The following is a 144,179-nucleotide window of genomic DNA, read 5'->3' as shown; positions in this document are numbered from 1 at the left end:
AAACAGAACAAAAACAAATATCATTATTTTTCTTTTTTTTCTTATTCTTTATTTCTTTCTCACAACTACCAATAGATACTTAAGAATTAAGAATGACAATAAAAATGGATGATACATAAGCATACAAAAAAAAAATATATAGAGTAAATTAAGTATTTTGATCTGCTTAACACACGTTATTGAGATTTTAAGGAGGACTGACCGCATAAGCAGATCAATATACATTTTCTATCAAATTTGTGCTTAAAAGTTCAAAAGTTATAAAAATATAAATATTCCTTATTTTTAAAAATAAAGACTTATAGAATTTATTATTTCTACGAGATTAAGTAAATGAAAACAACGTTATTAAAATCATACATCTTAATATTTCATTTAAATATTTTATTATTACGGTTTTTTTATAATTATATTAATATCATATATTTATATATACAAATGAATATATAATATTGATATGTATCACTTTAACTAACAATAATTAGAATTTCTTTTATTACATATTTCTTAAAACCTATTATTTATTTCATTATAAGAAAGCTTATAAATATTTATTAATTTTAGAGACAAGAAATAATTGATTATCATATTGATTAATTTAAATATTAATTTAAGACCTATTACTAATAGTCTTTAAAATAGTCACTATTATAAGTAAAAAATTATAAAAATTTAGATACTAATTCTTTTGATACTCAAAACCTTGATAATTAGTTATTAATTATAATTTTTTATTCATAATAGATATTATTGCAGAGACAAGTTATTTATAATTTATAAATTATTATTTATATTAGTTTATATGTTGACCAATTATTTTTTATTTCTAAAATTGATTGCTATTTAATATTTTTTTTGTAGTTTTTTACAAACACCAAAATTATTTTTATAGATATTTAGATAACTAATTTATTAATAATAATAAACAATCTCTTGAAGGTTTTCATATAAGGTTGTTCATATATATGCATATTGTACAATTTTATATCTATTTTCATTTTTTAAGAAATTAAGCTATTAATTTTAATGAACAAAAATATTTAAATAATAATAAAACTTTTACAACTACAGGCCTCATGTTGGGCTATATAAAGGTAACTTAAAACCCTAAAAGCTCACGCCTCATTCCCTCGCTTCCCTCGCTTCTCTCTCTTTCCTTTTTCACTCTCATATTTTGGTTGGAAGCCTAAAAACCGAAAGCTCCTATGTAAGACGGTAAGTTCTCATAAAATCTTTTTATTATTTTTTTAAGATAATTAAAAAATAATGTTAAATTTATATGAAACCTTAATTTATATTAATATATTATGTCATAGTATGGTATTGGTATCCGTTTGAAAAACATGAATCTAATTTTTTTTAAGCATTATGTTTATTTTTAACAATTTCTTTCAACATATATAATATTAAGAAATCACTTCATTTATTCATCTCACAAAAGAAATTTAGAACTTAAAATTTTTTAGATATTATGTTAGTTTATGCAATGAGCTGTGGCAGAAAGATCTTATTCACAAATTATATTTTCTATCATTTAATCTTCTGTGATTTTGATATCAGGTAAGAAGAGATCCAACAAATGCATGCATCAAAAATCAATGGCGGCGGCTAATCAAATAAACAATTTTATCTTTCACAGCAAAAACATTACAGGTTAGCATATAAAAACTACATTTCTCCTCAGATCTACCTGTTTTTAGAACATGCAATACTGTGCACAGTCACATAAATAATATATTAAATTAAATTAAATATATTTTTTATCTTTTAGATATAGATTTGATTTTTTTAATTTTAGATTGATTTAATCTTTCATATTTAAAACAGTATAAATTTAATTTTTTAATCAAATTTTATTAATTTTATTTGAGATTTCAAATTTATCAATTAACATTAAAAAATGTTAATCAGTATAAATAACTGAAATGTTATTATAAAATTAATTAAATAAAATTGAAAAAATAATTAATACTCATTATATAGTATTTAGTTATCAATATATTCTATTAGTATTAATTAAATAATATAGTACAATATTACGGACAAATTTTATTTTTTATTCAGTATGTGTGTTGATAAATTTGATATGAAAAAGATAACTACTGTGAAATAAACTTGAGCAGATATACTTTCAATCATATCAATGATTTTAATTTAAAGAAATTTTGAGTAAATATTTTTGACACTTTTGTAATCATAACATAAAGTTTTGACATTTTTGAGAATATTTTTTATTTTTACTGTTAGCAGATAACTTATAATAATATCTTAGTTTTAAATAATTTGAATTTCATAGAATATTGATTTTTGTTGTTGTGCTTTCTAATCCAAAGTCAGCTATTGTTATATGATGAATTACATATCTTATTTAATAAAAATAATTAAATAATAAAAATAATTAAATAATATTTGGCTATATAAACTTAACCTAAGAAGTTGAAACCTGATATCCTCAGCGCTCATTTTTTTTCCGTCTCTTTTTCATTCTTTTGCAGGAAGCTCCTTTCTCAGCCGGTAAGTTGTCTATATTTTCATATTTTATGTCAAATTATTAAGTAAAATATATAAATAATTATATTTCAAATTTTTCTTTAATCTTATCAGTATTTTTTTTTCTTTCTAAACAACTAACAGTTTTTTTATTTCTTTCCACATAATTAAAATGAAATTATGTTAAATTTATAAACTTGAAACCTTAATTTATATTAATAAAATATTTCATTATTTTGAAATTCTCTTTAAACTCTATGATATTTATTTACAAATCATATTTATTTACTGTTATCCCATCCTTTAAAACCATGTTATTTTGCAGACATATAATGAATGAAACATCATTGTGGAGGAAGGAGAGGAAGAAAACAAGAGGTAGTATTACCATTTTGTTTATCAAAATTATTTTTTAACATATCTTGGAATTCAATATTTTGAACTGAATAAATTGTTCTGTGTAATTAGTATATTAAATTGCATGGATTATTTGATTGATTTGACACTGTACTTTATTTTCATTTTTCCTTGTTATTCAAATCTATTAACTATGGTCACATATGCATTGGTTGTTGAGATTTCATAGCTATTTTAATTTATTTAATAGTTTTTTTTATATTAATGTATGTGGTGGAAATATTTTGACTTACTGTCACATGTATTGATTAGATTTTATTATTAATCAAATTTAGGATTGATAATTAATTGAATCTAAATATGTATCTAATTGATTGTCTTTTTTAGTATTTGACATTCTACTGTGAAGGGATGAAAATCAATTATAACTAATATAAAAGTTAAAGTTTCATCCTTTCATAATATATCTTATAAAACTATGAGTACGCCTCATTAGTCACATGTTTTACATAATTCAATTTTAATATATCTGATTAATATATGAAATTTTATAAATTAAAATATTTCAACAATGAATGAAATATCAACAAAAATTATTAAAATGATAAAGATGAATATCAATCTTCACTATTGCATATAAAAAAATGTAAATTATATTTAAAATTAAAGAATTATACTGCTTATCAAGTGAATATTCGATCTTTCACAGTAAAGACAATACATAATGTAGAAAAATTCACCATATTAGCATCCAAGTTTAGTGCAACACAATAATCTAAGTAAGAATATATATATATATATATATATATATATATATATATATATATATATATATATATATATATATATATATATATATAAACATTGCTTTTGTAAGAAATATTAAACAAATGTCATTAGACAAAATATCACTTAAAAAGAGATAAGTGTATTTGTCATAGTAATATTAATAAATTATTCAAAGAATTCAAACTTAACAGTTATAAAATAAACATTTCATTATCTCTTGCAGTGTCTTGGATCCTAATATAATAAGGTAATGAGATTTTGTATAATATGTAATGTCTTTGCTGTGAAAGATCAAATGTTTATTTCATTAGCAGCATAATATCATATAAGAAAATTCCATATGTATTTGATGTATATCAAATTTGACATTATTTTATTTATTCATATGAAAAAAGAAAGTAAAATAGCTAATTTCATATACTTATAAACAGTGCATGTTATTGTGCAAATAGATAAGAAGAGATGCAATATTATGGAGGAGATAGCAACTTAGTTGCATTATCATCATATTATTCACCAAAGTTATTTTTTAATATTGCTTAGTATATATGAGAAACTGACTTGTTTAATATTGTGAATTGATGTGTAGTTAGTAGATTAAGTTACATTTAAGTGTTAATTAATCTGACCATGTAACTTGTTCTTATTTTATGTTTTGTTGTTCTTGCAACCTATTCTTTATAGCTACTTGCATTAATGAAATTTGATAATCATTTTAATCAATTTAATACTTTTTTATATTAATATTATGGATTTTACTAGATATATTATTATTCATAGTTACATGTATTATTACATATATTAGTCCTTATTAATTGAATTTATTCAATAATTAATTGGATCCATTTACCTGACTAATGAATTGTATTTGTAATTTTGAAAATCTATTATTACTAATGTAATGCTTAAAAGTTCATCATTTTATAGTATATTTTACAAAATTAGAAGCAAAACCCATTAGTCAGATTTTTGGATTCAAATTATTGTAAAAAACATAACATAGTAGATGAATAAACATAATAGAAGTAGGCATGAATAGAATATGTTTCAAGAATAACAAAACTTGAAATAATGATATATTACACTCTCAAATGGATTAATGTATGAATGTCCTTTAATGAACTAATATCACAATGCAATTAACAAGGTGAGTTAGAATGTAAATTCTGACAGCAATTTTATGGAATTAACATGATCTGAAATTTGATGCAACATGGTGGCTTCAGCTTCCACAATTATGTCGTTTAGATGTTCGTTCAAAGAACTTACAATGTATTTATATGTATCTAACAATTTCAATGTATTCGGTTGTTATTTGTTTGCAACATGACGTGTAATAGTTTATATTTGATTAAATTATTAATAACAATATTATAGATGTGATTTATTATTTGTTTGCAACGTTTTATGTTTTATTCACAAAAGCATCCATGCATTGCTATCTCATCAGACACTGTCTTCTGGAAATAATTAAAAAATATTGTCCTTTTTCTATAATGAATTATAGTGAGTGAATACAAATGGCAGTCATGCAATGTTCAGATTCAAATTCATTGTGATTTTTAAACTGTTACCTGACGACCTTTGGGTGGTATTGATAGAACCTGCATTAAATGTAGTTTGGTTGTCCGTGTGACTCACTTTCAGGTTTTGCATTTTGAATTTTGGATGGAGTGCAATAAAGAAGAGGCCGTAAGGGCCAAGAAAATTGCTGAAAAGAGAATGCAAAACAAAGATTTCAACGCTTAAGGCTCAGCAGCTATATCCTGATTTATAGAATATTAATCAAATGTTTATTGTCTATGATGTGCATTGCTGCGTTTATCAGAAATTCTTTGGCAATGAGATGGACTGCTATAAAATTCTTCAAATTGAGCTGACGGCTGATTGGGATTCTTCCTACAGAACAGAAACTCATGACAGAATTCCAATGCCAAGTGATTTATTGGAAACGAAAAAAAAAAACATAATGAAAAGTTTGTTTAATCTAATTCCCTTCCTTCTGAATAAACTAGTTCTTTCTTTGTTAGCTTTTTATTTTCAGACAATTTCTCAGATTTCTGAATAAACTTGGTTGAGCCAGCTATCTTAAACTTGTAATAGCACAATTTACCTAATTCAGCATCTCAATGGTACATTAATGTGTTCATGTTGTTAGCCTTTGGTGAGGAAAGTAAATGCATGTTTGAATACGATAAGAGAGATTATGGGTCAATTTTAAATGCAAGATGGTTGAATCTTAGAATATGCAATTTGTCTTTTATGCATAAAACCTTAGATGTTTCCAAAGCTTGATGCTGATCTATTCAACGTTATACCAATCAAACTCACAAATATTTCATTTTCACGTGTGCATTCACAAAGCATGCATTTAGTAACTTTTACGAGTCAAAGAAAGTGAATGTTTACTTTGATCAAAATCTCATTTTACTATGATCTATTTAACTAAGTATAAACCGAATTATAGAAGAGATTAGTGGAAAACATATTTTCCTTCACCTCATACTATTCTACATATTTTCAAAAAGAAAAACAATTAAGGAACCGTTCAAGTCAAAGAAACCAGTGATTTAAGTATAATATATACATTTGTCGTATTAATATTATTACGATTAATAATATTATTTGTTATATATATATATATATATTCCCAAGAAACATTATTAATTAATTCTATTATTTTCTTAGCTATATATTTCTGTTATTGTTAAAAATTTATAAGTAATTCGTAATACAAAACAACTTTACACCTTATTTACAATAACATTATACACTTCTTTTTAAGATGAATACATGATAAACTATTATTTTTAATCTACTATCCTCAACGTTGATAAACCAATACAAATTATATTAAGATTAAAAATAAATTTTATTTAACGCCACATCCAGCATAACAGGTTCATAGGCTAAAATCCTCTTTTAGGATTTACTGGATGGTTATCAAACCTTAGTCTATTGGGTTTGATACAATATATGAAGGCATAGCCCGTATTTTCTTCGATAAAATTCTCCTACTGAATTATCTAAGGGCTTATTTTCTACTGTAATTTTTTTTTCTACAAATAATCTGATTCAGAAGTATCTTGTAATACTACTTTTTCTATCAGAAAAAAAGTTCCCTTTATCTCGGTTTGCTTATTCCAGCTCCCAGTGCCATGAAATCTCTCCACCTAAAAGAAAGTTACACCATATATATTATTACAACTTACATGCTAACAGTAAAAAAAAAATATCTTTGAAAAATGTCAAAATTTTATGATATTATTACAAAAGTGTCAAAAATATATACTCAAATTTTCTTTAAATTTAAATCATATAAGATATGATTAAAAGAATATATGCTCAAGTTTCCCTTTATCTAAAAATATATTTAACTTAATTTAATATATTATTTATGTGACTGTCCACAATGTTGCATGCAGTAGATCTGAAAGAACAATATAGTTTTTATATACTAACCTGATCATTATGTAATGTTTTTGCTGTGAAAGATAAAATCTTTATTTGATTAGCAGTCGCCATTGATTTTGATGCATGCATTTGTTGGATCTCTTCTTACCTGATAGCAAAATCACAGAAGATTAAATTTGTGAATAAGATTTTTCTGCCATCAGTATAAACTAACATAATGTCTAAAAAATGTTTAAGTTCTAAATTTCTGAGATAGATAGACTATTTTACTTTCATTTCTGAGATGAATAAATGAAGTGATTTGTTAATGTAGTTAGATATATATGTCAAAAGAAATGGTTAAAAATAAACATAATGCTTATTATTAAATGAATTGTTGTGGTCTCTCTAGATGATGTGAAGTCTGCATAAAATATAATAAACAATAGAGCTGATGGTGGTTGGAGAGAGTAATTGAAATCAAGTGATAGAAAAGCTACAAAGAAAATGGTAACTTATTTCAATTTTGACAATGTTTTATGTAGGGTTTCCATGTTTGGTGGGGAAGATATCTAAATCTTCATCTAACTCATCAAGAATATAATTTGGCTTCTTTATACTAGATCTTTCACCCAGCCGATCAGCAAAACTATATACATTATGCTATGATAGAATTTTCTCATAAGCAAGCAGAAACAACACCAGAAAACTTTTTGTATCAACCAACAAAAACTTACAAATAGTATATCAAAAACTGTTAAACTTCTTCTACATTTATCATCAATCAAGGAAATAAATTGAAAATTTTAGGGAAGAAGCAACTTACAGTATGAGTTGAATTTAATTATTCCTTTACAAAATTAAAAAACCTTTTCAATGACGTACATATATACTATAAACAATTATAACATTTACATCTATATATAATAAACTCATTTGTACAAATATATATTATCTATCAGATAAAAAATATCATATAAGAATAGCTGACTTTGGAAGAGAAAGCACAACAACAAGAAATAATATTACATGAAATTCAAATTATTTAAAGCTAAAATATTATTACAAGTTATCTGCTAATAATAAAAATAATAAAAATAATAAAAAACATATCTCAAAAATGTCAAAATTTTATGATATGATTACAAAATTGTCAAAAATATATACTCAAAATTTCTTTGAATTTAAATCATATAAGATAGGATTAAAAGTATATCTGTTCAAGTTGCCCCTTTACCTATTAGGTATCACAATATTGATCTTTTTCATATCAATTTCTCATTACACATGCAGAATAAAATTTGTTTGTACTATTTAATTATTACTAATAGAATTTATTGATAATTAAATTTAATATAATAAGTTTATTTTTTAGTTATTTTTATAATAACATTTGAGTTATTTATAATATTTAACTTTTTTCATCGATTTACTTGTTAAATGCATTTGAAACCTCAAATAAAATTAATAAAATTTGAATAAAAGAATTAAATTTTAAAGACAAGAGATTATATTAATCTAAAATTAAAAAATAATTTTATTTATATAATTAAAAGATTAAAAATATATTTAAATTAAACTTAATACATTACTATGTTGCAAGTTTTAAAACAGGTAGATCAGAAGAGAATGTAGTTTTTATATGCTAACCCCATGATTATGTAATGTTTTTGCTGTGAAAGATAAAATCAGCCCCCGTTGATTTTTGATGCATGCATTTGTTGGATCTCTTCTTACCTGATAGCAAAATCACAGAAGATTAAACAATAGAAAATATAATTTGTGAATAAGATTGTATAAACTAACATAATGTCTAAAAAATTTGAAGTTCTAAATTCTGAGATAGATAGACTATTTTACTTTCTTTTGTGAGATGAATAAATGAAGTGATTTGTTAATGTAATTAGATATATATATGTTAAAAGAAATGGTTAAAAACATAATGCTTATTACTTCAGAATGAAAAAGAAAAAAGAAAATCTTATACAAGAACACAAACTATATGTAAAAATTTATTCAGAATATACAAGAACACTCAAAAAATAAGTATGTATTTTATGAAAACTTACAGTCTACAGAGGAGTTTTCAGCTTTTGGGCTTCCAATTCCAAAATATGAAAATGAAGACATAATAAAGGGAAGGAGACCCGGCGTGAGACTTTAAGGTTTTAGGTTACCTTTATATAGCCGAACATGAGGCCCACTATCTCCTCAATTATGTCTGTAGTTCTAAAAGTTTTATCATTATTTAATTATTATTATTTTGGTTAAATAAAAGCAATTATTTAATTTCTGTAAACATGAAAATAGATATAAAATCATAATCTTGTAGAATATACATCATAATATATGAACAACTTATAAAATTAGTATAAATTAAATTTTATTCAATAAGAAAATGATTAATTTAGTCAAATAAATGTTTCATACTAAATTGAATATTCATTAATAAAATAAGATATATATAATCATAAAAAAAATATAATCAGCTTAATTAAAATAATATGATATAATAAATAATTTGTCTCTCCTTGAATTTCTTAAAGAAATTCTTATGGTGATGTTTCTTTAATGTATATATTGATGTAGAAGTCTAGATGTTGGAGGTTATTTTGCGGTTTAATAATCATTCAAATTTAGGTAAGTAGAATGGAATACATGTTGACACTAATACAAAAACGAGTTTTGACCTTAGTTATTTTCGACCTTTGACATTGGAGTAACAAAAAACGTCAAATTACCTTGAGCAAAATTGATGTTCATTGACAATGGACAGAGAGCAAAATTCACTTTTGGCGAGGAAGAAAAGAGAATTTGTCATTAAAAGAACTTGTCCTGTGCCATAAAACAATCGATCAAATGAAAGAAAATCATATCCAAAAAATCCAATTAACATATACATTCGTGTTAAAGGAAGAAGAAATTACCTATGGTAGTCATCGAAGTTGTCATCTAAGTATGTTCGAAAGCTTCAATAATCACGCAAAAATAGTAATCTAAACTGTGTTTATGCACGAAAATAATCGATCAAATGAAAGAATTTCATACTCAAATCCTTCAATGAACGAACATGTGTTAAATGAAGCATAAATTACATGTGGTTATAGCCAAAGTTGTCCCCAAACTTTGTTTGAAAGCATCAATGAGGTTGTAGAAACAATAGCTAAAATGTGTCCATGTAAGAAAATAATTGGTCAAATGAAAAAAAAGTTATATCTAAAACATCCAATGATTAAACTTTTGTGTTAAAAGAAGTTGAAATTATATTTTGGGTAGCTGAAGTTGTCAACTGTGTTCGAAAATCTATGATAATGAGTGCATAGAAATAGTAAGCCAAATGCACATACTTACACAAATCTTTTAAGTTATATAACACTATTAGACATTAGACACATTGTCTGACCGAAATCATATATCATTATACGTTGGACGCCCTAACTAGGTAACGTCTAATGGATCCCGAATGCATTTTTATACTCAATATGATACGAAGATGTCAATCCATTGACCAATTTATCAAATAAAAAAGTATCTAGACAGCAAAATGTGTTTATAGATTTCTTTCTTAATTTTGTTAGGATGTTTTAATATTTTGTTCACAAGTTACAATTCTACATTATTACTAACTTCTCTTAAATTTAAAAAAAAAAACTTAACATCAAATGACTTCTTAGGAAAAAAAATATCATTAATAGTGATAAAGGATTTTTTATTGTAAAAGACATACTTTTATTATTTAGTATTTTTAGTTTGGATTATATTAAATATAACAGCTTTATTTAATAAAATTGAAAAAAAATCAGTAATTAAAATAATAATAAATCCTTAAAAAATAATTATCGATTTGATTTTTAATTGTTTTTAGATTCAAATATTTCATATTCTCTTTTTTAATTGTCTTTAAAGCTAGCTTTACTTAGTAATTATACTCGTCTCCCTCAATTTATATATCTTATTAATATATAACTTAGTATGAAACATTTATAATATTTGACTAATTGATAATTTTTTCATTAAATAAAATTTTATTTCATTTATACCAATTTTACCAAGTTGTTCATATATTATGATGCATATTCTACAATATTATCATTTTATGTCTATTTTAATGTTTTAAGAAATTAAATTATTGGTTTTATTTAATAAAAGTAATTAAATAATGATAGAATTTTTACAACCACACATATAATTGAATAGACACCACACGAATAATTAAATAGTAGACAGTGGGCCTCTTATTCCTCTATATAAACTCCACCTAAAACCCTAAAATTCACACACGACTCTCACAGTTTTCTCTCATCTTTCCTTTCTTTCTCGCCGCTTCCTTTTCATCTTTTTCTTTTTTTCATATCCTTTCTTTTTTTTCTTCCTTTCTTTTACTTTCTACTTATCCATATTCTTGTTTCTGCTTTCTGATAAGTTTTCATAGAGTAGATCTTCATATTTTTAAATTTATAAATACATGAAACCTTAATTTATATTAATATATTATGTTTGAAAAACATGCTTTAAACTGTTAAGATCTGGTTTATGTATTTCTATATTTTGAATATATTTTTACATATACAATTTTGTTCTTTTTCATTCAGTGGTAAGCATTATGTTTATTTTTAACAATTTCTTTCAATATATATATTTAGTTACATTAACAAATCACTTCATTTATTCATTTCTTTCATACAAGAAAGTAAAATAGTCTATCTATCTCAGAAATTTAATGCTTAAATTTTTTTAGACATTATGTTAGTTTCTACAACCACGAACTGTGGCAGAAATCCTCATTCACAGATTATATTTCTTATTATTGGATCTTCTAAACAATGTGATTTTGCAAGGGATAAAGAAATCCAACAAATGCATACAAGTATATTATTTACAAATCATATTTATTTACTCTCATTAAGTTATAAATATCATTTTGAAACTCAATTTAAATTATATAATATTTATTTACAAGTCATATTTATTTACTGTTATCTCATCCTTTAAACCATGCTATTTTGCAGCAAGATAATGGATGGAACACCATTGTGAGGAAAGGAAATGGTTATATCAGGTATTATCAGCATTTTTTTTATCAAAATTATTTTTTTACATTTTCACTTGTTATTCAAATATATTAACTATGTTTACATTGTTGAGATTTGTGTTATTTTAATTTATTTAATAGTTTTTTTTATATTAATGTATTTGGTGAAATATTTTGATTTATTATCACATGTATTGATTAGATTTTATTATTAATCAAATTTAAGGATTAATAATTAATGAAATCAAAATATGTAACTAATGGATTGTCTTTGTAGTATTTGAAATCCTATTGTGAAAGGATGAAAATCTATTATAACTAATATAAAAGTTAAAGTTTCATCATTTCATAATATATTTTATAAACTATGAGTACAAGCCATTAGTCACATGTTTAATATAATTAAATTTTAATATATGTGATTAATATATGATATTTTATAAATTAAAATATTTCAACCGATACCATAAATTAATGAAATATCAAGAAAAAGTATTAAGATAATTAAGAACATTATCAATCTTCACTGTTATATATAAAAATTTATATTATATCTAAAATCAAAGAATTATGCTGCTAATCAAGTGAATATTCGATCTTTCACATTAAAGACAATACATAATGTAGAAAAACTCATCATGTTAGCATCCAAGTTTAATGCAACACATCTAAGTAAGAAAATATATAAAAGCGTTAAGCAAGAAATATTAAACAATGTCATTAAACATTATCTGTTGCAGTGACTTGGATGCTAATATAATAAGGTAGTGAGATTTTGTATAATATGTAATGTCTTTGCTGTGAAAGATCAAATGTATATTTTATTAGCAGCATAATATCATATAAGAATATTCCAAATTTATTTTATGTATATCAAATTTGGCATTATCTTATTTATTCATAAAAGAGCTAATTTCATGTACTTATAAATAGTTATTGTGCAAATAGATAAGAAGAGATGCAATATTGTGGAGGAGATAGCAACTTAGTTGCATTTTCATCATATGATTCACCAAAGTTATTTTTTAACAGTGCTTAGTATATATGAGAAACTCACTTTGTTTAATATTGTGAATTGATTAAGTTTTTCTGTGTAGTTAGTACATTAAGTTCCATGAATGTGTTAAATAATTTGAGAGTGTAATTTGTTGTTATTTTATGTTTTGTTGTTCTTGCAACCTATTCTTTACAGCTACTTGTATTAATGAAATTTGATAATTATTTTAATCAATTTAATACTTTTTTATATTAATACTATGGATTTTGTTAGATATATTAATTGGATCCATTTACCTTACTAATGAATAGAATAGGTTTCCAGAATAACAAAACTTGAAATAATGATACATTACACTCTCAAATGGATTAATGAATGAATGTCCTTTAATGCACTAATATTAGAATGCAATTAACAAGGTGAGTTAGAATGTAAATTATTACAGCAATTTGATTGAAAGATGATCTAAGAGCACACTCTCCTTCAAGATTGGATCTGAAATCTGATGCGACATGCTGGCTTCAGCTTCCTCAATTATGTCGTTTAGATGTTCATTCAAAGAACTCAATGGCTGCAATGTAATGTATTTATATGTATTCGGTTGTTATTTGTTAGTAACATGACGTGTAATAGTTTATATTTGATTAAATTATTAATAACAATATTATAGATGTGATTTATTATTTGTTTGCAACGTTTTATGTTTTATTGACAAAAGCATCCATGCATTGCTATCTCATCAGACACTGTCTTCTGGAAATAATTAAAAAATATTGTCCTTTTCTATAATGAATTATAGTCAGGGAATACAAATGGCAGCCATGCAATGTTGAGATTCAAATTCATTAATGTGCGTTACAGCCTTTTAACGTTTTATACATAAAAGCCAAAGTGTAAATAACTTTAATTATCTTAAAATCTATACCACTGCTGTTTCTTCGCTTATTGCAATTATTTCTCTGTGGTTTTCAAAAGTGTTCTGTGGTTATAAATACATCCAACATTCACCTAACACAATCAAAACACTTAGAATTTTCATCCTTATTCATATTTTTTCTTTCAACAGATAAACATTTGGTTGAAGTTCAATCCCTGAGGTTTGCTCTTTCATCTTACACGAGTGAATTTATTTCTGATGCCTTTAGTTTATGCTTCTTTTGCTTTTGTGAAAGTTTCTTCCTTTCATTTTCAAAAATACTTGTTGGGATTCCCTTCCCTACATGGATACATTTTCATATATCAGATTAAACTTCAATTATTCAACTTACAAAATCTGTTATCAACTTGATTTGTGTTACCGTTATCCAGTCAGAATGAATGACTTCAACATTTCTTACTGTGATTGGTTATGCAAAAAAAATACGAAGCTCATGTGCAGTCTGAATATAGAGTGTGAATTTCATGTGTTTTTTTCTTTATTTTCTGTTGTATTTTTTGTTCAGTTTCAAGATATGTTTATCGTGTTCCTAAGTTAATAATATTAATAATTTGTTGCTTATTGTGATAGAATTAAACATACACAATTTTCATTATGATTAATATCTGGATGTAAAATTGATAACTTGCACAGAGAGATGTTATTCAGAAATAATATTTCCTATATTTGTGATTTTACAGACAGGTAAGAAAAAATCCAAGAAATGGATGCAAGTATGTTATCTCGATGCATCAAAATCAAGAGATGAAGCTGCTAATCAAATCAACTATCTGATCTTTCACAGTAAAGACATTACAAATGGCAGCCATGCAATGCTTAGATTCAAATTCATTACTGTGCATTACAACCTTCTGAGATGCCACTTTATTTATTTGTTCTCATTTTTCATTAAAAACTTGTTTTTACATTTTAACTGGTTTAATGCTATTAATTAGGTAGAGAAAGGATATTGAGAAATTATATTTTCTCTTATTCCATCTTGTAAACCATTCCAACAAATGCATGTAAGTATATGTTATCTCAATGTATCAAAAATCAAGAAATGTTGCTGCTAATCTAATAAAAGATTTCATCTTTCACAGCAAAATCATTACAGTATAATCAGGTTAGCATCTCAAAAATACTTGAACATATAAATGCTGCTCAGATCTATCTGTTTTACTTATTATATTAGCTAAAAGAAATTGGAAAAAAAGGTTTTGTGTTTCTTAATGATATTTACTTACCCGTAAATACTAATAAGAATAACTAAATAATATTGTAGAATATTACAGACAATTTTTGTTCTCGCATGTGTGTTGAGAAATTTGATATTAAAAAAATAGTATTGAGATACCTAAACTGTTTTATAATGTTTTAAAAGGAAAATATAATGTAAAGTCGAAAGGAATATTTGTTTTACTAAAACTAGATATGTTTTTCTTATGGTCGTCGATAATTATCGAAGAACAAATCCTAAATCGAAGAAAAAAGTTGACAGTAATTACCACAAAAATCTGTCGGTAATTATTGAAGAAAAAAGTCATCTGTAAGTCCGTCGGTAAATATCTCGATCTGGTTCATCTTCTTTCTCTTTCTCCTTCTTCTATTTTCTTAGATTTTATTTTTTTTTATCAAACTTTCTTCATTTCTAAAACCAAAACAACAATCCAATTCATTCCAAAATCAAAATCAAAAAAACTAAACTTAGGTTGTCCAATTGTTTTAAAAATTCTAAAATTGAAAAAAATCCTCAACTAGTTTTTAAGATAGCTGGCTCTACTAAGTTTCTTGAGAAAGTAGAGAAATTTTCTGAAAATAAAAAGCCAATAAGTAAAACACTGGTCAAACTTTCGGTCAAGTTTGTTTTTCCTTTCCAATAATGCGTCCTGTCTTGTAATCCTATATCTACCTCAGATGCTTGCATTAAAGTGTTACCTCGTTAAATGGAAACCAATGCATGTCTTTCATCTGACACTGTATGAAGAATGCAAAGATGCTGCTGCTTTAATATTTTTGCTGTTTCCATACATGTGTTCTGCCATTGTGCAGAAGATAAGAAGAGCATCATCTTAAAAAAAAAAGCTACACAGTTATTTCCATGCACGGCTGAGTATTTGAATTGCCATTTTTGTGTAAAATGATAAAACTTTTTACCTTTGCCATATTCTAATATCAAATGGTTGATTTGATTAACAGTGTCAAAACCAATGCTTTATAATAAGAATAACTAATAACTTTTTATAGAGAAAACCAACTTAATACAATGGTAATGTGTTAGGGTATTCTTTGTAAACAAAATTTCAAATCTGACCTGGTGAGACAAGATTATTATTTTTATTATTTTTATCCATTGTATCTTTTTTATCTTTACTTAATGCATGCAAAAATGTTAATTGGGAATCATGAACAGCATTATCGGTGGAATCCTTATACTGTTTTGCAGAAGTCTTGTGTTCTACTTAGTTCACCATCTCAATACTACATTAATGTGTTAATGTTAATGTTAATCTATTTAACATTATAAACCACTTGTATGTTGAAATGAAGCTTTGATGAGAAAAGTAAATGATAATGAATATATTAAACCATTTCATAATAATTAATTAATAATATATATAATCAAATTAAGTTCTTTTATTACCCATGCTTTTAAATGATAATGAATATATTATAGTAAAAATAGAGTATGAAAAGAAATATCATTAACATGATAAAAAAATATATCTTGAGATTAAAAGCCATAAAATCGGAATACATTTAACATGATTTAGTTAAATTTGCATGTACTCTCAAATAATATCATTTGTTCTCTTCAAACATATTAAAATGAAACAAAAACATAAGAAAAATTTAGTAAAAAATTACATAAAAGTAATAGACACTCGAACAATTAAAAAAGAGCAGCTTGAACATGTTTTCTGAAAAGAAAATTAATCAGTATTAGTATAAGAAACAAAGATAAATATAGATAATCACAACAATGAACAATCTATTACACACATGATCTCTCGATGATGTATTTACATATTCTTTAACTTTTTGTATAACTCTTCGAGAGTACTGCATTACAGAAAACATCATTAAAAAAATGTAACCTCAAACTAATAAAATCTTTTTCAACATCATCCATTACCCACAGTTATAAGGTATCACACTACTCATCTTTCACATCAAAATTTTCAACACATGCAAGATCAAAATTTTCAACACATACAGTACTTTTTACATACTAACCTCGTGACAGTGTAATGTTTTTGCTGTGAAAGATGACATCGTTCATTTGATTAGCATCAGCATCCCTCGATTTTTTGTGCATTGAGATAACATACTTGTATACATTTCCCAGATCTCTTCTTTTCTAATTAATAAAAAAAGACATGATTTAAAAGATGGAATAATAGAAAATATTATCTATGAATAAGATATCTCTGACACATTTTTAAAAACATGGTAAGAAAATCATGGCAAACTGGTGTTCAGAAAGAAAAAAACTAGAGCTTTCTGTATCACTTAGCAATCCTACTAAACTTGTCATGAGTTCTACCATTTTGTCAAACATTATAAGTTATCTGACTCTTCATATTATCAGTTGGCATTTCATAGTTACATAATATTTTCTCATATCAAAGTAAAAGTAAAACTTAAATAAGATTAGAATTGTGAACCCAAAAAGAAAAAGAATCATCTTACAGTGTTACTTCTTTCAATTTTGAAGTATTTTCTGTAGGGTTCCCATGTTTGCTGTGATGATATCTAAATCTTCTTCTAACTCATCAAGAATATAAGTTGGCTTCTTTGTACTCGATCTTTCACGAAGCCGATCAGCAAAACTATTCACATTCTGTACGATAGAAATTTCTCATAAGCAAGCCATTCACATTATGTTATGATAGAAAAGCAGAAACAACACCAGAAAACTTTTTGTATCAATCAAGGAAATAAATTGAAATTTTAGGGAAGAAGCAACTTACATTATCAATTGAATCACTTTTCTTTTTTTGGTCTCCCTGGTTTCCTAGGGAGAATAACTGAATCGTTAGAATCATCAATAATATTTGTTCGCTTCCTTTGACGGGAGCTTCTAGGAAGTCCTTCATTTTCTGCTTAAAAAATGTAGAATTTATGCTTAATAAAGAGAGAACGTCAGAATAATTAATAAAATATTTAAAACAACTTGCTATCGAAACAAAAATACATTTAATACATCTATCATACCATAACCTATGACTTTTTAAATAAGCTATAATCAATTTTGTAGTAGTGTATTGATAATAAAAAAGAACATTTTATTAATGTTATACATTACTAATCCTCCCATTCCCCTGTAGCAAATAAAAGCATATTCTAAGCGACAATAAAATTCAGTAGCATTTTTTATACATATATATACATGGCATGTGAGTTCGAAAGTAATTTTTTCAAATCTGCAGTAAATTTTTTTATTAACATTGAAATTTTAAAAATTAAAAATATAATACATTTATCAGATGAATGTGAGCTTTTATTATAGTTAAAGCTAAAATTATGTAACTTAATAGCATATCAACTTAAATTTTAATAATAAATTTCTATTTATTCTATTACATTGATTCCTTGTTAGCTAAGGATTATTACTTCCAATTTGAAGTAATATAAAACAACATTCATTGTTCTCATTACTTAATATTAACTTTTTTGTATTAAATTATTAGGTAATAATTTAATTATTTAATTATTCCTTTACAAAATTAAAAAACCTTTTCAATGACGTACATATATACTATAAACAATTATAACATTTACATCTATATATAATAAACTCATTTGTACAAAAATATATTATCTATCTGATAAAAAAATATCATATAAGAATAACTGACTTTGGATGAGAAATAATATTACATGAAATTCAAATTATTTAAAGTTAAAATATTAGTTATCTGCTAATAATAAAAATAAAAAAAATATCTCAAAAATGTCAAAATTTTATGATATGATTACAAAATTGTCAAAAATATATACTCAAAATTTCTTTAAATTTAATTCATATAAGATATTATTTATAATGTTTAACTTTTCCATGTTAGCTGTTAAATATATTTGAAACCTCGAATAAATTTAATAAAATTTGGTTAAAAAAATTAAATTTTAAAAATGAGAAACTAAATTAATCTAAAATTTAAAAAAGAAAATCAAATATATAATTAAGAGATAAAAAATATATTTAACTTAATTTAATAAGTTATTGCAAAGTTTTAAAACATGTAGATCTGAAGAGGAATGTAGTTTTGATATACTAACTTGATGATTATGTAATGTTTTTGCTGTGAAAGATAAAATCTTTATTTGATCAGCAGCCGCCATTGATGCATGCATTTGCTGGATCTCTTCTTACCTGATAATAAAATCACAGAATATTTTTGTTAATGTAATTAGATGCATATGTTAAAAGAAATGGTTAAAAATAAACATAATTAAACTTACTGTGAGAGAAGAGCTTCTGCATTTAGACTTCCAACCAAACCAAAATATGAAAGACAAAAGGAAGCGGCGTAAGCGAAGAAGAGGAATGAGGCGTGAAACTTAGGGTTTTAGGTTAGCTTTATAGCCGAGGCCCACTATCTCTTCACTCTGTTTGTAGTTCTAAAAATTTTAAATAAAATTTTACTCAATAAGAAAATAATTTTAGTGTTTGTAAAAAAATACCAAAAGTATTTAAATATTAGTTTATAAATTATAAATAATTTGTTTATATAATAGCCTTTATAATAAATAAAAAATTATAATTAATAACTAATTATATTCTATCACAACATTAATTATCAAGGTTTTGAGTACAAAAGAATTAGTATCTAAATTTTTCATTAATTGTAATTTTTTATTTATAATAGTGACTATTTTAAAGACTATTAATTAATAGTTTATAAATTAATATTTAAATTAATCAATTATTTTTTGTCTATAAAATTAATAACTTTTTAAAAGTTTTTTATAATGAAATAAGTATTTAGTTTTAAAAAATATGTAATAAAATAAATTCTAATTATTGTTACTTAAAGTCATAAATATCAATATTATATATTTATTTGTACTAAGGCTAAATATGTAGTATTTAATAATAATTTAGACAAAATATATTAATGAATAAATGTATGGCTTCTACAATAAAATTTTTTGTCTAACATCCCAAAATATAATATAAAACTATATAATACTTATCACAATTTTTAATAATAACAAGATTAGTCCACATAGGAACTATAAAATTCTAATAGTCATCCAAAATAATCATGAAGTAATTTTATATACACATTAACTAATCAAAACTATATACAAGGTAACTAACTAATGCTACTAAACATTAGCAGTTCCCCCATTTAGTGCCTACTCCAGAGAAACCTCATCACTCTCTACTCATATCCACCGAATTATCATAGCAAAGAAAGGAAGTAAAAATACATACAAACACAATCACAAGAAAAATGGTAAGTTAGATATTGAAACAATTCATATAATACACCAACATATTCATACATCAAGCATCATACATACTTAAACCATCACATAATACAATAGATACTTCTACATCATCCTCAAAGTTAAAGCATAACTCAAAGTTATCAGAAAACAAAAAAAGAAATAATCAAAATAGGTTCTAGACTAGTAGCTCAATGCACAGGCTCGCTATGCGAAGATGAAAACAATGGGTTCTATTCGCTCAGCCACTACACTCGCTCAGCTACAAATATTTTGCTCGCTCAACTAAAATACATTGATTAAATACAATAAATCAAATAAATACATACAAACAGTTGACACTAGACTCAATTATCCAAATATAAACATTGATGTGAAATCTCAGGAACCTTTCACTTGTGGTGGTCTCTACTGCTTTAGAGAATCATTGCCATACACAAGATTAGTCCATTATTATCTTTAATCAAGGTAAAATCCCCTATATTAGAACATTCTGCATTTCTCACAATGCAAAATAGACTTTCAACGTCTATCGTTCAACATTTTTAATATTAAGAAAACATTTTTTAGATTAAAGTGTTTTGCGTTTGCTATTTTATAAAACATTTACTTGTAATTACTATGTTTTAGAATAACACAAATAATTATAATTTTTTCCAACTATGGTGGATTTTATGATATTTGTATATGTAAGCTAACCTAATTGGTTAAAAGTTTTAGCATTTCCTTTCTTCTTCACTCTTTCACTCTTATTTGTTGGACTATAAAACTAAATATTTTTTTTAGTAAGTGATTTTGTTCACACTCTACTCATACACAAATTTTTGAGATATATAACTAAGTACAAAAACAATTTTCAAATTAACATAGATTTTAAAATGTCTTGCATTTATTGTAATATCCTATTTTAATAGTATAAAACTACTAAAATATTAAGTTACATATATGATAATAGAACCACTTAGATGAAAACAAACCTACAAGAAGACAATAAATCTACATTTGTAAACCTATTTAACGACTCATCTATTTCGCTCTCACCTCTCGTTGGAACAACCGAAAATACTGTCTGTCTAAGCTCACACCGTTAAGGTGATCATCACAAAAGAGAAACCAATACATAGATAGACAAGAAGAAAAGCAAGGGTAAGCTAGATATAAGACAAGTCATATAACATTTATAACATAGCATACATGAATCATATATATAACATACATCAACCTAAACATCTTAACATGCAAGGACCTAGACTGTCTATCCGAATATTATATGGAATGTCGAGTTGCAAAGGTTCCTGCACTAGTGTGGTGGAAGAGTTGGACTACCTCAAGCTACCACACTAGGTTAGTCCTTAAAATGCCCTTTTGCCAAATGGAGAAAGACCCCTCAAGCTCAGACCTCCTACTATTCTCACGATATGACTCATCACTCTCTACTTGAGCGTGGATGATCATTAGAATGTCAAGATAAACCCTAGCTTAACTCCGATCATTCATACTAACAACACTTGAAACCACCAACAAGAAGTTTCTCATTGGAACTTATTTTCACAATTTTCAAACAGTTGATATCACTTCACATTCACATAGTATACCAATATCTTGGAACTCATTTTCACAACTTTGAAACCATTTAACCACATGTTCCAAACCATACCAAACATTCCATAATATATACCAAACACACCTTAAATTATCAATGTAACTATCCTTCATAAAACAAAATAAGAGAGAAATACAAAACTCATCATCATCATATATCATACATAATCTTGTTTCCATTTCATATTATAAAACAATTCATACTTCACAATAAGCATTATAAGCCAATCATTCAAATAATCACATACATTGAACATACCTGAAGAAGTATACAAAAACTTAGTTGAAATTCTGGTATTTTCCCTCAGTCACCAGGTCTGCTCGCTCAACTAAAAGTGCCTGCCAACCCACTCGCTCAATCAGCATGACTCTATCTGCAAATATAGAATCAATGAGTTTTGCTCACGCAGTGACTACACTCGCTCAACTATAAGTGTTCTACTCGCTTAGTGGATACACTCGCTCAACGAGACTACATAATTCTACAACACCAAAATTGCAGAATTTGCACCCTTCAACCACCCATGACCTATCCTATGCATATTTCCCAACTTCTAATACTCCTAGATTATATTCTAAACTAAAATGGACTTAACCAAAAGTATATAAACCAACCTAAACTCATTTTAAATTGTTCTACCACAAGATTCCAATCCAAAAATCACAAAAACCTCACTTTAGATACTAAACTTGAATTCCACAAGCTCTAGCTCATATTTGAGCAACTTAGGTGTATGAACAAGTCACAAAAGACTCAAAGACAGACCCCAACTACTTCAAATTGCCTCAAAACATTGACATAAAAATTTCACTACTCAAAACCCTCAATTTACGACTAAAAACCATCCAAAAACATCACCAATTGTATATTATACATTTCTAAACCATTTTTTCTACTAAATCACAACACAATTAAGTTTCAATTCATTATACCATAGAGACTAAAACATTAGTTTTTTTCACTTAGACCAGTTTGCCTAAAATTCACTTATTATAACCTTCAATTTTAGACCAGAATGACCTACAACCCAAACTAACCTTTCCTTCTCACTAATTCCAATTCAATTAACATAACTAACTTCAGAAACACAAAATTCAACACATCCGAACAGATTCATCACATTCTAAAACATTCATCATCGCATCAAGCATCAATTAACTATTTTAAAGCATTCAAATCTCAATTCATACAAAGGTAGATAAAATTTTATTTTTAACCAATTCAACACAACCTAATTAAAATCATGAATTAAAATAACATCAAGAAAGGTCACTAGCTTCCCTTACCCTAAAAAGAACTTTTACAGCTCTAAGAACTCCCAACCATATTTTTCACCAAAAAAAACTCTAGAAAAGCCTACATCTCACCGATCAGTGATCGAAATCAACACTTAGAATCTCAAATGGACCAAAAAGCAAGAAATAAGCACTTTTGATACATGCAAAAACATATTTCTCTACATGATCATAGATAAAAATAAAAGAAAAAATGGTAAAGACTTACTTGCTCTAAACATAGAACTGATCGGATAGAAGTAGAGATTACTCAGCTGTGATCTCAAAGAAACTTCCTGATGGTCAAACAAATGATCGAGGAGTAAAATTTTTTAGAGAGAAAGAAGATAAAACTAAGAAGAATAGTTTTAGAAAGATAGTTTGTGTTTTAATTAAAGAGACAAGTTTAGAAAATTCTATTTATATTAGTAAATTATTTTAATTTTAAAATACTCGATCTCGTTATTTTAAAATATCAATCAACTCTAATATTCTATTTTTTAGTTCTTACATTTACTATTTTATAAAAAATTTACTTGAATTTATTATTTTTGTTCGAATAACATATATAATGATAAAATTTTAAAAACTCTTAAAATTTTCATCGTTATTCATATTTTCTCTCAAGAAAACATATTTTGTTGAAGTTCAATGCCGCTCTTCCATCTTAGATGTGTAAATTTATTTCTGATGCCTTTTTATTTTATGTTTCTCTAGCTTTTGTGAAGGTTTCTTCCTTTCATTTTCAAAATCTCTTGTTGGGATTCCCTTCCCTACATTGATACATTTCTATATATATCAGATTACACTTCAATATTCGACTTACAAACTAAATCATATCCATATAAGATTACACTACTAAAGCTGTTTAAATTACAGTGAGTTTGATTGGACAGATTCATTGTCATTTTATCAATAAATGTTAAATTGATGGTTAGATTCAACCGCCCAAGCAAATATGACACTTTTTTAAGGTGTGCAGAACTGATACATGCAGACACAAGAAAATGTTATTACACTGTTAGGACAAAAACTGATTCATGGTGTTTGGATACAAATGGCAGCCATGCAGTCTTCACATTCAAATTCACTTATGAGATACAACAGCTGTAAATAACTTAAATTTAAAGCAAATTATATTAAAATCTATACCATTGTTATATCTTTGTTCACATTTTTCATTAAAATCTCATTTCTTTGTTCTTATTACTCCTAAGGCAGACGTTGGAATAAAACATTTATGAATCCTTTTACAGTGATAGTGACAGCAATTTGATTGAAAGATGATCTAAGAGCACACTCTCCTTCAAGATTGGATCTGAAATCTGATGCAACATGGTGGCTTCAGCTTCCACAATTATGTGGTTTAGATGTTCATTCAAAGAACTTACAATGTATTTATATGTATCTAACAATTTCAATGTATTCGGTTGTTATTTGTTTGCAACATGACGTGTAATAGTTTATATTTGATTAATAACAATAGAAATGGCAGGCATGCAATGTTGAGATTCAAATGGATTACTGTGCGTTACAGCCTTTTAACGTTTTATACATAAAAGCCAAAGTGGACACTCTGAGATACAACAGCTGTAAATCACTTTAATTTGAAGGAAATTATCTTAAAATCTATACACTGTTATTTCTTGGTTTAATGTAATTATTTCTCTGTGGTTTTCAAAAGTGTTATGTGGTTACTTGGTGCACTATAAATACATCCAACATTTACCTAACACAATCAAAACTCTTAGAATTTTCATCCTTATTCATATTTTCTTTCAACGGATAAACATTTTGTTGAAGTTCAATCCCAGAGGTTTGCTCTTCGATCTTAGACGAGTGAATTTATTTCTGATGCCTTTAGTTTATGCTTCTTTTGCTTTTGTGAATGTTTCTTTCTTTCATTTTCAAAATCACTTTTTGTTATTCCCTTCCCTACATTGACACATTTTCAAAAACTTCAATCATTCCACTTACAAAATCTGTTATCAACTGCTATATAAATAAAGTAGCTAGATTGATGAATGATTTTGGTGACATCTTTCTCCTTTTTTCTTCCAAAAAAGCTTCCTTTGTTTTTGGGTGCAGACTTCTTTGCATTGTAAGTTGAATCATTTACTTAACGGTCACATCATCAAAGATCAACATATGTCATCCATAGACGATTCATGTGTTTTTTCTTTATTTTCTATTGTATTTTTTTTTCAGTTTCAAGAAATGGATGCATATGTTATCTCAATGCATCATAATCAAGGGATGACGCTGCTAATCAAATCAACCATCTGATCTTTCACCGTAAAGACATTACAAGAAGTTTTATCATTTTACACATTAATGTCAAATCAGATATTACGAAGCTCGTGCATGGAAGTATCTGTAGCACTTGACCTTCTGCATAAAGACATGTATGGCGACGCTAAAAATGTTAAGATAGTGACAGAATTCAGCATCTCAATGCTACATTAATGTATTCATGTTAATATTTGGTGAGGAAAGTAAATGCATGTTTGAATACTTTGTATAGGTAAATTCATTGGATATAACCATATGTGACACAATTCAATGTATTCTGATAAAGAGAGACAATGGCTCAATTTGTCTATAGCTATTAATTTGTCCATTAATACGAGTATTTTGTTATTTGTCATTAACTAAGTTTGTTTTCGGAAAGGTCTTTCATTAAATCTTTCTCATTAACAATTTTAGTTAAATTGAAATTTAATTTTTGTTATTACTTTTATTTCATATATATTTGCTAAAGTTTATGCTTAAAATCAAAAAAATTATAAAAGTTAATTCTTATATATTTTAAGAAATAAAAATTTATAAAATTTATTATTTCTAATAGATTAATTCAATGAAAATAACGTTACATCCTAATATTTTAAATCCTATTGAGAGAAAATTATAAAATAAATATTTTTTTATGCGAGGCAATGACCCAAAAATCAAATATTACATAGAATGATTTAGAAAACTTAACTCGCATGTTTTATGCATTATCATTCTAAATATACTCAGACTTTACGAATTTTAAGTATATCAATTATGATTTTATAATGTTAGTTCATATATTATGTATATTCTACCCTTAGATATGGAAAAAGGGTGACGCTCCATTGCTAGAGCCTGTGATTGAATAACCTTCGTTTATGCATAAATATGAAAGGAAGTGATTAAGTTAGTTCAAATATGAATAAATAATAAGATGCATAGTATTGTTGGAAGAATCAAAATTCATACTGCAAAAATTCTTTCTGCAAAAACTCATCGTATGGAAGCTCTTTCTGCAAAAATTCTAAATTATTTTCTCCACTGACGCAAAATTCAACCGTTGAAAGATAAACTTTTTTTTTTAATTTATTAATGCTCGTGATTTGATCAGAGAATACGAGAGTATGTTTTGTCTTCATATGAGAATTAAGATCATACTTGTAAAATGAGAATGCTAATTATATTATTTATTTAAGAAAAAAAACAATTAAAAAAAACAGATTAAATACAATAAAAAGTAATCATATTTTTTTCAAATCTCCGGTAAATTTTTTTTTGACAAATATATTTAACTTAATTTAATATATTATTTTTGTGACTGTGCACAGTATATCTGAGCAGTATTGTAGTTGTTATATGCTAACCCGTGATACAGTAATGTTTTTGCTGTGAAAGATAAAATCTTTTATTTGATTAGCAGCCGCCATTGATTTTTGATATCTTGTTACCTGATATCAAAATCCCAGAAGATTAAATAATAGGAAATATAATTTGTTAATACAAGTACATAAACTAGATGTAAAAAAATTAAGAATATACAAGAACATAAACTAGGTCATGTTTTTCAAACAGATACCAATAATATGACATAAAATATTAATATAAATTAAGGTTTCATATATATTTAACATTATTTTTAATTATCTTTAAAAAAAATAACAAGATGCGTTTTTAGGTGTAACATTATTTTATTAGAACTTACCATCTGACAGAAAGAGCTTTGGGTGATTAGGCTTCCAACAAAAATATGAGTGAAAAAGGAAAGACAGAGGGAAGCGGAGGGAATGAGGCGTGCGTTTTTAGGGTTTTAGGTTACCTTTATATAGCCGAACATGACGCTTACTATCGGGTTCGATTATGTGTAGTTGTAAAAGTTTTATTATTATTTAATTATGTTTGTTTAATAAAATTAATAACTTAAGTTCTTAAAATAGGAAAATAGATATATGTATGGAAGTATGGTTTAAAAAGTGTTTTCAAGGTGATATTCATGATGATTATTTCAAGTAGAGTAATTTAATTGATGTAAGAACTCATCATTTGGAAGTGATCCTAAACCTTTAATAATCACTCTATCTTAAGTAAGGAAGTAGATTATGTGATGAGTAGTAGAAGATCCTAGTTTATGATCATAAGTCGTTAACAAACTAATCTTATGTGGTATTAGAGAATAAGAGACAACTATTTTACCATTACGAGTATACAATTTATCATAGTTTAACATCAATAAATATATATATATATATATATATATATATATATATATATATATATATATATATATATATATATATATATATATATAATTTGATTTATAGTTATACTAATGGTTTGGATAACTGTCAAGACTCTTTGGTATATATATATTTTTTAATTAACTTTTCTAGTTGATTAAATATGTCATTTAATTTAGATTTGAAGGCTTATAATGACAGTGATTCATGGTGTTTGGATTGAAAGGAGAGGCATGTATATTGTTGAAACTAATACTTAGACGTAAACAATGTGCCATATATATCTCGTCTAATGAAAATAATGGACATATATTGTTAAAAAGAGATAATAAAATATATATGTTATTTAAGTGAAAAAAAAAAGTCTATAAATCCAACACTTTAAAGAAATACTGAAGTGTGACCTTTCTTTTGTCTTTACACGCATATTTTAAATTATTAAATGTAAACAATGAACTCATACAATAATTAATAATTTATTTTAAATAAACTAACATATTGTAGCATACACAAGAAAATGTTATAACCTTAGGGACTGTTAGGACAGAAACTGATTCATGGTGTTTGGATGCAAATGGCAGCCATGCAATTACTGTGCATTACAACTTTCTGAGATACAACAGCTGTAAATAAGTTAAATTTCAAGGAAATTATATTAAAATCTATACCTCTGTTATTTCTTTGTTCTCATTTTCATTATAAACTTGCTTTTTACTTTTTAACCGGTTTAATGCTGTAAATAAGTTATATTCAGAAATTATATTTTCTCTTATTCCATCTTCTAAACCATTCCAAAAATGCATGTAAGTATATATTATCTCAATGTATCAAAAATCAAGAAATGCTAATCTAATAAAAGATTTCATCTTTCACGCAAGATAAAAGTATCAAGTAGAACTTACTCATCTAATACACTTAAGTAAAATATTTATTTTTTCTAAAATTATTTAATAAATTCTTAATTATTTAGAAAGATCTACTGTTATGCCATAATGTGTTCTGCCATTGTACAGAAGATAAGAAGAGCATCACCTTAAAAAAAGAGCTACACAGTTATTTCCATGCACGGCTGAATATCTGAATAAGCACCATGATTTTAAACTGAGCTTCGTGTTTTTTTCATAGCCAATGACAGTTGGTACATCATAGCCATCTTCAATTGTCATGGAACGGTAAGAAATCTTGAACTCATTCATTGTCAATGAATAACAGATTTTTCCACCAAAATATAAAGAAAGGAGACGCTGAAGAGAATGTAAAACTTTTAGCCAATTAGATTAACTGATATACACAAATATCATCATCCACCATAGTTGCAAAAAATTATTATTATTTATTTTATATTAAAAGATAGTAATTGTAAGTAAATGTTTTATAAAATAGTAAATTCAAAACACTTTAAAATATTTGTTATTCTAAAAAATGTTTCTTAATATACTTAAGTATATATATATATATATATATATATATATATATATATATATATATATATATATATCGAAAAATTATGTATGAGAGTGTGAATAAAATTTACTTACTCAAACAAAATATATTCAGTTTTCAGTTTCAATGCCCATTGTATAATAAAAATGATATCAAATAACTATATAAAAAAAAAGTGAAAATATCAACTCTCTTTTATATAGACTTTGTTGTCAGAAAATTCAATGGGCATTCGAATTTCAAAGTCCATTTTCGAAGCCGTCAGATTAGGTTTTATGCACTCCGAATTCCCATATCCACCTAAATGCATTCAACCAGTTAAAAAGAAAAAAACAAACTTTCGATGAATAATATTATTATATTATGTTAAACAATTTTCTATATAAAAAAATATGATTATTGTTTATTTATAATATTCTATTTTAATTTTAAATTATTTGATTGTGTGTTCGTATATTAAAGCATTTTTATTATAATTAAATAAATTATAAATAATTAAAAAAAAGATTATTTTGCATTTTCGGCAGTTTTGACATCTCATTAGTATTTACAGTTTCCCAAACCTATGTAAGTTCGACGTAATTTTTGTAAACCTTTGAAAAACTGTCGATAACAGTTAGCAACATTACTTTTTCAACGGTTTTAATAACTGATGTATCTCTTTTGTGTTTATTCCACTAAATCTTTTCAATTACTTAAATTTTCAATGCAAACAATAAATGATCTGATATATTAATTAATAATTTATTTTTAAACTTTATAATAAGAATAACTAATCGCTTTTTATAGAAAAAACCAATTTAATAGAATGGTAAATAATGTGTTTTGTTACTTAGTTCAGCATCTCAATACTACATTAATGTTTTCATGTTAATCTATTTAATATTATTAATCTATAGGTGAATTTCGTATGCAGCTGACAACACAACATAAAACTGTATATGTCTCCATTTTTGAACGTTGTATACCAATCAAAATCACATATATTACATTTTCATATCAATCCACAATAACTTTTATGAGTCAAAGAAAGTTTTCCTTTTCTTTTTCCAACCATGTATTACTTTTATGAGTCAAAGAAACTTTCATAATAATTAATTAATAATATATATAATCAAATTAAGTTCTTTTATTACCCATATTTTAAATTTCTCTCCCAAGGAAAAAAAAATAGAGTATGAAAAGAAATATCATTAACATGAAACATAATAAAAATATATCTTGAGATTAAAAGCCATAAAATCCTAATACATTATACATATTTAAATGAAACAAAAACATATGAAAAATTTAGTAAAAAAATACATAAAAGTCATAGACACTCGAGCAATTGAAAAGGAGCAGCCTCAACGTGTTTTCTGAAAAGAGAATTAATTAGCATTAACATTAGCATAAGAAACAAAGATAAATGTAGATAATCACAACAATGAACAAACTATTACTCACTTGCTTTCTCCATTATGTATTTACGTATTATCAACCTTTTTACACTCTACAACTCTTCCAGAGTACTGCTTTACAGAAAACATCATAAAAAAAACTTACCATATATAAAAAATAAAAGAAAAAATTGTTCATTTTCTTTAAATTCATGTTATTTACAGTTGTTAAATATTACTAACCTATTGTTAACAGTAAAATAAAAAATGTAACCTCAAACTAATAAAATATTTTTCAACGTTATCCCATTACCCACAGTTATAAGGTATCCCAGTTCTCATCCTTCACATCAAAATTTTCAACACATGCAAGATCAAAATTTTCAACACATAGAGTAGTTTTACATACTAACCTGATGACACTGTAATGTTTTTGCTGTGAAAGATAATGTTCATTTGATTAGCATCAGCGTCCCTTGATTTTTTATGCATTGAGATAACATACTTGTATTTGGATCTTTTCTTTCCTAATTGCATAAAAAAAAGACATGATTTAAAAGATGGAATAATAGAAAATATTATCTGTGAATAAGATATCTCTGACACAGTTATCTTGTTGTATAAAATCTAATAATTTAAGTTTTAAATTTCTCAGATAGTTTCAGTTCAGCTATTTTACATAGAATAAGCATAATCACGAGATCTCAAATTTTAATTGTTAATAATATCAAAGAAAAAGTAAAACTTAAATAACATTAAAATTGTGAACCTAAAAAGAAAAAAAGAATAACCTTACAGTGTGACTTCTTTCAATTTTGACTATGTTTTCTGCAGGGTTCCCATGTTTGCTTGCTGGGGAAGATATCTAAATCTTCATCTACCTCATCAAAGTTACAATGGGATCTTCAACTTTCACATCGATTTTTCACGATGTTTAATTGAACTACTCATTTTCTGCTTAAAAAAAATGTAGAATTTATGCTTAATCAAGAGAGAACGTCAGAATAATAAATAGAATATTTAAAACAACTTGCTATCGAAATAAAAATACATTTAATACATCTTATGAACCATGATTTTTTAAATAAGCTATCTATAATGAATTTTGTAGCAGTGTATTGATAATAAAAAAGAACATTACAATATTTTTTAATGTTATACATTACTAATTCTCCAATTCCCCTATAGCAAATAAAAGCATATTCTAAGCGAGAATAAAATTCATTAGCATTTTTTATACATTTCTACATATTTTTTTCAAATCTGCAGTAAATTTTTTTATTAACATTGAAATTTTAAAAATTACAAATATAATACATTTATCAGATGAATGTGAGCTTTTATTATAGTTAAAGCTAAAATTATGTAACTTAATAGCATATCAACTTAAATTTTAATCATAAATTTCCATTTACTCTATTACATTACTCCTTTGTTAGCTAAGGATTATTACTTTTAATTTGAAGTAATATAAAATAACATTAATTATTCTCATTATTTAATATTAACAATGAGAGTACCTTACTTTATTAAATTATTAGGTAATAATTTATTCCTTTACAAAATTAAAAAACCTTTTCAATGACTACGTATATACTCTAAACAATTATAACATTTACATTTATATATAATAAACTCATTTGTACAAAAATATATTTTCTATCAGATAAAAAATATCATATAAGAATAGCTGACTTTGGATGAGAAATGTTTTAAAACATGTAGATCTGAAGAGGAATGTAGTTTTTATATGCTAACCTGATGATTATGTAATGTTTTTGCTGTGAAAGATAAAATCTTTATTTGATCAGCAGCCGCCATTGATTTTTGATGCATGCCTGGATCTCTTCGTACCTGATAACAAAATCACAGAATATTAAACAATAGAAAATATAATTTGTGAATAAGATTGTATAAACTAAGATAATGTCTAAAAAAATTGAAGTTCTAAATTCTGAGATAGATAGACTATTTTACTTTCTTTTTTACTTTTGTGAGATGAATAAATGTAGTTAGATACATATGTTAAAAGAAATGGTTAAAAATAAACATAATGCTTACTACTAAATGAAAAGAAAAAGAAAATCTTATGCAAGTACATAAACTAGATGTAAAAATATATTCAAAATATAGAAGTACGTAAACTAGATCCATGTTTTTCAAACAGATACCAATATATTAATATAAAACTTACCGATACAACATGAGAGTGAGAAAGGAAAGACATAATGAATTAGATGTAAAACTTACTTGTAAATGAAAAAAAATATATATTATATATATCTTATACAAGTACATAAACTATATGTAAAAATATATTCAGAATATACAAGTACTTTAATAATAAGAACATGCTCATGCTCCTATTTTATGAAAACTTACTGTCTGAGAGATGAGCTTCTGCATTTAGGTTTCCAACCAAAATATGAAAGACAGAAGGAAGCGGCGAGGGAATGAGTCGTGAAACTTTAGGGTTTTTGGTGACCTTTATATAGCCCAACATGAGGCCCGTTGTCTCTTCAATTATGTCTATAGTTCTAAATGTTTTATCATTACTTAATTATTATTATTTTTTGTTAAATAAAATCAATTATTTAATTTCTTAAAACATGAAAATAGATATAAAATCATAATCTTGTAGAATATACATCATAATATATGAACAACCTTATAAAATTAGTATAAATTAAATTTTACTCAATAAGAAAATTATTACTTTAGTCAAATAAATGTTTCATAGAATATTCATTAATAAAATAAGATATATATAATGATAAAAAAAAATATAAGCTTAATTATGATATAATAAATAATTTGTCTCTATCACTTTGTTCACTTGAATGGATTTGGGAAAAAATAATTGAATGAATTTGAGAGGATTTGAAAGTAAATTTTGTTGTAGTTTATTTGAGTGGATTTGGAGATAAGTGAAAATGGATTTGAAAAGTAAATTTATTAAATCCTATACTAATTCTCACAAACTATACTTCCAAATTCACTCTCAGTTACCTCCAAATTTACTCAAATAAACAACAAAAATATTTACCTTCAAATTCTCTCAAATTCATTCAATCACTCTCCCCAAATCCATCCAAGGAACAAAGGGTATAATTCCTAGAATTTCTTAAAAAAATTCTATGGTGACGTGTTTTTTTAGTGTATTAGTGATGTGGAAATCTAAATGTTGGAGGTTACTTTGACATTTAACAATCATTCAAGCTTAGGTAATTAGAATATTATTTACACACCTTATTTATTTACTCTCATTAAGTTACGGATCATTTTGAAACTCACTTTAAATTATATGACATTTATTTATTGTTATCACACGTATTGATTAAATTCTATTATTAATAAAATTTAAGGATTGATAATTAATTGACTCAAAATATGTAACTAATGGATTGTCTATGTATTATTTGAAATCCTATTGTGAAAGGATGAAAATCTATTATAACTAATATAAAAGTTAAAGTTTCATCATTTCATAATATATTTTATAAAACTATGAGTACAAGCCATTAGTCACATGTTTATATAAAATTAAATTTTAATATATCTGATTAATATATGAGATTTTATAAATTAAAATATTTCAACTGATACCATAAATGAATGAAAAATATCAAGAAAAAATATTAAAATGATTAAGAACATTATGTCAATCTTCACTATTGTATATAAGATTTATATTATATTAAAATCAAAGAATTATACTGCTAATCAAGTGAATATTCGGATAATGTAGAAAAGTTCATCATATTAGCATCTAAGTTTAATGCAACGCAATAATCTATGTAAGAAAATATATATAAAAGCATTGCTTTTGTAAGAAATATTAAGCAAATGTCATTAGACAAATATCACTTAAAAAGAGATAAGTGTATTTGTGATTATAATATTAATAAATTATTCAATGAATTAAAACTTTGACACTTGTAAAATAAACACTTCATTATCAGTAACTTGATGCTAATTTAATAAGGTAATGAGATTTTGTATAATATGTAATGTCTTTGCTGTGAAAGTTCAAATGTATATTTCATTAGCAGCATAATATCATATAAGAAAATTATTAAGTTTTTCTGTGTAGTTAGTACATTAAGTTACATGTGTTAATTAATTTGAGAGTGCAATTTGTTCTTATTTTATGTTTTGTTGTTCTCGCAACTTATTCTTTACAGCTACTTGTATTGATGAAATTTGATAATCATTTTAATCAATTTAATATTTTTTTATATTAATATTATAAATTTTCGTAGATATATTATTATTCATAGTTACATGAATTATTAAATATATTGGTTAGAACTCCTTACTAATTGAATTTATTCAATAATTAATTGGATCCATTTACCTGACTAATGAATTGTATTTGTAATTTTGAAAATCCTATATGAAAGGATGAAAATCTATTATTACTAATGTAATGCTAAAGAGTTAATCCTTTTATAGTATATTTTACAAAATTAGAAGCAAAACCCATTAGTCAGATGTTTGGATTCAAATTATTGTAAAGAACATAACATAGTACATGAATAAATATAATAGATGTAGGCATGAATAGAATAGTTTTCAAGAATAACAAAACTTGAAATAATGATACATTACACTCTCAAACTCTCAAATGGATTAATGTATGAATGTCCTTTAATGCACTAATATCACATTGCAATTAACAAGGTGAGTTAGAATGTAAAATATACTATAAAAGGATTATTACATAGAATTTGATTGAAAGATGATCTAAGAGCACACTCTCCTTCAAGATTGGATCTGAAATCTGATGCAACATGGTGGCTTCAGCTTCCACAATTATGTCGTTTAGATGTTCATTCAAAGAACTTACAATGTATTTATATGTATCTAACAATTTCAATGTATACGGTTCTTATTTGTTTGCAAGATGACGTGTAATAGTTTATATTTGATTAAATTAATAATAACAATATTATAGATGTGATTTATTATTTGTTTGCAACGTTTTATGTTTTATTGAGAAAAGCATCCATGCATTGCTATCTCGTCAGACTGTCTTGAGGAAATAATTAAAAAATATTGTCCTTTTCTATAATGAGTTCAGTTTGAGATAATAATGAATTATATAAAAGCCAAAGTGAAATGGCAGGCATGCAATGTTGAGATTTAAATTCACACTGTGCGTTACAGCTTTCTAACGTTTTATACATAAAAGCCAAAGTAGAGACTGAGATACAACAGCTGTAAATAACTTTAATTATCTTAAAATCTATATTTCTTCGCTTATTGCAATTATTTCTCTGTGATTTTCAAAACTTTTCTGTGGTTATAAATACATCCAATATTCACCTAACACAGTCAAAACACTTAGAATTTTCATCCTCATTCATATTTTCTTTTAACAGGTAAACATTTTCAATCCCAGAGGTTTGCTCTTAGTTTATGCTTCTTTCGCTTTTGTGAATGTTTCTTTCTTTCATTTTCACAAACACTTGATGGGATTCCCTTCCCTACATCGATACATTAATTTCTATATATCAGATTACACTTCAATTATTCGACTTACAAAATCTGTTATCAACTTTATTTCTGTTACCCTTATCCAGTCAGAATGAAATACGAAGCTCATGCGCAGTTTGAAATCATCTAGACGATTCTCTGAATATATAGTGATACTGTGAATTTCATGTGTTTTTTCTTTATTTTCTATTGTATTTTTTGTTCAGTTTCAAGATATGTTTATATCGTGTTCCTAAGTTAATAATATTAATATTTTGTTGCTTATCGTGATAGAGTTAAACAAACACAATTTTCATTATGATTAATATCTGGATGTACAATTGATAACGTATTTAAAAACTGTTGCAGAGACATGCTATTCAGAAATAATATTTCCTATAATAAGGTATGTTGTCTCAATGCATCGAAATCAAGGGATGACGCTGCTGATCAAATCAACTAATCTTTCACAGTAAAGACATTACAATATGTCACGCATGAGAGGTAAGAAGTTTTATCGTTTTACACATAAATGACAAATGAAATATTCAGAAGCTCGTGCATGGAAGTAACTGTGTGGCACTGTTTTTTTAGGTGATGCTCCTCTAACCCTTCTGCATAAAGACATAACTCATGCTTGGCGACGGCAAAACGTTAATTGGAATTCTTCATACCGAACAACATCTTCATACTGAGTTAGAAATTCATGACTGGATTCCATTGCCGAGTGATTTATTGGAAACAAAAAATACTTAATAGAAATACACTGTTTTTTTTGTTAGCTTTTTATTTTCAGAAAATTTCTCAGGTTTCTGAATAAACTTCATTGAGGCAGCTATTTGAAACCTGTAATATCACAATTTATCTAATTCAAGCATTAATGTGTTCATGTTAGCCTTTTTAACATTTTAAAGCCCTTGCATCTTGAAATGGAACTTTGGTGAGGAAAGTAAATCAATGTTTGAATACGTTGTTGTATAGGTAAATTCATTGGATATCCATATGCCACACAGTTCAATGTATTCTGATAAGAGAGATTATGGCTCAATTTTAAATGCATTCAACTAAGATGGTTGAATCTGACAATGCAATTTGTCTTTTATTCATAAAACCTTTGATGTTTCCAAAGCTTGATGCTGATCTATTCAACCTTGCATTACTTTTTCCCAGATAATGATTTTCAAAGTGAATGTTTACTCCGATCAAAATCTCATTTTACTATGATCTATTTATCTAAGTAAACCTAATTATAAAAGAGATTATGAAAAACATATTTTCCTTAACCTCGTACTATTCTACATATTTTCAAAAAAAAAAAGCAATTGAGGAACGATTCAAGTAAAAGAAACCAGTGATTTAAGTATAAACATCTGTCGTATTATACTTCTAACCATTTCTTCAAATTTAAATAAGTGTTAAGTGGAGTTCTTACATGGATTTATTAAAAGAAGAATTGGATTAAGTTAACTTTGTCAATTTACCTTTTGTTCTTTCATAATACCTCCGATTTTGTTGAAGCCACCATCTCTTTCGTACTATTACTCTCAATTATCACTAATTGCAGATAATGATATAATATTACTTGAATTAGGGTCAACTCATACACATATATGTTCTCAGCCAATAATATAACTTTTTTATCAACAAAAACAAATATACAAAATAACCAAAAACACACGTGGGAAAACAATGGGACAGGTTGGCCGCATAACCCTCATTATATGAATTTGCTTCAAAATTAACTCAGTTTATTTTCGGAAAAGTCTTCCGTTAATTCTCTCTCATTAACAATTTTAGTTAATTGAAATTTAATTTTCGTTATTACTTTTATTTTATATATATTTGCTATCAAAGTTTGTACTTAAACATTTTTAAGAAAGAGAAATTTATAAAATTTATTATTTCTAATAGATTAATTCAATGGAAATAACGTTACTAAAGCCCTACATCCTATTATTTTACATCCTAAAGTGTTTAAAAGTAATGTTATATTTTGATTCGATCAGAATCTTATATAAACTAAATTTACTTATCTTTTATTTGCAACATGACATCTAATATTTTATATTTGATTAATTTATTAATAACAATATTATAGATATGATTTCAGTTATCCCCTATAACCATAAGTGTAAATTAAAATGTTAAAATAAATATTTCATCTCAAATAATATTAATTAAAGTAGTTAGTAAGAAGACAAAATTCAGCACTGTGTGTATCACGCTTGAAGAATTATGGAAAAACATTAAACTGTTAGTTCATATCAAATGTTTGACGCAAAACAACCTTTGAAGAAATTATTTATAAATTAGAAAATATCACAAAATCTACTTTTAACTTATTCTTTATCCATTTAATTTAGCATTAGCTAAAAATTAAAAAAAAAATCATACCCAGTATATTTTCAATTATTTTTATTTTTTCTTTATTTTCTATTGTATTTTCTGTTCAGTTTCAACATATGTTTATCGTATTCCTAAGTTTTCAACATATGTTTATAGTATTCCTAAGTTAATAATATTAGTAATTTATTGTTTATCGTGATAGAATTAAACAAACACAATTTTCATTATAATTAATATCTGGATGTAAAATTTATCAATCCATTGAAACATACAAATATAAAATGATACATTGAAACATACAAATATAAAATGAGACTAAGCTAGAATAAAATTCAGTAGTCTCTTTAATACATTCATGACGTGTCAAATTACAAAGTAAATGTATTCATCAAAAAAAAAAAAAATATATATATATATATATATATATATATATATATATATATATAAAGGCAAGGAAACTTTAGCTGTATATCCGTTTGTTTGTTCCGGCTCCAAATTTCTTCATCTATTAAAAGAAAGTTAAACCATATATTATTAAGTTTTTTTCTAACAATAAAAGAAAATATCCTGAAAAATGTCAAAATTTTATTTTATGATATAATTAAAAAAGTGTCAAAAATATATACTCAAAATTTCTTTAAATCTAAATCATATAAGATATGATTGAAAGTACATCTGCTCAAGTTGATCTTTACCTGAAGTTTACGAATCACAATATTTATCTATTTCATATCAAATTTCTCAATACACAGTAATAAAATTTGTCTGTACAATATTTAATTATTACTAATAGAGTTTATCGATAATTAAATACTATATAATAAATATTAACTTTTTTAATTATTTTTATAATATTTGAGTTATTTATACTGTTTAATATATATTATTTTAATGTTAATTGATAAATACATTTTAAATTAATAAAATTTGATTAGAAGAATTACATTTTTATGTTTTAAAAATGAGAAACCAAATTAATTTAAAATTTAAAAAGATAATTTTGTATTTAAAATTAAGAAACCAAAAAATATATTTAACTTAATTTAATATATTATTTATGTGACTGTGCACAATGTTTCATAGGTTTTAAGAAAGGTAGATCTGAAAGAGAAATATAAGTTTTATATGCTAACCTGATGATTATGTAATGTTTTTGCTGTGAAAGATAAGATCTTTATTTGATTAGCAGCCGCCATTGATTTTTGATGCATGCATTTGTTGGATCTCTGTTTACCTGATAGCAAAATCACAAAAGATTAAACAATAGAAAAATATAATTTGTGAATAAGATTGTATAAATTTTTAAGTTCTAAATTCTGAGATAAATAGACTATTTTACTTTCTTTTTTTCTCTTGTGAGATGAATAAATGAAGTGATTTATTAATGTAGTTAGATGCATATGTTAAAAGAAATGGTTAAAAATAAATATATGTTTACTACTAAATCAAAAAACAAAAGAAAATCAGTACATAAATAAGATGTAAAAATATATTCAAAATATAGAAGTACATAAACTAGATCGATGTTTTTCAAACAGATACCAATAACATACATATAATATATTAATATAAATTTAATTTATCAAAACTTACCGATACAACAGCAGCGAAGGAAATGGAAAGACAGAAGGAAACGGCGTAAGCGAAGCGGAGGAAATGATGAGGCATGAAACTTTAGGGTTTTACTTTACCTTTATATAGGCGAGACCCACTATCTCTTCACTTCTGTCTGTAATTCTAAAAGTTTTAAATAGAAAATTATTAATTTAGTCAAACAAACTTTTCACTAAATTGAATATTCATTCATAAAATAAGATATATGTAATGATAGAAAAGAAAGTATAATCAGCTTAACTAAAATATATAATATGATAACTTCAAGAGATTATTTATCTTTATTAATAAATTAATTATCTAAATCTCTATGAAAATAATTTTAGTGTTTGTAAAATAATACCAAAACTGTTTAAATAGCAATCAATTTTAGAGATAAAAAATAATTAATCACAATATAAACTAACATAAATATTAATTTATAAATTATAAATAATTTGTAATAGTCTTTATTATAAATAAAAAATTATAATTAATAACTAATTATATCTTATCACAACATTAATTATCAAGCTTTTGACTACAATTAGTATCTAAATTTTTCATTAATTATAATTTTTTATTTATTATAGTGACTATTTTAAAGACTATTAATTAATAGATTATAAATGAATATTTAAATTAATTAATTATTCTTTGTCTATAAAATTAATTACTATTTGAAAGTTTTTTATAATGAAATAAATAATTAGTTTTAAAAAAATATGTAATAAAATAAATTCTAATTATTTTTACTTAAAGTGATAAATATCAATATTATATATTTATATGTACTAAGGATAAATATGTAGTATTTAATAATAATTCAAACAAAAAATATTAATAAATAAATGTATGACTTCTACGATAAAAGTTCTTTGTCTAACATCCCAAAATATAGTATAAAACTATATAATAGTCATGAGTATTTTTAATAAGAACAAGAACAGTCGACAAAGATAGGAACTATGAAGTTGTTACAATCATCCAAAATAATGATAAAGGAATTTTATATACACATTAACTAATCAAAACTATGTACAAGGTAACTAACTAATGCTACTATACATCAGTAGTTCCCCCATCTAGCGTATGCTCCAGGAAACCTCATCACCCTCTGCTTACACCCACTGAATGATCATAACAAAAAAGAAAAAACAAAGATACATACAAATACAATCACAAGAAAAAGGGTAAGCTAGATATTAAAACAATTCATATAATACATCAATATATTCATACATCAAGCATCATACATACCTAAACCATCATATAATACAATAAATACTTCTACATCATTCTCAAAGTTAAAGCATAACTCAAAGTTATTAGACAACAAAGAAAGAAAGAATCAAAATAGGTTCTATACTGGTAGCTCAGTATGCCAAAACGGAAATAATGAGTTATGCTCACTCAGCGACTACACTTGCTCAGCTACAAGTATTTTGCTTGCTCACTAGAATACTTTGATTAAATACAATAAATCAAATAAATACACACAGATAGTTGACACTAGACTCAATTATTCAAATATAAACATTGATGTGAAATCTCGGGGGCCTTACACTTGTGGTAGCCTCTACTTTTTTAGGAATCATTGCCAATTAGTTTTACTCTACCATACAAAAGGTTAGTCTATTATTATCTTTGGTCAAGGTAAAACTCCCTAGACTAATAAGAGAAAAAAATACAAAACTCATCATCATATATCATACATAATCATATACATAATTTTGTTTCCATTGCATATCATAAAACAATTCATACTTCACAATAAGTATTATAACTCAATCATTGAAACAATCACATATATTGAACATACTTGAAGAAGTATAAAAAAACTAAGATTGTTCTAGATTAATTCTAAACTAAAATGGACTTAACCAAAAGTATATAAACCCACCTAAACTCATTTTAAATTATTCTACCACAAGATTCTAATCCAAAAATAACAAAAACTTCACTTCATATACTAAATTTGAATTCCACAAGTTGTAGCTTATATTTGAGTAACGTAGGGGTATGAACAAGTCACAAAAGACTCAAAGACAACCCAACTACTCCAAATTATCTCAAAACATTCACATAAAAAATTCACTATTCAATACCCTCAATTTACACCTAAAAACATCCAAAAACATCACCAATTGTATACTATACATTTCTAAACCATTTTTTCTGCTAAATCACAACACAATTAAGTTTCAATTCATTATACCATAGAGATTAAAACATTATTTTTTCACTTTGACTAGTTTGTCTAAAACTCACTTTATTATAACCTTCAATTTTAGACCAAAATGACCTACAACTAAGACTAACCTTTCCTTCTCACTATTTCCAATTCAATTAACATAACTAACTTCACAAACACAAAATTCAACACATCCGAACACATTCATCATCACACCAAACATCTTTTAACTACTTTAAAGCATTCAAATCTCAGTTCATAGGCTGATAAATTTTTATTTTTAACCAAATTCAACACAATCTAATTAAAATCAAGAATTAAAATAACATAAAAAAAGTCACTAACTTCCCTTACTTTTAGGAAGAACTCTCACGGTTCTAATAACTTCCAACCATTATTTCCACCCAAAGAAACTCTAGAAAGGTAGAAAACCTTAGGTAAAACTTTAATGGAAAGTGACAACTATCTTAAACCACTCTGGCGAAGAAAGTAAATGCAAGTTTGAATACACTGTATCAATAAATTAATTAGATATCCATATAACTCTCATTTCAAAGTATTTGTAATACAAAACAACATTATACCTTATTTATAATAATATTATACAATATTTTTTCTATTTTATTTTGCTGAAGGTGAAGACATTACAGGATAAACTCTTTTTTTTAATCTACTATCCTTAGTGTTGATAAACCCACACAAATTACATTTATTTAATGCCTGCACCAATAGAATAAGGGCCATAAGTTTATTCGAAGATTATCAAATCTTAATCTTTCGGGCCATAGTATAAAGTAAGCTTTTTGAAGTACCAATTGATCCATAGTTTATTATTATCATTTATAAAATACATTTCTAGCCATAATCATAGTTTAATAACATTATTATTTATAGATTACCATTTTTTCAATAATAATAGTCTATTATTATTTATAGGTTCAATATTCTCCCAAAACTGTAGTCTATTTAATAGATTATATTGTCACTTATAGATAATAACCACAATATTATCACTTACTGATTAGTGTTTTCCCAATAACAGTGGGACTACTACTTTTTTGGATTTCTTTTTAATTTATTTTTTTGTTTTAATTTCTCTGTTCTATTTTCATTTATAGACAATGAATAACCATAATATATTATTATATTATACAAAATTATGATTTCATATTTATTTTTATGTTTTGAAAAATTGAATTGCAGATCTCATTTAATAAAGATAATTAAATAATGATAAAAGGTGATCGTATTTGGCTAGATAAACATAACCTAAGATGCTGAAATTGTAAGTTGTCATAGAATACCTTTTCATATTGATAAAAAATTTAAACAATTCTATTTTAATTCTTTTTTTCTCTGTTATCAGTAAATTTTTTTAACAACTAACAGTTTTTATTCCTTTTCACATAGTTAAAAGAATGACGTTAGGTTAAGTTTATAAACACTTTTACATTTGCTGGTAAAAGAATAATTTAACAAACATTGAATAAAACTGTGCTCGAAAATTCACAAGTAGCTTAATATTTATTCTATGAAGGTTTAATTAATTTCATCATACCGCATAATATTTTTAAAGGGAGTTGTAACTCAGTTATTTCAATTTCATAATTTCTTTTCTTTGACTAAAAGTGAAAGAAATTATGAAATTGAAATAAAAAATCAAAACATACATTATCAAAGTAATAAAATAAAAAATAATAAAAAATAAGAATAAGAAAAAGGTATATTATGATATAGAAACCTTATTTCATATTAATATATTATGTCATTAGGTTACCGGTATAATTTTGAAACTCACTTTGAGATTAATTGAATCTAAATATGTAATTAATGGATATTGTCTTTGTAGTATTTGAAATTCTATTGTGAAAGGATGAAAATCTATTATAACTAATATAAAACTTAAAAATTTTATCATTTCATAATATATTCTATAAAGTTTTGAGTACAAAGTCATTAGTCACATGTTTTATGTAATTAAATTTTAATATATCTAGTTAATATATAGGATTTTATAAATAAAAATATTTCAACCGATACCATAAATGAATGAAATATCAAGAAAAATTATTATAATGTTTCAGATGATTATCAATCTTCACTACTGCATATAAAAATTTATATTATATCTAAAATCAAATAATTATACTGTTAATCAAGTGAATATTCGATCCTTTATAATAAAGACAATACATAATATAGAAAAACTCATCATGTTAGCATCCATGTCTAATGCAGCGTAATAATCTAAGTAAGAAAATATATATAAACATTGCTTTTATAATAAATATTAAAGAATTGTCATTATACAAATATCACTTTAAAAAGATAAGTGTATTTGTCATAATAATATTAATAAATTATTCAACCAATTAAAAATTAACAATTATAAAATAAAAAGTTCATTATCTGTTGCAGTAACTTGGATGCTAATTTAATAAGGTAATGAGATTTTGTATAATATGTAATGTTTTTGTAGTAAAAGATCAAATGTACATTTCATTGACGGCATAATATAGATAAAAAAAAAACTTCATATACATGTGATGTATGTCAAATTTGGCATTATCTTATTTATTTATCTGTAAAAAGAAAGTAAAATAGTTCGTTTGAGAGTGCAATTATTACATTAAGTTTTTATGTGTAGGTAATAAGTTATATGCATGTGTTAATTAATTTGAGAGTCTAATTTGTTCTTATTTTATTTTATGTTTTGTTATTCTTGCAATCTATTTTTTACTATTACTTGCATTAATGAGATTTGATAATCAATTTAATACTTTTTTATATTAATATTATGAACTTTGTTAGATATATTATTATTCATATAGTTGCACTTTTTAGAACTCCTTATTAATTGAATTTATTCAATAATTAATTGGATCCATTTACCTAACTAATGAATTGTATTTGTAATTTTGAAAATCGTATATGAAAGGATGAAAATCTATCATTACTAACTTAATGCTTAAAAGTTCATCCTTTCATAGTATATTTTATAAGATTAGAAGCAAAACCCATTAGTCATGATTCAAATTATTGTAAACAACATAACATAATGCATCAATAAACATAATAAATGGAGGCTTGAATAGAATAGGTTTCCATAATAACAAAATAATTTGCTAATATAAATAAATTTTTTTAAAACCGTCTCACTACTTAAAACACAAATCATTTCTCTAAAACTATTCCTCTTAGTTCTCTATCTCTTCATTTTAAGAAATCTCGCTCTTCAGTCATCTATTTGACGATCAGGAAGTTTCTATTTGATCACAACTGAGTGATTCCCATTTCTAACCGATTAGTTATTGGTTTAGAGCAAGTAAGTTTCTATCTCTTTTTCCTTTTTGCTCTCTGTTTATGATTACACTTAGTAACCTCTATGTGTCATTTATACTTTATTCTTGGTTCTTTGTCAATATGTGGTCCCAAGGACTCACTCCGACCACAATTTGGTGATTTGTAGGTGTTTTTAGAATTCCTTCAGTCATAAGCAAAAATTTCAGCATTTATTAGAGTTCAGTAGCTTTGGTGAAAGGTAAAAGAAGTTAATGCTTTATCATAACTAAATTATGATGTATGAATTGCTAATTAATGGTGTGTATAACTAATGTATTTTTTGGTTGTGTTAAAGATGATTGTTATTAAGTATTGAGTGTTTGAAATGATGGAAATTGGTTGAATGATGTAGTGTATCTTACTATTTTCGTTTGGAATTGATTAATTTCATGAATGCTTTTGATGAAATGCTTAATAATATCAATTTGTTTAGGAAGTTGATGAAATGCTTAATAATACTTTTTCTTAAACTTTTGTATTTTTCCCACAACTTTCTGTCTCTCTCTCTCTCTTCATCCTCACCTACGCTCTCCTCTCTCTTTAATTTGAATATCTTGATCAACTTGCAGACGCGCATTGTATTTTTGTTTTCCATTTATCACTGTTTGTTACAAAACCCACCAAAGCCAAAACCTTTAGCTCTCCATCTTTGATTTCATCCATTTTCTTATTCTCTAATGCCCTTTTGATCAATCCGTCATTCCAGGTCTCTCTACAACTTGATTTTAGTTTGTTCACTTCTGGGGTTCTATTATTATTGTATATTTGCTTGGGGGTTGGGTTAAGTTTTTTCTTTTCGGGGTTGTGTTTCTTTTGGGATTTTTGTTTGTGTTGGTTGTAGATCTGTTGTGGGGTTGGTTTGAAATTTTGTGAATTTGTTGGTTGAGGTTAGGGTTTCGATTGTATTAATGGATAAAACAGTTTGCTCTGTTTAAGGTTTGCGTTTGATTTGCTTTTCGGATTGCCGAGGTTGCTACCTTCTGCATGCTCAAGAGAGGGTGTATTGGAATATGTGAAATTGTGAATCTTTCAAAATAAGTGTCTCGGATTTTCTTTTGTTCATGCATGTGTTGTTGTTGGTGTTGGCTTTGCAACTAACCCGTTTTTATTCTTTAGTATGTAAGGTTTGATGTGCGTGTGATGGTTTTCATGGGAAAACACCGGCGACATTGTTGGAAGCTGAGTCTAGTTGTGCGTTACTTTTGGCGAAGTTATTCTAATTTGATTGCTAGTGGTTTGGTTCGGAATTCTGATGATGGTCGAGTACTATTTCATGGCTGCAACATTGCATTTTTTCTTTTTGCTTCTAATGCACTATGTTTCAGAGGAAAACTTTCTTCCTTCTATCAAATGCTGAGTGCCACCGCAAAAAGCTAATAAACTATTTCCTTTTTGGATTTAACTTGGGCTATAAGCTCAAGGCCATCCAAAATGCTTTCTCGGATCAAACACAAGTTACTCATTGGTCGATCATGGGAGAAGTTAGATTCGTTAAATTACCCTCTTAAACTGTAAAATAATGGGGAGCCTGAGGGATGCACACAACTCTTGTCTTAGGCAGTTATCTGCATTTGAGTGAGATCATCAGGCTGCCTAATATATATATGTGTGTGTGTATATGTATATGTGTGTGTGTATGCATAGAGATTATCTATGATTGGATAGAATTTCCAACGTTATCATACCTCAAACATATGATAGAACTATCTTTCATAAGAGGTTGGAATCACTTGGAGGGTAATCATATTTTGGCTAGAATACATACCGTTTGTAGTTTTTATTTTGATTACTGAGTGTTAGGTTATTAGACTGTATATATCACACTTCGATGCCAGGGAGGTAGGCACTTTTTACAGGGTACGCAGGTGTTGTATCTGAGATTGACTTTAAAAGGATGTCTCAATGTGATTTCTTTCATCAATGGACAAGAAGATAGATACAAAATTTGGATTGGTATATTAAATAAAAGATCATCTTAGAAAGCTAATGTTAATGAAGGGGACAATTTTTAATGGGTTATTTGTTTTTTGTCGGTTTATACTTGCCATCTTTTGACTATGAAAGGATGTAAATCTATTATTACTAACTTAATGCTTAAAAGTTCATCCTTTTATAGTATATTTTATAAGATTAGAACCAAAACCCACTGGTCACATGTTTGGAGTCAAATTATTGTAAACAACATAACATAATGCATCAATAAACATAATAGATGTAGGCATGAATAGAATAGGTTTCCATAATAACAAAATAATTCACTAATATAAATAATTTTTTTTCAAACCGTCTCACTACTTAAAACACAAATCATCTCTCTAAATCTATTCATCTTAGTACTCTCTCTCTCTTCATTCTAAGAAATCTCGCTCCTCAGTCATATGTTTGACGATCAGGAAGTTTTTATTTGATCACAGCTGAGCGATCCTCATTTCTAACCGATTAGTTATTGGTTTAGAGCAAGTAAGTTTCTACCTTTTTTTCCTTTTTGTTCTCTGTTTATGATCATGCTTAGGAACTTCTATGTGTCATTTATACTCTATTCTTGGTTCTTTGTCAATCTGTGGTCCTAAAGACTCACTCTGATCACAATTTGGTGATTTATAGGTGTTTTTAGAATTCCTTGAGTCATAAACAAGAGTTTCAACATTTCTTAGAGTTCAGTAACTTCGGTGAAAGGTAAAGGAAGCTAATGTTTTATCATAACTAAACTATGATGTGTGAATTGCTAATTAATGGTGTGTGTATAACTAATGTATTTTTTTGGTTGTGTTAAAGATGATTGTTATTAAGTATTGAGTGTTTGAAATGATGGAAATTGGTTCAATGATGTAGTGTATCTTACTGTTTTCGTTTGGAATTGATTAATTTCATGAATGCTTCTGATGAAATGCTTAATGATATCAATTTGTTTAGGAAGTTGAGAAGAATTTACTTGGAGAATGTTATAAGTCGTTTTTTTATAGGCAAAATGTAGGTTTGATAGGTGAATATTAGAATTACTGGTCTAAGGTGAGAATTGGTGGTTTAGATATGTTATTTTGGTCATTTGAAACTTGTTAGACTTGTAGTTGAGTAAAAATACGATGCTGAGTTGGTAAATCCACAAACAGGTTGTGTTCTAGTTGTTCTTTGGTCAATTTTAGAAGTTGAGTAGTGAACTTTCAAAGTAAGTGAATTGAGGTCAAGAGGAGTGTTTGAGGTTTGTTAGTGGTTGATTTGAGACTTGGTCAGACCTCTGAGTGTCTAAGTTATGGGATAAAAGTGGTAGATTTGAGTTATGGTTTATAGGTTGAAATTTTAATTGGCTTAAGTTAGAATTTCATTACAAAATGAGTTTAGTTTTGGTTTTAGTTGAATTATACATGCTTGGATGGGTCTAATTAGGTTTAGAATATCAAATGGAAGTTGTAGATGTTAGTTGAGCGAGTATAACCATTGAAAAAGTAAAACTATATCTAGTTGAGCGAATATAGTCACTGAGCGAGCAGAACTCTCTGTTTTTGTATTCGTAGAGCGACTCATGGTGATTGAGCGAGTGGACTGGTATGTTACAATGTGGTGGGTAATGCATGTGAACCTCCTTTATCATAAAAAATAAATTTAGATAAAGTTCAAATAAGCAAAATCGACTTTCAACAAATCCGTCTAAAAACTCTCCTTAAGACTTATTTAAATTTGCATAAATGGTTAGAAGCATAAGGACAAAAACAAATTGGATAAGATAAAAAGAAGATAAAAAGACTAGGACCAATATACAATACCAATAATTATTTAAAATGATAATAATAAAAATACTAATAAAAGGTAAAACATTTATCTTTTTAAAATTAGTCAATAAACTTTTAATTATTTAAAAAGTATAATAATAAAAAGACCAACAAAAAACAAAATGTTTATCTTTTCCACAATTATTTAATAACCTTCTAAGTATTTAAAAAGTAGTAGTCTACTTAAAAATCCAGAAAAGTTATTGAATCTATGTTTAAGATAACTGGCTCAATAAAGTTTCTTGAGAAAGAAGAGAAAATTTCTGAAAACAAAAAGACAATAAGTAAAACATTTATCAGAAGGAAGGAGAATTCGACTGGTCAAACTTTCGGTCGAGTTTGTTTTTTTTTCCAATAATGCGTCCTGCCTTGGAATCCTGTATCTACCTCAGATGCTGTTAAATGGAAATCCAATGCATGTCTTTGATATGACAGTATGAGATTTTCTAAGTTTTACCTTATTTACAATAGCAGCATTTATCTGATGCAGTAACCTTGGATGTTATCCTAATAAGCTAATGACATTTTGTATAATATGTTCTCAAAGATCAAATCAACATTTCATTAACAGCATAATCTGATATATCATACTTTCATGTATTTGTTGGATTGAAGTAGCCATAACTGTCATATCTACTAAGTCTTTTTGCAAATTCTTCATCTAATGTTATAAATTATTCACCAAAGTTATTTTCTAACATTGGTTTATATATATATATATATATATATATATATATATATATATATATATATATATATATATATATATATATATATGAGAAACTCAAATTGTTTAATATTATTAATTAATTAAGTTTTTTGTATAGTTACATTGGGTTACATGCAAGCGTTAATTAATCTAAAAGTATAGTTTATTTTTATTTTATGTTTTGTTGTTCTTGCAACCTATTACTTACATTAATGAGATTTGATAATATTTGAATTAATGTAATATTGTTTTCTATTAATATCATGTATTGTAATAATAATGCAATTATTCACTGTAGATGTGCCAAGAGAGCAGAAGACCTAATCTGATGGCCTCCTAAATGCAGATGTTGGAATTCAAAGTGGAAATTGAAAGCAGACTTTGGAACTCAAAATAACAATTGAATTATCATAAATAGAGTAATTATTATTTTTTATTCTTCTTTCAAGTCTCTTTTTTTTTTTAATTTGTTGCATGAGATTTTCGGTTTGCGTGTGATGTCTATTTATCTTTAATGTTCAATACATGTTTATACAAATATTTGTTCTGTTAGGATTTTTAGAATGCGATCAGATTTTAATTTAAATTTTTGTGTAGATATTGTATTATATATGAAAATAGGTTACTGGGAATAATATAACTTTTTGTGTTAGTAGCTTGTTGCTAAGCAAATATAACTAGTAAAGTATAATATTATTTTATATAATAAATTTGTAATTAATGTTTTAATAAGAAGATACTTACTGTAATGTTTGATTGGTGTTACTAAATTTAAAAGATTTATGGAACAAATCATGCCACTTATAAACCCACTTATTATAATCTTTTTTTCAAATCCCAATCATATGCTTCCGTAAAAGACATATTTTCCTTTAGATAACCTAAATAATATTTCAATAATAATAATTTAATGCAACTAACTTTTTAATCAACTATTAGACAAAATAACCTAAGTATTATAATATGAAAATCACAAAGAAGTAACCAAAATTAAATACTGTAGTTTGTCTATTAGTAATAAAAAGTTATGTACAATCCAATATAAATTTGACCCTAATTAACTTTTCAAAAATAATCATTTATTAAAAAATGACTCAAATGTCACGACATCACATTAAATTGTTAGTTCAAATAAAATGTTTGACGCAGAACAACCCTTGAAGAAACTATTTATGAATTAGAAAATAGTATTTGACCATCACGACATCACAAAATCTACTTTTAGCTAAGTCTTTATCTATTTCATTTATCATTAGCTAAAAAAAAACCAGTATATTTTCAATTATTTCTATTTTTCTCAAATATTATTGCATAATTAATATACTTTAATATAAACATTTCAATCATATCTTATGTTAAAAGATATATCAAGTTAATTTTTAATTTCTTTTTATCAGTAAATATTAATAATTAATATTTTATTAGTGAAAGAAATTAAACTTACAACTTCTCTCACACTCCTTTTCAATTCTTTTTATATACATAATTTTAAAATTTATTTATATTCATGAACATAAGTATTATAATATTTAATTCTATATAAGTATTTATACATAATTAATCACACACACCTAAGGATTACTCAAATATTTAATGAAGGAAACAAGTGTGCAAACAAATATACCGTTATAGATATTGATTCATAGATTGAGTTCTTTGAACTTCCTAATTTCTTATTCTCTTTTGATTTCTTAGAAACAGGTTTCCTATGCAAGAATTCAATTTGCTTAATTTGATTGTCTTATTTGCAATTACATGGATGTTGATTTAATCCTTTCATACTATTATCTTTTTTATGCTATATAACCATCTCTTGAGCAAGACGCTCAAATATAGAAATTTATTAAAATGAACAAATTTTCATTACTTTTAAACTTAACCTAAACCAAATTTATTAATGTATCATTTACATTGTACTTTTTCTATAAAAGTAAATTAATGGAGCAGTTATTGTTTTGTAGCAGTCTTGTGTTATTAATGCGTTCATGTTAATCTGTTCCACATTTTAAACAACTTACATGTTAAAATGAAACTTTTCGTGAGTGAAGTAAATGCAAGTTTGAATAGACTTTGTATCAGTAAATTCATTGGATCATGGCACACACTTCAATGTTTTCTGATAAGAGAAACTATAGGTGAATTTTGTATGCATTGAACATATACACACATGCATAGTCGAATCTGACAATTCAATATTTCATTTTCACATGAGCATCCAAGAAACAGAGATTCAGTAACTTTTGAGTCAAAGAAATTTTTCCTTTTCGTTTTCCAACCATGCATTACTTTTTTCTGTCTTACATAATGATGTTTCAAAGCTGATCAATGTTTACTATGATTTTAGTAATGACCTACCAAGAAATAGTAAATTAAAATATTAAGTAAATATTTGATAAAAAATAATATTAATTAAAGTAGTTATACAAAATTGGAATGCAATGTCCCACACACCGGTTTTGAAATAATTAAGAAAAATTGTCTTTTTCTAGTTTCAAAGAATTTTAAACCTACTTTTTCTTCTTCTCGAGGACTGATAATGACAGAAACTGATTCATGGTTTTTGGATACAAATGGCAGACATGCAATGTTCAGATTCAAATTTACCACTGTGTGTTACAGCCTTCTAACGTTTTTTTACATAAAAGTAGACAATGAGATATGTAAATAACTTAAATTTAAAGGAAATATCTTAAAATCTATATTCTGTTATTTTGTTGTTGTCAGTTTTCATTAAAAACTTGCTTTTTTACTTTTTAAATGGTTTAATGCTATTACTTTTGTTGTCAGTTTTTTGCTTACTCTTGTGATGTCTATTTATATTTATATTTTCTTCCTTCACGAAATTTCTTTGATTTCTTCAAGCATATTGTTTCATTGAATTAAATTATATGTAAAAGAAACAGAATTCGTAGTGTATACTATGTCAGATCAAAGAGTCTTTAATCCATGAATTGGCACTTATTAGTTATTGGATTAACGTTTTATTGACAAAGACATGCATTGGTAAAACTTTAATCCAAGCTTCCAAGAGTCTATTATTCTAAACGAGGGAAAATTTGACGAAAAGTGTGTCCAGTGCTAATTTTCTTCCTTCTGATCCATGCTTTAAAATTGTTATTTTTTTTTCTGAATTCTGAACGAATATGGTTGAGCTAGTTATCTTAAACCATTAATATACGAATTTACCTGAGTTGTTTACAGTGAGTAAATTTTCATCTCCTTTAAACTTAACCCAAACCAAAATTATCATTATATTGTTTTTTTTTCTATAAAAGCTAATTAATGCAGCGATTATTGTTTTGTATTATTAATGCGTTGATGTTAATCTGTTTCACATTTTAAACTAGTTGATGTTGAAATGAAACTTTTCTTGTGTTAAGTAAATGCATGTTTGGATTTTTTTTTTTTTACGAGAATAGGCAAATCTGCATTGAAAAAGCTAGATTTTAAAACAATTACGAAATGTTAATATTGTGGAACTTAATTTAGTCTCACATTACTTAATAGTGTGAAATGTTGTTTTCTATTTAGTTATATAAACAACTCTATGTAAAGTTTGAAGTATATATCAAACATAAACATACTTCCTAGTGTAGTCGTGATGTAGACATTTGTACGTTGAACCACATCAGAAAAGATTTATTGTTTTTTTTTGGAATCTCGGTTTGGAGAAGTCGTGGGAGCTTTCTTCAAAATCAAGAATGTTGCATTTAATATGAACGAGAAAACAATAACATATTTGATGCAAGCGTTGTCAAATATGTATGAGAAGCCCTTTACTGCCAATAAAGTGTAGTTGGGGTGCAACTGTTATTGTAGTTAGTAATTTAGCAAGCAACAATAAATTGAAGTTTGATAACACTCGTGATTTGATCTTAAGTGAAGATTTTTGTAGGAGAGTTTAGTGGAATCTTCCAGTTCTAATTCTGGTTCAGCATTGAATATTGAAAATAGAGGAAGAAATGACCAAAAAGGTCATAATCAAGGCCGAGACAGATCAAAGTCTAGCGGAAGACCACAAACAAAGGTACAAAATGATATCACTTGTTGGAATTGTTAAAAAAAAGGTCACTTTACAAATCAATGTTAGGCTTCAAGGAAGAACAACAATAAAAAGAAGCAAGATGATGATCAATTAGCAAATGTAACAACTTATGAAATAGTAGATACATTATTATGTAACTTAGATAGTTCCATTGACTCATGGATTGTGGACTCAGGTCCGTCATTTCCTACCACACCCTCCTTAAAACTATTATCTATGTTTCTAGAAAGTTTGGAAAAGTTTACCTTATAGGTGGAAAATATCTTGATATTGTGGAAAGAGATGATATTAACATTAGAACCTTTAACGGAAGTATGTGGACTTTGAATAATGTTAGACATAATAATGCCTTAAAGAGAAACTTAATATTTATATGGCAGTTGGATGTAAGGGGAATCACACCACTTTTGGAGATGAACATTGGAAGGTAATGAAAGAAATCGTGTTGTTGCTAAGGGATAGAAGCAAGGATCTCTTTACATGGTTGTAGATGAGGATATGATATCAGTAGCAGAAGTTGACAATAGTTCCTCTTTGTGGAATCAAAGACAAGCACAAATAGAAGGGTAAGTTAGATATAAAAAGATTCATACCTTAGTATAACATACAACCACACTCAATTCATGCATATGAAATAACAAACTTCTAACATCCTAAACATGTTATGATTTAGACTTGACTGTCCGAACTTAGAATGATTGTCGAGCTATGGCAGGTTGTGCATTTGTGGTGGCCTCTACTGCTTTGCAAAGCCATTGCCAACGAGTTTCACCCTACCACACTCACAAGGTTAGTCTGTTAAGGCCTTAAGGCATACTGGAAGCCGCCAAGACTAAGACCTCCTGCTACTCTTCACCATATGTGTCACTCTACGTGAGAATGAAATACCATTAGAATTCAGGATAACCCCCAAGACTGAGCTCCCTGCAATCATTCTAAACATACTTGAGTCTCACCAAGAGATCCCACTTTGAAACTTACTTTCACTCTTTTGAAATCACATACCTTTACGTTGATACTCATATAAACTCATACACAATCATACATCATCCACAATTGAATCAATACATATCTCAAACCCATCAAGAACAAAGAAGAAAAAAGTACATCACAAACAAACTAAGAATCAAGGAAGAGGAACTCTTGATTCATGCAAAACAGGACTGTTTTACACAAAATCAAGAACCCTAACTACTAAGAAAAGGGTTTACCACTTACTTGCTCAATTCAACCAATTGATCAGTCAGATTGGTAGCCCTCAACGCTAGGATTTCCTAGATACTTCCTCGTTGTTGAACAGATGATTGAGGAGTAAGAAATTGTAGAGAGAAGTGAGAAAAAACAAAGAGAATAGTGTTTTAGAGAGATAAAAGGTAGTTAGATAATGAGACGAGCTTTATAAAATTCTATTTATATTATAAGATTATTTTATAATAAAATATTCACTCTCATTATTTTAATAAACCTATCTACTCTAATACTTTATTTTCTAGGTTCTTACACAATTTAGTGTGAAACATTTATTTGAGTAAATTGATACTTTTTATTAAGTAAAATATTATTTAATTTATACTAATTATATAACGTTATATATTATTTTGCATATTCTATGATATCATATCTATTTTCACGTTTTAAGAAATTGAGTTCCTGTTATTATTTAAAATATCCTTGTTTTAATTTTCATGTGAAAATTTTAATATTATTTTAATTTAAACTTAAGTCATTTTAAATCTTTTATATAAATTTAAATCTTTTAAGTTGTTATAATTTTCAAAATTAATATAATTGTGATATAATGAATACTTTAGATAATATTGGATTCTAAATTTTGTTAGATATTACATGTAACATTCTAAATATAGTGTAAATACTACAATAGAGTCATTACAAAAACAATAAAACTAGAACCACTGACAAACGAGTAATATAAAGTTAATACAGTCATCATGATAATTATAAAATAAACTTTATATACACTAACTATACTTTCAAACTTCAACAATGAATCCCTTACTTGTTTCATACAAGATTTCCTTCAAACTAACACTTCTAATAAGTTCAAAATGACCACATAACAACACTGAATCAATTACTTCATCGCTCCAACATAGACCTCTAAAATTCATCCATTTAAACCCTTATTTTAACCTTAAAACCTAAGCAAAAAGAACTCTTCTTTAATTCGACTACTTTGAATTCATTTTTGAACACCAGAACAACTTCATCACATATAGCAAATATAATTTTAAACATCACAAATACACCATTCCAACGTACCAACAATATGATCGAATCCTCAATTACATATAATTATCATACACCTAGACATAACAATTTCTCAAAATTAACTATTATACATAGAGATACAAATTCTTATAATATAATCACAAACTAAAATAAAACTTTTAGCTTTCCTTACCTTAGAAAACTCTTACAACTCTAAGAACATCCAAATGTTGCTTCCACCGCAAGGAACTCCTAGAAAAACCTACAAATCACTGATTGGTGAGTGGAGACAAACCTTAGAACCTCAATTGGACCAAGAATCAAGAAAGATAAGTTCTTGACACATGCAAAAAAGAATTTCTTAGCATGATCATGAACGAAAAATAGCAAGGAAAAATAGTAAAAACTCACTTGCTCTAAACAAAAAACATATCAAGTAGATAAGTAGAGCTAGTCACAAAGATTACCTATACACCTCTTAATCGTCAAATAGATAATATAAAAATCAGAAATCTTAGAAAGATGATAGAGAAGTTGAGAGAATAGTATTTTAGAGAGATAAACTAAGTTTTAGATAATGAGATGAATTTAAAAAATTTTATTTATATTATCGACTTATTCTAAAATAAAATACTCAAGTTCATTATTTTAATATACCGATCTACTTTAATATTATATTTTCTTATTTCTTACATTATAAATATTATTGTAATTTATAAAGTAAATCTAACGTGGGTATATGAAAGTTATAAGAAGGATTGAAAGATAAAAATAAAAGATATATCTTTTTAAAAGAGATACTTTTCATTGAAAATTTAGATAGTAATGAGATGAACAAAAGTGAACAAAATCAGTAATTAAAATAAAAATAATAATTACCGATTTGATTTTTAATTGTCTTTATACTCAAATATTTCGTATTATCTTTTTGTCAAACCATTTAAATCTAGGTTTACTTATTAAGGTGATTATAATATAGTATCAAACATTTGACTAAATTTATAATTTTTTCATTAAGTAAATTTTATTTAATTTATACCAATTTTAAGAAGTTGTTCATATATTATTATGCATATTCTAGAATATTATAATTTTATGTCTATTTTCATGTTTTAAGAAATTAAATTACTGGTTTTGTTTAATAAAAATAATTAAATAATAATAAAGTTTTACAATCACACGTTCTCATCTCTCCTTTATATAATAAATAAATAATAATAAAAACAGTGGGCCTCCTATTCCTCTATATAAGCTCACCTAAAACCCTAGAATCTCACACCGTTCCTTCTCATATTTCCTTTCTTTCTCGCCGCTTCCTTTTCGTCCGTTCATTCTTTTTCTCATATTTTTTTTTTCTTTCTTTTCCTTTCTAGTTATCCATATTCTTGTTTCTGCTTTCTGATACAGTAAGTTTTCCACAGAATAGATCTTCATATTTTTAAATTTATAAATACATGAAACCTTCATTTATATTAATATATTATGTCATAATAATAGGTTATTTCTTTGAAAAACATGCTTTAAACTTAGGATCTGGTTTTTGTATTTGTATATTTTGAATTTGAAAAACCACTCAACATTTCCTTCTTTTTCATTTAGTGGTAAGAATTATGTTTATTTTTAACAATTTCTTTCAATATATATATTTAGTTACATTAACAAATCACTTCATTTATTCATCTCATAAAAGAAAGTAAAATAGTCTATCTATCTCAGAAATTTAATGCTTAAAATTTTTTAGACATTATGTTAGTTTATCCAACCAGAACTGTGGCAGAAAGATCTTATTCACAAATTATATTTCTTATTATTGGATCTTCTAAACCATGTGATTTTGCAAAGGGTAAAGAGATCCAACAAATGCATACAAATCATATTTACAAATATATCATTTTGAAACTCACTTTAAATTATATGGTATTTATTTACTGTTATATCATCCTTTAAATTATGCTATTTTGCAGACAGATAATGAATGGAACATCATTGTGGAGGAAAGGATGCTTATATTAGGTACTATTAGCATTTTGTTTATAAAAATGATTTTTTAATATTTTTCCTTGTTATTCAAATCTATTAACTATGTTTCCATGCATTGTTGAGATCTGATAATTATTTTAATTTATTTAATAGTTTTTTTTATATTAATGTATTTGGTGTATTGTTAGAAATATTTTGATTTATTATCACATGTATTGATTAGATTTTATTATTAATCAAATTTAAGGATTGATAATTAATTGAATCAAAATATGTAACTAATGGATTGTCTTTGTAGTATTTGAAATCCTATTGTGAAAGGATGAAAATCTATTATAACTAATATAAAAGTTAAAGTTTCATCATTTCATAATATATTTTATAATACTATGAGTACAAGGCATTAGTCACATGTTTTATATAATTAAATTTTAATATATCTGATTAATATATGAGATTTTATAAATTAAAATATTTCAATTGATACCATAAATGAATGAAATATCAAGAAAAAAGTATTAAAATGATTAAGAACATTATCAATCTTCACTTTTATATATACAAGTTTATACTATATCTAAAATCAAAGAATTAAAATGATTAAGAACATTATCAATCTTCACTTTTATATATACAAGTTTATACTATATCTAAAATCAAAGAATTATACTGCTAATGAAGTGAATATTCGATCTTTCACAGCAAAGACAATACATAGTGTAGAAAAGCTCATCATGTTAGCATCCAAGTTTAATGTTAACAGTAATCTAAGTAAGAAAATATATTAAAGCATGGCTTTTGTAAGAAATATTAAACAAATGTCATTAGACAAATATCACTTAAAAAGAGATAAGTGTATTTGTCATTATAATATTAATAAATTATTCAATGAATTAAAACTTGACACTTAATAAACACTTCATTATCAGTAACTTGATGCTAATTTAATAAGGTAATGAGATTTTGTATAATATGTAATGTCTTTGCTGTGAAAGTTCAAATGTATATTTCATTAGCAGCATAATATCATATAAGAAAATTCCACACGCATTTGATGTATATCAAATTTGGCATTATCTTTATTCATATGAAAAAAGAAAATAAAATAGCTAATTCCATGTACTTATAAATAGTACATGTTAGCAACTTAATTGAATTATCATCATATGATTCACCAAAGTATTTTTTAACATTGCTTAGTATATATGAAAAAACCACTTTGTTTAATACTGTGAATTGATTAAGTTTTTCTGTGTAGTTAGTACATTAAGTTACATGTTTTAATTAATTTGAGAGTGCAATTTGTTCTTATTTTATGTTTTGTTGTGCTCGCAACCTATTCTTTACAGCTACTTGTATTAATGAAATTTGATAATCATTTTAATCAATTTAATATTTTTTTATATTAATATTATAAATTTTTGTAGATATATTATTATTCATAGTTACATTTAGGTTTCAAGAATAACAAAACTTGAAATAATGATATATTACACTCTCAAATGGATTAATGTATGAATGTCCTTTAATGCACTAATATCACATTGCAATTAACAAGGTGAGTTAGAATGTAAATTATGACAGCAATTTGATTGAAACATGATCTGAGACTTCAAGATTGGATCTGATATCTGATGCAACACGGTGGCTTCAGCTTCCATAATTATGTCATTTAGAAGTTCATTAAGAGAACTAAATGGCTACAATGTATTTATATGTATCTAACAATTTCAATGTATTCGGTTCTTATTTTTAATGGAGAAAGCCTTATTCGGCTTTCTTGAAATCTATACCACTGCTATTTCTTGGCTTATTGCAATTATTTCTATGTGGTTTTCAAAAGTGTTCTGTGGTTACTTGGTGCACTATAAGTACATCGAACATTGAGCTAACACAATCAAAACACTTAGAATTTTCATCGTTATTCATTTTTTCTTTCAACAGATAAACATTTTGTTGAAGTTCAATCCCAGAAGTTTGCTCTTCGATCTTAGAAGAGTGAATTTATTTCTGATGCCTTTAGTTTATGCTTCTTTCGCTTTTGTGAATGTTTCTTTCTTTCATTTTCACAAACACTTGTTGGGATTCCCTTCCCTACATTGATACATTTCCATATATCAGATTACACTTCAATTATTCGACTTACAAAATCTGTTATCAACTTTATTTGGTGAGGAAAGTAAATGCATGTTTGAATAAGTTGTATCGGTAAATTCAATGGATATCCATATGGCACACAATTCAATGTGTTCTGATAAGAGAGATTATGCGTCAATTTTAAATGCATTCCACTAAGATACACGAATCATAGTTGAATCTGACAATATGCAATTTGTCATTTATGCATAAAACCTTATATGTTTCCAAAACTTGGTTGTGCTCTATTCAACGTTATATATACCAATATATTCAAACTCACAAATATTTCATTTTCACGCGTGCATGCATTTAGTAACTTTTACGAGTTAAAGCATGGATTTCTTTTTCCAACCATGCATTACTTTTCCCATCTTAGATAATGATTTTCAAAGTGAATGTTTACTCTGATCAAAATCTTATTTTGCTAACTGTACTAATTTCTTCTATATATGGTGTAACGAGATGTGATCTATTTAGTTTAAAGTAAAAACGTAATTATAAAAGAGACTAGTGAGAGATATATTTTCCTTAACCTCATACTATTCTACATATTTTTAAAAAAACAATTGAAGAACCATCATTCAATTGATATATTTGTCGTGTTAATATTATTACAATTAATAATATTATTTGTTAAATATATATATATATATATATATATATATATATATATATATATATATATATATATATATATATATATATAAATTCCCAAGAAACATTATTAATTAATTGTATTATTTTCTTAGCTACATTTCTATTATTGTTAATAATTTATAAGTATTTGTAATACAAAACAACATTACATCTTATTTACAATAACATTATACACTTTTTTTCTATTTTATTTTATGAAGATGAATACATTATACAAATTACGTTAAGATTAAAAATAAATTTTATTTAACGCCACGACTAACAAAACAGGTTCATAAGCTGAAGTTATTTTTAGGGTTTACAAAATAAGCTTTTTGAACTACTTTTTCAACCATAGTCTATTATTACATAGAGAGTGTAGTTCTCCCAATATCTTTCTAAATAATCATCGGTATTATATATTTAAATAGCGAGGATGGATTCACCATTTTTGTTTCGAAGAATTTGGAAGAAATAGAAGACGACGATTTGTAATGATTTACATGCTTTCAATCATAGATGATAATAAAAGATTTGAACTGATTTAAATAAATATCATTTTTACTCTTTTATAATTTTAATAATTTTAATTTTCATATAATGTATAAAATATTATAATCAGTTTGTATTCAAATTCAGTTTATTATTGGATAAAAATAACCATAAATAATAAAATAACAATTTTAAATTTTAACATTTCAATTTTTAATTTTAATTGTTTATATTTTGATATTTTCTATGTTTCAAATAGTATTTAAAGCAAAATATTTTTTTTATTAGCTATGAACTATGTTTAAAAATATAAATTTTAAACATTATTATTTGATTTTACTTAAATACAAATTTATTTTATTTTCAAAATTAATTTTAATTTGTTTTCTTTTTTATAATATTTTTACAAATAAATATATTATTAATAAATATAATTTATATTATTATTTTGGTAATCTTCATTTTCTATTAATTAAACATTTTTTTTATTTGACACATCAAATCTTTCAAAAACTTTACTTTTAAATTCACTCTCAATCACTTCTAAATCCCTTAAAGAAAACAACACTCAATTTACCTTTAAATCTCCTCAAATCCATTTAGTTGTCCCTTAAATTCATCTCTAAGTGAATACACCCTAAAGTCTTTTTATATTGTAAGATGTGTTTTTAAACTCCCTTTCTTCTTTTACCTATACTTCTAACCATTTCTCAAATTTAAATAAGGGTTAAGTGGAGTTCTTAGATGGATTTATTAAAAGACGATTTAGGTTATTGCTTAACTTTATTTAAATTATTTTTTGTTAACATCAAACGATTGCATCTAAGACGACTATTGCAGTATACTAAACGAGTAAGTTCTAGTTAATTGCACCAGCAACAACAATTAATTCATACTTCCCTCACTAAAACATAAAGCTTAATAAAGTTATATTTAGCTTTATTCCATGTTATTGTGCATAGTTTTATTAAATGTGTAAGCAAACAACATAGTTAGTATTTAGCTTGTTGCAATTATGTTATAACTTATAATTTCATGGTATTTGTTGCAAACATCATCTCTTTGGTAATATGACTCTCAATTATCACCTCCACATAATCATAATATTACTTGAACTAGGACCAACCCACATGTATATATCTTATCAGCCAATAATATAATTTTCTTATCAACAAATAATTCTCACTTCTCGTTAACAACTTTAGTTAATTAAAAATTAATTTTCATTATTGTTTTAATTATATACATTTTTTTATCAAAGTTTGTAATTAAAAATTAAAAAATTATAAAAGTGTAAATATTATTTATTTTAAAAAGTAGAGACTTATAAAATATATTATTTCTTTTAGATTAATTCAATAAAAATAACCTTACTAAGGTCATACATATCTTAGTATTTTACATACTATTGAGAGAGAAAATTATATAACAAATAAATTTTTATGTGGACTAGTTTCAAAGACCCACAAGTCAAATATTACGAATGATCTAAAAAATTAACTCTCATTTCTTATTCAGAATACGTTAAAACAAAGTGAACCCACTTACATTATCATTCTAAATTTCTTATACAGAATACGTTCAAACAAAGTGAACCCATCTATATTATATATCATTCTAAATATATTCACAGAAAATTGTGTTTTCTATATTTTAGTGTTATATATCAATTAAAATGTAATAGATTTGAATAAAGTTATGTGTCTTTATTTTGTAAATGTTTTAAGTTATGATGTAAAATCAAAGTTATCGAGACTTTACAAATTTTAAGTATATCAGTTATGATTTTATAACGCTGTTCATATATTCTTTATATTCTACCATTATGATTCCATATCCATTTTTATGCTTTCAAAATAGAATTAGTGGTCTTATTTAATAAAAGTAATTAAATAAGGATAGAACTTTTACAATGTGGAATTATATAAATGTAAACTAAAATCCTTTATGAGAACTTTTTTATATAAAAATAATTTATCAAATTACTTATATCAAATCATTTCTTCATTTCAGGTATATGTTTGGTGTTAGTAACAAGATGGGGTTTAGTGATGTATACGATTCATTGACTCTATATGACTCATGAAAGAAATAAATTTGATGAAATCCAAGCATACATTACTACCTGCTTTGCAATGGAGAAGGACATATATTTTCTCCCTTATATACTTGGGTAAGTGAAGTTTGTTAACTTTAAAATTTCATTTATGAATTTGGTATATGACAATTAAGTTATTACCAATTTCAGGCGTCATTGGCAACTACTTGTGATCTCCATACCGGAGAACACTGTTGTCTGGTTTTGTTCATTGCACAAGTCTCCTCCCAACCCGCTTAGACAAGTAGTAGATTGGTAAGAACATCAATGTTTCAACTTTCTTTGTTATATAAATGTATGCTAAAACAATTTTTTTTAATAGTTCCCTTGCAGCACATATGATGTTGTCTGCGAGATCTATTGCTACAGCTAAAAAGCTTGCATGGATGACCCTTAAGGTTTGGTATTTTAGTCCATACTTTGTTACATTTTGTACCATTTCAATGATGTTACTTAACATTTTATAATTATGATGATATATTGTAGTGTAATAGACAAAACGGGTTATATGAGTGTGGTTACTAAATTATGTATTGTATGATGACCACTATTCGTGCACATTACACTAGTGGATGGGAAACGATAATATTTAGGTTTGAATTTTATTTTCTCTATAGTTTAGATTTCATATACACTAATTGAAATCATTGTATTTTATGCAGAGATTCAATATGACTTCTCCAATTCTAGAGAAGTCACTTAAACTCGTGAGGAAAGCACTGACTAAATATCTAATTCAACTATATAATATGTAGTAGATATTAGGATATAGTAAGTTCTAAGTTTATGCTTCTAAGTTGTTTGATGCTTTTGTACATTATTATTAGTTTAACTTTGTACATTGGTTTGATTTATGCTTCAAAGTTTATGATTACATTGAATTGATTTATGCTTCTAAAAAGTTGATTTATGATTACATTGAATGCATTTATGTTAATATAATTTTTATTGAAAATATATGCTTCTGGATTGTTTTGGACTGTTCTGGCTGTAAAATTATGTGTAGGTCTGTTTCTGCAGTTAGGAATGTTGCAGAAACAAACATGATCTTGAAAAAAGCCAGGGGAATACGCCTCAGTTGTGACCATAACCGAGGCAAAAAGCCCCCCTATGGCATCGCTTAAGGTCACAACCGAGGCAGAAAGCCTGGCAAAAAAGCAAAAAAAAAAACACTCTACTGCCTCGATTTAGGTCCTAACCGAGGCAGTAGAGGCCGACATACTACCTCGGTTTAGAAGGAACCGAGGCGTAAAGTCCTGCGAAAAAAAAATCTAGTGCTTCGGTTACCTTTGAACCGAAGCAGAATCCTACCCTTTTATGCCTCGATTCAGAGCTGAGACATAAAAGGGTAGACCTTTTGCCTTGCCTGTAAATGTCTCAGTTCGGGACCGCTGCCTATGGGTGAAAATAACCGCTATCGTTTCCCCTGACTGCACTAGTGTAAAAGCTCAGACCCTGCCTCTTTTCGTTTTTCCTTTCTTTTCACATTCTCATATTTTTTGGCCACGTGGGAACCTCCTTTTAGGAGACGGTAAGTTTTCATAGAATACATTTTTATATTTTATGACAAATTATTATAAAGTTAAAAAAATTAAACATTCGTATTTCAACTTTTTCTTTAATGTTATCGGTAATTTATTTTAATAAAAAAATATGAAATTTAAGAATAGAAGTCTTATTCGAAATATTATTTTTGTCCAAAATTTATAGCGAATTTTAAATATTACAACTTAAAACATTTTTCCAAATGCTTTCTAAAAATATTACACCTTAATTCTCTATTTTATCTCTTTTTTGTTTATTTATTTTTTTAACTGATACTATCGAAGTAGCTAGTAGCAATGACCGGAACTGCTAACACAATCAAGATTTTGGCTATAAAAGGAATGCTAGAACATGATGAGCGACACTTTGAGTTCTTGTGAGATTTTAGATCTGAGCATGTGAGCCTTCCTTTGGGCATTCTTAAGAGCATTTGAGTGAGCGAGCTTCTGAGCATTCCATACCTCTACCTTTGTATTTGTGAGCCTTCTTTTCTCTCAATGTTTTCCCTTTTATTCTTTGTTTTCTTTGCTTTTGCTTTCTTTATTTTGTTATTGCTTCATGTTCCTTTTTCGCTCTTTTCTTCTCTTCTTGCTCTTATCTTACTTCCCTCCTCCCCTTCCCTTTTTGAGTTTTACTTTTGGATTGACACTTCTTTTCTCTCAATGTTTTCCCTTTTATTCTTTGTTTTCTTTTGCTTTTTTTTTTATTTTGTTATTGCTTTATGTTCCTTTTTCGCTCTTTTCTTCTATTCTTGCTCTCATCTTACTTCCCCCTTCCCTTCCTTTTTTTTTTTAGTTTTATTTTTGGATTGTCACTATGTTGGGTATATAGGTTGGAAACTCATTGTTTACCTCCCTTCATTTGAAGGTATGAGAGAGGAATTTAGGTAAGAACAACGCCACATACCCCAATTAAGAAAAAAAAAGAAAGTTTATTTTAACTTGAACAAATTATGGACATGGACGTGTTGGACTTAAATCTAGTAAGATCCATTGTCAGGAACGTGAAACATATTTATCCCTAGACATCAAGACTAGACTTAAAAACTGGACTATGGACAAAACTAACTTAAAGAAAACTAATTGTATAACACACTTGACATGAACATAATAACTCTTTCACTTTGGTCTCCTTTTTTTTTTATTTTATAGAAAAAAATGAAAAAAAGTTTGAAAGATCTGGAGGTTGAAGATGAGACAGGATATAAACAGTGGAAGCCCACCAAGGAGAAAATTGCTATTCTAGAGGCTCTCTTCAACCACGGGATAAGAAATCCTAATCGAGGGTAGATACATGAGATTGTAGCAAAACTTAGGAATCATAGAGAAATTGGAGGGTACATTATCTATTGCTCGCTGAAGAACTATGGATATTGAGAAAGGCAACGACGCCTGAAGTAAGGTAGCGTTGCCGCCTTTCCCTGTCCTCTCCTATCGCTTTTTATGAATGGTAAGCTCCTTTTTTTTTTTTAATTTTCTAATTCATGTTTCTCCCTAATGTACAATTGAAGATCTTACTTGGGTAGCTCTACCTGCTCCCACACTTGTGACTTTGGACTTTTTTTCATATTCCTACTATACACGATTAGGTGTGAAAGCTCCTTTAAAGAGCTTTCCCAAAGACCGCCCTTTCCTGATCAATAGTCTCTTTGAGGAGACTACGATGTATTATTTTATTTTTTGTTTTGATTTTGTGTTTATTAATTTTATTGCACATGGACTATAACCTTTAACGGCCACTTGTGGCTAAATTTAAACATTTTTGTATAATATGGATGTTGAAAGTCCCACATCGACTAGAGATAAGGTCAATTTATAATATATAAGTGAGTTCAAACCTCACCTTAGTAGCCAGTTTTGTGGGGTTGAGTTAGGCTTAAAGTCCACTTCTTAACATGGTATCAGAGCCTGATTAGAGTCTATCGTAGTGATATTTGTTGTTTGTTGCACATATTGTTTCACCCGCTATCGGGTTGTTATTGAACCACCCCTTAATGTCTAGTCTCACGCTTGAGATGTATATACCTCGGCATGAGGGGGGGTGTTGGAAGTCCCACATCGACTAGAGATAAGGCCAATTTATAATATATAAGTGAGTGGAAACCTCACCTTACAAGCCAATTTTGTGGGTTGAGTTAGACTTAAAGTCCACTTCTTAACATGGTATCAGAGCCTGATTAGAGTTTATCGTAGTGATATTTGTTGTTTGTTGGACATATTGTTTCACCCGCTATCGGGCTGTTATTGAACCACCCCTTAATGTCTAGTCTCACGCTTGAGATGTATATACCTCGGCATGAGGGGGGTGTGTTGGAAGTCCCACATCGACTAGAGATAAGGCCAATTTATAATATATAAGTGAGTGGAAATCTCACCTTACAAGCCAATTTTGTGGGTTGAGTTAGGCTTAAAGTCCACTTCTTAACATGGTATCAAAGCCTGATTAGAACCTATCCTAGTGATATTTGTTTTTTGTTGAGCACATTATTACATCCGCTCTCGGGCCATTATCGGACCACCCCTTAATGTCCAGTCTCACGCTCGAGATGTATATACCTCGGCGTGAGGGGGGTGTGTTGGAAGGCCCACATCGACTAGAGATAAGGCCAATTTATAATATATAAGTGAGTGCAAACCTCACCTTACAAGCCGGTTTTGTGAGGTTGAATTAGGCTTGAAAAGTCCACTTCTTAACAATGGACATTTAGATATGTATTTTTATTATGTTTATTTCGTGATCTAGAATGATATAAAATCCTCGAGGTTTGTTAATGATTTACACCATCCTAATTCCATTGTCTCTTGTAAGTGTCAACACAATCTCACATGTCCACAATCTCCTATACATGTTATACTTTTGCACTTTTGTGCTTTTGTAGTTTACCTCCAACAACTTATCTTTTAGAGATGATTGTGACCCCTTGTCTTCATCAAGCTATCACATAACTATGTATCATCATCATTATCAAACATGTACTCTCTATCATCATCATATATGTTCCAAAGTCTTTGAAAATACCAAGTACATCATTGGAAAACCTTGTGGTCCCAATGACTTTGGTGACTCACGAATTAATGAAAAGATGTGATATTTGTTGTAATCATACATCATTGTTCAAGATGTATTTATTTATTTATAATAATAAAGATAAATTAGTGACGAATGTATATTTATGTCATCATTTAGTCTTTAATATTGAATTCTTAATTTGTTTTTTTTGCTTTAATAGGATATTTTAATTAAGATTTACTATAATTAAGTTTACTTAACATAAAATACAAAAACATGTTAAAAATAACTTTAGTTACATAAATATTCTTTGGATATTTGGATACACTATAAGTTGAGTTCATTGAAGTCTGAAAATAAATATATTTTAATAATTGAAAATAATAATATATATATATATATATATATATTATTTAATTTAAAAAATTAGATATTACTTATAAACATATATTCATATCCAACAAATAAAAACTTTTTTTTATCAGGATAAATTTTAATAATATGCAGATAATCTTATTCATGTAATATCGAGCAAGATAAATTTAGTCAATATCCATAAAATAAATTTATTTATCATTCCTAACCTTAATGTTGTGTTCACTTGGGGTTGATTTACTGTTTCAGTGAAGAATACAAGAGAAACTCGTGTTCGCTTGAAGGGAATTGCGCGGAAGGAATGCGATTGAATTGCAGGTTTTGCTGCTTTTTCGTCACCAGCTAAGTAGAGGCGATTTGGAGGGATCATAGTGTAGAAGTCTGATATGCCCCTCTACAATTTCGTAATTTCACATCCAATTTTTCATTTTTAATATACATTATTCTACTTCATATGCATGTGTAATTGTCTTGTGCAAGTGAACGAAGGAGCTGCTAGTGTGTTTCACTACGGACGAAGAGACAAAGCTAAGGTCAGGTATGATTGTAGTTGTTTAGACCGTATTTGTTTTTCTTTTACGTTGCAAGGTTGGTGGTAGATGAAGAAGATAAGGTGGATGGTTGGAGGAGATGAAGAAGAAAGTGGTTGATGAAGAAGAGGACTCTACGAAGCTGGAGAAGACGAAGAATGTTGAAACCGTATTCGGTTCAAAGACGGCGTATCTGGTTACAGGCGTCTGAAGAAAAGCATGTGAAACCGTATTCGGTTCCGTCCAGCGTATTCGATTCCCCAGAGGTGTATTCAGGTAGCAGCGGGTGTATTCGGTTACGAGCTGCTGTGTTGAGGACGTTGCAACACGGATCCGTTTCTAGAGGGCGTATTTGGTTCCTTGCAACTCGTGCGTATTTGCTTTGTCCTTGCAACTCATTATGGCTCCTTCATGGTTGAAGAAGGTGGACGTTGTAGTACCCATGCGACGAAGGTGGTGGTTGCAGAGGCATGCGTTTGGGGGAGAATGAAGCTCTCCGTGGTGGTGGAGGATGTAGTGTGCATCTCATGCTGGTAGAAGCAATGGATGAAGATTTGAAAGAAACAATGGAGGATGCAGAGCCATGTTTTCACGATTTGCAGATCTGAAAGAAGTAAGAGGTGCGGCAACGACGCCGACAAGGTTTTCTAGAGGCGACTGGTGCCGCCACCGATGACTCTAGCGAACTGGGTAAGGCACGATGGTTGCCCCTGGAAGCTGGTGTTGGGGTTCGTGAGGCCAAATGAGATGGAAGTGGAGGTGCGTGATGCCTCTTGTGACAATGTGGCGAGCTTCGATCAATGACGTGGCAACAACCAGGTGGAGGAGATGCTCGGAAGAAGTGGTAAGCGACTACCAGAGAGATGGAAATGTGTGGAAACCAATAAATGGAGAAGAGAGGGGGGCAGTTCTGTCTCACACCTGGATGAAGAAGAGCTTGGTGTATTTAGGCCTAAGCCATATTTGATTTTCACACATCCCAACTAATGCTTTGCACCTCCATGTTGGTTGGGTCCTTTTAGGTTTAATTGCTTCCTTTGTCCCCAGTTTGGTTGAATTGTGTCAAATTCATCCTCATTTTTAAAAAAGTTTCATTGTCGTCCTCACGTGGTGTAAAAGTGTCAATTGAATCCAAACATAGAAAAAATTTGTGTCAAAGTAGTCATTTTTCCTATATCTCTGTGTCTTCCTTTCATATGTCACTTCTCTGGAGCTATGAAAAGCCTTAAATTGGATAAGGTAAAATGAATATCTGTACTTGATTGTATGAAAGGAAGACACAGATATATAGGAAAAATGACTACTTTGACACAAATTTTTTCTATGTTTGGATTCAATTGACACTTTTACACCACGTGAGGACGACAATGAAACTTTTACACCACGTGAGGACGACAATGAAACTTTTTTAAAAATGAGGATGAATTTGACACAATTCAACCAAACTAGGGACAAAGGAAGCAATTAAACCTTTTATGTTTATTACCGATACCTAGTTGTTTATACACCTCCTTAATCTTATAAACATTTTTAATTTTAATAATTATTTTTAAAAATTAATTTTAATAATTATTTTTAAAAATTAATTTTAATAATTATTTTTAAAAATTAATTTTAATAATTATTTTTAAAAATTAATTTTAATAATTATTTTTAAAAATTATTTTTAATAATTATTTTTAATTTTTTACTCTTTGTAAACATTTTTACAATTAAATATAGGTTTAATTACTTGCTTTGTCCCCAGTTTGGCTGCAACATGTCAAGTTAGTCCACCATTTTAAAAAAGTTTCAATTACGTCCAAACTTGGTTTAAAAGTGTCAATTTCGTCCAAACGTAGTAAAATTTGCATCAATCAAGTCCCTTCCGTTAATTCTACAGAAACGGACGTTAATTTTTTTCTCTCTCCTCTGCTCCTCTGTTCTGTTTCTCTGCCAGCATACCCTCTCTTTCTTTTGAATATTTGCATACACTAAAATTTATTTTAATATTTGAATTTAAATGAATAGTTTAGATTAAGAGATAAAATACCCTATTTGAATGAGAGTCATGTTGTTTTGTCCATACATTTAATACCACGACCACTTCAAGTACTAGGTGGGAATCCACCATTATTGGAATGTCTGATTCAATAATTTAATACATAAATTATATGAATTATATATCATATTATAAATTATACTTTAATTTAAAGAATGTATAGATAAACAAAAAAAATTCAAAAAAGTAAAACATGAAAAAAGTTATATTATATTTTAAGTAATTATTTATTTTTATTTTTGTTTCAATTATTTTATCACTAAAATAATTAACACATACCTTTAAAAATGTTCAGAAAATATAGGCAATTCTTTTAACATTCATGTATGATAACAAATTCTTGAAAAATATAATAGAACAGCTATGAACGAATACATAGTATATATTCATATTCAAGTAATTATTTATTTAAGCTTTGGAAATTATAATTAATTTTATCCGAAATTTGAATATATTTTAATTTTAAAATTTTAAAATTAAATATAACTTTTTAGTCTAATAATCATTTTTCAACAGATATCAAACAGAAAGATATCAAATGATAAAAAAAATTTAAATATTAATATGAAACATATTAAAATTTTAATATAATTAGGTTAAAAAATTATATTTATTTGTTTTAAAGTTTAAGATTAAAATTTATTTAAATTTTAGATAAAGAAAAATTTTAATTTTATATCAAAATTCAAAAACAAAATTATATTTAACTCAAAAAAAATTGTTCATTATACATAATTTTATTTATAATAAAAACTAACTTTTTAAAATTTAATTATATTAATATTTTAATTAAATTTTATTTTCTATTTTTTAAATTAAAATTAATTCATATTATTATATTATTAAAATAAAATTGTCAAGTGGGTGTGTTTGATAAAGGTCTGAAAATATTTAATTTTTCAAAACCTATCATCTAATGATTTAAATAAATTAAAAATGTAAACTTGATGATGAATCTATATGCATGCTTGAAAGGTCCATGTGAACATATTATCCTTTGATTTTAACAAGACGGTAAATAAAAGGTTTCGAAATATGGGATAAGAGAAAAGGAAACAGAAGAAAAGTGTAACTTGTTAAAAAATAGGCTTAATACCCTATTTGCATACACTAAAATTTATTTTAATATTCAAAAGAAAGAGAGGGTCTGCTGTTGTGCAGAGGAGCAGAGGAGAGGAGCAGAGCAACAGAAGAGAGAGAAAAAAATTAACGTCCGTTTATGTGGGTTTAACGGGAATTGATTGAAGCAAATTTTACTACGTTTGGACGAAATTGACACTTTTAAACCAAGTTTAGACGTAATTGAAACTTTTTTAAAATGGTGGACTAACTTGACATGTTGCAGCCAAACTGGGAACAAAGCAAGCAATTAAACCTTAAATATAACATTAACAATTATAATTTTATATTACTTTAATAACTAGGGGCATTTTGATAATCTTTAATTTCTACCCATTAAACAAATTTTTTAAAACTGTCACATCAATCAAACTCTACACTAATTCTCACAAACTTCACTTCTAAATTCACTCTCAATTACCTCCAAATCAACTCAAATAAACACAAAAAAATACCTCAAATTTTTTCAAATTCATTCAATTACTCTTTCTAAAATCATCTCCCTGCAAACTCCCCTGATGAAAACTCCCCTCATGAAAACTCCCCTCATGAACACACAGCATAAACGAAATCCCGCCATTCTGCCATTAATAAGGGCATGCCAACCCAATTTATAAATGACATCATGCACATTATGTCCAATTCATAAGGGTAGGACCAACCCAATTTATTGATCCTCGAAGTTTTTAATTATTTTTCGATGAAATCAAAACTTTTGAATTTAAAATTGATTTTTTTTCTGAAAATAAAAGTTTGATTAATTTTTTACACAACTAATGTTCAATCCCTTAAAAGCATTATGCTTGATTAATTATTGTACACTTGAATATTTTCTACTCATTAAATCTCATATACCACAAAAGAAAGGTCAATGCGTTTTAAGAGATATCAACAAACTAATGATTATATATCATTTTCCCTTCTCTCATTCAACCATGTCTTTCTTGTGCCATTATTTATTTTTGCACATTGGAAGTCAATTTGTCTTTTGCATCACACACCTATATATCTATTTAATAATCAATATATATATATATATATATATATATATATATATATATATATATATATCCCTATTGGACTGGTACATAAGTTTGATATTTTCTTTAAAAATATAATACTATAACTTTGGGACAGAAATTTCAAACCTTTATTTACTATTACTATAACATATTCATTATCATTTAAAAGTATACGTTTAGTAAAAGGACTTAATTTGATCAAATATATTTTAAATATATATATATATATATATATATATATATATATATATATATATATATATATATATATATATATATATATGTATGTATGTATGTATGTATTGTGTTTAAAAGTAGTCAAAAAAATTGTCACTCTTTTATTTACCATATATTAAAAAAATAAAAAGTCATTCTTTTTCGTAAACAACAATGTGTGTATAAGAATTTTTTTAATATTGCCAACTTCATTGAAATGGCTATATATTTTTTTTTTCTAAAATAGTTCATAAATCTCTACAATAGAGATTCGGCCCAACAAAATGTTGGTAATTAGGTGTTTGACAGAGTCAGATAAATGACCGAGATAAATACAATTGGTTAGTAGGTTGTCCTAAGCAAATATTATAATAAAAAATTTAATAAAATTAAATGCATTAACCTACTTAATGGTTAGGTTAAGTTAATGTAAATGTTATTAATATTTATTAAACTTAGTATTAATTTAGTTGTGTAACAACGCAAATATAGTAGATAAAATCTACTTACTAGGTTATGACAAGATTAATATTAAAACACAGCAAAAGTTTAAACATGTGAAATTATAAATTGTATAGTCTAATAAATTCATAAAACAAAGTATTTCAAATTAAGTTTTTAAAATAATTACATAGGACTAGCTACATACAAAATATATTTACATATTTAAAACTTAAACTAAACATCCATTTATATCCATGTGTAGCCTAAGTAATCTTCATCTTCCTGAATTTGCATCGGTGAAAATACATGACCCAGGTGATACTACAATCACAATATAAAGGATAAGCTATAGTAATTTATAAATAATCTATTTTTTAAAAGAATATAAATTACATCATTCAAATATCTCATTCTCAATTCAAAAATTCAATCATCACAAGTCAAATGTCCAACATGTTACACCTAACCTTAAGTGAAATATACTAAATTATTAAAAATAAAAGCTTCTAATATTGTTATAATATAATTGTTGATTATCATTACAAACCCAATCATTTGGTAAACATATAACCTTTTTTTTCTATTGGAATTTTCAGTTACTTGTTCACTATCATAGTATTTTGCTATGACAAACATTGTTTTCATCTTTTAATGGTTCATTTTTACAAAATAATCCTCAAAAGACTTATTACTGAACTTAATGGATTTGCAAGTCTTTTTAGGAAAAGTGAGCTTTCTTTATGTTGGATGAATGGGTTTGTTGATATTTTAGAGTTTTCCTATTATGTGTTGCATTGATTCTAGGACTTAGGGTGTGTTCACTTGGGGTGATTGGGGGAGATGATTTGGGGAGAGTAATTGAGTGCATTTGAGTGTAATTTTTTTTTTAGTTTATTTGAGTGGATTTAAAGGTAATTGGGTGTGGATTTAGAGGTAAAGTTTGTGAAAATTAGTGTAGGATTTGATTGATGTGAGAATTTTAAAAAATTTGTTTAATTGGTAGAAATTAAAGATTACCAAAATGCCCTTAGGTATTAAAGTAATATAAAATGATATTTGTTAATGTTATATTTAATTGTAAAAATGTTTATTAAGAGTAAAAAATTAAAAATAATTTTTAAAAAGTAATTACATTATAATTTAGTAAAATGAATTTATTTGAAAATGTAGTATTTGTTTGTAATATAATTTAGTTCCAAGTAGTATGAATTTATTTGTTATGGAAGTGAGATTTATTAATTTTGAATACAGTTGATAATTAAACGAAGTTATAATATTACATGACGTAATATAAAAACTGGAAACATAATAACATACAAATATATTTGTAATAGATCATGATGAAGTTGCTTCAGTGAGGTATGTAAGCAATCTATTGAAACGATATTGTGTCGGCATCCCTATTAGACGTCTTATATGGGATGGATGTGAAGATAGAAAGTCGAAGCATTGTCTCAATAAATTGTCATCTTGAATGTTCATAGCCCGTAATAAGTTATGAATTTCTTCCGAAGTTAGATTAGATGATTGATTCCTAGCCGTTACCAGTGAATTTCGATGCTCCATGGCCTATAATTGGCGTTCAAGAGCCGCATATAGTCTTGTACTTTGAGTAATTGTTTCTTCCAATTCATCAATTATTCGTTTATCCATATAATTTGCAATTAACTTAGTTGACATAAATAGAAGTATGCAAAGTGATGTGAAAGAAAGTACAATTCAAAAATAGGTAATGTAAGAAATCAATCACATAAGTCAAGTACAGGAAAAAAGTCATGTAACACAATGACGGAATAGTAAGGAACTTAATCATCTAAATGGTGAAGAATTAAGTTAACATTTTGATTCAAGTGAGTTAGGTTTGCTAAGTTATCTTCAATACGCTGAACCCGCACCTGCATTTGTTCCATACCCTACATTCTGTGTTGCAAGTCTTGTACCCCCTCCCACATTTGAGTCATCATATTAGGATTTCAAAGATGTGGAGGAGGTTGCACAGGGTTGTCATGAGGATGTGGTTGCTCTTCTTCTTCATCATCGCCAACATTGTGTTGCCAAATACCGTTAACATTAACAATATTCAACCTCTTCAAATAATTAATTGAAAAATGATGTTTGGTCCTGATATGAGTGATGGCATCAACATCAACATGTACTCCACAATATTGCATGATTTGGGTGATAAGGACACCGTATAGTAGGGGTGTGTCACCGGCCTTGCATTTAAGCATATGCTGCATTATGTGATGAGGCCTATTGATAGCTATATTATTTGTAAGCTCCCATAACATGAAGATATCCTCCTGCAATAACTTTGCAAAATTTCCAGGTCGTGGAGTCGACATGTTCGCAACAACATAATGCAGAAGTTTATCATTAATATTCAAACAACGAACTGTTTTAACTCGTTGACCGTGCATTTCTGGTCTAACCATAGTAGCTAATGTCATATCCCGATCATATGGAAAGTTATTTGAGACATCTATTTTCAGTGACTAAGTTTATAAAAAACATTGCTTTAAAACAAAATTTATGACAAAATATTCATGGCTGACATCTATTTTGAAGGAGATTTATAGCCACAATTATGAATTATATTTTGCATGAATATTCCTTTTTCAAAAAGTTCTTCTAAGTTTGATCTTCCAAATTGTAATCAGGTTATGGACACAACCACATAACCAATGTAGAAGAAGACTTGAGAAAAACACATTTATGATAATCAACCTTCAACAACGTGGAAAGAAAAAAACAACCAAGTCCACACATCAATCCCAACGACACCACACCAATTGGAGACTCATGCCACAACATAACAGCACAAAAGATCAACATCAGAACATAATAAAGATGCCCCTTAACAATTTTCTTCATGCAAAGATTAACATTTAATGGTTTGCCTACACCAAATTTGCAGTTTGTCATCAACCCCATTAGCGTATAAAACAAGAAACCAGTGACAAAAACATTCAATACCGTGGATCTCCTTCTCTGCTCAATGATTTGATGAGTCCCTCATTAGAAGACAATGATACGAAAACTGATGGCAGAGTACCGAGCCTTTGGGGAGTTGTTATCCTAACATTAAAATCAAAACATTAAAAAAAAACCAGCATTACATACAACTCACACCTTCCTCGTATGAAAGATGCAAAATCACGATCTCAAACACATAAATGAAATACCTGAAATTAGGCCAAGAAACCAGAAAAAGAAAGCAAGACAATATGTGCACCAATTTTCTGCTCAGACCCTGTCCAACCAATTTCCACACAACCAAAAGTTCATATCATAGTGAAGTAAGCACCCAACTTTCACCAAACCAAACACACAAATCACAAAACGACACCTATAACACACAAATCACAAAACAAGATCAAATCTTCTAGCTTCAACTAAAAAATTGCATAATCTTTGCTGGCCCAAAAACATGCACAAATAACCACAAACTATCTTCACCCACGCATGACCTTCACAATCAACCTTCACGCTTGACGTTCACCACTTTCAGAACACCTCCAACAGCTCCACTGAACACCTGCATCACAAACAAATGGTTAAAGGGTGCTCATATTTGAACCACCTCCGCCAGGTCCTACACTCTTCTCTACATCCTCTTGAGTGGGCAGCCTCCACCTTCGTCCACTGCTTCAATGGCCATGCCTTCCTCGGTGCATCCTCCACCATGACAGACACCCCCATAGCTGCTTCAACGACCATCACATGCTCGCTTCATCCTCCATTGACACCTTCGTCCACTACTTCAACCACCATGGGATGCACGCTGCATCCTCCACCATCACGGATCATGTCGCTTCCACCACTAACATCCGAACCAAATGCATGCCTCTGCAACCACCACCTTTGTCCATTGGGTACTGCAACGTCCACCTTCTTCAACCATCAACGCAACAACAAGTTGCAACCATCAAGCTTCGTCCTCCAAGGGAACCGAATAAGCCCTCTGGAACCGGATCCGCCCTGCAATGTCCCCAACACAGCACCTCCTAACCGAATATAGTCGCTCAAATCCAAGAACATATGGTGTAACCGAATACGCAGCATGGGAACCGAATACGATTTCCCATGTTTTTCTTCAGAACCGTGTAACCGAATACGACATGGAGGAACCGAATACGGTATCACGTTCTTTGTCTTCTCCAGCTTCTCAGAGTCGTCTTCTTCATCAATCACTTTCTTCTTCATCTGCTCCAGCCATCAAGCTTTTCTTCTTCATCAACCACCAACCTTACAACGTCAAAAAATAACAAAAACTTATACAAACAACTACAATCATACTTGACCTTGGCTTTCTCTCTTCGCAATTCACTTTAATTCCTTTCGCGCAATTGTCTCCAAGCGAACACGACTTTCTCTTGTAATCATCACTCGCTGTTATGCGTGAACAGGGAATCACCTCAAGTGAACACGACATTAGAGAGAAAAGAAGGGGAAGGGTTTAATGTTTTTTATAATAACATGTTTAATGAACAAAATCTATATACTTCTATTTTCTTCTTTCCAATCATAACACAACAAAATTCATTATCAATTCATACTCGCTGTAACAATAATGTTTGTTTACATAAGAATATATGCATGAATGAGGTTATTATTATTTATTTAATATTTTATACCATTATATACTTTTAACATTTCATATGTAAATCACAATATTAAATTTTTATTTGTAGTTTTTTAGAACTCAACAAATTATGATCCATGTGTTCCAAAAAGAATTAAATAGACTCTTTTAAATTATCATTTTTATTTATTACATCTACTTTAACCCGATTGTTATATATTATTTTTTATATTTAAATATATTAACAAAAGTATTTACTTCCTCTACATGATGGGGAAGTTGAAACACATCCTCAACATCAATCATTATTTGATCTTCCAATTTATGAAAAATTTGATAAAGTAAATCTATGATACTTAGTTCTTTTTTTCTTTTTAACAACACATATGCACGTAGACACAAACACACCCACACACTCACAGATACACACATGCACCTACACACCTAAACACACATGCACCCACACAAACATCTAATCACACACGCATACCTACACCACATTCAAACTCACACCCCCATATGTTTTTGCTAATGTGCTATAGTATATTTAATAGAACATAATAAGTTTAATTACTCAGATGGTCCCCACTTTGGGGGTATTGTGTCAACATGGTCCCCACTTTTAAAACAGTTTCAATTTTTTCGCCTCCAAATTTGTTAATGTGCATCAATCAAGTCCTTTTTTATTAATGCAATTTAAATCATTAGTGTTGACTGATTAGGCATGATTTCATGATAATTTATGAAAATGTCACACATAAGGATTTTCTTATGTGGAATTTGGGCTAGTAAGAATTATGCAGGCTGTATGAGACCTTCATCAGTCTGTTGTCGAGTTGTATCATACCTTTGCCAAGATTTATGACACCTTGGTTGAGTTGTATCATACGTTGACACGCTTGTAGAGGACCTTGGTCAGGCTATATCAGACCTTGGCGGGATAGGTTGCCATTCGTAGTTGTACATTTGTTGTCTCACTTGTTATACTTTAACCATGATGTTCTTTATAATTACTTGCACAAGAACTTTTACCTAGGGTGGATCAAAGGTTCTATGTGCGGCACATATATGCAATTTTAGGAATAAATTTTTGGCAAAAATCTGAAACATCTTTTATGGAAGGCAGCATCATCCATACACCCTTAAGCATGAGAGACAATCATGAGAGACATTAAAGAATTGAATGTAAATGCCTTTAAAAATTTGATAGTTATTTCCCCAAGGCAACTTGGGATATGCGAACAACTTATTTCCCACCATTCTTAATAGTTTTAGCCACTCTTAACACTACAACCTCCCCATAATAACAAATTGGTGTTCCACCCATTCCCTTGGATCAACCACCACGAAAGTACACGTTGTGGTTTTGTATCCCCCACGAGCAAGATGAACAACCCTGATTGTAAAACATTACACACTTCATCAAGGATCACCTATTTAGGACCAGACTTCATGAACCAACTCGCAAGAAAAGAAGAACACAATGGAGATTTGGGAAAACTTCAATCGTTAGGAAAAACTTCAAACTTCTCCGTTAAAAGGACACGACAACAACATCATTTCCTCTCTACATTTACAGATTTGTACATGTATGTGTGTCCTTAGCCACATTACCACACCCTTAACGTTGTTTCTGGAAAACCAACGATAAGGACATGATTGATGCATATTAACAAATTTGGGGATGAAATTGAAACCTTTTTAAAAGTGGAAACCAAATTGACACACTACTCCCAAAGTGGTATAAAAAGTGGTATAAAAAGTGGCATAGTAACATAATTATACATATTGTAAGTCTTTCTATATTGGATGTAGATTCAACCTGTATGGAAAATGGCATAATGTCAAATTTGAAATAAATTACAAAGTTTTTCTATACCGGTTGGACTTAGATTAAATGTAGAATGTGCTGCGGTGACAAAACTATAATAACTTATAAAGATTTTTTGTACTCATTAAACCTAAAGCTGGTATAGAAAATGACCTTTTATATCGGTTGGTCATTATAACCGGTATAAAATGTTTAATTTCCTTCTTCTACACTTTCGTGCTTCATCATTCGCTTCTACACCTCTTTGTCACAGTCTTCACCTCTGCTTCTCCTTCTCCCATTTGTCTCCACCTTAGCCTCCAAACTTTCATCTCGTTCTCGACTTGGCCTCCCCTTTCATCGTTCAAGGTAACACTATCATTGTTTTCCTGCAATGACATCGTTGTGTTGTTGTTATATTTCTTCAAGACCATCGTCGTGATCCTCCAACACCATCATCATAGTGCCATTGTTATCTTCCAACACCATTGTCACACTGTCGTCACTCAACTCCATAGGTCGTCTTCTCAACGACATTCACCCCTTTTCCATTCTTCTCGTTCTCGTGTACTCCATAGGTGTCGTGGTGTGGTCTTGTGGTGTTGCCTTTGTTGTCCATTACCTTTGCATTTTCTTCACTAAAAAAGGTTAGCATATGAACCTAGTATCTACATTGTTTTGGCATTGTTATCTCTGTTTTGGCGTTGATGCCATTATTTTGGCATTGTTGTTAATGAACCTAGTATATATTTTTGTTTTCATAAAGTCTAAAAAAATATTCATCTTCTTAGAGAATATATAGGAAGATATTTTTCAACCATTATGAAGTGACTAAGGAGATATTCATCTTTTGAAGTCTTATGACTGTTAACTTGTGAGACACATAGTTAAAAAAAAAAATATTTTGCATTTAGGTGTAAATGGCCAATACATTGATTAATAGTTTTTTATGTGGTTTGATGGTAGGGTTGAGTTCATAGATTGGACTGCGTGCGTGGTTGTTTCTTAGCTACACCTAAAAGTAAAGATGTTGGTTTATAAATAGAACAATTGATCGTAGTTGAATAAATTATTTATGCACAACAAATGAGTATGAGAATGGAGTAAATATTTTTCTAGAAGTTGCAAAGATGATTATGTTTTGGATAATAACCTATTTGTGTGAATATTATGTAGGTTTGTATGTGGTAGGTATCACAGACCTATCATTGAAAAAAAAGTACTTTTTACATCGATTAATGCTAAAACTGGTATAGAAGGTGACATTCTATATTGGTTAACTCTCCAAACGGTACAAAATGTCATACTTTTTATATCGGTCGATTAGTGAACCAAAAAGTTGAATATTTTTTATGCCTCTACTTTTATACAGATTCAAAAATCAGTATAAAAAGTTTTTTTTAACCTATATAAAAAGCATTTTCTACCATAGTAATTGAATCTTGAGGTTTATGTATCCTTTGATATATTTTTTTTTCACCATCGTTACTATGTTATATTTAAAGTGAGGAGATATTTTAAAAATATGTTTATCTAATAATATAAATTATTATAGATGATTTTAGCTTACCTATTTTTTATTTTTGTTTTCATCAAATGTTGTATTAGGACTCAACAAAAAAATATAAATTATATTAATTACTTTAATTTGTATAAATGAATTATACAAAATTATGAAAAATAAAAACTACTAATATTTAACATTATAAATTAATTTAAAACTTATATTTTAGTTTCCCATTTTATTTTATTATTAATTGTAATTGAGTTTTATTAAAATATTTAAAATAACAAGTTAATCTTAAAAATTGAGTTAACAACAATTATATTATAAGGGGTAAAATAAAAATATGAATTGTGTACTAAGAATCATTTTTATATATAGATATATGACTATATATAAAGAGGATACTTTTTGGTGTTCTCTTTTAGTTTTTTCAATTTTACCCTTTTAACTTCTACTTTTAAAATTTAAATAATTATTCATAATAAAAAATATTTTCAGTTATATTATCTTAATTAATTTTTTTAATTCAAATAATTACTCATTATAAAATAATTATTTACCCTTTTATCATTTTAATAACCATTTTTTAAAGTTTAAATAATTACTCATAATAAAAAAATATCTATACAATATTACTTATAATATTTTTGTTTCAATAACTAAAATTTATTTTATCTATAACTATATCTATAACTATAAATACCTTTTTTTTTCTAATTTTACATTTTTAATTACTAATTTTTTAAAATTTAAATAATTATTTATAACAATACATAAATTTCGGTTAAATATAACTTAATAAATATAAACTACATGATAGTGCTTATCGTGTGTTTACACTAGTGTTAAATAATAATTATTATATAGATGTGAAGTGATGACCCATTAATTATTATTGAAAATATATTATTTTTATTTATTTAAATTTGATTTTTTGATTATTTAAATATTAATAAATTTCGAGTTAAAACACTAATAATAATAGTATTATTTAAAAAATATAAAAATATTTAAGATATTTTTTAATTTAACCCATAAATAAATAAATTTGTGAATAAAATTCTTTTATAACAAAATAATATTTTCAAATCTCAATTTAATATACTTCTTTAGTTCAAAGAACTTTTATTAACAAGAAGACTTATTTGTTATAAAAAAGTAACCTTGATTAATTATTGAAAAAAAAAATTGTATTATAAATCTAATTGCTTTTATATATATTTAAATAAATTGAATCATGTACTTATTATTCATTATTGGGAAAGAAAATAGGTGTGAAAAAGATGAAGAGTGAAAGCTTCAAACATTATTTTAGAATTAAAACATAAAACACAATGAGAAAGGTAAGTGAGGAAATCAAGGAACTTGTGGGTCCTACTTTTTCTTAAACTTTTGTATTTTTCCCACAACTTTCTGTCTCTCTCTCTCTCTTCATCCTCACCTACGCTCTCCTCTCTCTTTAATTTGAATATCTTGATCAACTTGCAGACGCGCATTGTATTTTTGTTTTCCATTTATCACTGTTTGTTACAAAACCCACCAAAGCCAAAACCTTTAGCTCTCCATCTTTGATTTCATCCATTTTCTTATTCTCTAATGCCCTTTTGATCAATCCGTCATTCCAGGTCTCTCTACAACTTGATTTTAGTTTGTTCACTTCTGGGGTTCTATTATTATTGTATATTTGCTTGGGGGTTGGGTTAAGTTTTTTCTTTTCGGGGTTGTGTTTCTTTTGGGATTTTTGTTTGTGTTGGTTGTAGATCTGTTGTGGGGTTGGTTTGAAATTTTGTGAATTTGTTGGTTGAGGTTAGGGTTTCGATTGTATTAATGGATAAAACAGTTTGCTCTGTTTAAGGTTTGCGTTTGATTTGCTTTTCGGATTGCCGAGGTTGCTACCTTCTGCATGCTCAAGAGAGGGTGTATTGGAATATGTGAAATTGTGAATCTTTCAAAATAAGTGTCTCGGATTTTCTTTTGTTCATGCATGTGTTGTTGTTGGTGTTGGCTTTGCAACTAACCCGTTTTTATTCTTTAGTATGTAAGGTTTGATGTGCGTGTGATGGTTTTCATGGGAAAACACCGGCGACATTGTTGGAAGCTGAGTCTAGTTGTGCGTTACTTTTGGCGAAGTTATTCTAATTTGATTGCTAGTGGTTTGGTTCGGAATTCTGATGATGGTCGAGTACTATTTCATGGCTGCAACATTGCATTTTTTCTTTTTGCTTCTAATGCACTATGTTTCAGAGGAAAACTTTCTTCCTTCTATCAAATGCTGAGTGCCACCGCAAAAAGCTAATAAACTATTTCCTTTTTGGATTTAACTTGGGCTATAAGCTCAAGGCCATCCAAAATGCTTTCTCGGATCAAACACAAGTTACTCATTGGTCGATCATGGGAGAAGTTAGATTCGTTAAATTACCCTCTTAAACTGTAAAATAATGGGGAGCCTGAGGGATGCACACAACTCTTGTCTTAGGCAGTTATCTGCATTTGAGTGAGATCATCAGGCTGCCTAATATATATATGTGTGTGTGTATATGTATATGTGTGTGTGTATGCATAGAGATTATCTATGATTGGATAGAATTTCCAACGTTATCATACCTCAAACATATGATAGAACTATCTTTCATAAGAGGTTGGAATCACTTGGAGGGTAATCATATTTTGGCTAGAATACATACCGTTTGTAGTTTTTATTTTGATTACTGAGTGTTAGGTTATTAGACTGTATATATCACACTTCGATGCCAGGGAGGTAGGCACTTTTTACAGGGTACGCAGGTGTTGTATCTGAGATTGACTTTAAAAGGATGTCTCAATGTGATTTCTTTCATCAATGGACAAGAAGATAGATACAAAATTTGGATTGGTATATTAAATAAAAGATCATCTTAGAAAGCTAATGTTAATGAAGGGGACAATTTTTAATGGGTTATTTGTTTTTTGTCGGTTTATACTTGCCATCTTTTGACTATGAAGCCAGTTCAACGACCCAAGCCTACAAAGTTCCACCTGGCCTTGTTAATTAACTTTCTTTTTGCTTTTTTTATTTTCTGGATTTTCGTTGGCTTATTTATTTGTGCCTAGTCATAGCTGTTCTAGCATAACTATGCATCAAATTTTCATTTTTAAATAAGTGCATACAGTCACACTGTCATTTCTTTTGATCAATTGATATTGAGTCTGCTACGTGTATTGGAGGCTTCTTTTTATATTGTCAATTCTGCCAATATATTCATCTTTCTGTAATTTCTGACAAATTTATGTGGTTCCTCTTGTTCCTAGTCCTATGAGCAGAGGACAACTTAATATAGCTGTGTTTATGTTTAAATATTGTAATGAAAAGGGTTTATACATGGCTTCATACAGGATGATTTTACTCAATTTGAGTGCCACAATCTTAGAAAGGGGTTGTGCGGACCACTCGGGCCTTGAATGACTACATGTGTTTCTTACGTCATTTTTTCATACTTTGTTTTCTCTAATATTCATAGAAATTAGACCTGAACGTGGTTTGAAAACCTTTCATATGTCTATTCTGTTAATCAAGATTTGTTATGGTTTCCATATTCAGTTTTTATTTCATTGATTTTTTCTCTCTCAATGCAAACTTGTACATAATAATATTTGTAAACTTGGAAAGATTTTGTTGTTCTGTTCATTTGGAAGTGTAAATTTCATTTTATTATCAAGGTATTTTTCTATTCATATAAGGGATAGCCTGATAATGGAGTTGGGAGATCAAACAAGACATTATCCAAAGCAATCAATAAAGATCTTTATTTAAATTGCTTGCTGAAAATTTGGATATTTACAATACACAATGGCTTTATTTTATCCATGTAGTTGACTCCAACATCTAGTGATGATATTTTTGTACATGATCAGGGTAGCGTGAATAAGGATCTGCATCCATAAATAACTAACTAGACGAATCTTTTTAAACTATTGTGTTAACTTTTCAGCTTTTAAAATGTTAATGAGTAATTATCTGTCTGGTGGAATGCATTTGAAAATTGTTTATCTTTTGGGCAAACTGTTCATATTATGCTAGGGTGATTTCATTTTGCAGGATGAGAAATTCTCAGTTGTTCGATATAAATGTGAATTTGAGAACTAATCAATTCTCCGAATGTGTTTTCGATGACAAATGCATATGTTTTTTTGCTGGTTGATGTGTTCTGTTTGCTTTCATAAGCCATTGAGTTTGTAAATTTGGTGTTAAAACTGGGTTTGATGGATGCCCTGATGTATCTTTAATCATATCAATGGAGCATCAGGGGAGGATGATAGCTTCACCCAAGAAAGATTCATGAAATGGTTGTTAGTGCTTTGTCTATAGATGTTAATTCAAAAATATAATATTATGTTTTTGATCCACCTATAGTCAACACCAAGGGATAAAGCGGGTTTCCTTCTGTTGTTTGAATAAATTGGAGACTTGTGACTCAATAAGCTTAACTAGTTAGTCTATTTTAACTGTTTGGTGGAAGTAAAAGAGGAAAATACTATGTAGAATTTAGTTATTGCCTTTGTGATTGATTATTTCCCACCCACAGGGCAGCTGGTGATTGCTTTTGCTAGCATGGCATCAAGTAATTTATTCTTTGATGATATACGGAGCAAAGTTGATGTTGATCCTCCTCAAAATGAAGAGTCAACAGATGTTGGTGAATTAGTAAATGATCCTGGACAAACTACACTTAAACCTAATGGTACTGTTTCAAGCAGTGTTCGTGAGCTTTTAGAGTGCCCTGTATGCTTGAATGCCATGTACCCTCCAATCCATCAGGTTGTTTATATATTGATGGCTTATTTTGTTGATTTGTTTTGGGTTCTTGTGAGAAAGCATGCAATTGTTACTAAAAAATACTGGGATGTTCAAAGTGGAATTTGATAAATTAATCACATTGACAAAGCATAATCATCTGATACTGGGTCCATGGAATGGTGTTACTGCTTATTAACAGGATTGAGCAAAAATAAAAAGGAATTCTCATTTTATTAGTAAGTTAACTAAAACAATGGTTCCTTTTGGTCCATGAACAAAAAACTGAGTTTAAGGGGGCTGGTTTCCTCCTTCAAAAGTAACTATTCCCTTGCTCACCTAACTGATCTATTCTGAGAATGCTAGATGTTTTTTCTAGCAGGAACTCGGTCAAAATTTCTAAATGTAACTGTTTTTATATAATATTACCACATTGATGGTTTCAAATAAATTTTCTTTTGAAATTAAGTTGACCTATTTTCCTCTGTTACTATTGCAGTGTTCAAATGGTCACACAATATGCTCTGGTTGCAAACCCAGGGTCCATAACCGGTGCCCTACTTGTAGGCATGAGCTTGGCAATATCAGATGTCTGGCACTGGAGAAAGTGGCTGCATCTTTGGAACTTCCCTGTAAATATCAAGGTTTTGGGTGCATTGGTATATATCCATATTACAGCAAGCTAAAGCATGAATCACAATGTGCATATAGACCTTACAACTGTCCATATGCTGGTTCAGAATGCTCTATTATGGGTGATATACCCTACCTGGTGGCTCATCTGAAAGATGACCACAAAGTGGACATGCACAATGGTAGCACTTTCAACCATCGCTATGTCAAATCAAATCCACATGAAGTTGAAAATGCCACATGGATGTTGACGGTATTATTTTTCAGAACCTTGTTCTACCTGCATTCCTTTGATTTCGTAAATTCACTATAGTGTCTAACCATATGGTTGGTATTCAGACTGTGTAAATTTGGAACATGTTTGGATGTAATTGTGTCTCTCTTCATCAGTTGTTTATGAGTAGAGTGATTTAGCAAACCTTTCATTTGCTTAAAAAAGAAACACCCAATATTGCAAATACTGGAACATATTGAAGCTACGGTTATTTAATTTGTATAATCAATGATAAAATTAAATGTGTTCTCTCATAATTTATTTCTAGACAGAAATTGGAATTTAGCTGACTAATCATTTCTCATTGGTTTCTAGGTCTTCAGCTGTTTTGGTCAGTATTTTTGTCTACATTTTGAAGCTTTTCAGCTTGGAATGGCTCCTGTCTACATAGCCTTTTTGCGGTTCATGGGTGATGATAATGAAGCAAAGAATTATAGCTATAGTTTAGAGGTAGGTGGGAATGGGAGGAAGATGATTTGGCAGGGTGTGCCAAGAAGCATCAGGGACAGCCACCGCAAGGTTCGTGACAGTTTTGATGGTCTCATCATTCAGAGAAATATGGCCCTTTTCTTTTCTGGCGGTGACAGGAAGGAGTTGAAGTTAAGGGTTACTGGTAGGATTTGGAAAGAACAATGAATGGATAGGAGATGATGTCCTTCAACTATCAATGATATTTAGGCCAATAGTTTGTAGTGCAAAGTCGTTTCTTGTAGTGATATGTACCTTCTGGTCATGTAATTGTCTTTTGCAACTTAGGAGGCAAACTCTCTTTGCTTATCCTCACATCAAGTACATGAACAGGAAGTTGTACATCGTATCATTATGATAATAGAGATGTAGAACCTTAATTTGCTCTCTCTCTCTCTCTCTCTCTATATATATATATATATATATATATATATCTATTCATAGCTACGATTAAGAACATAAAAAATAGTGTTTATATTTGTTTTACAGCTTGGCGCATAACCACTTAATGCGTTTTGTTAATTCGTAGTTTGCCATATTTGCTAATTTGCAGCACATCTAACTTTGTTTTGATAATTTGAAAACAACGTCTAGCTTGCATTGCTACTTAAATCCAAGTATATGTGCAATCTTTCTAGTTTCAGTTGTTGTCATTGGTTGGTGTGTAGTTATTTACAAAATGATTAATCGATGGCACAGTGCTTGAGTATGAAGACAAAATTAATAATCCAATCTTGCATTCGACTTAAATATATCATAGGCTTGCTGCATCAAATTGAATAATGGTTTCGTCAAACCCCTAATAATCTTATTCCACAAGTTCAACATTAGTTTGGTCCCATTAAAGAAGAAAAAGATGTACAAAATTAAGGTGAAATGCAGTTTTCAACCCATTACAATAATCCATGAGATTGCAGTTTTCAACCCATTACAATAATCCATGAGATTGCAGTGAATGGTATACATTAGTTCGGTCCCATTAAAGAATAAAAAGATGTGAAAAATTATTGTGAAATGAAGTATTTTCAACCTATTACATGCTGAGAAAAATCATAAAATGAAGCACTTCAGGCAAAGATCAGCAGAACAGCAAATACTTTTTTCTAGCCAAAAATGGGAACGGGGAAGAAAATTAAACTCCAGTGCTGCATTCAGCTTTGGAAGTTACCTATATACTATGGTGAAATGAAATACATCCTATGAACAAGTAGGACTCTTCTTCCTAACTATGCACTTGGCATCATCCAATTAGTCTGAGAATACAGGCTTCAGCTGCACTTGGTCAAATATGCATTCCATCCTTGAAGACGATATTCACGAGCTGCATGACTCGGATTTTTGGCCTTGATGATGCCACGACCCACTATGATAATGTCACTACCTCTTTCATAGATAACCTGGAAAAACCATTTGGTTATCAAGAAGCAATAAGCTCAAATGAAAGAAGAGTATTCAACTATGAAGCACTGACTCCCACATGGCAATCAAATGACCTGTAGACACATATCTTTACAACACAAAGGAGCATGAGACAATATCAGATCCTCTTAAGTGGAAAAAGAAAACTTGGACATGGTCAAATGTCATGATCTCACCATTTATTCTTTTGAACATCAACTTTAAGTATTGTGTTAATAAAATTTATTGAAGGTCTAAGATATCATGTGGTAAAGTCACTGCAGAGATCCATACCCAAGGAGCAGAAAGAAGTGGAAAGAAATATAGCATTGATGCATTTTCAGCACATGAATATTAAGGGGTGAATGGTTGTCTATGCTGAAGCTGGAGAGACAAATGAGCTTGCCAAGAAGACAATATAGTAAAAACTCTTGTTATCGTATCTGCTTGCAAGAGACAGACTATTCACCCTCCCTCTCCAGTTCCCTATATACTTTTTCTCAAAAAAACTATTCTAAACCAAGGAAAAGAATGAAAGATCAACCATGTTAAAAGTAAAGTACTTTAGGCATGTTATATAACACTTCTCATAAACCATTAACCATTTTTCACCTATCATGTCGTTAACTTATGCAAATGACTAAAAGATACACACTACATGCATACACTTACAGAATATGGCGTGTTATATTGCTGCCCTAAAGCATCACCACCAATCACCATTTGAACTCCAGGCGTTGCATGAATGAAAGAGGGATTTACAGGTGCTCCAGGCCATGATCCTGGATTGACTGAGATGAAGCCAATGACAAAGTCAGAATGATCCTCAGCAATTTTCACTGCAGCAGTGATGTAATCTCCCTTGGCAAGGTTACCACTTGAACTCATTTCAGCAAGCAGCAAAAGACCCCTTCCACGAGGCAAACCCTAAGTATATTCATGAGACATGTTAGGCTAGTATTTTGGTGTGGCTACAGTTAATATAACGTTAATACTAGAGCATAGACCTTCAACTTCAGTCCTTCTACAATTCCAGGACCAGATATAATGTGAGCATTTACTATGTCAGCCCAATCCAATATATGGAAGATCCCGCTGCAGATATCAGATCATATATAAGTCATTAAAGCAGAAACAGAAGAAATAATACTGAAAAGAATCCAAAATAGATCTTACCCTTCATACTGCATGGTCACTGTGTTACCAATATCAGCAAACTTACGATCCTCAAATATTAAGAAGTTATGTTTTTCTGCAATCTTCAACAGAAAAACAAGCATAAATAGAAACAACTAAACCAGAAGTATACAAGATTCCTGAAAACTCACTAAATGTGATACTCATACATATAAGGTCAAAGTCACGACTTCGGACTCCAATTTCAATAAATATTGACAAATCTACTTCCATCTATAAATCCTGACAAAATGAAGATGCAAAAATTTGTTCTGCACTGCTTAAAAGAAAAAAGGGGCTTCTTTAGTACTGTACCGAGCGAAGCTTAGAACCAAAATCAGGGGTGAAATCTGGTAAAATATCCACATGTGTCTTCAGCAAGCATATCTCAGGTCCAACCTGACAGGAAAGAACAGCCAAATTAGTTGAAGTAATTTATTTGTCAGGACTAAACTTCTAACCATAAGTTTACTATCTCACTGATGATGACCATAATCCAGAGAACAGGACTCTCATAAGAATTCTCGACCCTTTTTTAAATTAATAACCAACTTTAACATTGTCACTGCTAATTCGAGATCAAACAAAATGCCATGCACTAGTTTAAACATTTTCCCATTTTGGACAATTGCCAAGTTCTTCTTTACCTTGTCAGCGATTTCAAGTAATTCAGCAGCAGTTGCAACATCTGCAGCCAAACACAAATTACTCTCCTTCTCAGCCATTATCTCAAACAACCTCTTTCCTGTCGGATTCTTGGACAATTTAGCCCTTTCCAATAATGGAAAGGCATTGAACTTAGTTCTTGTTGCCAAAGCAACAATCTTTTGATTCTCTTCTAAGAATCTCATAACAACCTCTAGCATCTGCTCATTAAGCTTTCCTTTTTCACTCAAAATTTTCACCATTTCAGTCAACTTAAGAATTGCATGCAGCTTGATTCCGTTATTCTCAAGATTCTCTTTTCCGCCTTGCTCTCTATCAATCAAAACAACAGCATCACTGACCTTCAACCCTGCAGAACGCAGTGGGGCAGCAGTTTCCAAAATTGAAGTGCCACTTGTAACTAGATCCTCAATTATCAAGCAACTTTGACCTTGCTTGAAATCACCTTCAATGGCTTTAGAAGTGCCATAATCTTTTACTTCCTTGCGGCGCATGACCATGGGGATGTTCTGAGTAGCGGAGACACAGGTGGCAAAGGGAAGAGCAGTGTAAGGGACACCACAGACAAGGTCAAATGAAGTGGAAGAGACAGAAGAAATGAGGGTCTGAGAAACTTTCCGGAGGACAGAAGGGTAAGATATAACAAGGCGGAGGTCTATGTAGATTGGTGAGGATATGCCAGATTTCAGCTTGAAATTACCAAATTTCACAGCTGATATTTCATGAAGTTGAAGAATTAGAGACTCCATTTTTCTCCTTTCTCAGTCTACTTCAAGGTTTGTTTTAGACCTTAGGGATAACCTGCGGAATTCAGTAATCAACATCTTAAATTAATTCTTTTTATAGACATACTCGAGTACATGATCAGAATCGTTTCTCTTAGCTTAACAGTAGCATATATTTAATCATAATATTCCTTACAGCTCACACATCATAGATTACATCACAGAAGCAGACAATTCTCACACAGCACATAGAAAACAGAATAACTCAAGAACTAAGTTAATTACTTAAAGTGTTAGTGACCAACACAAGGAATTTAGAATGAAACTTTCACAACTAGTGCATGACAACCTTACACTTAAGATGACGAATCTGCATCCATTGTCTCGTGCCCTAGACAGACAGAATCTAACCTACCTGATTCACACTCTGCTACGCCTTATACATGAACCATATACATCGTATGTACTCTAGAAGCTGCTGTATATATAGAACCTATATATCTCATAATGTGACTATATGAATCATAACAAAGCGGATTACTAGTTACTAAAAAGGCTGCCGAAACCATATCTCAATCAATAACAGAAGCACACCAGATTTTATAAAACCAAGATTTAAGAAAGATAACATGTAAAAATGTGAATTTTAAACTTAACCTTATAAAAATTAAAGTTTGCATCAACATATATATATATATATATATATATATATATATATATATATATCTAAATACTCTAAATTCATCTTGATGTAGAACTTTCCAACATAACCAACTTTTAAAATACACTTGAATTACAAAACAATCAAAAATGAAAAAAAATAACAAACAAACAGAAAAAGTCGTATAACATTTCAATCAAATCTAAAAGAAAAAAAAAATCCCTCAATCACTGAGATGCAATTATATTTCTGGTTCCCAAAGTTTCCTTCTTCAAAGGCAATATGCATCTCTTGACAAATATTTGGAGTTGGGTTAGTTACATTATGAAAGACCAAGTCCTTCTCCTAAACCCAATCTCTGTTAGGTTTAACGCAATCAGAAGGAAGCATAATTCCATGGCACCCAAAAAACAAACTCAATTTAAACATCTGCACTATTCGAGAAACAAAATCAATTCAATAAACTGGAAATGCAGCAACCCAGATTCCACAAAACAAAAATTTTATGCAGAATCAATCAAAGACATCTAAAGGGTCAATGTCCTCTAACCCCTTAAAAAAGCTCCTGAAACTTCAATGACCTTATCAACAATAACGATTCAACCAAACCCCAGTGAAATGCTGCAACTCAAAGAACATGTGATACAAACAGCAACATTTAAGTCTAATCCTTCAAACGATAGAACCTCACTGAGAGGAGAGAAATTGACGTGTTTGTGTGTGGTGTTACATTTGGTTTTGGGCTGCACCACTTTCATTGGGTGGGTAGTGTTGTTGCAGATGTTAATACTAGACAATCACAGTACCAAAATGACATAATTTCCAACTTCCATAGTTCAATGATTTATGACGCTTTGTTACTACTTATTGGAGATAATTTTTATTTTGTTTTCAAGTTCGAATTTTTTTCGTCGGTTTTGCGAGAATAAGATTCGTTATTGATTTGATTCAATTTGCTAACATCCTCAATCTCATCATATAAAGAATCAAACTTTAATCATATATACCAATATATGTTTACTATGTATGTTTATTTTGAATGACCAATAAAAAAATCACATGCATAAATTAATTTTTTTTTAAAGTGAAATTGATAATTATAATTAGTTTTATAATATTATTTCATGTTAGTGTCTAAATGTGAATATTTTTATATATAATATTGTATAATTATTTTATTAAACAAAATCTCTATAATTTATATTTATGTATTTTAATGAATTACTTTGTAAGTTTTTAATGATTACTCTCTTGATATTAAAAATTTTATAATAAAGAAACCTCTAAACAAAAACAAATAATTTGATTGAGCCACTTTGATATTAATATTTAAAAAAAAGATTAATGTGATGGTTGATTTAACTTTAGTTTTCTCAATAACTGATTATTGGTATCAATTCAACATATCCATGTATGTTTTTTCTAATAATTCTTTTATCAAATAAAAAGAATAAGTACATATAATATATATATATATATATATATATATATAATTTTAAAATATAATTACAAGTAAAATAGAAATATGAAATTTTTATCTTGCAGTATTATAAATGAAGATAGACAACATGTCATATTCATGTTCTGTAGTTGGTGTGTGAAAAAAGTTAATTATATGTTAATTTATAGAAAAGAACAAAAAAAGCTTCGTTACCTAGTATCTATAGGAAATTCCATGTCATATTACTAAAGAATTTACATATTTGTCAAGAATTATAGAGTTTGTTACAAAAGAAAGATAATTCTGATCTGTCTTGTTTCCCCTGAAATCTTTGATTTGTTGCAACCCCAAAAACTATCACATTTGGCTGGCAAATTGAGTTTTCAAGTTTTTATCTTTTCCTCTTCAATGCACATTTCTCAAAATTTCGAGCTTTCACCTTCAATAGTCGTCAAAAACCAATTTTCTCGAAGACCCTTTTGAACATTTTCAGACTCGAGGGTATGTTATTTCACAAGCCCATTAATTGAATATGAGATATATGTTTGATTTAGCCATTTGTTTTTGAACCCATTCTGGTTTGTTGCAATGCAGGAATCGTTGTTGCCTTCTTCTTAGTGCTGAAAATTTAAGAGCAGAAAGATACATTCTGATATGTAAGAATTTATATTCAAAATAGCTGTTTCTTTTTATTCCCTAAATGGCTATGCCATTGCAATTTGCAATCTCCTTGCCACCATTTATGTTTATTCATTTGGGTTTGCAAATGGCATGTTGAACCTGATCAGATGTAATATATGTTATGCCATGTATTTGAATGCAGAGAAAAAACTGCCATATGGCTGGTGACAGATTGTAGCACCACATTTTCCTTTGGGTTTCAAATATTGAAGGCCAGATATGTCTGTGCAGGATGAAAATTCTGATACAAAAGAAGTAATATGTAAGAGTTTTTAATCCCTTTTTTCTTCCTCCCCCAGAGAAACACAATAATCAAATGATGGATTTTGTACACCAGAAGAATACATTCATCAGCACCATTGAATCATTTCGTTCAATTTACTCATTCCCCCGTGTTGGGAAAAATCTTTTACAACGAACCACATGTTGAATCGTTCTGATTTTCTGAGGATATAGTAGATACTTATGATGTTAAGATTTGTACCATGTCTTTACACCTAAATAAAGCATGAAGACAGGTCTTTTTTCAAAGCATGTCTTCTTGCAACCAAACATTAGATACTAGGTGGTTTTGAAGACTTCTTTTTGATGACTTGTAAACATAGCTCGGTCAGGTTAACACAATAAGATGTTAAGTAGTCTTAGCACTCATTGGTGATTAGATATAATATGATACAAGGATTTAGAGAATAATGATAAGATAAGGACAGGCTAAACATTAGCTAATGATGATAGTGACAATGATGACAATAATAAAAGGGAAGTGATAGCGATAATGATGTTGATGATGGTGGTGATAATGACAATAATAATAATGAGATGATGGTAGTGGTGACAACGACGGTGAGAATAATAAGTTTTTCTTATATTGGTTCGTCTTGACCATCGAGACTAGTCCATTCTTAAAAACTTCCAAGTTTCATTAGGATCAAACCTTGCAAAAAGTGATTTTGATGTTTCTGTTGGATTGAGTGAAAGATTCTGGGTTGCTAACAAATGCATATAGTGAATTACATAACTGCAGAATTTCTGACAATAGAATGCAGAATCATGAATTACTTAATATGATCAGAGAATTTCTGACAAAAGACGATTAATGATCCTAGACTAGTGATTTTATTAACACTTAAAGAAGATTATTTGTATGTACAGTATTTATAAATAGTTTGTCCTATCAGCAGGGTTCAATTAAATTAACGATACTTAACCCCTCATGCCTCTTTACTTGATTAGTTCAGCTTATATCTTATTCCTCTTCATTATATTTACCAATTACTAGGTCCCCAGAGAAGGCTAACAAATCTGATGCATCATGGTGGGAACAAGTTCTGCGCTGATTGCGGAACTCCAGAGCCAAAATGGGTGTAAGTATTTGCCTGAATTTTCATAGGAATGTAGTTTCCTGGATTTTTTATCTCAGTTTTATTTATCAGTCATAGATCTTGAACTGAATGTTGCTTCAGTGTCTTTACAAAAAAAAAAAAAAAGAATTGTGCACCAATCAGAAATATGGTGGATTTGCAGAACTATTTGAAATGAATAGGCTCAAAATATTAGAACATATGTACCAAATGATTTGGAGCTTATAAGCTTTGACAATGCAATGATGTATTCATAGTTCAGTGAAAAGTTAGTCATATCATAAAATTATTAGCTCATTACACTATTCGTACTTGTTTTGTGTGATGAATTTGTTAAACATCAGATCTTCGAGTCTTGGAGTATTTATTTGCATCAAGTGTTCTGGCATACACAGAAGTCTAGGAGTCCACATATCAAAGGTATGTTTCCAACAAAACTTTTAAAATAACTTCTCAGTAACAGTCATATTCATTTATCTTTGAGGTTGGGATTCACAATGAATATAACATGCATACATAGTTATGTTAAAATTGCATATTCACTATTTGCAGCTCTCTTAGAAACATGGGAGGGGTGTTCCATTGTGCGTGCATAGCTGCAACACTGCAAAATGAAATTCTAACATTGTTTGAAGCTGTTATAGGTTCTATCGTTGAAGCTAGATGAATGGACAGATGAACAAGTTGATGCATTAGCAAAATTAGGAGGAAATACACTATTAAACAAGAAGTATGAAGCTTGCCTCCCAAGTAACATGAGAAAACCAAAACCACATTCTTCCATTGAAGAGCGCTCTGAATATATTCGGTAACTGAAGTGAAGCCAAATTTTTCTTTTTTTCTTCGTTTTTTTTGATGAATTACACCATTCTTATTCAGAAATGGCCTATTTGATTTTCCTTTTCAGGAGAAAATATGAGTTCCAACAGTTTATGGGGTGTGATGACAATGTGGCAGGCCCCATTATCCCATCTCAAGGAAGAAGTGTATCACTTGCTCAGTGCAGCTCTTCATACTATCATGCTCTTATGGACAAAAAACCATCTGAAAGATTTCCAGGCAAAACTCGAATTGGGAATGCATTCCGAAATAGTTGGGGAAGAAAAGATTCTGAGCACAAGTCAAAGAAAAGTACCTCATTGGTAACCTTTCCTTTGACTAATGCTAGTTCTATCAGCCATCTCTTAAATGAACATAAAAAATTACTTTTTGAGCCAGTTGATGCGACATAGTGTGCCACACATACTAAATTTTTATGTTGTTTTTTGCTCCCCATGCTCCAATTCTAGTCAAAAGGTGGGAGGAATGAGTTTCATGCTCTATATTCTGGAAAATATTTATAATCCAGCAGGGTCTTTGCCTTTTTATTATTCATACAAATTTCTTGAGTATAAAATTTGTTATGTTTATGAAGAAAAATGAAGAGAAAAATGGTGAGGAACAGGGATAACTCACCATCTATCATTTTCACTGTAGTAAGAACACATGAAAAAGAAAGAAGAAAGACAAATTGAATGGCGATATGCTTTGTTGAAAAGAAGAATCTAAATATGCTTGTATTATTATTTTCTATGAGAGGAAAAAATTGTTCTGATAAAACACTATATTTCTCTAAAATTATGTTTGTTAGTCTGTCATATGATAAAAAGTATACCCTATACAAGAATCAGTTTTTGGGAACTGCAACATTGGGTTTTAACACATATTTACCTTATGTGCTCTTAACTTCAGAACCATATCAACAAGTATATCAGAATAAAAGAATTATTAAAATGTGAAGCATACTTTTCTGTGTCTTGTTCTGAATAGAGAAATGTTGGAACTTCTTTTTTTCTAAATACTTAATCTTGTTGCTCCCATTTACTGTTATAGGCAGGTATGGTTGAATTTGTTGGGTTGATTAAGGTTAATGTTGTTAGAGGCACTCACCTAGCTGTTCGAGACGTAATGACTAGTGACCCTTATGTCATCCTTTCTTTGGGACACCAAGTGAGCATCTTATCTGTGAGCTAGTTTAAAATATAGATGGAAAGGAGAAAAAATTGTGAAATACTTGTTATATTTGTTGTTGCAGTCAGTAAAAACACGAGTCATAAAGAACAATTTAAATCCAGTGTGGAATGAAAGTCTAATGCTTTCAATTCCAGAGAACATTCCTCCTCTAAAAGTGGTAAGTTCGTTCATTTTCTCACTTTCTGCTAATCATAAATGGTTGCTATTTGTGTTTGTGCTCTTGTACCATAATCATATTTGTACTAGTAAAACAGTAACAATCTCATGAATGTGCAGAATATATTTTGAGACTTCATATACAATTATTTTAGTAACTGATCAATTTAATTCCTGCAACACTAATATTCATTCTTTCTCATTTCCCCCTAAACTTGGAACATGGCTTCACAAGATTACTGTAAGGTTAAATATCTTTTTAGTCCTTAAACTTTGATGTAAAATTGAAATTCATCCTTATTATAAACTTTAATATAATTTGGTTTCTAAACTTAAAAAATGAATAAATGTAGTCCTACTAATCCAAATACATTAAATTTTTTTGTGTCAAATGCATTTTAGGCTTACATATGAATTGTTTACATGGTTTGATACGTTTCAGCTTAAATGTTATCTTGGAAAGTCATTTAACCGTCCAAAAAGTTAATACCGTTATGTTAAAAAGATTATATTATTCACTTTTTAAGTTTGAAAACCAAAATATATCAAAATTTGTAATATAAAGGAATTTTTATTTCAAGTCTTAGGAACGTAATCTTATTTCCTGTAATATCTGAAAAGAGGAACAAATGATGAGGAGGGAGATGAAAATGACTGCCTTATAATTCTATACTTCAAACTAATGATTAAGAACCTTATATTACTATGCATTGAACCCTTTTATTAAATCCAGTTTAAATTATTTGCTGCATATCACCTACAAGAATGAACCTATTAAAATTTTGTTAGGCTAATTCACATGAAAATTAGTCAGATTCTAATGTATGATCAAATTTTGTGTGACTGGGATTCTTCTTTTCTTTCTTTCTTGGTCATATATCCTTTGTTTGAAGTCCGTTATAGGAAAAAAGCTAGTTAAATATTTCTTGGTAATTTTCATTCTTGCTTTTAACAATCTTAAATCAGGGTAACTAAACTTGCACTCATATCATCACACCACTTCCAGTTTTCTCTTTGAAAATTCTGCATATCTTTCTTTTCTCCCCAGAAATGTGCTACTGTTTTCTAGCATTCTACTTATCTTGATGTCATGTCATGTCACCATCGATGCATTACATTTACATAAGAAACCATTGTCGTTTCATTTCTACTTCTGACAATATTTCATGTTGATGTGTTTTATGTATGTGCCAGCTTGTGTATGACAAGGATACATTTTCAACTGATGATTTTATGGGAGAGGCTGAAATAGACATTCAACCTCTAGTTATAGCTGCAAAGGCCTATGAGAAATCAAACATCAACGAATCCATGCAACTTGGTAAATTTGTGGCAAGCAAGGACAACACCCTTGTTAGAGATGGCATCATATCCCTTGATGAAGGCAAGATCAAACAGGAGATCTCAGTGAGACTGCAGAACATTGAGAGAGGTGAACTTGAGCTTGAGCTTGAGTGTGTTCCTCTTACTCAATAGCTGGATAAAAGTTAAGGATCACAACTCATCTTGAAACTGGTTTTAGAGCAAAAATCATAGGAATTTGTATGTGTGTAGATTCTCCTTTCTTGTTGTACATCATTCCATGACATGATGGGATTACTTCATTATCAAAGTTTCTGTCTTTACAGAGTTGAATGTGTCTGATTCGTCATCACACACTGAGATAAGACCCTTCTTGGTGTATTAGCATCTTATGAAGTTTCCTTAATTTGCTAATTATTTGTGGTAACATTGACAACTCTTAAAGGCTTTTGTTTTCTGATCTATGCCAAAAAAAAAAAAATTTAGGATGAAATATATTTTTAATTCATAGACTTAATTAGAATTGTTTTTATTTCAAATTTTAATATACTTTGATTCTCAAACTTTAAAATAAATAAATAATTAACATAGTTCCTTTTAATTAACAACATTAATATTTTTGGACTTGTTAAACAACTCTTTTAATAATCAGAGTTAAAACTTGTCAAAACCATCTAAACCATTCAAATATTATCATAAAATATTTAACATTTAAAATAAATTAGTGCAATATCATTTCATCTTTGGTTTTGATTCCAAGAAAAAACTATTAAAAGGTGGTGAAATAAATTGCATTTTAAAAATAATTTTGATTAAATAGTACTTTTATTTTAAACTGTTTAGAAAGCTTATTCCATAAAGATGCAAGATTTTCTGAAATCATAAATCCATAATGATTAAAAATTAATTTAAGCACATGTTTGGAAATTATGTTTGAATTATATTTTTGTATAATATTTCCTGAGTGTACGATTTAAAAGTGTCTTAATACATGCTGAAAATATTTTTAGAAAATATAAAAGTTTTAAGAAGTCGTTTTTAAAAATCATGTAAGGATAAAAATGTCATTAACAAAATAATCGTTAATATTTTCTTAATTTTAAGAACAGACGATTCAATAGAAAACAAAATTGTTTATGTAACACCTCAAATTAATATGAATGGGCTATTTCCCCAACTTCATTAGATGATAGGATAAATTCATATCTTTCTGTGTATAACTACTGCCAATACTATAAAAATGAACCTCCGTTGACTTTTCCAACTAATTGTCTTCATTTTATGATTCTAACAATTAGTAGAGATCCTAATGTTCATATATCACAGTAACTTATTCACGTAGTTTCCTTCCTTAAGAAAAACTACTCATTCATTCATTCAACACATACAACATTCATCATAACTACATAAAACTATCATTTCAAAATCCCTATTAACTCCACTAAAAAAAATTGTATATTTGCTTAGCGAGCTAATATACTCGCTATGCAAGTGGCCTCTAAAAGGTTTCTCGCAAAACAACTAGATACCTCTCTTAGTGATCAATCATTGGAACAAAATGCAGAAAAATGTGTCCAGCAAAAAGTAGCTCGTTCAACAACCCAAACTGATGAGATACCCCTAACCATGGCCTAAGCATATTCAAGAAGAGTTAGTGTCATATAGGCAAGGTGAAGCAAAAATCTTTCTCTTAGGTCATCATGGAGGTTGAAGAGTAGTGTAGGTTTTTTTAGGCCAGATCAAATAGTATAAGTTTGTTTAAGGCTTGTATTTTGTATTAAGGCCTAATTAGTGTAGGATTTTTCCTTAAGCTAGACATCTAAACCATGTGGAAAGTATGTGTCATGTGTTATGCTTCCATTGAAAAGGATTTGGCTTTAGTAGTGACTACATGGCACTCATTGGAAAGGATTTGTGGACACTTGTCCACTCCTTAGAGGGCCACCATTTTCAGCCAATGATTGCTTGGTAGTGGTTGCATGCAAAGTTTTGGTTTTTAGGGTTTTTAGGGTTTTTAGGAGACACTTTTAGCCTATAAATAGATGTGTATCCTCTCATATAATCACCTTTGGTTTAGATTAGTGTTATGTTGTCTATTTATGGTCATACTACTCTCCTTAAGATCAAGACTAGAACAACTTATGAAACCCCTCTAGTCACCTTCCTCTTTGAGTTGACCTAACCTTTCTTAGAGCCTTTAAACACCTCACTACCAACACACAACCACCATAGGTCGTGAGCTTCTCACCTCTATCCAACACACAAAATTTTGCATTTTCATATGTGATTTTGTGAACTCTTGTGAGTTTCCAAATAATTTCATATATTCTATTCAACCACAACAAAACCTCAATTTTCTACATTCTGAAAAGCACATAACAGTAACAAAATTGGCCCAATAAGACAACTAATTACCATTCAATCATAACTCAAAACAGCATAAGCTCAACAATTTGAATCAATGGGCAAATTTAATAAGGTTTAGCTTCTCTTATCTATAAAAAAAAAGATCCCAATTATGAATCCTACATAGTCCGTAATCTCCACAATCAAGGAAGCTTTAAAACAATAACATTAAACTCGTATCAAGAATATAAATACACCATTAGATTTATAACAACTACAAGATTCAAGAAAAGGATTATAAGAATAAATGTAGAGTCAAAACTTCACATGCATGTGGAATATCCATTAACCCGAGAGAAACAACGTAAAAGGAAAACTTACTCTTTTGTAGGGAATTTGGTAATGATGAACCTCCCTTCTTTTATTGTAGAGTTGTATAAAGTTGGGTGAAAAGGATTTGCAAGATGTGAACTTTTCTCCTCTATGGTGTTGTTGTTTTAAGATGATGAGAGAATATTAAATGTTAGAGTGTTTTATGTATGTGCAACTTGTGTATGACAAGGATACATTTTCAACTAATGGTTTTATGGGAGAGGTTGAAATATACATTCAACCTCTAGTTATAGTTGCAATGACCTATGATAAATTGAACATTGGTGAATCCATGCAACTTGGAAATTTATGGCAACCAAGGACAACACCCTTGTTAGAGATGGTATCATATCCTTTTATGAAGGCAAAATATCAAACAAGAGATCTTAATGAGACTATAAAACATTGAGAGAGGTGAACTTGAGCTTGAGCTTAAATGTGTTCCTTTTACTCAATAGTTGGACAAAAGTTAAGGATCAGAAGTCATCTTAAAAATGGTTTTAGAGCATAAACAATAGGAATTTGTATGTGTTCATATTCTCATGTCTCATTCTCTATTGTACATTATTCTATGACATGATGGGATTATTTCACTATCAAATTTTCTATCTTTTTAAGGTTGAATATGTTTGATTCGTCATCATATATTAAGATAAGAGCTTTGTTTAGAGCTATTAACATGGGTTAAAACTCGCAATGAATCTGATTCATCATGAGTTTGAACTGGGTTGGGTTAAAAAATTGCAAATTTTAGCACAAGCCAAAATGAACTCGACCCACTAAGAATTTGGCTCACCCGAGTTGAACTCGTGGTGAGCTGGGTTGACTCACAAACCCACCCATCAATTCTAAATATTAAATTATATTAAAAAAATGAAAACCCAAAATGCTCTCTTGTGTATTTCGATTGTATTGTATTTTTGTAATTTTGGATTGTATTTGGAGTTTAACATCATTTTGGATCGTATTTGGATTGAACTTTGTTTAGATTTCAATTAGAAAAATTTTGTATTTTTTTTGGGATTGAAGAAAAAAAATTGTAATTAAGTGTATCAACCCGTTTAATCTACCACACCTGTGGTAGGTCGGACCGAATTTGAATTTTTTGGATTCACTAATAAGCGAGCTGGGTTGGGTTGGCCCACTAAGGGGTCAACCCATGGTGGACTGAGCTAGGACAAGCTGGGTGGCCCATTTGACTACTCTACCTTTGTTTGTACTGATGTATTAGCATCTTGAGAGGTTTCTTTAATGAGAGTTACTCCCTCCACCACCACACACTACTCCTTATACCTCCTCATTCCTCTTTTGTCCTTCAATAATATTTAAACGGATGTGAATATGCGATTCTTAAATGGATGTCAACATCCGTGGACGGATATGGACATCCGTTGAAGGACAAACAGATGTCGATATCCGTCCACGGATGTTGACATCCGTTTAAGGGGTCCATGGATGTTGACAACATAACTAGTGTATGCAAATGTTCTCATGCAATGTATTGTCTCATAGACCTTCCCGAGCAGTGCTTTTAACCCTGTAGAATTTCTGAAACTTGAGATCCACAGTGTGATAAATTTGGGAATGCAGCGTCTTGCTTTCTGAGCCAAAAAAAGGTAAATGGATTTTCTATAGGGAGATAAATGGATTTCTACAACAAGTGCCCCATTTAAGTCTGATCTATGACAACAACCATAATATGCAATTTTCAAAGCTTCCTTTGTCAAAATTGTTTCCACGTTTGGATCATTTTCCCTTTCCCTTGATTTTTTTGATTTGTATTATTAATTTGAAGGTGAATAACGATTCTTTTCATTTAACTATTCTTTTTATTCATGCATAATTTGCACCAATCTCAGTGGCGGTCGAGAGCTTGGGCGAAACTCTCTTCTATAGTATGTTGCAAGTGTAGGAGCATGGATGTGTAGAAGTGTAAGGAAATTTAGGGTTTTAAAAAAGGTAAATAAAATTAAAGGATAAAAGTTAAATTAATGTAGGATAATTTTGGAATAAAAGAAATAGTGGAGAGGTGTAGGAAGACTTAGGGTGGTGGAGGGAGCAACTCTCTTCTTTAATTTGTTAATTATGCTTTATTACGATAACAACTCGAGGCTTTTTCTTTCTTATCCATGCAAATTTTTTCTTTAAGGTTAAATATATCTTTAGTTCCTTGCATGCGAAATTGAAATCCATTATTACCTTAAATTTTGATACATTATGGTTCCCAAACTTTAAAAATGAATAGATATAGTCATTTTGAGCTAATGATGTTAATTTTTTGGACTTGTTAATATGTGTTCTAAAATGACATTTGAGTTTAAACTTGTCAAAATGATGAAAACAACTCAAATATTACTCTAAAACTCGTTTGACACAAATTTTTTTTAAAGTTGTTACGTTATGAGGACTATATTTATTCATTTGCAAAGTTTCTTAACTAAATTGTATCAAACTTTGAGACATGAACAAATTTCAATTTTGTAAGTTTCAAAAATGAATACATTTTAATTTTGTGTAAAGTTTAATAACTAAAATCATATTTAACCATTTTTTCATAAAACTCATGTTAGACATGTTAGATATGTACTATATGGTTTTAAAATTCATTCAAGATAACATCTCAAACCTAATACACAATCATTTACTATCACATAAAAAATATCATTAAAAAAAAAAAACAAAAAGGTTAAATCATTTCTGATGTGCTTATTTTTGGTTACTCATCTCAAATGGGTCTTTCAATTTTTTTTTATTTCAATTGGATCTCTATTTTTTAAAAGTTAACGTCATGAGGTCCTTAGTGTTAGTACCATACTAACATAATTAAAGAAGATGTCACGTATCAGTTCGTGCTTTTTTTAGTTTCTAAATATTTTTTTAATTATTTATTTTTATATTTTTTATATTTTTAAAAAATAAAAATTTACCACGTGTCAAACTAATATTATGTCATATGACAATGACAATATAACGTGACATTGTTAGTGTCACATGTCATTGTCATGCCACATGTCATTGCATTAGTCTCAATTTGGTCCATGTATTTTTATTTTGTCTCAATTTAGTCCTAAATTTTTTTAAAATTAAACAATTTTTTCATACGTCAAATTAAAATAAAATTTATTTTATATAAAATGTTATACAAATAGTTTTACTAAAATTGAGATTTTTATTAAATATTTTTAACAAGATTAAATTTGTTTATATTTATATTTAGTAAATTGTATAAAAGTTAAAACTCTCGAATGATCCTCATATTATACTCGAATATCAATTCGGTCCTTAGTCTCAATTTGGTCTTCATTTTTTAAAATATGATGCAATTTTGTCATTTATGTTAGTATACATTAACTTAGTACCATGCGTTAGTTCGTGAATTTTTTATTTCTTTTTTATTTTGTAAATTATTATCATTTATTTTTTTGGAAAAAAAATGTCATGTGTCAAATGAGGATCCTGTCACGTGGCAGAGATAGTGTGACGTGACAGTGACAGTTTCATGTGTAACTATTGGGGAAAGTGTCATGTGAAAAATCTCAATATAGTTATTTTATTTGTGTTTTGTCTCCATTCAATCCTAATTTTTTTAAATTGGAAATATTTCATTCCTCTTTAAATTAAGACCAAATTTAACTTTTGCATAAATGTATAATGATATTTTCATTAAAATTGATATTTTTATTAAATATTTTTAACAATATTAAATTTATTTAAATTTATATTTTACATTAAATATTATTTAAATTTTATTTCAAATATTTATATATTAATAATTTCTATACAAATGTTAGAGTTGGTTTAAAAATAACAATATTGTAAATTCAAATATAAAATTTTAAAATAGTTTTATAACAATTTAAAATAAATATATTGAAAATTTCAAAACAAAATTTAAATAAAATTCAATGCAAAATATTAATTTAAATAAAGTTAATCTTATTAAAAATATTAATAAAAATATAAATTTTAATAAAAATATCATTATAACAATTACAACATTTATTAGAGGTGACAAAATGGGTCAACCGGACCCGTTTAATCCTGGTCTGATATTGCCCTGTCAAAAAGGGTCAGGTCGGGCTAGCTTGCCATTGAAAGTATGACTAATATCGCATGAAAACAAACTATATTTTTTTATATTTTACATGAAAGTGGATTGATGATGGGTTGTCAAGCTAACCCTACTGACCTGTGAAGTTGGCCTGTCAGGCTACTAGGCTTGGTGGGTCGGGTTGGTTCGACCTTGGCTCTTTTTGTCATCCAACATTTATGTAAAAATTAAATTTGGTCTTAGTTCTAAGAGGGATACAATTGCTTTAATTTAAAAAAAATTAAGAGTAATTGAAACAAAATATAAATAAAATTACTAAATTGAGATTTTTCACATGACATTTTTTTCAACAATGACACGTGATTCTGTCACTATCACGTCATACTATCTCTGTCACGTGACAGGATCCTCATTTGACATGTGGCAAATTTTTTTAAAAAAAATAAAAAACATTAAAAAATTAGATTGACACATGATACTAAATTAACGTCGTCAATATTATATTAACGAAAATGACCAAATTGCATCACATTTTCTAAAATAAGGATTTAATTGAGACTACTTAAATTCTGAGGACTAAATTGAGATTTCAGTATAATATGAGGATCATCAGAAGATTTTAAACTTATATAAATGTTAACTCCGTTCTTTAAATATATCTATAAGAATTAAAAAAAAATAGTAACATGACACCCTAGTGTAAATTCTTCAAATGAGAGCTTAGTGAACAAACTAATAACATAGAATTTCATTTTTTTAAATAAAAAATTGAAGAAAATTTCGTAGAAACCTTAATTAATATAATTATAATTTCCACATCTTTAATCATGTTAAAAATCTTTAACAAAAATATTAATTTTAATAAAAATATTTGTGTAACTTTTATCTACAAATTTAATTTTGTTTGAATTTGAAAAGAAACAAAATTGTTTAATTTAAAATAATTTAGAATTAAATTGAAACAAAATAAACATAATCTAATTAAGGATGACAATGACATTTTTTATTTAAAAAAAATAAAAATAAAAATAGAAATAGAAATAAAAATAATTAAAAATATATTTTAAAAAAAATCACAGACCGAAAAAACATGCAACCCTTTTATGATGAATAATATTTCTGAAAATAATTTGAAATTGATTTCACCTATGATATACACTTAAAGTATAGTGTTGCTGGCAACTGACTGAGAATATCAGTAACGCGGGAAAACACAATAGTATAATAAGATGTACAAAGAATCATGAATAATCTACAACAGCTTCTGAATAATATATTAAAATGTTTCTGGACTACACATTTTTTAATAATTCCAGAATGTATAACTTCTAACTACTTTTTCACTGTTACTTATTTATCCTTTTGGAATAATTCGCAAATAAATTTATCTTATCATCAAATAGAACCCAAAAAATCATCTTCCAAAAGTTGCAATATTGCAACATCCTTGGTTTTTATTCAAGGAAAAGTCTAATGAAAAGTGCGTTATCAATAACGTTAAGTTTTGACATCAAAACGCGATTTTCATGCAAATTGAAAGTTTGACGATGACGAAAGTAGCTGAAAATTTGGCATTTTGAAAAACTTACGTTTAACGCAAATAATATTAAAAACAAGCGAATCATCACTTCAATATTTTAATATTAATAAATTGAAAATATATTAGGCACAATTTCTTTTTTAAATATTTTTAGAAAAGGTTATTTTTTATTGATTAAAAAATTTGAAAATTACAATTTCTTAATATTAACAAAATTAAAAATTAGTATCTAAAGTTGCCAATCAATTATTCTCTGTATTAAGAGTATATATATATTCGTTGTTGAAAATTTTCGATGATGGAGAAATATGCACATGAATATTTAAAAGATAGGTTAACTATATTTTGTTTTTTCATATTTTTTATGTTATTTTTTATGATAAACACATGAATTAAGAATGAAAAAATAAAAATGTTATAAAGAATTATAAGAAATAACAAATTATTTTTTTAAAGGAAATAAGTTTTTATATATTTTCTTTTAGTATCGTGTTCTTTATTTTTATTAGTTGTTTATTTTCTTTAATTATATTTATTTATTATGGTCATGATCTGTTACTGAACCTAAATTAAAAATTTGTTTGATTGATTTAATTTTAGAAGTTTCATCTTAACACCCAATTTTATCCTTTGTTTTTAATTTGTATATCGAAAACAATATTTTTCTATTCTAAACCTAATATAAAACGCACTAACATGAAGAAGAAAAATAAAAGTAAAAATATTTTATTGTTTTTTACTCTCTTTTTTAATTTCTGAAATAGTATGTTGTATGACTTACTCTTTGACATTTAGATTTGGGTTGTTGTGCAAGTTATACAACATATCAATTCAAAAATAAAAAAGTCAAAACACAAAAAAATATGTCTTCTAGCCACCAAACACCTCTTTGTCAGCACTAAAATCTTGCATTTCCCAAAACATTAAACATGTTATTAATTATAGAACTATGAACATGTCTATAAATTAAGAAAATTAGAATTAAAAAAACAAACACAAAGAGACAACCTCACATAAATTTAGTGTGATTGAATTTGCTATTGCATAAAAAAAGGGTTAAATATGTTTTTAGTCCCTAAACTATTGGTCGTTTCTGGTTTTTGTCGCTCTTTCAAAGTAAGGTACAATTTGGTCCTCATTCTTTTCGAAACGTTCGTTTTAGTCCTCGGAATTTTGGTTTTAGTCATCATTTGTTGTTAAATGAGGACCAAATTTTTAAACACTGTTTAGTTTTCGAGGACTAAAACGAACGTTTCGAAAAAGAATGAGGACCAAATTGTACCTTACTTTAAAAGAGGGACGAAAACCCGAATCAATAGTTTAGGGACTAAAAACATATTTAACCCCATAAAAAAATTGTTCTTAAAATAATTTTAACTCAAAAAAACTTAATTTTTTTTTATATTTTACAAATACTTTAAGAAATTGTACAAATAGACTCTTAATGCAACTCATTAAAGTCAATTTATTAATTAGTTAAGACGTTATGTATAATAAAGTTTTAGGTTTTAACTTTCCTATACGAAAACCATTTTTGGTGTACCATCACGGATTCATTATGAAAAATAATATGCATTGATGCTTGGTGTTCTTAAAATAACCAAAGCAAGGATCTTTTCCTTTCTCCATTACTTTGTCTTTAAGAATGGATGGTCTAACTTTGTTTCCTTGTCTTATACTAATACTACAAACTTTTTTTTTTCTTTATTAAAGATGCAAGTTTTGACCCCAAAAACAATGCAAACAAACACTACAATCCATTCCCATGAATCTTTCTCTACTTTCCTAGTTGCCCAAAGTTAACATCATATTCAATAAGAGAGAACTCTTATTGGAAACCCAAAGGTGCCTTGAAAATAACACAGAGCCAACAAAGCCCTCAAAATTGTGATGTAAGGAGGATTCCAATTCAGTTATTAAAAATGACTTCTTGAATGTAAATAAGTTCATGTGAAATATTATTGTCCTAATAAATAAAAAGATTTTATTTAAAAAAATAACATAAATACATAAAAATTACATCAATCCATAATAAAATAATATAGCACACATACAAAAAAAATGAAAGGATATATTTCAAATTAATGATATTAACTTTTTTATGTATTAAATAAAATTTCAATTCAAAAGTTAACATGTAAAAATGTCAATATGTTATATTCATTTACTTTAAAATTGGGTTAAGGTACCTTTTGGTCTTTCATTTTTAGAAAACCATAATTTTTCGACCTCAAAATCCAACAGCGTTAAAAAGAAGTTGAGCTAGCTAACGGTGAAGTGTCACGTCAGTATTGGTAAGGTCGAATGGTTATTTAATGTCGTTGGTTTTTTAGGACAAAAAAATTATGTTTTTCAAAAGGAGAATACTAGAAAGTAACTTAATTTAAAAAGAAACTAGAAACAAAATCGTTTAATAGTGTATGGACTAAAATCATATTTAACCTTTAAATAAGTTTTTTAAATCAAACGAATTTTAATTTTATATTTAAATACATAAAATAAAAATATATTTAACTTTATTTAAAGTAATAAACAGTTTAGTTTAAAGCTCAAATCAAATAATTTGACAGGGGAAAAAATCTGGAATATAAAAAATAAATATTTTAATTTTTTTGAATAATTTACTATGATTCTTTGGATTTATTCCAGATTGTTTCAACATCGAACGCCTTTCTGAACTACTAATTATTTTGGTCTTCAGTCTACTTACGATCTATGGAGTAGTTGTTACATCCTTCCTCTTGATAATGGAAATAGGAAAACAACCTTTTACCAGCTACAAACATCAAACGTGGAAAACAAAACAATGAAGAAACTTCAAGAGAAGAGGGTGCTCAATTATCCCATCATAATCTGAGGGGAATGGATAAGGTCACAATAGATTCAATATTGCATTGCCATACACCAAATGCACCAATATCAATCGCACTGAGTTATCTGTTCTCAACTTCTTATGAGCTATGGAAAAGAATAATAAAGCAGAATGATCACTCTGATTCTTGCTATCACAAGCTAATTCTATATAAATAACAACAGTTGTTAAAATAGTTTTCATTTTTCGTTTCAAAATGCAGACACTTGTACGAGTGAAGGAAGAATATGGAAACTGAAATTATTTTTAGAATTTTCTTAGCACACTTTTACATGTCATGTGCCGGCCCCCCCACATGGTGATATGACAAAATCAAGGCACAGACAGAGTCTGAGAACCAAAATAAGAATGACAATATCCAGAAGTCATGATAAAATCAACGACCATTTTTTGTTAATCCTTATGATCGCAAGAGTATATATATTCAATTGCTCCAAGAGAAACCCTGTCCCCACTAAAAAACACATTTCTCACAGAAACATGGAATTTTAGCATTTTAACACGTTGAATTCAAGCAATTCAGAACTCAAGGTGCCATAAAAAATGTTTTTAACACAATATATGAGAAACCACAAAGAAACAAAGCACTAAGAAACCAATACAACCTTCCATGGTCAATATTTGCAAACCCTTTTGATATTACTAAATATTTACATTGTGTCGAGGAGAAACACTCCTCAGGACTGTGAATGAAGTACAATACAACAGACATCATACAAACATATCTGGTATTTTTTTTCCTGTGTGGAAGATAAAAATCACTCTTGAACAAAATGCAGTTCAAGGAGCTGAACAAAGAAACCATCAGCTCATGACAGATAACAAAAAAAAAACACCCATAGAAAAAAAAATAATTCAAAGAGTGCTTTGAATCACCACAAAACCTTACCCTCCAAACACCTTCACACGCCTAAACTTGAGAATCCTACATATGCAACAACTACCACAAAACCTAAACACAGTTCCTCAAATGCTCTCATGTCATCCTCCAATCAAAATCTGAGTTTGACATCCTTCATGCAATCCATTATTCCACCCATGAAACATCCATTCTGATTAGATAACAACACCAAAAACACGTTAAATTGGAGTTTCACTATGACAGTCTTCGTTGATCTAATCTTCAATGCAAACCTTCATCACTGATGTGAAACTCCAATTCTGATTGGACAAGAGTGCCAAAAAGCCTAAAACTTGACTGACCATCACAAAGACAAACCCCAACTTCAAACTCGTACTGTCCAAGTAAAACTCTAATCCTGATTAGATAACAACACCAGAAACACGAAAAGAACTGCATCTAAGTTCTATGCCAACAACAACTACACACACCAAGGTTTCAAATTTCTCATTTTTTTCTCTTTTTCTTCAAACTTCAAGAAGAACAACAATTAGGACATCTTATCAACCCATTCTCATTACACTCCAAACACCTCTTCAACACCCCTTCATCCTCATCAAACACCTTCCTACTCCCACTGCAATTCCCACAAGGTGCAAACCTCACATCTCCACAACTCTCGCACACAAACCCACCCTTTGTCCTTGGCAACCCTTCCAGAACCTTCCCGAGCTCCCCCACCTCGTACATGTACTTGATGATGTCAGCACCCCCCACGTGCCGCCCCCTGATGAACACCTGAGGAAGCGCCACGTGTCCCTTCCTCTTCCCATTACCATTCTCCCCCAACACGTTCATCAACTCCTTTCTGTAATTCGCGTCCATCGAAATATCACGCTCGTCAACCCAAACCCTAAATCCCCGAAATATCATCCTCACCGCGTAGCAATCCTCGAAGGTCCTCCTAATACCGCGTAAGCTGGTGAAATACAACACGATCCGATCCTCCGTCCCCGGTAACCGAATCGCCGGCGAGGAATCGACCAATTTCGTCGGAGAATCGATGGAGGATTCGGATGCTTCGATCGATTTCGAGGGTTTAAGCTTGTGGTGGCGGTGTTGATGTTCCGAAGACGAAGGTTTCGCCGACTCAAAGAAGCTGCAGAGCCTCTTAACGACGCTCCCGCCGCCTCTAGGGGATTCTCCTAACTTCGTCAGTGATCGGTCCAGCTGCGGCGGCTTCTGCGACGGCTTTTCCTTCCGCAGCGTCGTCATGGATCGGTTGAAGAAGGAGAATCTAGACGACGTCGTATTCGGGCTGTTTCCAAACTCCGCCATCGACACTGTTCTTTTGCAACACCCAACATAGAAAGCTTCAGTTTTTCAAGGTTCATCGGAATTTAAAACTTTAAAAAACAATAAGAATAACAATAATAATAAAAGTTTCTTCTGTTTTTCTTTTATTTTGATTTGTGAATGATGAAGATACCTTACGGGAAAATGGGAAGATGAAGACGGTGGAGGGCGGTGGAGGACGGTGGTTTTGTTGTTTTGTGAGGATTGTCGTTTTGAGGAGAGTGTTTGCGTTTTGGTGTTTATTAGTCGTTTTGTGCGTAGCGTGTTGTCGTTGGAGGTGTTTTGTTTTCTGCGTTTTGGTTTTGCAGAGAAAGGTTTTTGTGAGGAGAGAGACAGAGAGAGAAGGTCGGGTTTTCTTTTGTTTTGAACTTTGAACTTTAGAGAGAGAAAGACCAATGTATGAAGCCAAGAATTTGTACTTTTGTAGAAGCAAAAACTTAGTCCAAGAAAAAAAAATGTATATTTTTTAACCTATGGTGCGTTTGGATATATAGAAAAAGAAAAATCCAAAAGCGCTTCTGGAGTAATCGTGAGGTAGATGCTAAAAGCTGGTTTGGTGCTTAATTTACCTTTTCGAGTTAGGTATGGTGAGAGACCAAACTAAAGAGGATTTTAAAACAATATTAATTTCAGCGGTTAATGCATAATTAATGTTGTAATGTTAAAGCCAACAGTTACCACATGTTTAAAATAAATCTAAATTTGAATAATGATCTTAATTTTTAATGGATAATTTAGTAATAATATTTTTCCCAAAAAGACTCTAACTTTAATTCAAGTTTGACTTACGGTTATAATTTGCAGTTTTTGGCTAGAAAAAGAAAAATAAATTAAGAAATTAGTCAAATTTATTATAGTTATCTAATTATTAGTTGAGAGTAAGGTACAATTTGGTCCACAATCTTTAAAAAACGTTCGTTTTAATCGAAAAAACGAACGTTTTGAGGACTAAGATGAGGACTAAAAACAAAATTTTGAGGACTAAAACGAACGTTTTTCTAAAGAATGAAGACCAAATTGTACCTTACTTTGGAAGAGGACTAAAAACATATTTAACCCATTATTTTTCACCAACCAAACAAAATTTATTTATTTTTTCCTTTCTAATAAATATTCCTTCCCATCAGTTTGACCAGTCCCAAAATTCAGTACACCAAGTAAACTATACACCTATTATTACCAAAACATTACTTTTTTAATCTTAAATTATTTATTAAATTTTAATCACTGCATAACGCTTTTTTAATTAATAAGTGAATTGGATTAATCAGTTAACTTGATATTAAATTCAAAATACGTAATTGTATTAAATAAGAATAAAAAATATATAATGTTATTAATATTTCTGTGTGAAGTACGTTATTCTGGTGGAATAATAATCTTATGGTTTAAATGTTACACGGAGTAGTAATTTTGTCATTTCAATTTTTATATGATACTGTATAAGTCAACATTTTAATATTTTAAAAATAAATTATTCCAATTAATTTTACCTAACAATTTAAGTTTTTCACCTTCTTAATTTCCTTTCTATTAATTCCTTCCAGATTTTTCCAAAGCCTACAAGTGATAAATAATAAATGCAATAAAATAAATTGAACAACATAGGCTTGTTCCAATGATATATATCCATACATTAATAATGATAAAAGAAAAATATTTTTTTCTAATTCTTATCTACAACTTTAGTTTTTTATTATTCAGTCTCCAGATTTAAATAATTGTGAAATTTTATTCTAATTTTTAATCTTATATGTCTATTTTTTAAAATTACATTTTAATTAATCAATCTATTTTTGTTATACCTTAAACAAGAATGTTAGGTTTATGATTCAATTCAATCAAAATTAAAAAAAAATGTATATATAAATTAAAGATTCCACAAAGTTTTGTGTATTTTTAGTTCTTATAAAAGTTTCATAGTACAATAGTTTTTCATTTTATAAAATGAAGTAATATTGGTTCAATATTGTAAAACCCTCTATAATTAGCAATGATAATTCTACGTTAAATCAAATTAATTCACACTGCAATCAATGTTTAAACCTCTTAAAAAAAAAAACCACCCCAATTCTGATTTCATCTCTGCTGTCTCTGCTGTGCACTGGAAACACGCACCACTGCACACACTCAGTGCATTAAAAACGCACCAATCTGTGCATGCACGCACGCCACGTGTCGCAGGAGAAGCTTCCAAAGCAGGGATTGGTGTGCAGGTGGCAGTCGGGGAGACGCTCACCTGTTTTGACGTGGAATCCACCAAAGTTCTGAGTTTTGAGAAACTCTCTCTCACTTGCACGCACACTTCGTCTTCCTCAGAAATCAAACCTTCCATCTTCTCCAACTTCTCTCTAAGAACCTTCATCTTCTTTCTACCATTACTCATTTCTTTCAACTCCAATCAACTTTCTGAAACCGTAGGGACGTTCACGGAGTCGTAAGCTTTCACTGGAACCAAATATCTGAGAATTCTGCATCCGGTAAGCTTTCAAACCCTAGAAACCCTTTTCTGAGTTGCATGCGAACCTGATGCAGCTGCATGTTAGAATATACACTGAGTTCTCCTTCGTTCTTTTTGGTTAGAGTTAGTGAAACACTTGAGAATCACGTTGAGGGTAGGAAATTGTATTTTGGGCAAGCTAGCAAACGTTCACGTAGGGAGTTCACTGCTAGACCAGGTAAGGGAAGCTTATATGTTTAATTTGTACTCGTTTGTTGTGAAATCTGGATTGCATGTGTGAAAAATATGAAGTTGAGCTGTTATGAATGGTTACTGATATCGAATATGAATTCTGGTTTGGATGGATCTGTCATGAACGAACACTGCTTGTATGAATTATATTTGATGTTGAATTTGATTTAAATGCATGTTGATTTGATTATGTATGAATGGAGTATGGTTATTATGTGGTTGGAATGATTAAAATGTCGAAATCTGTATGATGAGAATGTTTGAGGTGAATTAAATCTGGAAACGAAAGTATAAAGTTTATAAATTTGAAATCTGGAAAATTCTGTTAAGCTTGTGGAAATCTGAGATTTTAGATCATTCCCTTTGCTAAAATGACGCTCGTCACTGTACGGTATTAGACCGTTCGGTTTTCATTAAAATAACTTAGATTGGAATTCTTTCATTTGGAAAGAATTCTGCTCGAGAACGAGCGTCCCCATTTTCTTTATGAATGAGCGTTCGGTTCAGCTCAGTATAGATAAATATTTGAAACTTTATAAATACGTGACGTTCGGCCTTAAGTCGAGCGTTCGTCCTCAATGACGTTCGGCCTTAAGTCGAGCGTTCGTCCTTAATGTCGTTCGACCTTGTGTCGAACGTTCGTTTTACAGAGCGTTTGTCATTATATTGAACGTTCGTCCCAATTGGCGCTCGGTCTTATACCGAAGCGTTCGTCCTAGATAGCGCTCGGTTTATACCAAGCGTTCGTTCTGATTTGGGCTCGGTCATTGACCCAGCGTTCGTCCAAGGAGGGTTCGGTTTTATAACTGAACGCTCGTCCTTATCATTGAATTCTGAGCGAACGTAACTGGCGTTCGTCCAAATTGTTCATTAACGTTCGTTCGTTGACTGGCAGTGTTGTTTTTCTGAAATCAAATCATATTTGGTTGTGTATCTAAATATTTTCTTACTGACTGTATCCTTTGGATTCTACCTGGAGTCTTTATACTTAAAATTTTTCTAAGTATCATCCATATCTTCTAAGATCAGTACCTTCAAAATTTTTAGTGTTGAAACGTATTAAGTGTGTCAACACCCAATTTCGTCCGGATTGATTAAATAACGACTCTCTTTTTATTCTGCCTTATTTCTATTTTCTTTATTTTTATTTTTTATGTTATTTTATTTCTTTAGTTCACTTTATTATATTTTATTATTTTATCCTTTTTGTCTTTCTTGGTTATTTTATTTTATTTTAGTATTATTAAGTTATTTTACTTCATTTTATCTTCTTAATTTTATTTTACTATATATCATTTCATTTTATATTATTAGGGGTGTTTATCTTTTTGGCTCCCGTAACCACCCCTCTGCTCTACACACCCGTAACCACCCCAACCACTTCTCCTTTTTCATTCCCAACTCCATTACCTCCAGGGGGATCCCATTCACTCCAGAGATTGATCTCCGCATCACACAATACTCAATCCTCCTCCATTCTCTATCAATGCTGGCAACTCATATACACCCATTACCATAGCCATATGGGGACCGGCGATCAGAACCTACCATTTTTTCATCCATTTCCTCTTCATTTTCATCTCCAACGCCTTGTACCACGGCCTAACCTCAAACAGCCTCCATCCCAGCCATCATCAACTTCTTCTCTCGTCACCACGAAACCCCATTCTTCTTCATCACTTTCATCTCATACACAGTCTCAAACACCGCGGCAGCACCCATCATCTTCATCCTTTTTCTTCTTCATCTCTAACATCCCTCGGCATCACACCCAACTACATACTCCTTCATCATAAATCATCTCCGAAACCTAACACTACCAACCCACTACTCAACCAGATTTCCCGTCATCATCCTGCCTCCATCACGCCTCACTTTCATCATCCAATTTCAAATTCAAATTCAATCATCTTCAACTCTCACAGCGCACACTAAAATAGATAAAGGAGAAGGGGAGAGTCCATCGGCGGCGACTTCCAAGGCTGTCGGCGTCGTGGTTGAGAACGGATCCGGGGTATTTGGGGGGTGTCGGCGACGCAGGAGGTGGTGGCACGAGAGGCTGGGTCGACGGTGAGAAGAGAGGGAGAGAGGCCAGAAGCAACTTGCGGCGGTCTGCTTGGAGGAGGCGACGGCCAGAACTGCTCCGACGGGCGTGAACGGCGTCGCCGGCAGCGGTCCGGGTGGCGTTTAGCATCGCCGGCGAAACTTCGGACGAGATAGAGGATCCTCCCGCGGCGGCTGGGACGTGGGTGGCGTAGGTAGGTGGCTCAGGAGTCTCTCGTTCAGAGGAGAAGATGAGATGTTGATGCAAATTAGTTGAATTTGGAGGAACCCTAATGTGTTTTCTGAATTGGGAATAAAGGCTTCGGGCCATACCCCCCTCTTCCTGGCACATACAAATTTCACGTGTACACCTCCATCCTGTTAGGGCTTAAACCCATATGTTCCTGCCAATAAAAACAAAAAAAAAAAGAGAAAAAAGATTTGGACCTAACATATATTTCGAGATGCACCTCCCATTTCTCATCCTTACACCCCTGACAGCATTGCCCAAGCAAAGGAGCCTCATTTCTTCTTCGCATCCCTGGTTTTTAATCTCTACACCCCTATTCTTGTTGGGCTGTTTCTCTTGCTTCATTTTTATGCTTTTGTTTCTTTATTTTTATTAGTATTTGTTTGGTTATTAGTTTTTACTGTATGTAACCCCTTGTATGATAACCCCACTCCTGGATCTTGTCTTTTATTTTTTATCTTGGTTATTTGTTGCACTTTAAATAAAAAAAGAAGAAGGAAAAATTATACATAAATAATAATAACAAAAAAAATATATTTAAAGGTTTAAGCACACGTGTGACCGCTCGCGTCGTCCTTGTGCTAAAAACCTTTTCTTCTTCCTTAAATAAATTTACAAAAAATACGTTTTAAAGGTTTAAGCACACGTGTGACCGCTCGCGTCGTCCTTGTGCTAAAAACCTCTTCTTCTTCCTTAAATAAATTTACAAAAAATATTTTGAAAAGGTTTTAAGCACACGTGCGACCGCTCGCGTAGGCCTTGTGCTAAAAAACCTTTTCCTTTTCTTTTACAAAAGTTAAAAATCAAATAAAAATATTTTGAAAAGGTTTTAAGCACACGTGCGACCGCTCGCGTAGGCCTTGTGCTAAAAAACCTTTTCCTTTTCTTTTACAAAAGTTAAAAATCAAATAAAAATATTTGAAAAGGTTTAAGCACACGTGCGACCGCTCGCGTAGGCCTTGTGCTAAAAAACCTTTTCCTTTTCTTTTACAAAAGTTAAAAATCAAATAAAAATATTTTGAAAAGGTTTTAAGCACACGTGCGACCGCTCGCGTAGGCCTTGTGCTAAAAAACCTTTTCCTTTTCTTTTACAAAAGTTAAAAATCAAATAAAAATATTTGAAAAGGTTTAAGCACACGTGCGACCGCTCGCGTAGGCCTTGTGCTAGAAAACCTTTTCCTTCTTTATTAAAAATACTAAAATATTCCCAGCTACAAGTAATCTTTCAGCTAGAACTACGTAACCCTGATTTCTCATTTTGAATGAGAATACGTAGGAGCAAGGTCAATCCTTGTCGGGCCCAAAAAACTAAAAAATATGTTTTGTTTATTTGGAATCTTATTTTAGGGGATAATTAAACATTTTGAAAAAACCACATCATATTCGTGCATTTAGTTAAAGGTACTGCCTTAGGGCAGGCGTTGTAGGGTGCTAATACCTTCCCTACACGTAACCGACTCCCGAACCCAGAATATGGTTTTCGTGGACCGTGCTTTATCATTTTGAGGTTTTTCCATAGTTTTCCATAATAAACTATGGTGGCGACTCCAAAATCTCTTTTTAAAACCCGTTTCTTTTTTGGATCGTCGTCCCGTCGCGATTCCGGTTGCGACAAAGTGGATAAATGGTTCGTTTCTTTTGTTCAGAAACGAGGATGTAGGAGTACTGTAACATGTTAGTCCCTATTGATTGAGTGATGAACGTTCGTGAATTTAAGAGAGTGGAACACAGAATGAAAATGTGAATATGAGAAATGTGTAATATGGACGAATGATATTTTGAACGAATTATTGGAAATGGATTTTAACGAGCGTTCCAAGGAGGAACGTCTCAGATATGATTGATTATTGAAGTTTTGTAAAGTATGACTGTGGGCATGCTAATGCTGGCTTGGTCCATCCTGATATTCCGTGATACTCGTCTTCACGTAGAAGGGAGTACTCATGTGTGGGAATGGCAGGAGGCTCTATTCCTTAGGGGTACTTTGGATAGAGTTAACCTCGAGTGGCAGCTGTCGAGTGCAATACAGTTACCACACCACTCGGGTGCAAGGACGCCTGTAGCTACACGGTTCATACAGTCCGGACGGTCTGTCTTTTATATACGTATCTATATGATTGTGGATTGATAAGCTTACATGTTGTTTGAGTGGATTGAATGGTAAATGTATGTGATGATTGTATAAATTAAATATTATAAGCTTACCCTTGCATTTCCATTGTGTTGTCTTGTATATGTACCTCCGTCTTGTCAAATGCAATGATCATCCGTTGTGGATGTGAGCAGATGATGGTACGTCCCTCGAGCAAGTGCTGGAAGAAGAAAATTTGGATGAAGCTAACCTGGTGGAGGTTGAAGTAAAGGCCGAGCCTTAGAGTGCTCGTTAGAATAGTACTGTGCGTGTTAGTATGGTATGAACGTTCGGCCAATTATTTTGTAAGGCCGTTCGTCTTATCCATCTCTGACTGTATTTTGACGTACGTTAGTGAATTTATCTAAGAACGTTTACTCTTGGTTTCATTCGTATGCGTTATACGCGTTCCCTATACTGATGCCGTTCGGCTTTTGATTCTGGATTAATGCAAAGACTGTTTATGATTACTGTTAATTGTAATTAATTCTGATTTATGGTGATTACTGTATTTTGGGATGTTACATTAGTGGTATCAGAGCAGTTTTGTTCTTTTAAGGAACACTGTAGGTTATGAGTGCACTACGTTTTTGCTGTGTGCTTATTATGTGTTAATGAGTTATTGTTTTAACTCTCGAACTTTACTAACGCTCGTTTTTCTCTGATCCAGAGAACTAATGGCGCCTAGACTTCCTCCTCCTCCCCAACCGAGTGAGTCCGATACGTCCAGCAACGCTAGGTTGTTGGAAACCGTAGTTGAACGACTGCATCAACAGAACACCACGTTGCTGGAGCAAAACGCCACTCTGATGCAGCAAAACCAAGCTGCTATGCAAGGCTTGGAGGCCTCGCGTGTCAATTCTGAAAACACGCAAAGGCAATTGATGGAGATCTTGGCTGCCACTAGAGGTGCGCCTGGAGCTTCTTCTTCTAACGCTGCCCCACCTACTGCAGAATGGAGTTTGGAGAGCTTTCTTCAACATCATCCTTCCAAGTTTAATGGAAAATGCCTTCCTGATGAGGCAGATCATTGGCTGCGGGACATTGAGAAGATTTATAATGCAAAGAGGTGCCCTGACGACAACAGATTGGCGTTTACTGAGTACTTGTTGACTGGTGAGGCCAGCCACTGGTGGACGAGTGTGAAGGCTATCCTGACCGACACTCATGCTCCTATCACATGGGAGGTTTTCAGAAACAAATTTTATGAAGAGTATTTCCCAGACAGCGTTCGCTATGCTAAGGAAGTAGAGTTTCTTCCGTTGGTGCAAGGGGGAAAATCTGTATCAGAGTACACCAATGCTTTCAAGCAGTTGTTGAGATTTAATACTATGGCCACTAGTGAAGAGTGGCAGTGTAGAAAATTTGAGAATGGATTAAGGAGCGACTTGAAGGTGTTGATATCAAGTTTATGCATTCGGTCATTTCCTGCCATGGTGGAAAGAGCCAAGGTACTGGAGAAGAATATGGCAGAAGTGGAACGACAAAAGAAGCAGCCACAGGTGACTAGAGGACCGATTGTATCCAGGGGTACTGCCAACATGAGAAGTACTCCTTACGCTCGTCCAAGTCAGTCAACTGCAAGTGGATCACGAGCGTTGATCACTGCCGGGCAGCCAGGAAACGTTACTTGTTTCCAGTGTGGAGGACCACACTATCGTTCGTCTTGCCCTCAACTCATGGGAGGAAAATTCTGCACTCGATGTAGAAGAAGTGGGCACTTGGAGAGTGAGTGCAACATGGGTGGACGAGCTGTGTTGAGGCCACCGAATGCTGGCAGAAATCAGGCTAGAGGAGGAAGAGCCCAAGCAGCTGGACGCGTGTATGCGATTACTGGTGCAGAGGCAGCCAATTCAGGTACACTCATCATCAGCACCTGCCTTGTGTTTGGTACCTCTTGTTGCGTATTGTTTGATTCGGGAGCAACGCATTCCTTCATCTCGAAGGCGTGCGTTTGCAAACTGGGATTAGAAGTGAGGGAGATGTCTTTTGATCTGGTGGTGTCAACACCAGCAGCGGGAGAGGTTAGGACGTCCACTATGTGCGTCCGGTGTCCTGTTGAAGTAGAAGGGCGTAAGTACAAGGTTAACCTCATCTGCCTACCTCTACAAGGTTTGGAGGTGATTCTAGGAATGGATTGGTTGGCTACCAATCACATTCTCATAGATTGTGGGAAGAAAGAGTTGGTGTTTCCGGATGAAGAGAGTGAAGAGTTAAATGTGACGCTCGGCCAGTTAAAGGAGGATATAATGGAAGGTGCGAGCTGCTTCTTGATTTTGACGCATGAAGATCAAGAGCTTGGAGAATTGAGGCGTGAACGAACGTCCGTCATAAGCAGTGAAGAACGAACGTTCATTATGGAGGAGTTTTCAGACGTTTTTCCGGAAGAAATTCCAGGGTTGCCTCCTGTGCGTGAGGTGGAATTCACCATAGACCTGGTGACCACGGCAGCCCCTGTATCTGTTCAACCTTACCGAATGGCGCCTGCAGAATTGGTTGAACTTAAGAAGCAGATTGAAGAGCTATTGGACAAACAATTTATCAGACCGAGCGTGTCACCATGGGGAGCGCCTGTGCTCTTGGTGAAAAAGAAGGATGGTAGCTCTCGTTTGTGCATAGATTACAGACAATTGAACAAGCTGACCATCAAAAACAAGTACCCTTTGCCAAGGATAGACGACCTGCTGGATCAATTGCATGGGGCCACTGTGTTCTCGAAAATTGACTTGCGGTCTGGATATCATCAGATTAGAGTAAAGGAGGATGACATTCAGAAGACTGCTTTTAGGTCTCGTTATGGACACTACGAGTATGTAGTGATGCCGTTCGGTGTAACGAACGCTCCGGCCATCTTCATGGATTACATGAACCGCATATTTAGACCTTACTTGGACAAGTTTGTGGTCGTTTTCATAGATGATATACTCATCTACTCTAAGACCAATGACGAACATGAAGAACACTTGAGGGCAGTGCTGAGCATATTGAGGGAGAAGGAGTTGTATGCTAAACTGTCCAAGTGTGAATTCTGGATGGAGGAGGTGCAGTTTGCTTGGACATATTGTGTCCGCTGGAGGGATCTCGGTAGATCCAGCAAAGGTACGTGCAGTTATGGAATGGGAACGTCCGCGTTCAGTCACGGAGGTGAGAAGTTTCGTTGGTCTTGCGGGCTACTATAGGCGTTTCATTGAAGGGTTTTCCAAGATAGTAGCACCGCTGACACAGCTTACAAGGAAGGACCAGCCTTTTGTTTGGACTGACTTGTGTGAGGAACGTTTCCAGGAGTTGAAAGTGAAGTTGACGAGCGCTCCTGTACTGGTCATTCCGGACACGTCCAAGCCCTTTGAAGTTTACTGTGATGCATCTCATCAAGGGTTGGGCTGTGTGCTTATGCAGGAGAAACGAGCAGTAGCGTACGCATCTCGCCAATTGAAAATTCATGAGAGGAACTACCCCACACACGACCTGGAACTGGCAGCGGTTGTGTTCGCATTGAAGATTTGGAGGCATTATCTATACGGATCCACATTCCAAGTCTTCAGTGACCACAAGAGCCTCAAGTATTTATTTGATCAAAAGGAATTGAACATGAGGCAGAGGCGTTGGTTGGAATTTCTGAAAGACTATGAGTTTGAACTGTTGTATCATCCTGGGAAGGCCAATGTGGTGGCGGACGCACTAAGCAGGAAGGCAGTGCATGTCTCGGTTATGATGGTGAAAGAGTTAAGCTTAGTGGAGAGCTTTAGGGATTTAAGGTTGCAGTTTGAGTTAGAACCGAACAGCATCAAGTGCTGCAACCTTAGAATATCAAGTAATGTGTTTGATCGAATCTGGAAGAAGCAGCGTGAGGATGAAGATCTGGTGAAGATATTAAACGCGCTGGTTTCAAATAAAGATAAGGACTTCAACACAGGAACGGACGGCATGCTGCGTTACAAGGGTAGGACGTGCGTTCCTAACGATGGCGAGCTGAAGCGGATTATTTTGGAGGAAGCTCATCACAGTCGTCTTAGCATGCACCCTGGCATGACTAAGATGTATCAAGACTTACGAAAATCGTTTTGGTGGCCTGGAATGAAGAGTGATGTAGCACGATTTGTAGCGTCTTGCTTAACTTGCCAGCGTGCTAAGGCCGAACACCAACGACCAGGTGGTTTGCTTCAACCACTGGAAATTCCTGAATGGAAGTGGGACAGCATTTCCATGGACTTCGTGACTCATCTACCACGAACGGTGAGGAATCATGATTCAATCTGGGTGATCGTGGACAGATTAACGAAGAGCGCACACTTCTTGGCCGTGAACCTGAAGATGTCAATGACTAATTTGGCCAAGTTGTATATTAATGAGATTGTTCGTCTGCATGGAGTACCTTCAAGCATAGTTTCTGACCGAGACACGAGATTCACATCTCGTTTTTGGCAATCCTTACAAGGTGAATTGGGAAGCAAGCTGCAGATGAGTTCAGCGTATCATCCGCAAACGGACGGCCAATCCGAACGTACTATACAAATGCTAGAAGACCTACTGAGGACGTGCGTCCTAGATCACTTAGGCGCATGGGATGAGGTACTGCCTCTTGTGGAATTCACATATAACAACAGCTTTCAAGCTAGCATTGGGATGGCGCCGTTTGAAGCTCTCTATGGGAGGAAGTGCAGAACGCCACTTTGCTGGTTCCAAGAGGGAGAGAACGTGCTAACTGGACCTGAACTCATCCAGCAAACAACCGAGAAGGTTAAGTTGATCCAAGATAGATTAAAGACGTCCTTGAGCAGGCAGAAATCCTATGCGGATAGAAGAAGAAGACCGTTGGAATTCGCTGCAGGTGATCACGTATTTTTGAGACTGAATCCGATCACTGGAGTAGGCAGAGTTGTTCGTCCAAAGAAGCTGTCTCCCAAGTTCATAGGGCCGTATCAAATATTGAAGAAGATTGGAACAGTGGCCTATGAACTCGCATTGCCTCCTCAGCTATCAAATCTGCATCCAGTCTTCCATGTGTCTCAGCTTAGGAGATACATAGCTAATCCTTCTCATGTCTTGGAGCTGGAAGACATTCAACTGCGTCCAGACCGAACGTTGGAGCTACAACCAGTCCGCATTGAAGATGAACGCACCAAGCTACATAAGGGAAAAGACATTCGTTTGGTGAAGATAGTGTGGGACGCTAAGACTGGAGATTCAACTTGGGAAGTGAAGAGTGCAATGAAGGATTTGTATCCGCATTTATTTACATGTAATCTCTGAATTTTCGAGGACGAAAATTTTGTAGTTAGGGAGAATGTAAAACCCTCTATAATTAGCAATGATAATTCTACGTTAAATCAAATTAATTCACACTGCAATCAATGTTTAAACCTCTTAAAAAAAAAAACCACCCCAATTCTGATTTCATCTCTGCTGTCTCTGCTGTGCACTGGAAACACGCACCACTGCACACACTCAGTGCATTAAAAACGCACCAATCTGTGCATGCACGCACGCCACGTGTCGCAGGAGAAGCTTCCAAAGCAGGGATTGGTGTGCAGGTGGCAGTCGGGGAGACGCTCACCTGTTTTGACGTGGAATCCACCAAAGTTCTGAGTTTTGAGAAACTCTCTCTCACTTGCACGCACACTTCGTCTTCCTCAGAAATCAAACCTTCCATCTTCTCCAACTTCTCTCTAAGAACCTTCATCTTCTTTCTACCATTACTCATTTCTTTCAACTCCAATCAACTTTCTGAAACCGTAGGGACGTTCACGGAGTCGTAAGCTTTCACTGGAACCAAATATCTGAGAATTCTGCATCCGGTAAGCTTTCAAACCCTAGAAACCCTTTTCTGAGTTGCATGCGAACCTGATGCAGCTGCATGTTAGAATATACACTGAGTTCTCCTTCGTTCTTTTTGGTTAGAGTTAGTGAAACACTTGAGAATCACGTTGAGGGTAGGAAATTGTATTTTGGGCAAGCTAGCAAACGTTCACGTAGGGAGTTCACTGCTAGACCAGGTAAGGGAAGCTTATATGTTTAATTTGTACTCGTTTGTTGTGAAATCTGGATTGCATGTGTGAAAAATATGAAGTTGAGCTGTTATGAATGGTTACTGATATCGAATATGAATTCTGGTTTGGATGGATCTGTCATGAACGAACACTGCTTGTATGAATTATATTTGATGTTGAATTTGATTTAAATGCATGTTGATTTGATTATGTATGAATGGAGTATGGTTATTATGTGGTTGGAATGATTAAAATGTCGAAATCTGTATGATGAGAATGTTTGAGGTGAATTAAATCTGGAAACGAAAGTATAAAGTTTATAAATTTGAAATCTGGAAAATTCTGTTAAGCTTGTGGAAATCTGAGATTTTAGATCATTCCCTTTGCTAAAATGACGCTCGTCACTGTACGGTATTAGACCGTTCGGTTTTCATTAAAATAACTTAGATTGGAATTCTTTCATTTGGAAAGAATTCTGCTCGAGAACGAGCGTCCCCATTTTCTTTATGAATGAGCGTTCGGTTCAGCTCAGTATAGATAAATATTTGAAACTTTATAAATACGTGACGTTCGGCCTTAAGTCGAGCGTTCGTCCTCAATGACGTTCGGCCTTAAGTCGAGCGTTCGTCCTTAATGTCGTTCGACCTTGTGTCGAACGTTCGTTTTACAGAGCGTTTGTCATTATATTGAACGTTCGTCCCAATTGGCGCTCGGTCTTATACCGAAGCGTTCGTCCTAGATAGCGCTCGGTTTATACCAAGCGTTCGTTCTGATTTGGGCTCGGTCATTGACCCAGCGTTCGTCCAAGGAGGGTTCGGTTTTATAACTGAACGCTCGTCCTTATCATTGAATTCTGAGCGAACGTAACTGGCGTTCGTCCAAATTGTTCATTAACGTTCGTTCGTTGACTGGCAGTGTTGTTTTTCTGAAATCAAATCATATTTGGTTGTGTATCTAAATATTTTCTTACTGACTGTATCCTTTGGATTCTACCTGGAGTCTTTATACTTAAAATTTTTCTAAGTATCATCCATATCTTCTAAGATCAGTACCTTCAAAATTTTTAGTGTTGAAACGTATTAAGTGTGTCAACACCCAATTTCGTCCGGATTGATTAAATAACGACTCTCTTTTTATTCTGCCTTATTTCTATTTTCTTTATTTTTATTTTTTATGTTATTTTATTTCTTTAGTTCACTTTATTATATTTTATTATTTTATCCTTTTTGTCTTTCTTGGTTATTTTATTTTATTTTAGTATTATTAAGTTATTTTACTTCATTTTATCTTCTTAATTTTATTTTACTATATATCATTTCATTTTATATTATTAGGGGTGTTTATCTTTTTGGCTCCCGTAACCACCCCTCTGCTCTACACACCCGTAACCACCCCAACCACTTCTCCTTTTTCATTCCCAACTCCATTACCTCCAGGGGGATCCCATTCACTCCAGAGATTGATCTCCGCATCACACAATACTCAATCCTCCTCCATTCTCTATCAATGCTGGCAACTCATATACACCCATTACCATAGCCATATGGGGACCGGCGATCAGAACCTACCATTTTTTCATCCATTTCCTCTTCATTTTCATCTCCAACGCCTTGTACCACGGCCTAACCTCAAACAGCCTCCATCCCAGCCATCATCAACTTCTTCTCTCGTCACCACGAAACCCCATTCTTCTTCATCACTTTCATCTCATACACAGTCTCAAACACCGCGGCAGCACCCATCATCTTCATCCTTTTTCTTCTTCATCTCTAACATCCCTCGGCATCACACCCAACTACATACTCCTTCATCATAAATCATCTCCGAAACCTAACACTACCAACCCACTACTCAACCAGATTTCCCGTCATCATCCTGCCTCCATCACGCCTCACTTTCATCATCCAATTTCAAATTCAAATTCAATCATCTTCAACTCTCACAGCGCACACTAAAATAGATAAAGGAGAAGGGGAGAGTCCATCGGCGGCGACTTCCAAGGCTGTCGGCGTCGTGGTTGAGAACGGATCCGGGGTATTTGGGGGGTGTCGGCGACGCAGGAGGTGGTGGCACGAGAGGCTGGGTCGACGGTGAGAAGAGAGGGAGAGAGGCCAGAAGCAACTTGCGGCGGTCTGCTTGGAGGAGGCGACGGCCAGAACTGCTCCGACGGGCGTGAACGGCGTCGCCGGCAGCGGTCCGGGTGGCGTTTAGCATCGCCGGCGAAACTTCGGACGAGATAGAGGATCCTCCCGCGGCGGCTGGGACGTGGGTGGCGTAGGTAGGTGGCTCAGGAGTCTCTCGTTCAGAGGAGAAGATGAGATGTTGATGCAAATTAGTTGAATTTGGAGGAACCCTAATGTGTTTTCTGAATTGGGAATAAAGGCTTCGGGCCATACCCCCCTCTTCCTGGCACATACAAATTTCACGTGTACACCTCCATCCTGTTAGGGCTTAAACCCATATGTTCCTGCCAATAAAAACAAAAAAAAAAAAGAGAAAAAAGATTTGGACCTAACATATATTTCGAGATGCACCTCCCATTTCTCATCCTTACACCCCTGACAGCATTGCCCAAGCAAAGGAGCCTCATTTCTTCTTCGCATCCCTGGTTTTTAATCTCTACACCCCTATTCTTGTTGGGCTGTTTCTCTTGCTTCATTTTTATGCTTTTGTTTCTTTATTTTTATTAGTATTTGTTTGGTTATTAGTTTTTACTGTATGTAACCCCTTGTATGATAACCCCACTCCTGGATCTTGTCTTTTATTTTTTTATCTTGGTTATTTGTTGCACTTTAAATAAAAAAAGAAGAAGGAAAAATTATACATAAATAATAATAACAAAAAAAATATATATTTAAAGGTTTAAGCACACGTGTGACCGCTCGCGTCGTCCTTGTGCTAAAAACCTTTTCTTCTTCCTTAAATAAATTTACAAAAAATACGTTTTAAAGGTTTAAGCACACGTGTGACCGCTCGCGTCGTCCTTGTGCTAAAAACCTCTTCTTCTTCCTTAAATAAATTTACAAAAAATATTTTGAAAAGGTTTTAAGCACACGTGCGACCGCTCGCGTAGGCCTTGTGCTAAAAAACCTTTTCCTTTTCTTTTACAAAAGTTAAAAATCAAATAAAAATATTTTGAAAAGGTTTTAAGCACACGTGCGACCGCTCGCGTAGGCCTTGTGCTAAAAAACCTTTTCCTTTTCTTTTACAAAAGTTAAAAATCAAATAAAAATATTTGAAAAGGTTTTAAGCACACGTGCGACCGCTCGCGTAGGCCTTGTGCTAAAAAACCTTTTCCTTTTCTTTTACAAAAGTTAAAAATCAAATAAAAATATTTTGAAAAGGTTTTAAGCACACGTGCGACCGCTCGCGTAGGCCTTGTGCTAAAAAACCTTTTCCTTTTCTTTTACAAAAGTTAAAAATCAAATAAAAATATTTGAAAAGGTTTAAGCACACGTGCGACCGCTCGCGTAGGCCTTGTGCTAGAAAACCTTTTCCTTCTTTATTAAAAATACTAAAATATTCCCAGCTACAAGTAATCTTTCAGCTAGAACTACGTAACCCTGATTTCTCATTTTGAATGAGAATACGTAGGAGCAAGGTCAATCCTTGTCGGGCCCAAAAAACTAAAAAATATGTTTTGTTTATTTGGAATCTTATTTTAGGGGATAATTAAACATTTTGAAAAACCACATCATATTCGTGCATTTAGTTAAAGGTACTGCCTTAGGGCAGGCGTTGTAGGGTGCTAACACCTTCCCTACACGTAACCGACTCCCGAACCCAGAATATGGTTTTCGTGGACCGTGCTTTATCATTTTGAGGTTTTTCCATAGTTTTCCATAATAAACTATGGTGGCGACTCCAAAATCTCTTTTTAAAACCCGTTTCTTTTTGGATCGTCGTCCCGTCGCGATTCCGGTTGCGACAGATGGCGACTCCACTGGGGACTGTTAGAGAGTCGAGCCATTTAATTAGATGCGCGAATTTGATGTGGTTTTGCTTTGTGTTTTTCTTTCCCTTTTTTCTATTTTATGCTCGATATTTGGAATAACTGCAATAACTGTTGAATATTGAACCCTAGGGTAGAAACCATGTTTATATCTGCCTGGGAATTTTTCTGGTTGTTTTGCAGGTGAGGGTTTGGGTATGCATTGCATTCTCCCTTCACACACGCACTTTCGGCATATCATGAGTGGGGCCCTATACCCGGGTCCGAGCGTAACTTAGAATTAGAGGAGTTGTGTAGCGGTGTCACTCTGGGATGTACTTCCTGTTTGGCTATTGTGAGAACTCCAGCTAGAGTCTGTTCTCTTCATATGTGTTTCCACACCTAGTTGATTACTCGACTGTTGTGGAGATACTATAAAGGGGGCCATAGCTCTAGTGACCGTTGATCTTTAGGTTCAGGTAACCATCCTTGTGAGATTCCATATACTTAACCTTAGATCTTAAGTGTTCGACCTTCATTAGGGCACAAAGGGAGATGTGTGCAGTCTTATAACCCTCATTTTTGCTTAATAAAATCAAGCACCTTGTACATATCTTTATACTTTTTTATACACCTTTTTCTTTGTTTCTTTCTTTTTCTCATGCATTTTTATGGTCTTGTCACTGGTTCTAGTCAGAAAATTATAAATTTGTGACTAAGCCTTTGAGATAAAATGGAAATTAACATGAGATCTGAAGTCAAGGGGGGTTCAAGTTCAGACATTTTAAAGGAAAGGATAGCCATGGAAGTAAAGGAGGGTAATATGGATGGCCTGAGAGAACCGCTGAAGAAAATGGAGACAACCCAAGAGGATACATTCAGGAAGGAGTATGGGAATTTGTTGAGCCTGTTAGAGGTGGAAGTTCAAACACCGGCCATTACTCTTTTAGCCCAGTCTTATGAACCACCATTGAGGTGCTTCACTTTCCAAGATTTCCAACTAGTGCCACCAGTGGAAGAATTCGAGCAAGTCTTAAATTTGGAAAAAAAACTCCATACAACTACTTTGAGCAGTATATCCTTGTCTTGCAGTGAGCGAGGATCAGGAAAATACACCTAATGAAGTTGGAAAGCGAGTTCAATCAAGGGCAAAGTGAGGGGCCTTCCTCAAAGATACTTATAGGAATACCTACATCATTTGGCTTAAGAGGAAAATTGGGAAATGTTTACGAATGTATTAGCTCTTCTCCTCTATGGTGTCACGCTTTCTCCTAAATGTCAAGAACCTCGTCGACTATGCCGCTATGAATACATTCGTGGGATACGAAGAGCGCTGTGAGAATCCAGTCGCTACCATCCTGGCTGAAGTTCATGGGACCCTTAATCATTGTTATGAGTTGAAGGGAGGGAAAGTGTTATGTTGTGTTCATCTCCCGCGTGACTGAGGACGCCTTAAAGGCCACCTGTCCCATGTTTGAGCTATGGCAGTATAAACCAAATGTGAAAAGGGCAAATGAATGGGCGCAACTTTGTACAAGTTTAAACAAAGAACAATTTAAATGGTGTGTCCCTTGGCAGCATAGATCGCAAATTATATATCATTTGCAGGAGCTAAAAATGAGCTTGGAAGAGTCTCCAACAAAATTATAGAGATGAATCAACAAGGCACGCAGAAACGCTCGTCACACATGCAGAAACGCTTGGCGCAAGGGTGACGCCAAGTGAACGTTCGTCCAGCTCTCAAAAGACAACGCTCGTCCTGAAGCAGAAGAGGACGCTCGTTTTGAAGGAGACGTTCGTCCAGATGACGTGAGAAGAGGATGTTCGTCCAGGACTCTTAGAGAGGACGATCGTCGAGGTAGAAATGGACGCTCGTCACATAGCGAGCGCACACAAGTATCGCGGACGCTCGTTGATAGAGAACGAACGGCAGAAGAAGCACAGGACGCTCGTCGCAAGAATGGCCGCTCGACCAGACCTCTCGCACAAGTGGACGCTCGTCCTAGACGCTCGTCCAGACATGTTAACGCTCGTTCAGAAAGGGAGCTCGTGCAGGACGCTCGTCACTTAGCGAGCGCACGCTCGTTTCATGGCGAACGGACGCTCGTTGACAATGGAAGTGGACGCTCGTATAGCAGAAAACGTTCGATCAGATAGTGGACGCTCGTCCAGACATCCAACGCTCGCACATGGACGCTCGCCGAACACAGCGCTCGTCCAGAAGAGGACGTTCGTCCACATTCGTCTGCACGTTCGTCCAGAAATGGGACGCTCGTCCAGGAACGCTCGTCCAGTCGGTGAAGAGGACGCTCGTTGCAGGCCGCTCGTCCAACGCTCGTACAAGTGGACGCTCGTCCAGAATCCAGTCGCTCGTTCAGAATTGAGACGTTCGTCCATTGGGACGCTCGTCCACGTTGGTCCAGCAGAAGCACGTTAGTCCAGCAAGTGGACGCTCGTCACCAAGAGAATGCTCGTCCAGCGCTCGTCCAACGCTCGTCCAAGGACGCTCGTCCAGAATTGGGTCGCTCGTCCAGAATCCAGTCGCTCGTTCAGAATTGAGACGTTCGTCCATTGGGACGCTCGTCCACGTTGGTCCAGCAGAAGCACGTTAGTCCAGCAAGTGGACGCTCGTCACCAAGAGAATGCTCGTCCAGCGCTCGTCCAACGCTCGTCCAAGGACGCTCGTCCAGAATTGGGTCGCTCGTCCAGAAAATTGGACGCTCGTCCAGAATTGTATCGCTCGTCCAGAAAATTGGACGCTCGTCCAGAATTGGGCCGCTTGTCCAGAATTTGGACGCTCGTCCAGAGATGACCCGTGACTCAATTCTTGTACCCTTCTTTATATCAGAATCCAGAGGCAGTTGGAAAGGGGGATCTAGAACGGGGAGGAGACCAGGGACGCTGCTGCAGGTGCTCCAAGGGGCTTCCATGGTGGAAAAAATCCAATTTCCACCACCCAATCCATCATTTCTCTCTTCTATGTTGTATATGTGTAGCTAAAACACCATTTCACTGGGGTTGAGAGGAGACACGAGATAATGGACTTTTAATAAAGATTCCCTTGGCCAATGAATCGTAGAGAGGGTTAGGACAATCAAGTTACCATTCAAGTCGATCCCTCCTTACCGAAAAAAAAAAAAAAAAAAAAAAAAAAACTTCGTAGTGCTGAGCAGCGGATGGGATCAGCGGTTGAGAAGTTGGAAAAATGTAGCATCAAGTTAAAGAGGAGACATCTGTAAATAATGATCTATATAAGAGTATTTCGTGGAACAAGGACAACTTACAAAGAAGTGGAAGAGAAGTCTCTCATAGCTAGCTTCCCTTGCCAATGGAGCTATTGAAAATGTCCCTAAGTTCTTAGCTGATGCTGAGTCTGTAATGTCAATCATCAACCCGCCTAAGGGGATTGAAACATTCCTCAATTGCTGCAAGAAACTGATAAGAGAAATGAAGAATGTGATGGCTAAAGCCTGAGGTGGTTGACCAAGACTTCCTGTGTCTCACGTTTTGGGAACTTCTGAATGATGAACCGCCTTATGGACTCCGTTTCGTGTTAATTTCCAAATTATACCAAGGCAAAATTTTCACAGCTTTATAATTTCCGACTAGAGTATTTAAACTACATTGTCTCTTCTTTTTCTTTTCATTTTCATTTTCATTTTCTTAAATTGTTTCATCTAAAAAAAATAATATACCTAAACATCCAAGATACCCTAAAGGACTTGAACCAGTTAATAAATCTTGGAGAACCAAGGAGAAATTCAAGATGGGATGAAAGTCGATATCCAACAACTGAAGGGATAAATGAGCCAAATCCTAGAGGCTCTGAATGCCTTACAAAGCCCTGAAGATTCGTGTGCACCACGACTACAATACAGAGTGCGAGAGGCCTAAATTTTCTCCTCATATGGTCTCCCCTTCATTACACTTCACCCTTGGGAGTGGAATTGAGGCATGTTCACACTTAAAAGGCAGAAAATACCGTAGTTGAAGGAAGAAACAAGCTTGGGGCAACCACTTTCATGGTCCCCTAGGAGATGATTCAGCCACGCCTTGTGAGCAAGATAATGACGAAGCAACCCGAGTTGAAATCTTTCCCTCATTGTTGTTGCACCAGTGGATGTTGATGCTGACAAGCTTAAATTTGAAATACTGGAAAAAGGATAAGAGTCATGGAAGGGGGAGGAAGCTCTAAGTTTGCAAATGTTGCAGGGTTATGCTTAGTCTCAGATGATATGCTGATACCTCCCAAATTTTAAATTACCCGGAGGCACCACTTGTCCAAGAGCCATCTCATGATGTACAGAAAGAAAATGGTTGTGCGTTCCTATGATGAAAAGTGGTCAATTCGTTTTTCTAAGGTAGATTAGCTGGCATGACACCAAACTGGGGCACTCATCTTGAATCTTCGTGCATCCGGTCTTGGGGAGATTTGGTGGATGCTCTCTTGAGGTAGTACAAATACCACATGGACGTGGCATCTCATTGATTACAACACGAAGCATGGTGAAGAAGGAGTATGAATTATACAAAGGATACGCCCAAAGTGGAAAGAGATTGTTGCTCAAGGAAAGTCTCTTATGAGTGATAACGAGATGGTTGACACATGCCTAACTACTCTGCAATCACCCTTCTGTGAGGCCATGGTGAGCAGTGTTTTCATAAGCTTTGCAAGCTTGGTGATAATCAGAGAAAGACTTGAAATTGGTATGAAGATTGAAAAGATCGCACAAGGTCTACCATGACAACAAATGTGAGCAGGTCTGGTCTAAGCCTGGGATAAGGAGAGAAGAAAGAGCTCAATCACATCCCACTGCTCAAATACCGTTGGCCTACCCTTTGAAACAGCCTGAGGAAAAATTGGAGACTCGACCCAAACTCAACTTCCTACCAAGCTGTCAGGTAGAAAAATGTTTGATCAAGACAAAGGGCTTATGAGTTTCACTCCTAACCTTCTGACTTATGCAACATTTCTTCCAAGTCTTCTGCATAAAAAGCTTGGTCTTTACTTGTTACATGAAGCCTTTAAAGCCTCAATACCTCAAGACTCATGATACATCATACACAAAGGTGATTACCATGGAGTGGCTATCGGTCATTCCACCAAAATGATGGTGGGTCAAGCGCAAAGGCAAACTTTGATTCATTCAAGATGATTAAATGTGAAGAAAGTCAATCCAACACTGAGGCAGGCTTGAGAATGCCTCCACAAATGCCATGAAGAAATGAAGTGGGCTTTAAGACCACATAAGAAAGCATAAGACATCGTACAAGTGAATTTGATGTTGTGAAGTGTCTTGCTATGGGAAGTATGCTCATCGGTATCACGTCTTCATCCATGACTTTGGATGCGAGCATTCACTACAGGGTTTCTCCAAGTAGTGCTGGAAATCGAGTCCTGAAAGGGTATCGTGAAAAAAAAAAAAAAACAAAATTGAAAAGAAAATGAAATAAAGTCAATCTTGAGTCACTTATCTTTCTTGCAAATCGTCAAACTTTTGTTTTTCGAAAATAGAAAAGAGCAAAAAAAAAGAAAAATGATGAATAATCAAAAGGAAAATTGGGATGTCAAGTTTTTCTAAGGTCAAGTGTTTAATCAAAAATAACAATTTGACGCTTTCTCCCGAGACGTTTGTGCGCATTTTGCTTGAAAACCTTCACCCTTCACTGTTCCAAAATAAAGGATGTTCCCCAACAAACACTGTCACTGCCCTTAGTAATGATGTAAGCCTTTACACTGGGGCAGATTGGCCTGGCCAAAATTTTCCTTGCTTGCGCTAGTAGGGTTATCCCTGAACCCATTGAGACAAATAAAAGAATTTTCAAAAGGAGAATAAGTCCACTAGATTGAAAACCCAAAAGGGCGGTCTAGAAAGAAAAGGAAAGGGAAAAATCACTCATGTTGAGGTCATCTAGTCGTAGAATTAATCTTTTGAAAAGAAAGCAATCAGAATTTGAAATGATGTGTGGCCATTTTTTCTTTACCAAAAAAAAAAAAAACAAAATATATCCATTGTCACCCTGTTTTGAGCCAAAAATAAATCCTTTTTCAAAATTATTCCCAAGCAAGGATTGTCATCAGGCAGGAGTCAACTTAGGAAGCAGTTGAAGAGCACTCAATGATCAAACAGAGAAATCCTTCAAAATGGTAAACAAAAAAAAAGAACAAAAAATCACAAAGTGATGATGAAAAAATAAAAAAATGGAGTTCAAGGAAAGCAAAGTGCTCAGAAGGTCAAATAGTTGACACAATGCCAGATGACAACCCTTGCTTCAAAAAAATGTATCCGACAAACATTTATTTGAGCCTTTATACCCCTTCCTTTCAATACCTTCTAGCCCTAGCCACATTACAAGCCTAATAAAGTCCACGCAAATCGAATAATGTTTGCTCAAATTTTCATAAAGCTTAATTTTGCGATAAGACAAAATGACTTACAATGAGTCCAAAAAAAAAACAAAAAAAAAAAAAAAAAAAAAACAAAAACTTTGAAAAAAAAAAAAAAAAAAAGAAAAAAGAAAAAAGTAATGTCTCAGGAAGAAGGGATCTCTTTGCCAACTAAGCAAAAGCATGCAAAAGAAAATCAGACCAATTGGGGTCATCCTTTTAGCTTATCCTTTTCATGCCCACTACCTCTTCCAGGTAAGAACCCATACCCGAAAAACTGAGGCAGATTTGTGAATCTCACACGAATTCTTCGCCTTGCAACTCATTGACACATAATCCCAGACTGGGGCAGCTTTGCGGATCTTACTTGAATTTTTTTGACCCGAATTTTCAAAGATCCATACCCCATGCTCATTTTCCCAAACACCAAACTGGGGCTTTTGGGTGTCTCGTTTCCTTTAAGCAATGTATAAGGAATGATGTGCTTATGTGGCTGTCCCAGACTTCTCCAAACCATTCTAAATAGCTCTCATCCTTCACTTGCCAGTAAATTCAAGCATGTGTGCGTCGACGTCTCGAAAGAAAAGTCAACATGAAATCATATCAAACATTAGACCTCGAATGTATGACATTCCTCAAATTCACAAAACATTGAAAATAAAGATCAGTTTGATGATGATTGCAAGTAAGATGAATGACTCAAGCAAAAAAGAGACAAACACAAAATAAAGCAAATGTTTTCCATATGTGTGCATTCATCCATCAAAAGAAAATCTTTCAAATCGAAACCCTCTTCATTCATATGAATGGTTGTCGAATCCTTCTTCGAAAATACAAAAAGAATAACGTTATGGTTTTTTCGTCAGGTCATGTTGTTTCATGGTGATCATGTTTTTTCTCTCATTTTGGGGTTTTGACATTCACATTCTTATACCCTCTTCACCGCCTTTAAGTTAGTGTTTCAACATTCTACCATGGTCTTTATACTTTGTTTCTCCTATCCTCATATTAGGACCTTCTCTTTGGAAATGGTCACTGATACCTTTTCAAAAATCAAAATTTTGTCAAAAATTATAAAAAAAAAAAAAACATTTCACAAAACTACAAGTTTCAAGAATTTCCAAATCCTAAAGCCCAGTTTTCACACTGGCCCCCAAGCCTAGTTTCCACACTAGCCCAAAAGCCCAATTTTCACATTGGCCCCCAAGCCCAGTTTCCACACTGGCCCAAAAGCCCAATTTTCACACTGGCCCCCAAGCCTAGTTTCCACACTAGCCCAAAAGCCCAATTTTCACATTGGCCCCCAAGCCCAGTTTCCACACTGGCCCAAAAGCCCAATTTTCATATTGGCTCCCAAGCCTAGTTTCCACACTAGCCCAAAAGCCCAATTTTCATATTGGCCCCCAAGCCTAGTTTCCACACTAGCCCAAAAGCCCAATTTTCATATTGGCCCCAAGCCTAGTTTCCACACTAGCCCAAAAGCCCAATTTTCACATTGGCCCCCAAGCCCAGTTTCCACACTGGCCCAAAAGCCCAATTTTCATATTGGCCCCCAAGTCCAGTTTCCACACTGGCCCCAAAAGCCCAGTTTCCACACTGGCCCCAAAAGCCCAGTTTCCACACTGGCCCCAAAAGCCCAGTTTCCACACTGGTCCCAAAGCCCAGTTTTCACACTGGCCCTCAAAGCCCAGTTTCTACACTGGCCCTCAAAAGCCCAGTTTCCACACTGGCCCAAAAACCCAATTTTCACATTGGCCCACACAGCCCGGTCCCCATACTGGCCCATAAGCCCAGTTTCGCCTGGCACCCTAAACTCATGTTTTTTTCTTTTTGTAACGGCCCTCTGCTTGGCAATGGTCGGATTTAAATTTCTGTTCTGTGAGTTTGGCCCTCTGCGAGGCAATGGTCAAATCCAGGTTTTAGTTTTCTGTTATCGGCCCTCTGCATGGCAACGGTCGGATTTAAATTTCTGTTCTGTGAATTTGGCCCTCTGCGAGGCAATGGTCAAATCCAGGTTTAGTTTTCTGTTATCGGCCCTCTGCATGGCAATGGTCGGATTTAATTTTCTGCTCTGTGAGTTTGGCCCTCTGCGAGGCAATGGTCAAATCCAGGTTTTAGTTTTCTGTTATCGGCCCTCTGCATGGCAACGGTCGGATTTAAATTTCTGTTCTGTGAGTTTGGCCCTCTGCGAGGCAATGGTCAAATCCAGGTTTAGTTTTCTGTTATCGGCCCTCTGCATGGCAATGGTCGGATTTAATTTTCTGCTCTGTGAGTTTGGCCCTCTACGAGGCAATGGTCAAATCCAGGTTTTAATTTTCTGTTATCGACCCTCTGCATGGCAATGGTCGGATTTAAATTTCCGTTCTGTGAGTTTGGCCCTCTGCGAGGCAATGGTCAAATCCAGGTTTTAATTTTTTGTTATCGGCCCTCTGCATGGCAATGGTCGGATTTAATTTTCTGCTCTGTGAGTTTGGCCCTCTGCGAGGCAATGGTCAAATCCAGGTTTTAATTTTCTGTTATCGACCCTCTGCATGGCAATGGTCGGATTTAAATTTCCGTTCTGTGAGTTTGGCCCTCTGCGAGGCAATGGTCAAATCCAGGTTTTAATTTTTTGTTATCGGCCCTCTGCATGGCAATGGTCGGATTTAAATTTCCGTTCTGTGAGTTTGGCCCTCTGCGAGGCAATGGTCAAATCCAGGTTTTAGTTTTCTGTTATCGGCCCTCTGCATGGCAATGGTCGGATTTAAATTTCTGTTCTGTGAGTTTGGCCCTCTGCGAGGCAATGGTCAAATCCAGGTTTTAGTTTTCTGTTATCGGCCCTCTGCATGGCAATGGTCGGATTTAAATTTTTGTTTTGTGAGTTTGGCCCTCTGCGAGGCAATGGTCAAATCCAGGTTTTAGTTTTCTATTCTTCCATCTTTCTCTTTTGGAAATCCAGACGAAATTAGTGTTTCTTTCTTTAGTTAGCTTTTACTCTGATAATACAAAAAATATCAACTTTTCATATTATCCAGTAATAGCTAAGTAAAGAGGGGCAGCTGTCAACACCCAATTTCGTCCGGATTGATTAAATAACGACTCTCTTTTTATTCTGCCTTATTTCTATTTTCTTTATTTTTATTTTTTATGTTATTTTATTTCTTTAGTTCACTTTATTATATTTTATTATTTTATCCTTTTTGTCTTTCTTGGTTATTTTATTTTATTTTAGTATTATTAAGTTATTTTACTTCATTTTATCTTCTTAATTTTATTTTACTATATATCATTTCATTTTATATTATTAGGGGTTTTTATCTTTTTGGCTCCCGTAACCACCCCTCTGCTCTACACACCCGTAACCACCCCAACCACTTCTCCTTTTTCATTCCCAACTCCATTACCTCCAGGGGGATCCCATTCACTCCAGAGATTGATCTCCGCATCACACAATACTCAATCCTCCTCCATTCTCTATCAATGCTGGCAACTCATATACACCCATTACCATAGCCATATGGGGACCGGCGATCAGAACCTACCATTTTTTCATCCATTTCCTCTTCATTTTCATCTCCAACGCCTTGTACCACGGCCTAACCTCAAACAGCCTCCATCCCAGCCATCATCAACTTCTTCTCTCGTCACCACGAAACCCCATTCTTCTTCATCACTTTCATCTCATACACAGTCTCAAACACCGCGGCAGCACCCATCATCTTCATCCTTTTTCTTCTTCATCTCTAACATCCCTCGGCATCACACCCAACTACATACTCCTTCATCATAAATCATCTCCGAAACCTAACACTACCAACCCACTACTCAACCAGATTTCCCGTCATCATCCTGCCTCCATCACGCCTCACTTTCATCATCCAATTTCAAATTCAAATTCAATCATCTTCAACTCTCACAGCGCACACTAAAATAGATAAAGGAGAAGGGGAGAGTCCATCGGCGGCGACTTCCAAGGCTGTCGGCGTCGTGGTTGAGAACGGATCCGGGGTATTTGGGGGGTGTCGGCGACGCAGGAGGTGGTGGCACGAGAGGCTGGGTCGACGGTGAGAAGAGAGGGAGAGAGGCCAGAAGCAACTTGCGGCGGTCTGCTTGGAGGAGGCGACGGCCAGAACTGCTCCGACGGGCGTGAACGGCGTCGCCGGCAGCGGTCCGGGTGGCGTTTAGCATCGCCGGCGAAACTTCGGACGAGATAGAGGATCCTCCCGCGGCGGCTGGGACGTGGGTGGCGTAGGTAGGTGGCTCAGGAGTCTCTCGTTCAGAGGAGAAGATGAGATGTTGATGCAAATTAGTTGAATTTGGAGGAACCCTAATGTGTTTTCTGAATTGGGAATAAAGGCTTCGGGCCATACCCCCCTCTTCCTGGCACATACAAATTTCACGTGTACACCTCCATCCTGTTAGGGCTTAAACCCATATGTTCCTGCCAATAAAAACAAAAAAAAAAAAGAGAAAAAAGATTTGGACCTAACATATATTTCGAGATGCACCTCCCATTTCTCATCCTTACACCCCTGACAGCATTGCCCAAGCAAAGGAGCCTCATTTCTTCTTCGCATCCCTGGTTTTTAATCTCTACACCCCTATTCTTGTTGGGCTGTTTCTCTTGCTTCATTTTTATGCTTTTGTTTCTTTATTTTTATTAGTATTTGTTTGGTTATTAGTTTTTACTGTATGTAACCCCTTGTATGATAACCCCACTCCTGGATCTTGTCTTTTATTTTTTATCTTGGTTATTTGTTGCACTTTAAATAAAAAAAAAGAAGAAGGAAAAATTATACATAAATAATAATAACAAAAAAAAATATATTTAAAGGTTTAAGCACACGTGTGACCGCTCGCGTCGTCCTTGTGCTAAAAACCTTTTCTTCTTCCTTAAATAAATTTACAAAAAATACGTTTTAAAGGTTTAAGCACACGTGTGACCGCTCGCGTCGTCCTTGTGCTAAAAACCTCTTCTTCTTCCTTAAATAAATTTACAAAAAATATTTTGAAAAGGTTTTAAGCACACGTGCGACCGCTCGCGTAGGCCTTGTGCTAAAAAACCTTTTCCTTTTCTTTTACAAAAGTTAAAAATCAAATAAAAATATTTTGAAAAGGTTTTAAGCACACGTGCGACCGCTCGCGTAGGCCTTGTGCTAAAAAACCTTTTCCTTTTCTTTTACAAAAGTTAAAAATCAAATAAAAATATTTGAAAAGGTTTAAGCACACGTGCGACCGCTCGCGTAGGCCTTGTGCTAAAAAACCTTTTCCTTTTCTTTTACAAAAGTTAAAAATCAAATAAAAATATTTTGAAAAGGTTTTAAGCACACGTGCGACCGCTCGCGTAGGCCTTGTGCTAAAAAACCTTTTCCTTTTCTTTTACAAAAGTTAAAAATCAAATAAAAATATTTGAAAAGGTTTAAGCACACGTGCGACCGCTCGCGTAGGCCTTGTGCTAGAAAACCTTTTCCTTCTTTATTAAAAATACTAAAATATTCCCAGCTACAAGTAATCTTTCAGCTAGAACTACGTAACCCTGATTTCTCATTTTGAATGAGAATACGTAGGAGCAAGGTCAATCCTTGTCGGGCCCAAAAAACTAAAAAATATGTTTTGTTTATTTGGAATCTTATTTTAGGGGATAATTAAACATTTTGAAAAACCACATCATATTCGTGCATTTAGTTAAAGGTACTGCCTTAGGGCAGGCGTTGTAGGGTGCTAATACCTTCCCTACACGTAACCGACTCCCGAACCCAGAATATGGTTTTCGTGGACCGTGCTTTATCATTTTGAGGTTTTTCCATAGTTTTCCATAATAAACTATGGTGGCGACTCCAAAATCTCTTTTTAAAACCCGTTTCTTTTTTGGATCGTCGTCCCGTCGCGATTCCGGTTGCGACAAAGTGGATAAATGGTTCGTTTCTTTTGTTCAGAAACGAGGATGTAGGAGTACTGTAACATGTTAGTCCCTATTGATTGAGTGATGAACGTTCGTGAATTTAAGAGAGTGGAACACAGAATGAAAATGTGAATATGAGAAATGTGTAATATGGACGAATGATATTTTGAACGAATTATTGGAAATGGATTTTAACGAGCGTTCCAAGGAGGAACGTCTCAGATATGATTGATTATTGAAGTTTTGTAAAGTATGACTGTGGGCATGCTAATGCTGGCTTGGTCCATCCTGATATTCCGTGATACTCGTCTTCACGTAGAAGGGAGTACTCATGTGTGGGAATGGCAGGAGGCTCTATTCCTTAGGGGTACTTTGGATAGAGTTAACCTCGAGTGGCAGCTGTCGAGTGCAATACAGTTACCACACCACTCGGGTGCAAGGACGCCTGTAGCTACACGGTTCATACAGTCCGGACGGTCTGTCTTTTATATACGTATCTATATGATTGTGGATTGATAAGCTTACATGTTGTTTGAGTGGATTGAATGGTAAATGTATGTGATGATTGTATAAATTAAATATTATAAGCTTACCCTTGCATTTCCATTGTGTTGTCTTGTATATGTACCTCCGTCTTGTCAAATGCAATGATCATCCGTTGTGGATGTGAGCAGATGATGGTACGTCCCTCGAGCAAGTGCTGGAAGAAGAAAATTTGGATGAAGCTAACCTGGTGGAGGTTGAAGTAAAGGCCGAGCCTTAGAGTGCTCGTTAGAATAGTACTGTGCGTGTTAGTATGGTATGAACGTTCGGCCAATTATTTTGTAAGGCCGTTCGTCTTATCCATCTCTGACTGTATTTTGACGTACGTTAGTGAATTTATCTAAGAACGTTTACTCTTGGTTTCATTCGTATGCGTTATACGCGTTCCCTATACTGATGTCGTTCGGCTTTTGATTCTGGATTAATGCAAAGACTGTTTATGATTACTGTTAATTGTAATTAATTCTGATTTATGGTGATTACTGTATTTTGGGATGTTACAAATATTGATATATAATTATTAATATTAACCTATTTTTAATAACACCGACAGGGTTACAGGGTAGTTAAATACATGGTACTTGTTTAACTTTTAAAACTGAAAATATGATTAATTTTATATTAAGTTAATTGTAATAATGAATATAGAAAGAAAGAAGAACTTATATATACTTATATATATATATATATATATATAAGAAATTATTTTCTTATGTCCACAATTATTTTTAATTTTATACTTAAATAAGTTTTTTTCTTAAACTGAAATAATAATTTTATTTTTTTTATAATTACTTGTTTAAATTTAATAATTTTTTATTTAACTATTTTTTAAATTTAATCATTTTTTTAATTATAAAATTACCAACAAAATAAATAAAACTTATTTACAATAAAGTTAAAAAAATTATTTATATTTAATTTTATAATTATAATAATATATAATCAATAATTTATTACTTTTATTATCATAAAATAATACGCGTTTTTAATAATAATAATAATAATAATAATAATAATAAATATAGAACATGGTTATAGGAAATATTGGAAAATATTTAAATTGATATGAAAAATGAATGTGTTAATTTATAAAAAAATCAATTTTTTAAAAAATATCTATTTATACAAAAAGAAAAGTTAATGTATGTAATTATATATTATCTATTATATATCTATGAAATATTTATATATAAAGAATAAATAAATTTTGAAGGATCTATTTAATGGAGACAGATTAATATACTAATTTATTTTCAGAGAACAATTTAAACATTTAGCTAATATCTTTATTTTATTTTTAAAGCACTATCTATGGTAATTATTTTTGTTATACTA

At 31.0% G+C, this 144,179-nt stretch overlaps 5 protein-coding genes and 6 long non-coding RNA genes across 23 annotated transcripts; 6 read left to right on the top strand and 5 right to left on the bottom strand.

The window, feature by feature from the left end:
- Positions 1-1,128: 1,128 nt before the first annotated feature.
- On the top strand, positions 1,129-5,754 carry LOC148202709 (uncharacterized). Its single transcript, XR_015784748.1, has 5 exons — positions 1,129-1,215; positions 1,561-1,653; positions 2,496-2,514; positions 2,816-2,868; positions 5,284-5,754. It is a non-coding gene; the product is annotated as an uncharacterized LOC148202709 (long non-coding RNA).
- A 5,560-nt stretch (positions 5,755-11,314) lies between these two features.
- Positions 11,315-15,082, top strand: LOC124820069 (uncharacterized). Of its 2 annotated transcripts, XR_015785119.1 has the most exons (4): positions 11,315-12,088; positions 13,504-13,636; positions 14,125-14,155; positions 14,676-15,082. It is a non-coding gene; the product is annotated as an uncharacterized LOC124820069 (long non-coding RNA). The 2 variants fall into 2 exon arrangements; XR_007027313.2 differs by lacking the exon at positions 11,315-12,088 and having other exon boundaries at positions 12,356-13,636.
- Positions 15,083-16,708: 1,626 nt separating this feature from the next.
- Positions 16,709-19,532, bottom strand: LOC124820071 (uncharacterized). Of its 2 annotated transcripts, XR_007027315.2 has the most exons (7): positions 19,441-19,532; positions 19,258-19,351; positions 17,949-18,077; positions 17,668-17,818; positions 17,212-17,335; positions 16,978-17,037; positions 16,709-16,895 (listed from the first exon to the last, which is right to left on the bottom strand). It is a non-coding gene; the product is annotated as an uncharacterized LOC124820071 (long non-coding RNA). The 2 variants fall into 2 exon arrangements; XR_007027316.2 differs by lacking the exon at positions 16,978-17,037.
- Positions 19,533-30,467: 10,935 nt separating this feature from the next.
- LOC148202708 (uncharacterized) lies at positions 30,468-33,120 on the bottom strand. Of its 5 annotated transcripts, XR_015784625.1 has the most exons (6): positions 33,023-33,120; positions 32,399-32,494; positions 31,432-31,594; positions 31,054-31,167; positions 30,708-30,772; positions 30,468-30,619 (listed from the first exon to the last, which is right to left on the bottom strand). It is a non-coding gene; the product is annotated as an uncharacterized LOC148202708 (long non-coding RNA). The 5 variants fall into 5 exon arrangements; XR_015784623.1 differs by having other exon boundaries at positions 30,468-30,772; XR_015784626.1 differs by lacking the exon at positions 30,708-30,772.
- Positions 33,121-36,016: 2,896 nt separating this feature from the next.
- LOC148202707 (uncharacterized) lies at positions 36,017-37,012 on the top strand. Its single transcript, XR_015784761.1, has 2 exons — positions 36,017-36,622; positions 36,713-37,012. It is a non-coding gene; the product is annotated as an uncharacterized LOC148202707 (long non-coding RNA).
- Positions 37,013-38,856: 1,844 nt separating this feature from the next.
- Positions 38,857-40,150, bottom strand: LOC148202706 (uncharacterized). The gene is made up of 3 exons (XR_015784912.1): positions 40,058-40,150; positions 39,598-39,698; positions 38,857-38,969 (listed from the first exon to the last, which is right to left on the bottom strand). It is a non-coding gene; the product is annotated as an uncharacterized LOC148202706 (long non-coding RNA).
- A 43,153-nt stretch (positions 40,151-83,303) lies between these two features.
- LOC148202705 (E3 ubiquitin-protein ligase DIS1) lies at positions 83,304-88,422 on the top strand. Of its 2 annotated transcripts, none has more exons than XM_088110638.1 (4): positions 83,304-83,516; positions 83,927-86,686; positions 87,162-87,548; positions 87,885-88,422. In XM_088110638.1, the coding sequence occupies exons 2-4, from the start codon at positions 86,480-86,482 to the stop codon at positions 88,203-88,205; spliced, it is 915 nt and encodes a 304-aa protein (XP_087966764.1). In that variant the 5' UTR covers positions 83,304-83,516; positions 83,927-86,479; the 3' UTR covers positions 88,206-88,422. The 2 variants fall into 2 exon arrangements, with proteins under 2 accessions (XP_087966764.1, XP_087966763.1); XM_088110637.1 differs by having other exon boundaries at positions 83,305-83,516; positions 86,454-86,686.
- Positions 88,423-89,016: 594 nt separating this feature from the next.
- Positions 89,017-93,484, bottom strand: LOC148202704 (uridine 5'-monophosphate synthase-like). 3 transcript variants are annotated; one of them, XM_088111157.1, is made up of 7 exons: positions 93,214-93,484; positions 91,259-92,078; positions 90,927-91,010; positions 90,612-90,694; positions 90,443-90,530; positions 90,108-90,362; positions 89,017-89,434 (listed from the first exon to the last, which is right to left on the bottom strand). In XM_088111157.1, the coding sequence occupies exons 2-7, from the start codon at positions 92,024-92,026 to the stop codon at positions 89,306-89,308; spliced, it is 1,407 nt and encodes a 468-aa protein (XP_087967283.1). In that variant the 5' UTR covers positions 92,027-92,078; positions 93,214-93,484; the 3' UTR covers positions 89,017-89,305. The 3 variants fall into 3 exon arrangements, with proteins under 3 accessions (XP_087967283.1, XP_087967284.1, XP_087967285.1); XM_088111158.1 differs by having other exon boundaries at positions 93,245-93,484; XM_088111159.1 differs by having other exon boundaries at positions 93,394-93,479.
- Positions 93,485-94,389: 905 nt separating this feature from the next.
- LOC124833757 (putative ADP-ribosylation factor GTPase-activating protein AGD11) lies at positions 94,390-99,972 on the top strand. The gene is made up of 10 exons (XM_047308301.2): positions 94,390-94,605; positions 94,699-94,760; positions 94,928-95,047; positions 96,065-96,149; positions 96,491-96,566; positions 96,791-96,954; positions 97,054-97,288; positions 98,019-98,135; positions 98,221-98,316; positions 99,510-99,972. The coding sequence occupies exons 3-10, from the start codon at positions 95,005-95,007 to the stop codon at positions 99,789-99,791; spliced, it is 1,098 nt and encodes a 365-aa protein (XP_047164257.2). The 5' UTR covers positions 94,390-94,605; positions 94,699-94,760; positions 94,928-95,004; the 3' UTR covers positions 99,792-99,972.
- Positions 99,973-111,409: 11,437 nt separating this feature from the next.
- Positions 111,410-113,430, bottom strand: LOC148202703 (uncharacterized protein At5g39865-like). Of its 4 annotated transcripts, none has more exons than XM_088108312.1 (2): positions 113,129-113,430; positions 111,410-112,987 (listed from the first exon to the last, which is right to left on the bottom strand). In XM_088108312.1, exon 2 carries the CDS (start codon positions 112,975-112,977, stop codon positions 112,174-112,176), a length of 804 nt encoding a protein of 267 aa, XP_087964438.1. In that variant the 5' UTR covers positions 112,978-112,987; positions 113,129-113,430; the 3' UTR covers positions 111,410-112,173. The 4 variants fall into 4 exon arrangements, with proteins under 4 accessions (XP_087964438.1, XP_087964440.1, XP_087964439.1 ...); XM_088108314.1 differs by having other exon boundaries at positions 113,134-113,430; XM_088108313.1 differs by having other exon boundaries at positions 111,410-112,982; positions 113,134-113,430.
- A 2,104-nt stretch (positions 113,431-115,534) lies between these two features.
- LOC148202702 (uncharacterized) lies at positions 115,535-125,361 on the top strand. The gene is made up of 7 exons (XM_088109677.1): positions 115,535-115,673; positions 121,066-121,968; positions 122,278-122,684; positions 122,859-122,899; positions 123,153-123,591; positions 123,709-124,051; positions 125,057-125,361. The coding sequence occupies exons 1-7, from the start codon at positions 115,535-115,537 to the stop codon at positions 125,359-125,361; spliced, it is 2,577 nt and encodes an 858-aa protein (XP_087965803.1).
- Positions 125,362-144,179: the final 18,818 nt, after the last annotated feature.

Source organism: Vigna umbellata, chromosome 3, assembly GCF_029865625.1.
Source record: "Vigna umbellata cultivar VRB3 chromosome 3, Vumbellata_1.0, whole genome shotgun sequence".
Taxonomy (NCBI): Eukaryota; Viridiplantae; Streptophyta; class Magnoliopsida; order Fabales; family Fabaceae; genus Vigna; species Vigna umbellata.
Note: the sequence above shows the minus strand (reverse complement) of the source record. Positions and strands in the feature narration are given on the sequence as shown.

Excerpts from the sequence above, each read along its gene's own strand:
- LOC148202705 (XM_088110638.1), top strand. The coding sequence starts at position 86,480 with ATGGCATCAAGTAATTTATTCTTTGATGATATACGGAGCAAAGTTGAT. Across the intron at positions 86,687-87,161 it reads TGTACCCTCCAATCCATCAG|TGTTCAAATGGTCACACAAT; the intron begins GTTGTTTATATA and ends TTACTATTGCAG. Across the intron at positions 87,549-87,884 it reads ATGCCACATGGATGTTGACG|GTCTTCAGCTGTTTTGGTCA; the intron begins GTATTATTTTTC and ends ATTGGTTTCTAG.
- LOC148202702 (XM_088109677.1), top strand. The coding sequence starts at position 115,535 with ATGTTAGAATATACACTGAGTTCTCCTTCGTTCTTTTTGGTTAGAGTT. Across the intron at positions 121,969-122,277 it reads TGCAGAGGCAGCCAATTCAG|ATTGTGGGAAGAAAGAGTTG; the intron begins GTACACTCATCA and ends ACATTCTCATAG. Across the intron at positions 122,685-122,858 it reads TGTCACCATGGGGAGCGCCT|ATTAGAGTAAAGGAGGATGA; the intron begins GTGCTCTTGGTG and ends GGATATCATCAG.
- LOC124833757 (XM_047308301.2), top strand. The coding sequence starts at position 95,005 with ATGTCTGTGCAGGATGAAAATTCTGATACAAAAGAAGTAATAT. Across the intron at positions 96,567-96,790 it reads TAGGAGTCCACATATCAAAG|GTTCTATCGTTGAAGCTAGA; the intron begins GTATGTTTCCAA and ends AAGCTGTTATAG. Across the intron at positions 98,317-99,509 it reads ACATTCCTCCTCTAAAAGTG|CTTGTGTATGACAAGGATAC; the intron begins GTAAGTTCGTTC and ends TGTATGTGCCAG.
- LOC148202704 (XM_088111157.1), bottom strand. The coding sequence starts at position 92,026 with ATGGAGTCTCTAATTCTTCAACTTCATGAAATATCAGCTGTGAAATTT. Across the intron at positions 90,695-90,926 it reads TTGGTTCTAAGCTTCGCTCG|ATTGCAGAAAAACATAACTT; the intron begins GTACAGTACTAA and ends TTTCTGTTGAAG. Across the intron at positions 89,435-90,107 it reads AATATAACACGCCATATTCT|GTTATCTATGAAAGAGGTAG; the intron begins GTAAGTGTATGC and ends TGGTTTTTCCAG.
- LOC148202703 (XM_088108312.1), bottom strand. The coding sequence starts at position 112,977 with ATGGCGGAGTTTGGAAACAGCCCGAATACGACGTCGTCTAGATTCTCC.